Source organism: Ascaphus truei, chromosome 4 (assembly GCF_040206685.1).
Source record: "Ascaphus truei isolate aAscTru1 chromosome 4, aAscTru1.hap1, whole genome shotgun sequence".
Lineage (NCBI taxonomy): Eukaryota > Metazoa > Chordata > Amphibia > Anura > Ascaphidae > Ascaphus > Ascaphus truei.
In genome coordinates, this window is record NC_134486.1 from 30,062,369 (window position 1) to 30,206,547 (window position 144,179).

Consider the following 144,179-nt stretch of genomic DNA (forward strand, 5'->3'; position numbering starts at 1 on the left):
TGTGTCAGAGCCTGTTTCAGAAGAGGATGTGGCTTTGTAAATGGTTGCTATAGAAACAAAAAATGCTTGTATTATACATAAAAAATGTAATTCAGAGTTGTTTTTAAAAAAATGCTACACGTTTTTTCCTCGTAGTGCAGAACTGATTTATTAAAAAGAAACACACGTAGGATATTGCTTGGTCTGCAGCTTTAATATATTAAAGTAGCTAAATTATTATAATTTTTAAAAATAGTTTCTTAGAGAGTGAACACAGCTCTCGTGATCATAAAGTAATAAAATGTATATAATAACACGAGTCTGGAGTAATAAAACCAGACGGAATCCTTCCTGTTGGCTCAAATCGTTAGCAATCACTCTCGTTGTGCTGCTCTTCAAGGATCCATCATAAATCTACAAGGATACAGACGAAAAGGGAAAGCGGGTTAGGCTTATGGCAAGAGAACTGCAGATCTGCCTTTCCTGAGATAGCTGGCGGAGCATCACGCGCTAGTGACCGGTCGCTTGGTGGTTGTGTTATCTGGGGTGTTCACTGCAGACTCTGGGACTTGGGCTACACACTCCCGGCCGACTCTCTCTGTAAGCAGCCCCGGAGGCTCTAGGTGATTACATCAGTTCGGATACTTAGGAAAGTCCCCAAAGTGTCCCCAGTAATTCTTCATTTCGTATTGGAGGAAGCACATGCAAGAAAAAGAAATAGTGTAACCCTTTGAGTACAGGAAGGGCCGCGGCCTCTCTGGCCCTCGCGATCACATGACCACTCCATCACCGATGAGAGAACAGAAGAGGAGTCCTACATCCGCTCCACTTCCTCACTGATCGCGTCCTCCCCGTAGAACACCGAGTAGGAAGTGCCAGACCGCAAGACGTATCAGCGATGTCTGTATGGGCACCCAGAGGTTTAAACCCTTAATCCAGTCTCTGCTAACTTTCAAAAGTTAGTTAAAAAAAAAAAAGTATTAATTGGTGTCAGGCTTGGGTAGAAACGGCATTAACCGCCCACGTCAGTGGCATTCATACACTGCGGTCCCAGCAGGGACTGCCTGTTACAAAAAAACGGTCCCCGCCTCCTCTGCCGGAGCTGAACGGCAAAGCTAATTCTTAGCTGCTTCAGTCACAATATACTCCCCTCTGCAGATGTTTAAATAATCACTGCCACCTACGCACCGTAAGAAATTCTCAGCGCGTGCTTCACCTCCGGTAGCTCTCCAATTACGTTATGTGATTGCATTTCTCGGGGCGAGATGCGAAGGCAAGCAATCATTTGTAAGCACCAATCCCTCAAAGGGATGTTTTTAACCTTACCTGAACCCTGGGGTCCCACAGAGCTGATCCGTTCTCCGCCGGCCCCCCCAGTGGAACGGAATTTACTTTTATTTGTAGTTTCTGTAACGAAAACCCAAAGTTTCTTTTGCCACTTAAGACAGCTACCAGAGATACCCCTAAACGCTTCGCTCCGTGCTGCATTGCAAGGTTTGTTTTAATTATAGAATTAAAGCAGGGGGTCTCCGGAGCTGAAACCCCGTTAATTTCAGCTCTGGGCACCTCTGCTTTCAGAGATACTGACCTCCGTAAGGGGGTGCCGGTATCCCTGCAGTCAGGGAACTGGGCCTACCGAAATGGCGGCTTTAAATGTCCCACGGCACGCGGGCCAATAGGAAGCCGTGACATCGTTCTTGTGCGGCTTCCTATTGGCCGGTATGACCGGGACCTTTAAACTGCATGGGGATACCGGCGCCAACTACGGAGGTAAATATCTCAGGAAGCAGGGGTCCCCGGAGCCGAAGTTAACCGGGGTCAGATCTGGAGACTCCCTGCTTCAATACTGTAATTAACGGGTTTTTCTACGCAATGCAGCCTGTACTTGTCATTGGAGTTAATTCACTTTGGTCCTAGCAGGGATTGCAACTTTAATAAAGCACTACACCAGTGGTTTTCAACCTTTTTTTTCCCCCATCTCGGAGCCCCCCTAAATAACAGTGCTCAGTTGCTGAGGCACCCCCACAACAGGACAGACATACAGAAAACAGCGGACAGTCACAGGCGACAGTGGGCCAGAGCGTCACAGAAGACAGAGCGGACAGTCACAGGCGACAGTGGGCAAGAGCCAGAGCGTCACAGAAGACAGAGGGGACAGAGTCACAAGCGACAGTGGGCCAGAGCGTCACAGAAGACAGAGGGGACAGTCACAGGCGACAGTGGGCAAGAGCCAGAGCGTCACAGAAGACAGAGGGGACAGTCACAAGCGACAGTGGGCAAGAGCCAAAGGGTCATAGAAGACAGAGGGGACAGAGTAACAAGCGACAGTGGGCCAGAGCATCACAGAAGACAGAGGGGACAGAGAGTCAAAGAAAACAGAGGGGACAGAGTCACAGAAGACAGTGGGGACAGTCACAGGAAACCGATGGGCTGGATTACACAGCATCAAACAACCAAGATGGAGGAGACCGCCCAGCCTTCTCCCTGCTCTGGAAGATCCTGCTGCACCATTTTCATCCTCCCACAGAACCCGGGTTGGGAAACACTGCACTACACGGTCATTCAGAATAACATCCCTGCCCTGCTCCTCCAGTGCAATAGGCTATGCTCTTCAAACAGGAATGAATGTGGTTACATGTCAGCTGTTGTATTAAGGCCTGGGACATGGTACAGGGAGCGGCGCTAGGCAGCGCTGACGCTCATGCTCTCCTGCTCAAGCAGGAGGTTTTTCGTGTCCCTGCATGAGCGTCAGCGAGCGCGCTTGTGTGCCGGGTGGGAGGCGGACCTAGGGCACCACGTCGCCGACTGCCATTGACTTCTGGCAGTCACGTGACCGGCCCTGCGCTTCACTCAGCGGCAAAATTTAAACTCGCCTGTCTCCTGCATTTCCACACGCCTCCTCACGCCTGCGGAAGCGCCGTCTAAAGCCGCGCTGATAGGGATAATGTTTCCCCTCAGCGCGGTCTTTTTGCCCATGTCCGAGGCCTTAGAGACCAAAAAACAGCAGACACCCGAAATCAAAAATGAAGTCAGAATATAATCTGACAGCTCATGTTACGCGGGGCTATTTCTAACTTTATTTTTTTAAACGTTTTTTTCAGTTTTTAACTATTGTTTCACTGCCATAAGCCGTTACCATGGTGACCTCTTGTAAATGGAGGCGTGGATGGCAGCAGCCATTTTAAACTTGCAGGGAAGCAAGTTTTCAGCAATTTATATCCGCATAATTCAACTACAAAACACGTTTTTTTATTATCATTTGTGAGTATAGCAGACTTCTGCTTCAAATTAAACACTGGGGCTTTTATTATTTTGTGGTAGCTGGCAGTATAAGTGTTAATGTCTGAATGACAAAAAATAAACAAACAAGACTCCTTTGCATTCTTCCCATACACAAACCCCTTAAGCGGCTGCTTCCGCCAGCAGTTTTGTCAAATGCAAAGAAACCATTCACCAGCATCAGTTCTGTGACTTGGTTTTATTATACACATAGTAGACACGGATTTTGCAGGTCCTATATCTTACCCTTACAAGTGCATTCATGCCAGGAACGTGCCTTCACTTGCTCTGTATTATACCACAGCTGGAATTCGTTCAATGACAAGTGTATGCCTTATTAAGTCACGGGGTGGCCAACTCATCCTCAACGGCCACTAACAGGACAAGTTTTAAGGCTATCCCTGCTTCAGCAGATTGAGCAACCTGTGCTGAAGCAGGGATATCCCCCCAATAGGCCTGTTGGTAGCTCGAGGACTGGGAGTTGGCCAGCACCGACTTAAGTGAATGAAAAGCACCAGAATTTGCAGATAGGAGAGCAGACAAAAAAAATACATCTATTCTGTGTCCTACTTTTGTGAAGATTGAAATAAGACACAAAGCAAGCGAGTCGTTTTAATGTATTTTAATAGCAAACTTACAGGAACAGCACAGAAGACAGACAACATTAAGAACATGTACTTGTATGTAGGACAACTCAAGTTAGAAAAAGTATAGTGAATGGATGCTACTACATGATAAAAATGCCACAAACGCCATTTAGTTGCCATCGATAAGAAATTTACCGGCTTAAAAAAAATCCAAATGCTGGCATTGTCCAGAAAAATGTAACAGATTTATTTATATTTTGTTATAAAGTTGAATTGTTTAATCTTGTTCACTGGATGGACTTTTTGTTTCTATTTTTTTTTTTTACCGCATTTTAATGCTTTGATGCCCTCGCATTTATATTAAAAAGTCACACACAAATGAAAATGGAAGAAAATTGCCCAAACCTGATTCTGTCCCCTAAATTTCCCATTCACAACCATACACTTAGGTACCTTTTAACCCCATGGAGAAAAAATATCTAACATTCATAACTACCAATAACAGGAAGAAGAGATTTTTTTTTATTTTTTTTCGGGTTTGAAAAAGGACAATGTTTCTTGCGGTAGAGGAGATTTATGCGCGCTCTCCGCGTATGCGACGCGCTAACTGGATGTCTTTTGGCATAATTGTGACGCGTTTGGCGTGGATAGCACATAGGTTGGTGTCTTCAAACAGACCAACCAGATACGCCTCACTAGCCTCCTGCAATTGAAAAATATAAAGAAAGTGATTATCTGTTTCACACATCACCTGTGACAATTAATGGCGTTTAATACGTCGAGTCAGATTACGCACGGAGAACCCTAGTGGATAGATATTGGAATGTTTTTGTCCACAGAAAAAAAGTGACGTCAGCTTTGATCTTGCCGGAGAAACTTTGTGCATGTTTGGGATTAATAAGATTTCCTACAGCAGTATATTAGGAACAATGTCATTGTCAAATAGGAAATCTGAAATACTTTTAGAAAACGTAACCTATTTAATAAACAGTTGTATAAAAATGCTTCCAATTTCTGTTAATAAGCAGAGTACATAATGAGCTGAGGGAATATAAGTAAGCAATGTATTTATTGCCTCTAATTTGTACTAAAATTGAATAGGGACTTGAGTAATTCTTTTAATTGTTTGACCCATTTTTTCTTTTTAACCAACTGTGGGCTCCCACTAGGCAGAATAGTTTCTCTTTAATCGTTGAAAAACCTTGTCGGCAAAAATGTCATTGGTAATTGGGGCATCAACGTTACATATTATGCCTAAACCAATACACAATGATGTATTTATTTTTAAACACATCAAAGTAAAGCGGCATTACCGTATGTGTTTCTCTTTGAGCCAATATATAAAGCATTACTATAAAACAGAGAAAAGCAGATATCCGTTAAAGTGAAAATCTCATGTCTCGTGGGCTCATTCTGCTGGAGACCAACCCTCAATATTTCTGCAATCCAAATGAAAGCTTTACTTAGCTATACCTTTGAACAGATATGCGCACGTACACACATTTAAATACACATCTAAGTTATTTAAGTGCTCCAGTATCTTTATTTATAGATTATTTTTTTTTACAGACTGTGTGGCTACTGGATAAATAAAATTGCTATGTTAAAGGAATCCGATGTATTTCTTTGCTACTGCCTGTGAGACAGGATGTGCAATGTCCCTCCATGCAAAGGATAAACACCGATTCCTGGAAGATTACCTGCAAAGCACCAATAGCAGCGCTCTGAAAGCGTAGATCTGTCTTGAAGTCCTGAGCGATTTCACGAACCAGACGCTGGAAGGGCAGCTTGCGAATCAGAAGCTCGGTGGACTTCTGGTAACGTCTGATTTCACGAAGAGCGACAGTACCCGGCCTGAAAAAAATTATTGAATAGTGGAAGTGAGAAATCTTATATAATTGCAATCAGTGCTTAAGCAATAACGTAATCATAAAAACATATCCAAGTACGCTCTAAATTCTACAGGTCTTTTCCTATAGCCTTAGAAATCGGTGTTCGCAACCAATAAGGCTCAATTGTGTATAAGGGAAATAAACATCGGGTCTATATAGGTCCAATAAAAATCCTGTAGACTTGTTAAGACCGCACACCGTAGTATTCGTAAATATTTCACTCTAACACATCTATGCTAATGTTCTTTGGAAAGGTTTAGCATGGTTTTTCTAGAGACATGGGCATTCAACGCATATAGGGGTGGGTGTGTGTTTTTTTTTTATATATATATATATATATATATATATATATATATATATATATATATATATATATATATAAAGACCACCAAGCTCCTTGCATAACCAGCATGCTCAGGTCTCATAGATAACCCCGATCTTTTCTGATTGGACCCTTGACAGTTTTGCAACGCGTTGCAGGTCTTCTCCAGACATGAGTGGGTTAAGCCAGCAACAAAATGAGAAGCCGCCGTCTGCAGGCTTTTTTGCCCACTGCTGCCCTCTTGTGTCTGCTCGGTGAAGTGCGCCGCAAGCCCGTGTCACTAAATAACCTCTTGCAGCAGGTGGGAACCGAGCCAATTCCAGCACACCGAGCAGCCCTGTGTGCAGAATAACGCCCCGCATCTTCCCAGGCTGCACAGGCACAAATACAATATTGGATGCTCAGTCCCATACTAGAAGCATATATAGGATCCCAGAACCACAAAAAGGCTTAAAAAAAAAAAAAAAAAAAATATTTAATTTTTTTTAAAAATCTGTATTCTAAAATAATCAGTTACAATAATCACTGCCAGATTATATACTCGTGTGATGCCACTCTTTTTCACACATTTTGCCCCATGTCTGCAGCATTTTCTGCCCCTTTACATTTTAATTTTCTATTTTTACACATGCTGCACAGTGCCGAGTATACTGTTAGCAGCCTGAAAAATATATATGAAACCAAAAAGAAATCCGGTAGAGTAATAATATTTTTTTTCTTTAAAAAAAAAAAATTACAAAAACATGTAACTATTAGGCAAGCTTCCTGCATCCAATCAAATCATACATTAAAAAATATATATATATACTAAATAAAACACTTCCTCCCCCGCCATAAAATAATGATAGTGGTTAGCATGAGTGCGCATGCGCAGGGTTCTGCTCTTCCCACCCTCCCGTGTACCTGTAACGGTGAGGTTTCTTCACCCCTCCAGTAGAGGGCGCACTCTTCCTGGCTGCCTTGGTCGCCAGCTGCTTCCTTGGCGCCTTCCCACCGGTGGACTTACGGGCTGTCTGCTTGGTACGGGCCATCTTCCTGCACACTTCACTTCCCTAAAAAACCTATTAAAAAAAAAAAAAAAGCAACCGCACAATGGGGAGGAGAAACAAATAATTGCATTGCGTTTAAATAAAATAAATACATTTCTATTCTCAAAACGATTCGGAAAACAAAAAATAATAAAACAAAATAGTGGGTTGTGGATTTTTCTTATTTGTTTCCCATTCACCTAAGATGACCGGTTTTCAAAGTGTGGCGCTAGATAGCTGCAGCTACACTGAGTGTCTCGTTATCAGCATAGGGAAAACACGCTCTAATAAAGGGGATCTCACAGCGCTGATACCAAATAACCCCACTGTGCACACACCCTGCAAGAAAAAGGGGAGTCTGCTCATAAAACAGCCTGGGGGTCCCTAATGTGGCTCATCTCCCAGCTCTGGGGAAGCACCCCACCCACTCCTTGTTTAAACCCTCAACATCAGCTACATTGCATTTATTTATTTTTAAATAAAATGTAAAACAATATAAACATTTTAAAAAAAGAGAGCAACCTATTGATTTGGGGGATAAATGACCCCACAAGCCAGCTTTCCTTATCCTCCCTGTGCAGTTGGGAAAGAAACACACACACACACTGATTCTCCCCATGGCAAATACAAAACAGCCACCTCCCCCCCCCTGTGCTCCCTGCAGCAGGATCTCACCCTACAAACCCCAGCACCACCAGCCACCCCATAACAATAATACAAGGACTTGGGGGGGAGGGCAGCATAAAGTTAGTAGGGTTTCTGTGTATAGTGGGATCTCTCCTCTCTTTCTCTGGACCTGGTAACATCCTCCCTCCCCTGCAACAGGGATATTATTATTATTATTACAATGTAATAACTATCTTCTCACTGCCCCTGGGGGGAGGGGGCATGGGGGGGGGGTAATATTAGGGGGGTGACTGCTTCTCAACCCCTCTGGTTCTATTTTTTTTTTGGGGGGGGGGTGTATCTGTGGGGGGGTATCTGTAGTGGGGGGAGAGGAAGAAGAAACATGGTGACCAAAGAACAAGATGGTGAAGCTTGGAAACAACTAGTGGGGGGGGGAGGTGAGCAGATAGAGAAATGCAAGAGAGGGGGTCGTGTGGGGAACGGGTTTTGAACACTTTCCCCCCATGGAAAAGCCCCACGAGTTCCCCCTGCGTGTGGCGGGGAGGTGCGGGGAGAGGGGTGGCGGGGTCCTGGGGGAGAGGGCTGCCTGGCATGGCCGGGATGTAGTGGCGGGAGAGGAGGGTATGCAGAGGGAGAGACAGGGAGGAAGGGAAGCGGCGGCGAGGAGGAGGGGAGACTCGGCTCCTCCATCCCCAGCCCGGGAAAGTTAGTGAGGAGAGGTGGGAGACGGGGTGGTGGGCTCCGGCGGGTCGGGGCTGGCAGGGAGGGTGAGTGGGGGGAGGTTTGGGCGCGTTTCGGTGGCCGGGCGAAGGCAGACGCAAACTTACCGTCTCCGCTTCAGCTGAGGGGAGAGAGCACGGGCTGCTGGGGCTGTGTAACACAATTGGAAAATGGCGGACATGTGGTGTGTGTCCCACAAGCCCCGCTGCTCAGTCAGCGAGCGGCAGCCAATCAGGCACAATGGAGGGAAGGCCCCAGCTCTCTGTATACAAACACAAAAGACATGCAGCCTGCCACACTACTCACTCACACACCACACACTAGCACCCCGGGTCACTGGGGGGAAGGGGGCTGCTGGGGGGTAAAGAGTTGCATTATTATTATTATTTATTATTATAAAAAAAAAAATTAATGGGCTGCATTGAAATATTATGTTTCAAAAATAAAATGCCAACTTTTCATGACTAGTATATATAGTGTGTGTGTTTGTGTGTGTCTGGGTGTGTGTTTGTGTGTGTCTGGAGGAAACGTGTTTGCGCATATGCTATATGCAGATATGCACGTGTATATATTTGTATATATCATGCCCGCCGCGCTTGACAAGAGAGACAATGCAGGAGAGGGAGTTCTCATGTAATAAGTGCAACATACACAGTCAGACAATAGGGAAGGAAATCCCGGCCCTGCCCTGGACAGCTTACAATTGCGCACACGTCATGTCCGTCGCGTGCACTATAAGCGCCGCCGACGGCGACAATGCATTTGTTTTGATAAAACCGTCGCCGGCACTATAAGCGCAGCCGTATTTGGCTCAGGGGTACAATTGGTACCGGTTACTTCACAAGGATATCAGTGAACGACCTCTGTTCTGCTAACAGGTCCAGAAGTTCTCAGGGAACAATTGGCTATCGGATGTTGTGCAGGACAGCAGACCACTCCAACACCACTGGAAAACGAGTACAGACAGTCCTCGTTTTACAACGCTTCGCTTTACAACGAATGGCTTATCCAACGCTTTGCAATGCATACCTATGTTCATTTTTACAACGCCAAAACGGCTTATCCAACGCTCTTACGACGCTTTGCAAAGTTGTTTATGTGTATATAATATATAAATTATACTATATTATACTATATAATATCTTATATTTTTATATTATATTATATATTATGTAATATTATATATAATACAGTATATACACTATATAATGTATGTGTGTGCTGCATATCTTATTGTCTGCGTAAAATATTTTGTGTATTTTAGCATTAAAAATGCCTTCAGGAACGGAACCTTTCATTTAAAAGTGTTCCTATGGGAAAACGTGTTTCGCTTTACAATGTTTCGCTATCCAACGCCATTTTGAGAAACGCATTGTGTCGGATAACCGAGGACTGTCTGTATTTCCCTATGATATACCAGATATGTAGCCAACGTAAAGGTTAAGGCTGAGTCCCCAGTCTTCACTGTGGCACGCGCGCCCGGCGGGAGGGGCGGCGCGTGCACAGCGCTACACCGCGATAAGCGGTCTAGAGGGAGAGGGAAGGTTTGCGACGGGAGGGGGCGTGGCTGTGGGTTTGCGGGGCGTGGCCATGACGTCCCGCGGCTGGTTCGCCCTTATTGGCTCCGTCGCAGATGTTAATTTCAAATTCCCCTACCTGCCTGAAAACCTGTCGCGCACTGCTGGGGAAAGGTGCGCGACAAGGTAGGGACTGAGACCGGCCTGACTGGGGGGGCGGGGCTTGATAGAAGTGACTGGGGCCACCCCCTAATGGGTTACAAGAAACTTGTCTATTAGACATCTGGCACATCAAGTCTCTTGGATTCCCTATTAACCTGTGATAACTCTAATCTGCTACATTTTTGTCTTACTGGCCAAGGTACCTCAGAAGGGTCAAATTCTGGTCTTCCACTCCCAGTTACAAATTATAGCTCTGCTTGTCTCAGCAGCTACCTTCTAGGCCAGGGATGAGCAATCTTTTCCACCTGCACCCCCCCCCTCTCCTCCCCTGCTCACACTCCCCCCCCCCCACCCCTGCTTGGCTCCGGCGTCGCAGGGTCATGTGACGTCACGTTGCCATGGCAACGCGACCCCGCAGCATCATTTGACGCCAGGTTGCCATGACGCGTTGCTGGAAGCAAGGTAAGTTAGTTACAGAGACCACGCGAGGTCCCCCGACATTTAATTTAAATCCTTGGGGGAGAGCATGAGACCTCTGTAACCCCCCTCCCCCCCGAATATCTTATGCCCCCCAGTTTGCGCACCCCTGTTCCAGGCTACTCTCTAACAAGTAACATACATACGTATTTATACAGTTTCTATAAAGCCACCTGCACTCAACCAAGCTGAGTAGAGAAGGAAAGGTTTCAACTTAATAAAGCAACAGAGAGACTTTTGGAGCTATATAGCTTGAAAAATACATATGCAATGTTTAGGGTCCTGGTTCTGAAAATGTACATACATACAAATAATTATCAACGAGCATTAAAAGGAGGGTTCATAATGCCGGCACCTCTAACAGCAAAGCAGTTGGACAAAAGCCTTGAATTCATCAGGAAAGGCTAATGGACTTTAAAGTGGCATTGGCTCTTGTTGTTTTTGTTTTGTTTAACAGATGCAGCAGTTGCTCAGCTTTAAGGAAACGTAATTATCTAAGCCGGGGGCGTGGGCGGTTCCAGAGGGCCCCGCGCTCTTCCCCCAAGGCATTTAAATGAAATGCCGGGGGGTCACGTGAGGCCTGTGCAACTCTCAACTTACCGTGATTCAAACGGCTGTGTGACGCGTCGCCATGGCAGCACGGCGTCAAATTACGCCGCGGGGTCACGTGACGACACATGACCCCCGCAGCATCATTTGATGCAGCTCAAAGGGGCGGGGGGAGGGCACGAGCACCGGGGCAGGCAAGACGGGGGGGGGGGGGGGGCGCAGCAGCAAAAGTTTGCGATCCCCTGATCTCAGCTGCTGATCGATTCCTTCCCCTTCGTGATCGATCGGTAAAGATCCTGCTTCCCCGGGCACACAATATGGCCGCCTATGTCAAAAGAGGAAGTGCTGCAGCTTCCTAAATGGTTGCTATAGAATCCCGATGTAGCTGAATACATTAAAACTCATTTAAAAGGGCATAAGGCAGTACTAAGTATGTATGTATGTGTGTATGTAAACCTTTATTTATATAGCGCTTAACAGCAGTAATACACGTGACATAATCATAAATACAAAATAATTTAACACACAAAGGGAAGAAGCGCTTCGGACATAAGTGACATTTAGGATAAGGGGTCCTTGCCCGAAGAGCTTACAATCTATACTATTGCCAGCCCCCCCGCCCCCCCTCATCACTTTTCTGTTACACCCACCCCCCTCCTGAAAATAATGCAGTAAGTCTTATCTAATACTACACACCTGATTTATTAAAGAAGGCGCATATATGATTTTGAAGGCAAAGCAGCAGGTGGGGTGGGAGTTAGCACAGAAAGCAATGTAAAGCTGCTTGAGATAGACACACGTGTATTCTAAATATATGAGGAAGTCCGAGAACAATCTGGGTCTGAGGCCCCACAGCCGGTAGGCACATTGGCAACCTAGATTGCTCAAGTAGCCCCTATGCGCCATGAACTTTCTGCAGCTGCTTTGAAATGATGTAAGTCATCATGCGCTGTTTCAAAAGCAGCTGCAGAAAGTTATATAGATATATAGAAAAATATATATGCATATATACAGGATACACTCTATCTCCACCTAAAACTGCAGCACTACCCATATGACGAGCTGATACACATGGTAAAAATCTCTTTTAAAGCTCAAATTTTACAGCAAAAGCTGTATATGTGCCTCTAAATATCCCCCCCCCCTATTGAATATGGTTAGAAGCTGTTATTAACACACTTGAGTATATAGGTTGGTAAGGAGTGGGAGTCTTGCTGAGGGGAGCCCCTACCTTTCCTATCTACAACATGGAGTATTGACTTTATTATTTGTGACAATCACCTGCTGAGTGGTAACGTATCTTTGCAACCTGTTACCTTTTATTCCTGTGTACCCTTATCATGTAATTACTGCACCAAATTATATGGCAAATACTCTTTACATGTGGTCACAAGGTCTCAGTATAGGTAGATTGTCACGCAGGTGTGCTTAGATATAGCCACCTACACCCTGTATGTGTCTTGATTTTTTATCTTTACTTGACTCTTGCCTCCATGCCTCATATGCTTAGGTAGTGCTGAGCCCCCCTCTCCTTTTAATTTTCATCCCCTGTTTTAAATCACTTGAATAAAAACCATTTTTGTTACACCTTCATTTATGTCCGTGTGCTATTTAAAGGTTGCTCTTCCCTTGTTGTTTGCACACTTGAGTATATGTTGATGACTTTGCACCATATAAATGGTCATAGGAGAACCTACGGATAAAAAGTTGTGAGACATTTTAAGGCTTAAGATTCTTCACCCAAAAATCCTATTTACTAGTAAAGGAGCTGGTCATTCTTCTATTTCATATCGAACTCCACACGTCTTTCGTGATTGATCGGAGCCTCTCAAAGTCCCTGCTCTCCGAGAACATTCAAGTTCACTTTCTGACCGTAAACATGCCTGTAACGGACTCTTCTGTTTTATTGCAATGTTTTGGGTCTCGGGCCCACCATACGAGAAAGCAAGTAGCTCAAGGTAGCGTATCTCTCGAGTAATATATCAAATAAATGAAAGCGTATCCTTAGTGATATCCACTGTTGCATTTATATTCTGAAGTGGAAATGGCTGAACTCTTTTTTTTTTTTTTTTTTAACCTTATTAGCTTTTCAAATTAACATAGCTCCGTTATGAACAATACACAAGTTAATGCCTTTTCAGCTGAAGGAATCAAGAATGTACAGTATTATTGTGTGGAGGCCCAGCAAAGCATTATTCAGTGGAGGCCTCAGTTAGGGAGGTGATCCATTTACTGTGACGATATCGCTTCATTAATATACTACTAACACATTGATTTTTAATTCTCACAGGCCCCTATTCAATATGCTGTAAGATTGTCTTCCACATTCAAATAAATGGAGCTGACATTTTTCCTGAGCATTAGGGGGAGATGGCTTCATAGGATATGGTGAAGGGGCTACAGAAACTTAGCCTGGACAATATGAAATAATAAACCTGTAGGCCGACCCGTCACTAGGTTATGTGCCGCCCTTCGGCAAGAACCATGAGGCCGCCCTTTTTTTTTTTTTTATCCCGTCAAAATAAAAATTCCCCTAGGTGGGAAGCAAGGGGGTCTCCGGAGCGGAACCGCGTTCATTTCAGCTCTCGAATCGCTTCCTTCTCAAGATACTTACCTCCGTGTGCCGGTAGCAGTTATTCAGGTTTAAAGAGCCCGGTCACGTGGACCAATAGGAAGCCGTGATGTCATCCCTTGCGACTTCCTATTGGCCTGCGTGACCGGAGGTGAGTATCTAGGGAAGTCAGGGGTCCCCACGCTGAAATGGAGTTCAGCTCCGGAGACCCCAGCTTCCTACCTAGAGGAAACTTTTTGGGGTTTTGGGGGTGGGGTGGGGGGGAGGGTGGAGCATTTGCTCTCTTAATTACCACTTTTCCTCTTCATTTTTTGTGCCCCCTGAGACAGGCCGCCCCTAGGCAGTGCCTTACCTGCTTACCGCCTAGCAAGGTTTTGTGTTGCTGTGTAAACCCTAAACATCCAGCACCATCTGGTAATAAAAGATAACCTCCAGTGAACATTCATTTACCTTTTGAGTAAAATTACGGTCACACACTGCAGGAAAAAAAATGATAATTTCGAGATTAAACCAGCTACCAAATTCAAAACAACAAAAATGTGTGACTGGTGACTGTCTCTTAAATATTTGACAAGGAAAGAAAGAACATTGCGAATTGCCTATTGATTTCGAAAATGTGTCCCGGGGACTATGAGGAGAGAATAGAAAATCATGTTTGTTCTCAGATAGTAAAAAGTACAATGTAATTATCCACAATAACAGCATCTCATATTGTTAACTATTGCCACAGGACAAATTAGGTCAACATACTGTCATTAAAAGCGTAAGGCGAGCGGTTGAAGATGACCGTGGTGACAGCTCCTATGGATCCATTGTAGGGGCCCAGTAATGGGTAGTAGTTGTTACTGCGTTAAACTGGACATTTGGTCAGCTGACCCGTATTGTGCTGTAATAGCCAACAATGTTTAGCGATATACACCCCCTTATCTACTATGAGGGCACTAATATATTTAATATGGGTAATCCGAATAGCAGACCTAATTAATGAACCACTATAACAGCAACTATGGATTCAATATATTGATCTGTTTGGGTTTAACGGCATTGCTGATGTCCAATAGCCACTATATCCACTGCCCTGCGAATACCAGTGTAACAAATAACCACTAAAATAACACCAATAGATTCTGTGTAAATGATTGTGATAGTACAGGGGAAGCCAACTCCAGTCCTCAAGGGCCACCAACAGGCCAGGTATTGGGGATATCCCTGCTTCAGCGCAGGCGGCTCAATCAGTGTGGCTCAGTCTTTTTTATTTATATTTATAAAAATGTGTTACCAGGAAGTAATACATTGAGAGTGACCTCTCGTTTTCAAGTATGTCCTGGGCACAGAGCTATAACAATACATGGTTACATTAAAAGCACAGCGGTTACACAGGCAATTCACAGACATTTCATGGACAGATAGAGTTGGAGAATTGGGTACAGGGGATAAAAGGGCTGGCGAGTTTCAGACTGAAATAGAGAAGCTTTAACATCACTTTAACATCAGCAAACGGCCCAGCTTTCTAACTGAGCCACTGATTGAGCCATCTGCGCTGAAGCAGGGGTATCCTTAAAACCTGACCTGCTGGTGGCCCTTGAGGACTGGAGTTGGCAGCCCCTGTGGCCTGTGGAAGTAGCACCCATTTCTCCATTGTAAATGAGCGTATACCATTTTACTTCGATCTGTTAAAACTGACCAGTATTGTAGTATCTCCTGCATTTATCCACAGCAAGTGACTAATGTAACATCCCCGTGGCCGTGACACACGCTTTCATTTGTTTACTCGCTTGGAAGCCGGAGCAGTCTGGGTGGGGCAAGGAGAAATGGAACTACTCCCAGCTACCGGCTGGACGACTTCTGCACCAACAAGATAAGTGCTTAATGAACCACACATGCCGGCAAATGACAGCTGTGTATTAGATACACCATTTTATTCGCCCGAGGTAAATAAATAGAGGCTCGGCATACTGTCTGAGTACGTTTGGTGAAATGGTGATTGGGCTGAGGTTCGGCAACTTCAGAATTGTAGCATAACAAGTGTTTTATCTTATGCAGCCCCTCCAACATTTGGCACGTGTAAATAGATACCGTTTCTTTGCTACAGTAAGTCAGTGTGGCATAAAGAGGCTTCCACGCAAGGGACCCCATCCAAGGAGGCACAAAAACCTGCACAATTTACCATATGCAAAGATCATACATCATATATACAGTATTAATATATAAGCACAATAGAAGGGGTATTATATTCCCCTATACCCCCTAACCAGCTGATCATTAGCAGAGAATTCCTCAATATTCCAGCTTCTTTAATTAGCTGAAGCTTCAGCTACTGTCAGAAATAGGTACAACTGAATTTAACAGGTAAAGGGGGAAACAACAGGACCAGTTGCTGCTTGCACAGTTGGAGTGTATGCTTATATAGCTGTGATAATGTAGCAATAGAATATTTGCAAGCACGAGTCTCAGCACTGCAGCAGAGCTTACAATCTAATGTATAGTGTCTGGTGCACAGAGAGGTAAGTGGACTTGCTCAAGGTCACAATAAGCTGACACTGCAGTTTGAACCCAGTTCACCTTCTTGAACGACCATACAACATGATGGACTAAGCTACTCCATCTGCCTACATACACATGAACAACAAATGCATATTTAAGTACAACCTTGAGTTTACTTCCCATTTAATCCCCAATATAAGAAAAGTATTTATAAAAAATGTCTTATCAGGAAGTAATACATTGAGAGTTACCGCTCGTTTTCATGTGAGACCCTAGAGGACGAGGACTGAGATCTTCAACGCAGCGGCCAAAAGTTCCATATGCACGACATTAAGGGAGAAATCCTATAAGGTATTAATGAGGTGGTATCTCACTCCAATAAAACTATCTAAATGTGTCCTGGGTTACTCCCCCTTGTGCCCCAAGCAATGTGGAGAGCCAGGGGACTTGTTGCACATGCTGTGGTCCTGCCATCAAATACCCCCTTTATGGGAACAAATAAGAATTTGGCTACAGAGGATTTTGAACCTTGAAATTCAGCTAGACCCCTGGTTGTTCCTGCTAAATAAACCAGCGCAAGAACTATCCAGAGCGAAGAACAAATTAATTGCTAATTTTGCACCCGCTATGAGGTGCGAGATCGCAGCATTGTGGAACCAAAACACAATCCCATCCATTGAAAAGATTCGGAACAGAATTTGGTTTGTCGGCCAGATGGAGAAGTTGACAAGTTTAGTTATCGACACTGGCCCAAATTTCCAAAAGGTCTGGCTGCCTTGGTTGGCCCAGACGGACATCCGGGGGGGGGGGAGGAGGGAGGGGGAGAGAGAGGGGCTCCTATCCTATCACAGTTTGGCTCTGATAGGATTAAGTGTGTTCTCCCTTGATCGGATGCAATAATAAGATGGAAGGTCTGGCCTAAGCATCATACAGGGACTGACAAGGGGTTATCACGCAAGGATAGACAGGGTTATTTAACTGGGAGATCCGCCAGAGGATCCGCCGGATGGATGAGGACAAAAACGCGGAGTCCGGCAAGGAACTAACAATAAAGAAACGGACAGCTTTCACCTCCTCCTCCAACACACACCCCCCCCACTCTTCCTTACCCACTGTGACGTTTTATGTGTTTATGTGTCATAAGGCATAGTCATGGCATTTATTTAAGAGAGTTCAGGTGATAACAAGTACGACTGTATGTTATGCCTTGTGGAAAAAGTCAATAAAATTTGAAGTTGACAAAAAAAAAAAATGTGGTGAAAATGCCTATAAAGTATTATATAGATGGTACCTGACACAGGTAAAACTCTCCGGATGTTACCAGGGGTGTCTTCCACCTGTTCCCTGGGGTGCGGTCAAAGAGCCACTATGATACACAAGTGGGGTCCTTGCCCTGGAGCAGAGTTTTTCAACCAGGGTTCCTAGGAACCCTCGGGTTCCCCGGGCATCTCTCAAGGGTCCCCTGCAATTGTATGGTTATTTGAACATTGTATCAAACACAGAAGAATTTACAATGCATCTGATCACAGAGTTGCTATTAGAGAGGGTTGGGGGGTTCCTCAGAATTTCAGTTAGGGTGGCTTAACCAAAAAAAAAAGGTTGGAAATCACTGCCCTAGAGTAAAGACTTTGTGGGAAAAACCTACAAACTCGCACAAAGTCTGCTGGGATTTCCCTTCCCTCTCGATGCATGGTCATGTCTCTTAAATAGGCCATTGGGGGTGTATAGTGTATAGACAGGCACTCCCACAAATTGATCTCTCGCAGTATGACGGCGGGGCGGTATTCCGGTGTGGCCTCCTGCTGGAGCACGGACATACCGACTCTACCCCCAGGTTAAACAGAGAATTTGGTTCTGCCTCGAAATAGAGAAATTAACTGCCACCCTCTGGGAATATGTGACCTAAATTCCAGAAGGTCTGGCATCCCTGACTGATGTACCACAGTCTGCATTCATTAGCAGGCCCCTCCCCCCCCTCCCCTTACACAGGCCTCGGTTTTGGTCAAGAGCCCCACCTGGGGATCCCCATATTATTTCTCCTGGACATAAATTCTTGGTCATTTCTAAATTAAATATCTTAGTAATCAAGGGGTCCCAGTAGTTGGAGTGCTGCAATTTAGCTAGGAGGATCCCTTACTGCAAATAAGGCAATATCACCGATTGCTGCTTTTAGGAACTAATAGCGTCATCATTTCCTGAATGCCATTGTTTAGAATTATTTAGTTGTAATGTTCTAATAGCAGCAACACATTGCGGTCAAAATGACCGCGGTGTGTGGCAGGTCTCCTCCTCCTGATCTGCATCAAGCATAGAACAGATTCCCCTTTGCTCTGTGTTTTATGCAGATCATAGAGGAATCTATATGAGATGTGTAGGGTTTGGACAAAAATGGCACTTTAATAGTAAAGTACGGACTACAAATGAGTGGGAATCCATTGAACTGCTGATGCTGAACATCAGTGAGACTAACAGGGTCATTTATATATGCCAGAGTGGGCGTTCTGGACGTTTGTGGACGAAAATTCCCATTGAGGTCTATGGGGATCTTTCGGTTGAAAACGTCCCAATTGGCCACTTCGATGTACAGTATATAGCCATGCATAATAATGGTATACTACTTTCCTCTCTGTTGGCAGTAAGTCCTGATAAGTACGGGTATGCCAGCAGTAGTTATGGAGGTTTTCCCTCACACCATGGTGAGGTGCCCTATGTATGGAGGGGAGTGGCTGTATGCTCTGAGTCCCTGGATAGTGACATCAGGGATGCGCCTGCCTCCTGAAGTATATAAGGCACAACACAGTTAGTTAGTGTGTTCGAGCAGCTGTGGGAAGTTGTTGGGAAGTTGTATTTTCCTGCATAAGGGATTGTAGGAACACTTTGTGACCCTAGTGCAGTAACTAGCGGTCCAGGTTGACCAATCGGCCTGTCTAAGCCACTCTGTGTCCAGGGACCTGGCACAGAGAGGATCTCCCTAGGAGAAGAGGGAATCCCACTTCAATTTGGGAGGGCGTACCTGGCGAAGGGACAGCACGGAGATATGTGCGGCTAGAGCCGGCAGCTGCATGGGGCAGTCTGCTACATCCCAATCTACAATAAAGATGACCTTGTTAACGAAACCCCCACTGGGTGAGTGTGAGATTACTCAGCAGTGGCAGTCACCACCCAGAAGGAGTTCCTCACCAGGACCATCTCCCTGCGGAAGCACAGATCCTGATGAGGTGGAGGCGCTGCACATGATGTAAGTTGAACTCGCACCCACTACCTCAGCTACCTGTCCTGATGACATCCCCTAATACCATCAAGCGGGAGACTCAGGAGTCCTGTTGCCTACAGGTGCACCACCAAACACGAACACGTAATGGGGGTTGGTTGCTAGAGTACCCGGGCCAATGTGAGATTGGGGGGGGGGGGGAAAACCCGTTACAAGTATATAGAATACGTCCCTAACAAGGTTATTCACTAAGCTCCACAATGGGTTCACTCCTATTCAAGTCAATGGGAGTTAACCCCAGTTCGGGCGCTTTAACCATAATGGAGCTGGATGAAACTGGGGGCAAAGGGCTTATTGAATAAACCCCCGAAGCAGCTAATCCCAAACTCCCATTACACGGCGATAGTGCCATTCTGGGGACAAATGCGCTCAAACTCCTATTGACTTCAATGGGAGTTTTTGCGTGATAGTGCCCCGATCGGCACTATCGCAGTTTCATTAATAACTCCCTAAGAATCAGTGTGAGTTAATAGACCCGTTGATGCTCTTTTTCCACTTACTTTTTTGTCTTTCCCCTGTGTTTGGGATTTTCTGTAGGGTTAGGCTGTGACATAATACATACGTAGATTGCATTATGAACAACAGAAAATATTAATTTACTTCCGGAATTGCATTAGCAAGGCAACGCACAATGCCACATTGTAGTAAACGGCAGAAGCAACAATGACATAATGCAAGCAGGAGAGCAGCATTAAACCAAACGGCCCAGTATACTCCTCTGCAGCCATTTAGTGAACCCCTGAGCCGAATCTTTGCCGATCGATCGGCGACTTAGCTAATTACATTTATAAAGGTAAAAAAATAAAATAAAAACGGCAGCTTGGATTGCTGCTTCGAGTAACCAAGCTGGAATATTGGGGCATGGAACAGCCCCCCATTTCTACAAATCTAATTGAAACAAACTCGTTTTAAAAATAAATCTTGTATTTTTTTTTTGGTTTGTTTTGCACTAAACATGAGTGCAGAATTGCAACCAGGAAACTGATAAACAATCCCCCAAAGTATCAAAAACAGCTGCAGGCCCCACTGGGATTAATGCACAAACGTACACTGTGGATTGTTAAATGAGATCCTGTGTGAATTCAGTTCAGTTTAGATCCCTGTATAAAACAACAGCAATAACTACATTTTCACCAACAAAAATACATCCTCCTGCTGAGAAAACGCAATTTTTATTTTTGCTATCATGAGAAATAATAAGAATATTTCCTTCTGACCCTTGAACATCCTGGCAAACACATTCAGAATCCAATTTCTGCTCAATAATTCACATGTACTGTATAAGGTATTGCCCTGATGAAGCAAAACTTTAAGAACGTAAAATATATTTGAAAAAAATACATATATATATATATATAACCCACTGCAGGCTTTATGTGTTATTAATTATTATATTTTTGGAATGTTTTAGAATAGTTAGAGCTAGAAGTTGATGTTCACAAGATGAGTTGTGGAGACTTTCACTGACACCAACCAACCACCTTACCACCTACATTCTGATAGAGAGGGGGGAGTGTAAGGGCTGTTATATAGTGTGTATGGTAGAGAGATGGTGTCTAATTACAATGGATAGGGAAAGGAAGTGAGATACTATGAAAGGCTGGAAGGCTAGTGTGAAATGTAAGCTATTATAAATTGTTATGTAAGAGTGACTTAAACACACAGGAGAAAAACGTGGAATGGAAGGAGACAGTGTATGTGTGTATACACCCACACATGCACTTACGCACGCACACACACACGCACACACACACACACACACACACACAGCAGCTGACCCGGGAAATAGAAGAGATGTACAATGTAGAGACAGGCGGCACTCAGGGGACTTTAAAACATTCAAGTAGTGACATGTATGTGTGCTGATGTCACTACACTAAAGATATCCTAGAATTTTTCAAGTCAAGTGAGTGCCGGCTGCCTCTAACGCAGTACCGGCAAAACAATAAGTACCAGTATGAATTATAGGGGATCTAAAACCCCCCCTGCCTCTCTCTCCGTCTCTCTGTCTCTCCCTGAGGTCTCCTTGAGATCGCCCCCTGCAGTCTCCCTGTCTCTCTCTCCATTACCCTACATCACCCTGGAGCTCCGCGTATCTCCCCAACACAGCTGGCTCCGGTCACTGACGTAGATACCCATATATGGATATGCCCATATTAGGGCATCCTACGTTACTGACCCTGCTGGCTCTGTAAAATGGGGAGAAACGCGGAGACGCATGAGGGAGGCGCGGAGACGCACGAGGGAGGCGGGGAGACGCATGAGGGAGGCGGGGAGACGCATGAGGGAGGCGCGGAGATGCATGAGGGAGGCGCGGAGACGCATGAGGGAGGCGGGGAGACGCATGAGGGAGGCGCGGAGGGAGAGCAGGTTAGTCATAGGCAGGGCCACCGACAGGGGGAGAGCCTGTCCTGGGCCCGGTGGCTGTGGGGGGCACGGCCGGAGCTGGAAGTTAGGCCTTGGACAGAGGTCAGGCTCAACTTCTGCTTCTGGCTGCCGGGCCTAATTGTCCCCAGCTGAGGCGTCATCAGGGGGTTTCCCCTCACCCCCAACCCACCCTCCACCCAGAGGAGTAGTCATCTGACCAAGACCAGATACCTAGTGTGAGTGTGTCAAGGTATATATGTATGTTGAATATTCCCTTTGTGGTCCCCCTCTCTCTTTTATTTTTTATGTCCATATATGTCCTGGAGCCACAAGCAGAAGAACGCGCCTGAGGATTCCTCCCCTTTTCCCTTATCTACGGTGAGGCTGGATTCTTTATTAGTTTATTATTCATTTTTTTGGGAGGTCCCAGCACCTTCTTCCCTACACCAGGGCTCTCAAACTCAGTCCTCAAGGGCCACCAACAGGCCAGGTTTTCAGGAGATCCTTGCTTCAGCACAAGTAGATCAATCAGTTGGGCCACCTGTGCTGAAGCAGTCATATCCATAAAACCTGGCCTGTTGGTGGCCCCTTGCGGACTGAGTTTGAGAGCCCTGCACAGAGACCCACCAGCTGCTCCCCAGCAAGGGGGCCCCCGGCACCTATCAAAAGCCGACACGTCAGGGAAACCCCACCCGCTGGTCCCGCCCCGATGTCGTAGATATTGGCAGAATGGGAGCATGAGGTAAGAAATCGCCATTTTTGAGCCGGGCACAACGAGGCTGAATTAAGATCTTATTGAAGAGGAAATGTGAAGCAGAATCGAGTGATACAAACGGAACCCCCACCCCCCCACATATCATAGTGCAGCCTACATAGATGGGTTTGTTTGATATCGTATTGTTTATTAGAAAAAAATGAAGGTAATAAAGGTTAGCCGGACTAGGTAACAAAGACGGTTTCGCTTTTGTTTATGTTAAGGGACGGTTTCTAGAACCTTCCACCCTGTTACGAAGTAGGTTTCTCCAATCAATGATGGCGGCTGGGGCCTCGTAGGGGGGCGGGCGACGTGCGCAACTCGTCACGCGTCACGTTCCTCCCCTGTCCCGTGACGCTCCTCCTCTGTCTCGTGACGCCCCCGCCTCGCTGTGGCGCAGTTGTAGCTGTGTGTGTGAGGGAGGGACATGACGGCGGTGTGGGTGAGGAACGCGGTTACCGGCAAGGTGTCCCCGGCCTGGCTGCCCCCCGGAGCCTCGGTGCGGGATCTGCTCCTTGTAACGGAGGCGGTAAGAGCGGGATATGGGAGGGAACGTTACTTTTATAACGCGCCGCCCCACCCCGGTGCTCCCGCATTCATTCTCTCCCTACCCTTATCTGCCCCTTCTTTTTATTTTGCCATGTTATTTGCCCCCTCGTCAGCTTGTCTGATGCCCCCGCCTCATTTTAACCCTTCCTCGTAGTAACCCCCCTCTATGACCCTTCCTCGTAGTAACCCCCTCTCTATGACCCTTCCTCGTAGTAACCCCCCTGTATGACCCTTCCTCGTAGTAACCCCCCCTCTATGACCCTTCCTCGTAGTAACCCCCCTCTATTCCCTACCCCCTCTGTGCCTCAGCTCCCCCTCTGTGCCTCTTCCTTGTATTAACACCCCCCCCCCTCTCTGTGCTCCCTTTCTCTTAATATAGTAAGTATAGCTATACTTACAACTTGGCTATACAGCTGTAATATAACCCTGCCCCGTCCCCCTCTGGCCCCTGCCCCGTCCCCCTCTGGCCCCTGCCCCGTCCCCCTCTGGCCCCTGCCCCGTCCCCCTCTGGCCCCTGCCCCGTCCCCCTCTGGCCCCTGCATCCTATCCTCAATCGATCCCCTGATACCTCTTATTTCCCAGGATGCCCCCTCCTGATTTCTCTCCAGATATGTTCTACCATGTGCTCTTCTATTTCTCTCCTATCTTATTCCCATGCTGCCCAATGCTGTAGGGTATTCACCAAGGCCTTTTGCTGGTTAACACGCTGATCCGGTGGTAAATGCCGGAACGGTGCTTTAACCCGCAACGCACTATTGTGTGAGGCTGTGGGTGAAGCCAGAAGAACACCATGTAGTAAGATGCTCAATGTGAGTGACACTTGGTGATAATGACACAATAAAGTGATGTTATAGGAAGGTGAATACTAGAGATGTACAAAGCTTTTGCCCAATGTCACAAACACGAACCAGACAAAATGTGTCCGTATTCAGGGGGAAAAGCGACTTGCAGTTAGCAAATAGTTTGTGAAGTGCTAATTTGCTAAGTCCACGTAATTTAGTTTAATATGTTTATTTACGGAAGCTTGCGAAATTGCAAAATGTAAGACTAGCTTTGGATAGTTTTGCACTTCTGTAGTGAATACACCAGGCTGCCATCATTGTAGGCAGCAACATCTAACTCTCCTTGCAAGTTCCGTTCCTCTGGTCGTGTAGCAGTTAGTGTATTAAAACTATTTCATATTTTATCCAATTTCTGGTAACTGTTCTCCTTCAGTTCTTTATATACATGTTAAAGACCCCCTCTCCATACATCTTGGCCCTAATTTCTTGTAATGCACTGTCCCGACTCTTGCGTTCTGTTTAAGGATGTCTCCTGTCTATCCCCTTTTGTATCTAAAGCCCTCTCCTGTCTTAAACTTTTCTCACTGACTGCCCCACACCTCTGGAATTTTCTTCCCCCTCAATATCCGACTGGCTCTCTATCCACCTTTAAGGCCCATCTTCAAACACACCTCCTTAGCGAGGCATATGGGTAGGGTAGCTCAATGGCTGATATTATACACTTCATATATCGGCCGTGGCGTCTTGCAGATGCAGTTACCAGAACACCTTCATACTGTATCTGTACGTTCTTCCAACTTCCCACTTAGATTGTAAGCTCTTTGGGACAGGGACTCCTTTTACTAATGGTACTTTTATGTCAAGTGCTTATTTCATTGTTATATTATATCACGTTTATTTCTGCTGTGAAGCGCTATATAAATACATACACTGCAGTGTACAGTAGTTGGTACCTGAAGTTTTGATGTTTGACAAGCCTTGGTGCTATAAGAGGTGAGGAATCAAATCCAGATCACCTATATAAATCCTAATGTCAAATGTTGCTTTCCCTCAAACCCCATATCCTCTAAAATGTCCACATGATATTAATCTCTCCATCACACATCCCCTCTCTGACCTACACCTCACACTGCATTAATCCTACAATAGTTCTGCACATCCATAAGGCAGTCTTAGTATTTGATACTATGGCGTATTAAAAAAGGGGAAAGGTAGTTGCACTTGCTGCCTTAGGTCTGTTATATAGTGTGTGTGTGCGTGCTTTCAAATAAATCCTTTAATAATTTTTTTAATAACATTGTACACACACACACACACTTACATTTTCAGCGGTGGTAGCGGCGCAAATTCTTTCTTTTCTTCATCCTCTCCCCTGTCGGCCGGTTCCACGCTCACTGCCGTGCGCGCTCGCGGTGCCATTATAGAATGGCTGACTAAAACTGCCGAGCGCGCGCACGCGGCCCCTATATAACAAGCCTTATACGCCTTTTAATTAAGGATTTAATGTGGAAATTCATTGTATAAAAAAAATTGAAATGAGGTGGTTTGAGATATTTATGCATAGCTGCTGTTTTTATGTAAAACCATAGCTGTCTTTCTCTTATGTGGACATTACTGCAACGGTTTTTCTTCTTGGGGCAAAACTCCTAGATGTCCACAATACTAGTGAGCTTGTTGGATCGTGAATGCTAATGATATTATTCCATTTTAGGGAATACCTCTGTGGGATTTCTATGTGAAGTGCAATGGGCGGCTGGTTGGCTCAGAAGAGGAGCTGCAAGATGGACTCACGTACAGTCTGGAGCCTCGGATGTGCGGAGGAAAAGGGGGTTAGTTACTCTATTGAGATGCCATTTGCCATTACTTTAATTCAGTGTTCCATTGACTCGGGTTTCAGTTACATAGTAGATGAGGTTGAAAAAGACATCTCCAAGTTCAACCTATGCAAATGTAGACGACAGATACTTATCCTATATTTGTATTTTCAGTATATTGATCCAGAGGAAGGCAAACAAAACCCCCAGTGACACATTATCCAATGATACCTCCTAAGGGGAATATTACATTTCTTCCGGACTCCAAATATTGGCAATCAGATTACTCCCTGGATCAACATAATTCATCTGTTTTTAGTTATTTGGTATATCCCGGTCTACCTTTCCTTTCTAAAAAGATGCCCAACCTCTTTTTGAAGATACAGTATCTATTGTATCTGCCATCACAGCCTCCATGGGTAATGAATCCCAGATTGTAACTGCCCTTACTGTAAAGAACCCTTTCCTTTGTTGCTGGTGAAATCTCCTTTCCTCCAACCTTATTGGTTATTGGATGGCCCCGAGTGCTCTGTACTGCCCGTGGGATGAATTGTTCTTTTGAAAGCTCCTCGTACTGTCCCAGAATATATTTGTATGTAGTTATCATATCCACTATGTTGAATGTACTTGATGAACTTGGACACGAGACGCTCTAATGGAAAACTCCTCTTAACCCAGGTGTGGACAACTCCAGTCCTCACGGGTCACTAGCAGGTCGGGTTTTCCGGACATCCCTGCTTCAGCACAGGTGGCTGTCTTCGACTGACTCACCTGTGCTGAAGCAAAGATATCTTGAAAACCTGATCTTGCTGGTACCCCTTGAGGACTGGAGTTGCCCACATTAACCCCTCTGCTGCCAGAGGGGCCAGTAACACATTTGCTGCAGTGCGCGATGGGAGTCACATCTCCCAATGACCTGAGCAGACTTGTATACTTATTCTGTGTGTGTTTCAGGCTTTGGATCCATGCTCAGAGCACTTGGCGCTCAGATTGAAAAGACCACAAACAGAGAGGCTTGTCGTGACCTCAGCGGCAGGCGACTTCGGGATGTTAACCATGAAAAAGCGTAAGCAACATGCAGTTTTTTTGTACTAAAAATACTTTCATCTCAAGTTCATTCCTTTGATGCTGGAGGGTGAGACTTGAGTGGTTTTCAGCCTGTCAATACAAGACTGGGGTTATAGTTTATAATATATATATTACAGTTTGAGATTTTTGGCCAAAAGTAAGTATTTACTGAAACATACAAAAATGAGATACAGCTGTAAACTGTCAGCCACTTGTACTCTGCATGCAGTATTAATACTATGTGAGAATGCCACCTTACTAGTGGCACCGCTGTGAAAGTAGCTGGACATTTTTTCCATATTGGGTGAATTATTCTTGGCAGACCTCAATAGGAATAGGTGTGAGGAGAAGAGTCCATGATGTTAACACCCGTTTCACAGCTGGTGGGAAGAAAACAAATAAAAGCCAAACGAAGTAGTATTATTCACAAGCTAATAGTGAGATCTTTTAAAGAACCTTTATTTCATGGTCCACTGCATATAAGGGACTTTAACATAAAGGTGACCAAGAAACAATAACAAACAGGAAATGATGAATGGGTTTGCTTCCTAAATCATTTACTATCTGAAGGTATCTAGTAGCACAACTGCTATAGTCAAAGAAGACTGCCTAATGCAGGGGTAGCCAACTAGTCATCAAGGGCCACCAACAGGCCAAGTATTGGGGATATCCCTGCTTCAGCACAGGCTGCTCAGTTAATGACTGAGCCACCTGTGCTGAAGCAGGGATATCTAATACCTGATCTGTTGGTGGCCCTTGAGGACTGGAGTTGGCCATAATACATCTGTGGTTCCCAGTTTAATAAGGCTTGTATTTCTTCCTTATACTGCAGGTCTTTGTTGCCGTCTTTGATCCTCCTTTTTATTTTAACCCTTTGAGTGCTTGAGGGTGTTCAGCATGGCAGAAAATGTAGAACTAATGATATTAACTTATATATTTGGTAAAACTAGACTTGGTGCAGTGACGCTGAGCTATCTCTGATGTTTTACAACTATGTGAAGGGCTTTCCCACTGACTGTCTCCCCAGTGGCCTCCGTATTACATGTCCGTGGGTGGAAAACATCCATGGAGATTTTGGTTTCCCATAAGGAAAGTGTGGGCCACCTCATGTCTACTTCAGGTGAGGCCAATTCTCCAAACTATGCAAAATGCTGGCACCCCCCCGGGGTTAGTGGCACCCCCCGGGGATGCTGTCATGCATAGAGCTTTACTTACCACAGAATGACAGATAACAGACTTCTGCTATAGCTTGTTATACAGCAGCATAGATCATCTTTTAGGTCTGTATTACACCAGGCAGCACTCGGGGTTAATATATATTTATATTTATTATTATTTGTAACAGGATGGCAGAATGGACACAGAAACAAGCAGAGCGGGAGGCGGAAAAAGAGCAGAGGCGCCTGGAAAGGCTACAGCGTAAACTGGCAGAGCCAAAACATTACTTCACTAATCCCGAATACCAGCAGCAGTGCCACGAGATGTCTGAGCGCCTGGAGGAATCTGTGATCAAAGGTAAGAATACATCCCGTCACTAAGCTTTGTGCCATGCAGGGCTTTTTCTCATCTCTCGTGTAAGGGCAGCAAAATTGGTATTGGAAACAGTGTGGGAGAACATTCAATCCACAGCCAAATGCCTGGTGCTGTCTGGCTTAAGACCAGAAAAAGGGATCTGGTCTTAGGCTAAGGTCATACAGCCTTCACCCGTGTGGAGGCGTGCGAAGGCTGTGACGTCACCCGCGTGAAGCGGGTGTGTTTTCTCTCCATGGTGGGCGTGCCTGGGGGCGTCACGGAGCGGGTTTGCCCTCATTGGATGAACTGCTCACGTGACCTGGCTGTCTCGCCGGAAAATCAATCAGTTTTAACTGATTTCTCGCGCCCCCTCCTGCTGCTGCGCTGTCTATGGGCGCGATTAACGCCTTTAGACAATGTGACTGCGCCCCACGCGGACGCCTCCGCGTGGTCTATGGCAGTATGGACCTGCCCTTACTGAACCTCTTCACTGCCAGAGGAGTCATTGCAAAATAAAACAAAAACAGTGCACAACGCTCATAGTGCATTAAAAAATATAATCAAAAAACACAATGGTTAAGTAAGTATTCTGCGTACAGAAAGACAAGATAAAAACAGCATTTATGTGACATATGTTACCGAAACGCCAACCACCAGCAGCGGGATCAGAGGATTCAGCAGGGCACCGCCTGTCTAGCAGGGAACACCACCGATCCAGTATTGCTAACCTGAAGAAGAGAGGAAAACTCTCAAGCTTGTCCTATGACATAAATTTAGTCCAAATAAAAAAGCTTCCCTAGGTTCACTAAATGCCTGCCTTTTGAGTTTCAATCAATCCTTCAGTCGGTGCAACACAGCAGCTACAATATATTCTCATTACTAAGGTAACATTATCTATGGTTACAGTTTGCAGCTCAAACTGCTGGGAATATTGGCAACAGATGATTACAAACAGAAAATATTTCACTGCTGGGAGGTGTGCTAAATCTGCTATAGAAATCAAAGCAGGCTCAGTATATTAATACTCATTAAAAATGGCATTAAGAGCTGAAAAGGCTTTTTGTAAAATTTTAAATGCAGTACTACATAACTGATCTATTAATAAAACACAAACACAAGTAGTATATTGAACCGTCTCTTAATTCCTTTGTGAAAATGTACACGTTGCTATTTTATTTAGGCTGTCATTCGAAATATATTTTGGTAATGATTGTTCTTCCTATTCTTTTTAACTATGCGTACAATCTTATGTTGGACAAAATGCTGAAAGCAAAAAGGGTTTGCAAAAGATCAACAATGTGTGTTTTTATTTGTAAGATGCACATGAGACACATTAAATGTATTAAACATGCCATATCTATTTGTGTTTTCTGGGCAGAGAAATGAGGCTGTAACCTCATTTGGCATCTCTCTGATGTAACATTACTGGAGCGCCCTCTGGTGGCCTTTTCTAGCCAATAGTTCAGGATGTGAAAGGATATTGGCGCACACAATAGATTTTGCTCAGGTTTTGGGAGGCTCTTATGGAGCTGAGTTACCCCCCCCCCACCCCCCAAGACACACCCAGATGTAGCAGTGGTAGCACCTGAGGGCCTTTAGATGGATTGGTCTTTGTAGGTTCACAAAATCCAAAGGAAATTTTATATTGAGTTAATTTATTATTACAAATGTAAAAGTCTGATATTTGGCCCTAAGGTAAGAGAAAATTTATATCAATCGATCTGTTCAGTATTCAGACAATGATGTAGGATTAACCCTTTTGCTGCCAGAAGACCAGCCACGTGATCGCTCAGGGTAGTGGTTGCGACGGGAACACAAGGGTAGGGAGCTCCAGTTCTGATTGCGTTCGGGACGGTGAGCCCTGCCTACACCTAGAAAATGAGCAAAAATGTTTCCTGTACGTCATAAGGGCCCCTGGTATGGGAAAAGCAATACGGGGAGTGACAGGGTTAACTAAATGAAAGAAAACCGTTCACAAATTAAGTACATTAAATCTTTGGAGAGTTGTGTGTGTGTGTGTGTGTGTGTGTGTGTTAAAGTAGACAACTGCCCCCTACTAGTGCTGATGTGGGGAAATCTGTTTACAGACCGTGTCCTTATTCAGAAAGGAGTCACAGCTGTGAATAAAGGTATCTGTTCTCAGTGACGAGTAATAGGGCCTGTAATATGTGTTCCGTACAGGCCTTTTAATGATGCTTAGGATCTGAACTGTAATTCCTACTACTGTATATTGGGGTTTCTTCAGTAATGGCCATGTATTTCACATCTTAGATGTGACCCCTTTATTTGCTATCAATGCAGCAAGTTGTTGAATATTGTTTTTTTTTTTTTCCACCCTTCCAGTGAGCGTTAAAGCGGTGGGTTTCCATCCTACCAGCACTGAAGGAGTCCGTTTAAATTGCTATTTTGAACAGCGAGTTTTCCTTTCTGTCCAGGCATACAGGCATCTTCCAGCACTATGGTTTCACCAGTAGCACCTGACAGCCGAAAGCGCAAAAAGGAATTGGAAAGTAACCAAGCAAAATCGGGCAAAAAGAAATGCTTTTGGTAAGTGTTTCTTTGTGTGGTGCGGGGTCCGAAAATGAAAATGTGAAGTATTCGTTTAGGATCTCGGTTTCGGGCTCTGTGACTTTGCGTGTCATGGGATTTCCATTCATCTGTTGATGGATTTATTTTTTCTCTTCCTCCATTTCCCTGTCGGCTTTTAAAGTCTTCAGGTTGCGCAGCCGGTTTGGATGTTGATGAGTCGGGGAGTAGTGTACCTGGAGGACACAACACAGATGTAGTATTTATATCTTTAAAACCAATGATTAGCCACATTCCTTTTCAATACATACTCTAACGAGTATGGCAGCATTTTTGTGTTAATGCGCGTGCACACACTGTCATGCTAATGATATGGTTATGTACTCTTATAGTTGCATAGTAGATGAGGTTGAAAAAAGATATACGTCCAAGTTCAACCTATGCTAAATTTAGACGATGAATACTTTATCCTATATCTCTACTTACTGTACAGGCATACCCCGGTTTAAGGACACTCACTTTAAGTAGACTCGCGAGTAAGGACATCGACCAATAGGCAAACGTCAGCTCGCGCATGTGCCTGTCAACACGTCCTGAACAGCAATACCGGCTCCCTACCTGTACCGAAGCTGTGCGCAAGTGGGGAGACTATAGAGCCTGTTACAAATGCGTTCTTTACATCAGTTATTCACGCACGGGACGATTGCAGTATATTACATGCATCAATAAGTGGGGAAAAAGTGAGTGCTTCACTTTAAGTACATTTTCGCTTTACATACATGCTCTGGACCCACTGCGTATGTTAATGCGGGGTATGCCTGTATATTGAGCCAGAGGAAGTCATACAAAAAACCCTAGTGACGACATTGGATAATATATCTCATAAGGGGAAAAATACTTTCCTTCCTGACTCCAAATATTGGATTACTCCCCGGATCAACATCCTTCCCATGTTTACTTATTTGATACATCCCTGTATACCTTATCTGCAAAAAAAAAGAAAAAAGTTTGGATATCTTTCTTTTTTAAATTATTTTTAAGGTATCTATTGTATCTGCCATCCTAGTCTTCATGGGTAATGAATGCCACATTGTAACTGCCCTTACTGTAATGGCTAGATGTGTGGAATTGTCCCTTGCTGGATTAGTTTCAAAGAGAAGAGTAAAGATTTCAGTTTGAAATAAAACCATATTCTTGCATACAGAGACTTAACCCGTTTACTACCAATGGGTTGGGTCACAGTGCAGAGTAACAGGGCACAGTTTATGACGGGAGAGCCTATTTTGTATGAACTGTTTGAAAAATCATAAGGGCCTATACGATGTTTACTTCCGTTATTGACACATAGGATACACTGTGCTGTACAAGTGGGTAGGTTCTCCTGAGGAAATGTTTTGTTTGGTCTGCCAAGCTTCAGGACGGTTGACTCTCAAATGGATCTTCCATGTAGATTTCCTGAGAAGCAGCATTGAAGGTGACCTTAGTGGCTGATCCTAGCCCACACTCCCAATGTGGGGATCGATATGGGGCCCTTCTAACTATCATTCTCTGCAGAATTTTACAATCTCGTGCTCTGCATGGTGAGAAAAAAACATTAGTCGGTGTTTGAGCTTGTGGTTTGTTTTTTCAACGTGATGTGCTGTTTTTTTGTAACCAGGACGGGAGTGGAAGGATTGGAAGACTCTTCGAGTTCAGATGATGGAAATGACAGCGACACTGAGTCACCCTGTTCATCAGCACTGAGCGGGGCGTCCTACGAGGGTATAGCTCCGCGACTTCAGAACCCTGAGAGCGCAAGCGATTCTGATGGATCAGAACCCCTCCCAACTCCTTCGGAAACTTCAGAAAACCCTCAGGAACAGAACAGTGCTGGGAAGTTGCCGCAAAGGACTCCCGAAGTGGAGCCGCAGATCTCGGACGCTGCGCAAAAAAGTGACGATGCTGAGGATAAAGTATCTGAAAACGCAGAACTAGAAACACGCGACTTGGAAGCGGAGACTCGGAACACGGTAAGCAAACATTGTACAATGCTAATGTTTACATTCTGACGGTTTTATACATTTTTTCTCTTAAATATTTCTACCTTTGTGGCTTAACTTGCCCTTTCTCTCCATCGAGCTTGAACATCGCTTCTGCGCTAATGTTTACAGGGGTACTAGATTGGAGAACAGAATTCTGAAAGACAGAGGAATGTCGCTTGTTGGTTCGAGGTTTTGTTTAACTTTGAGGAGATCTCTGGCTAGTAGACTAGAGACCATCTTACATCTAGACCAAAGTTTCCTCTGAAAGGTTGAGGACTTCCATTTGTTAGTTTTTACAACATGGAGCAGTGTTAAATGAAGGTTTTATTGCAAGGATTCCTGTAAAAGTGAATATTTTCAAATGTAGTCTTAATGGACAAGCCATAGTGAAAGATGCTTACCAGCCAGAGGTTTCATGTTGTTGGCAGTTTGTGTAAGCTTACATGGGTAACACATTGTCTTATATAGTTATAATTCCTTGTGCAGAACTGTCTGGGTTTTGGCATGCACATTAATTCCTATTCAGAGGCGTTTACAACTTTTTGATGCACGGTTTTCTGAAGGTGGTACTGTTCACCCACTACAATCCAGCCTTTAATAGAGCCGTTTCTGGACTCAATATTTTTATTTGTTTCCCTTGGCCCCCCCTATATATATCCATCCATCTATCCGCCATATCTATCTATCTATCCGCCACTAGATATCTGTATCTAGTGCAGTAAGTACCGGGAAATCTGCAGTCGGTTACTACTTGGTATTAAGATCTCCTGGGTCACGCAGGCCAATGGGAAGCTGCAACGGATGATGTGGCTTCCTATTGGCCCTGGATTGGATGCTACAGTTGGTACCTTCCCCAGATCGTATCTTCCCCAGTTCGTATCTCTGGAAACGAGGGTTCCCCAGAACTGAAATGAATGCGGTCCTGACAAACAAAATGGGGGGGGGGGGTTAAAAAAACAAGCAGGCTAACTTGCTCTAACTTTAGTCCGCTCCTTGTTGGTGTCCTGCTTATACACATTGTAAACCTTTTCATACCAACTTGCAAATAAAGTCACAATAGAGTAAACGTTCCATATTGAGCCCAATTGTAAAATACTTTCCCCCCTGAAATATTTTAGTCATAAACTGTTTAATATTGGGAGCACTTCAAGTCAAACGTTGCTATTTGACAGTGAGGGTATAAGCCTCTCTTACTCTGTTACTTCAGACGTGTAAAGGCAGAGCATGTGCTACAGGTGAATGTGCTTATCCCTGGTGATATAACATTTACTTTGAATTGAAATGTTTGGAAAACCACTATTGTACAAGACACAAACTTGGTATATTCAGCGTCTTTGTAAATGTTGTTTTGGACAGCTAATATACAATGGTTGTAGTTTAAAAAGTTCCCAAAACAGTTTAACGTCTATTTCTTCAAGATATATATATTTCACAATAAGTATGACCTGGTAAAAATAGAGAAGTAAATGAAACTAGAATCATGTGTACTTTAATGTAAAATACACTGATCAGCTTTTTTCTGTGTGTTGCTCTGTAATAAATGTGTGTGCTCTCTCTGCAGGACCCCTCTCCTCCTCCAGACCTCTCTCTGCAGGACCCCTCTCCTCCTCCAGACCTCTCTCTTCAGGACCACCCTCCTCCTCCAGACCTCTCTCTGCAGGACCATCACCCTTTTCCAGACCCCTTTCTACAGGACTCTCCTCCTCCAGACCCCTCTCTGCAGGACCCCACTCCTCCTCCAGACCCCTCTCTACAGGACCCCACTCCTCCAGACCCCTCTCTGCAGGACCACCCTCCTCCTCCTCCAGACCCCTCTCTGCAGGACCACCCTCCTCTAGACATCTCTCTGCAGGACCACCCTCCTCTAGACCTCTCTCTGCAAGACTCTTCTCCACCCCTCGATCTCATGGCGTTTGATTCTGCTGCCGCAATGGAAGCCACGGGGCTGGAGAAGCTGAAGGTTGAGTTGATGGCTCTGGGCCTGAAGTGTGGGGGGACACTGCAGGAACGTGCAGCGAGGCTGTTCTCTGTACGAGGACTTTCGAGAGACAAGATAGACCCGGCTTTATTTGCTAAACCAGCAAAGGGGAGAAAGAAGAAATAAAGCCATCATTACTTGCCTGTGACTTTTTAATGTACTCGGCTGGAATAGTTTTTATTGATCTGGCCTATACTGTTTTGAGAGTAAAAACAAACGTTTTAGTTGGTGCTAGATGAAAGCAGCAATCGGTCCTTTATTACAAGGATACTCTTGGCTTTTATTTGGATAAATCCAGAGCCTAATCTGCAAGTGTATGTCGCCAAATTGGTATTATGGCAGTAATAAGGCAAACATGCCACCACCATTCCCTTGGATTAGCAGTACTACTATACGAGCATGGTGACACTTGCCATGAAAGCCTTTTTATCTCCGCTGTAAGAACACTCTCCTGTTTCCATGAAGCCCAGCAGCTGTACATGAATTGACTAATACAAAATGTTTGTGCTGAGTTTCATCTTCCTTATTTTGTAATAAACGTTGTACATATTGATTTTTTTTTCAGTCATTATGCCAGTGATCTGAGCAAATTAAAATGTTTCCTGGGTGAATTCAGTAAAAATAGGAGCAGAGTTTTTATTTTATTTTTAATGTATTTTGTCTATGAAGCCCTTCAGTGTTTCAGCAATTAGTGGTATAAAGCATGCAATCCGACTGGGACAGATTGCACCCACTACCTCTCAATAACAGGAAAATGTTCCACTCCGCAATTGTTTTTACACATATATATTTTTAATATTGGGGCAAACAAAATGGCCATCAGACATGGTTTGTATATCCCTTTACTGATTGCTCTTCTTGTAGGTACCTGCCAGTGACCATTGTACATAGCTCCCTACCTGGAGGTCCCCAGTGTGCAATAATATACAATAATTTGAAGAGGCGTTCTAGGTCTCTTACACCACTTAGTTCCACTTACACAGTTTAACAGAATATACATATAAGAAATGGCCATTTGGATTGTTGTTTTCATTGGAAGATCTCTAACCTATTGCTGGCCTTTTAACAAAACGACTTGCGCATAAACTACGATGCAAAATCCCAACCCCAGAGAGGCAGTGCAAGGATTGAGGGCGTCGGACAATATTCCTTGCCCTTTATATTGCCTGTGTCGGCTGTAATGTACCTTTTCTGTACTTTAGCATTTATCCATGATCCTAAAAATGCCACAAGTATTTAGTGTGGCCATATAACATTTTTTTCGCACTGATCTTTTCCTGGCAGCTGATAAAGAAATATTTTAGTCCCGATTATAGGTTTCCTAATACAGTGGTTTTCAACCCTTTTTTTGTAAATTACATTTTTTAAATATTTTTTGTTGTGCGGCATCCTCCCAAAAGGGGAGGGTCACAGAAAATACAGGGGGTTGGGGGTTGGGCAGTGAGTCATTGCTCAGTCACAGAAAACACGCACCAACAGGACAAAAACACAGGACACACCCCAAATCTCCCCCCCCCCCCCCCCACACACACACACACCTACCTCTCCTGCCCATGCTTCTGCATGGCCCCACCTGATCGGCTGCTGGGCAATGCAGCCAATCAGGATGGAGGAAACTGCCTGGGCCCCCTAGCAACTGCCCTGCTCTGGGTGATCAGGGAAATCCAGCGGCTCCCTTTTTGATCCTCTCGCAGAACCCTAGGGTGTTGTGGAGCCCGGTTGGGAAACACTTCCCTAATAGAAGCATTGTTCTTGTTTTCTAAATGTTTATAAACCCCTCTGGTGGTTAGATGAAGACTTTCTTTAACCCCTGTGCTGTATAGTGTGTTGACCCTCTGACAGAGAAGTGGTTTATGTGAGGCAAGGGTGGCCAACTCCAGTCCTAAAGGGCCAACAAGAGGTCAGTTTTTCAGGCTATCCCTGCTTCAGCACAGGTGGCTCAATTGACTGGGCCACTGATTGAGCCACCTGTGCTGAAGCAGGGATATTCTGAAAACCTGACCTGTTGGTGGCCCTTGATGTATGGCAATCAAGTGGCGATTTCTGCCAGTTGTATGATCACTCCACACTAAATCGTATAATAAGAAACAATGTGCAACATAAGGAAATGTTCACCTAGTTACCAAAGCATCTCACTTAGACATTGCTGACAGGTATAATAAATGCCGTAGCATTGAGGTAGCAAGCGGTCATATCCCCACAACTTTCACTTCAACGATCTCCCACACTGTTCTGAATTTGAACTAATGACCATAACATTTGTCATAGGTGTAAACTATGTGATGCACAACTTAAAGTACTACTCATTTTGACATTTATTTTTCACCGACAATGTTTGTACGTACCTGAACCTGTATCTGTTCTCCCTCTTGTCTTTCTAGTTATTTTATTTGCAGAGGGAGTGAATAAATCTGACATTGCGGTGGATGAAACAGTCACCTTTCTTTCAGAGGCCCCGTAATACCATAATAGAATATAACAAAACAAAACAAAAATAGACAGCACGCAAACGAGTATATGGAATAGTGCAGGCCTGCACAACTCGTAAAGCGAGAAGGGCCGAACTGATCCATGGAAAAAAATTTGGGCCGCACGGATAAAATCATCATCATCTCTCCCCCAGCACCTCTCATCATCCTCATATATCTCCCCCAGAACCCCTCACTATCAACCTATGCGATACTCCCCATCTATCTCTCGTACCCCCATCTCTCACCCTCACCCACACACATAATACTCCCCCTCCACATAAAACACAATACCCCCCTGCACACCACACACCCCACCCCCCCATGCACCTCACATCCTTCCCCCTGTGCACCTCACATCATTCTCCCCCCCCCCCCTGCATCTCCAATCACCATTCCCTGTACCTCAAATCACCCCCCCCTTGCACCTCAAATCAAAAGAATGTATAATTCCTAGGTGACACATATACACACATCTACACCTACACACACCCCTACACACCTACACACACACACGATGGACAGAGTTGAGACTCAGTGAGCAGCGTGGCACCGCAATGGAGGATAAGACAGCACCAGGTGAAGCAGTGACATGTACCTGGCTGCAGTAGAGACTTGGGCTGCAGGCTGGAGGAAGCCGCTCACAGCCTCGCAGTGCGGGAGGGCCGCTTCCAGCAGCGCGGTGACGCGTGCCAGGCTGGGGCCGCGTTCCGAGCCGCGCAGCCCCCTGGTGCACAGCCCGCGGTGTCCTGAAGCTGCACTATTTTCTCTGTTTTCCGTGGACGGTCAATCAGATACCAGCCTATCACGTTATTGCCACAGTTTGGGCAAAGGTTTTTGATGTGGGAATTGTTGAGTACTATTCCCATTCACCCCATTCCCAGAGATCCAATAGCTTTTAGTACATCCTGCACTGTTGTCGTTTTTTTCCCCCTTGTTCTTTCTCTGTACCCTTTTGCGCTCTGTTCTGGATAACAAACGATTGGAGAAGAATTGGTGGAACAGTTCTTTTTAGGGGTTTGAGCTGCAGCAATATTACTTATTTTCTACATTGTTGAAAATGACTGATCTAGGAGAACATTGCATCTCTTCCCTTCGAGGCAAGCTTCTACTCTAGTGGAGGGATCAAGAAGGCCATCAGGCAGATGGGATCGTTCCGCTCTCTTGGCCTTTGCGGAGCCTCTCTCCTCGTGGGGCCCAGTATGCTCCTTCACTGAGTCCCTTTGTCGTTCCCCTGATTTAGATTTGGATCGAATTAACTTCTTGACCACATTTTGCAGATTTTCTCTCTTTCTATTTTCCTTCCCCCTTATCTATAGCAGAATTCGGAACAAGGGTCCATTATAGCATGGGGTCCACCTGCGTTCGTCTCCCCCCTCAAGGGCCTTTGCTGCCGATCAGTTTGCGCGTCTTCTCCTGGCACTGCCTCCATCCGCATTGAGGTCATGAGTTCATGCATCCCCTCGAGGGGCTCTCCCTCTTTGTCGGGTCCGGTCCGTACTTCACTCTCCCTTTTGGGCATCACCACTCGAGGCAGTTCATCTTCCATACCTCTGTGGTGCTGTCTACCAATCCTCAATGGCTACTAGCTGATATGCTCATGTTTGACTTCACACTCGGTGGCCGTAGGGCTATCTTCTCTTCTTCACCCCGTATCTCTTTCAGAGGTTCCAGAAAATTAGGGAGTACTCCTTTTTTTCTTTCTTTCTTTTTTTTTTTTAACTTTCATTTTATTAGGTGAAACAGTACATACATGTTAACACAATCCATTGGCTTACAACGAGTCACCTTATTTCCGTTTTTCTCCTCCAATCAACATATATAACGTGACGTGACATACCAGACGGACAAAGGAACCAGGGGTAGGGAGGGAAGGGAAGGAGGGGGGGGGGGGGTGGTGAGTGACTCAGGCAGCTTTTGTTCTATGCCTGTATAGACTTCCCTGTTTAGGTCCGGGACCTCAGCTCTTTGTGTGGCTTTATTCTGACTTTCCCCTACTACATTGGGTTACGCTTTGGCTAAGTCTACCCTTTTACGTCACTTATCCCAGGGCCTATCGTCTAGGATCCATTTCGCTACCGGAGAACGCCTTTTCTAATTATCATTGCAATATGTTGGTAACATCTACCCCCGGGATGTCTGTCTGTGTCAACCAAGGTGACCAAACTTTTAGAAAATTTGTGCCGGTGTCGTTGACCAGACTTGTCAACTGTTCCATCCGGCAGACGAACCAAATTCTATTTCTGATTTTGGGTATAATTGGAATCTCCGGTTGCTTCCACAATGCTGCGATCTCGCATCTGGTGGCAGTGGCGAAGTGTGCAATAAGTCTGTGTGTTGCGTTCGAGAACCCCTGAACCCGCCGGCCTAGCAAAAACAGCCATGGGTCCAAGGGGACCTCGATCTCTAGTAGCCGCTGCAGCCACTCCTGGACCTCCCCCCAAATCGGGGCCACTTTTGCGCATGACCACAGCATGTGGAGCATGTCTGCTCTTTCCCCACACTGCTTGGGGCAGAGCGGGGAATAGCCTCTGACAAATTTCGAGAGTTTTGTTGGGGTATAGTACCAGCGCATCAGGACCTTATAGGCGTTCTCCTTTAGTGTGGTACAGATGGAGCTCTTCGCTGCTGCCTGTAGGATCCTGTCCCATTCGTCGTCCTCTAGTGTGTCCCCTAAGTCAGCTTCCCATTGCCTCATGTAATTAAGTCTAGGTGCGTCGGCTGTCTCCGGACAGATCACCTCCCTGTACATTCGAGAGGTTAGTCCCCGTGTGTCCGTTTGTCTGGCACACATCTGCTCAAAATTTGTTCTCCGTGGCCGAATAGGGGTTTTGTTATAAAAGGCCCTGATCTGTAAGTATCTAAACAATTCGGTATTCGGAATGTTTTTTTCCTCTTTTACATGAGCGAAAGATTTAATTACATCCCTGCCCTCCAGATCGTATAATCGGAGATAGCCTGCTAAAATCCACTTTGTGAACTGAGCGCTGTCCAGGCCTGGAGTGAAATCTGGGTTTCCCCATATGGGGGTCATCAATGACTGCTGTGTTGTGAGAGAACATCTAAATTTAGTGGCCTCCCATATTTTTAGGGAATTTCTCATGGCCTGCAGTGGTGTTAACATCCGTACATGGCTACTCTTGGGTAGCCATATCAGGTTCTTCAGGTCCACCGGGGCGCAGCACTCCCTCTCCAGTGCCACCCATCTCCTAAGGGTCGGGTCTGTGTGCCACTGCAGAATCTGCGTTAATTGAGCTGCCTCGTAGCAAGCGAACAAGCACGGCACGCCCAGCCCCCCTCTTGAGGTCGGCCTCCTCAAGATATCTTTCTTAATTCTGGGGCTTTTTTTGTTCCAAATAAATTTTGTTATCGCGGACTGTAAAGAGAGGATCTCTTCTCTTGGCAGGGGAATCGGGAGGGTCTGAAAGAGATATAGCACCCGTGGAAGAAGATTCATTTTTACGCTTTGTATCCTGCCTATCCACGAGATGCCATATTCTGCCCATCGCCGTAGGTCCTCCTTTAGTGTCCTAAACAACTGTGGGTAATTTGCCTTATATAAGGTTTTATAGTCTTTGGTGAGGTTAACCCCTAAATATTTGATCATGGAGGGCTGCCATTTAAAATTAAAATTGAGTCCAATTAGTTTTTCTGTTGATTTAGGCAGATTTAGATTGAGAGCTTCTGATTTGGCCTGATTAATTTTGAAACCCGAAATTTGATGAAATTTCCCTAGAATTGAGAACACATTGGGCAGAGAGGTAAGAGGCTGTGATAATGTCAGGATCACATCATCTGCGTACAGGGCCACCTTGTGTGACTGCTCTTTGAGAGATATGCCCTTAACATCTGGGCTGTTCCTAATATGCGCCGCCAAGGGTTCTATACATAGGGCGAACAGTAAAGGGGACAACGGGCATCCCTGTCTCGTGCCACTATGAATCTGGAAAAGCTCTGAAGGGAACCCCTGATGCCTCACCCTCGCTGCTGGCCCCTCGTACAATGCCAGAATGGCCCCCAATAAGCTTCCTCCGAAGCCAAATGCCCCCAGCGTCTCCTTCAGGTAGGGCCAGTCAATCCGGTCAAACGCTTTTTCGGCGTCCAGACTAAGCACCATCGAAGGAATATTTTGCTTTTGGGCCAGATCAATTACGTCAATTATTCGTCTGGTGTCGTCGCCGCCTGTCTGCCACTAATAAACCCCACCTGATCTGGATGTATCAGCCTGGGAAGGACGGTACCCACTCTATTGGCTATAAGTTTTGAGAAAATTTTAATATCTGTATTGATTAAAGAGATGGGCCGGTAGCTCTTACAGTCTGCCGGGTCCTTTCCTGCTTTATAGATCAATGAAATAGACGCCTGGAGCATCTGCGCCGGAAACGAAGCTCCCTGTAGTATCAAATTGAAGAGTTTCAATAGGTGTGGGGCTAGAAGTTTTAAGTATTTTTTATAATAAAGGTTGGAGTAGCCATCTGGGCCGGGCGCCTTGGCTGGCTTAAGAGACTTTACGACGTCCGTCAACTCTTCTAAAGAGAAGTCTTCCTGTAGTGCCTCTCTTTCCTCTCGACCCAATGTGGGCAAATTTGCCTCTTTCAGAAATTCTCGGAGAGTATTTTTTGTTTTTTGATTGTGGATAACCTTACCCCCATCGTAGAGCGACTCGTAGTAGCGCTTAAATTCCTCCACGATTCGCTTAGGATTAGAGGTAAATTCCCCTCCCTGCGTGCGTATTGATTCTATTTGATGATATGGTTGTTTATTTCTAAGTCTAGTCGCTAGCAGCGTGTCTGGCTTGTTCGCCTTCTCGAAGAATCAACGCTTCGTCCAGCTCATTTCCTTTTCAGCTTGAGATGTCAGTTTTAGATTTAGTTGCTTTTTGGTATCTTGGATTTGTGCCAAGATTGCCTCTTTTTTGGAGGTTTTATGTAATGCTGTCAAGGATGCCAATTTCCCCTTCAGATCCTTTATCTGACTCTCTTGTTCTCTTTTGCGTCTAGCCGCTAGGCACATAAGAGATCCTCGGAGGGTAGCCTTATGGGCCTCCCACAATGTGGCAGGTGAGGATACACTCCCCTCGTTCTCTTCGAAATATTCTCTGATTTTGTCTGCAATCTCTAAGTCAAATTTAGGGATTTTTAGCAGTAGTTCATTTAATCTCCAGTTCGCTCCCGGCCTCTCTCGCAACTGCAACTCGCACCGCAGCTCTATAGGTGCATGGTCTGACCACGAAATATCGTGTATGCCCGAATGGGAGACCATTGGGACCAGTCTGTTGGACACAAGGAAGTAATCTATCCGGCTATACCGGTCATGGGGGTGGGAGTAGAAAGTATAGTCCTTGGTCTGTGGATGTTGTTCCCTCCATATGTCTACTAGCTGGCAGTCTCGGAGTCCGTATGAGATTGTTAGTATGTCCCATTTATTGGGTGGGTTAGGGGCCGTACATCTGTCTAGCTTTGGATTTAGCGCCCTGTTCAGGTCTCCTGCCAATATTATTTGACCCTTTGCCTCCCGCTGTAAGCGCCTGAAAAAAAGAGCAAAAAAGTCTGCCGCCTGTTCGCATGGGGCATACAGCGAGACTAATGTGAGAGCTTTACCTTGGATGGATCCCACTAAGATAATGTATCTGCCCTCGGTGTCTATTACTTTCTTTTCTAATTCGAACAGTAGGTTTTTGTGGAATACAATGGCCACCCCTCGTTTCTTCACTGAGGCGGAGGCTAGATATATTGTGTTAAAATCTTTGTCTATATATTTGGGGTAGCTTTTTTTAGAAAAATGGGTCTCTTGAAGGAAGAGGATGTCAGCTCTGTGTCTCTTATAGTCTTTAAAGGCCAACTTACGTTTAGCTGGGCTATTCAGTCCCTTTACATTATGGGAAAGGCAACATATCTCTCTACCCATTAGGATCATCTTCTGGTGGCTTCTTTGCGGTAGCTGCTAACACTTGGCCGGGCTCCCACTGTGGAGTCCTTCTCCATATTCGGGCTGGTAGGACTGTGTCTTCAGCCCTGTTGATGCCTTCAGTCGCTGGAGGGGTAGGTGGGGGGGGGGGGGGGGGTAAGACACAAGAGGATAGATACAGAGATGACATAAAAGAAAGAACGCAATGTAAATAAACATATTTAAACAGTGTGGGCTCCTTATCAAGACTGCCCTGTCCTGACGTAGAGTCCAGCGCCCCTGGGGAGTGTGACCCCGCACCCCTAGGGCCCTTACCCTCACTCCCTCCCCAAAGGACTTTGACGGGATTCTGGGAGGCCCTCCTTCCCAGATCTGGTCCCCAGCACATGCCGACCTCGGGGTATGGAACTCCCTCTTACCCTCCGGCCCGCTCTCTTTTGTAAACTACCCTCTGTAGGTCCACCAAGGCCTAGACTTTATCTCTTGTGCATCTTTATGTATCTGTTAAATTTAACTGCACGTAGACCTGTGCTTATGTATAGGGTCTTATTTGTTTCTAAAACTTAACCTGTAACTTATGTTGTGCCTTTATCTCTCCCCATGCGTATTGCTAACATCTCAGTGCTCTTGTTTGCCTTGTTTAAGGCGGTTTCCTTTCCTCACTTTGACCCCTTCTCCTTGCCTCTCCTTTGTCTACCATGTTGTGATGCTTTATGTGTGCGTCACCTCTGGAGTGCCTAACTGATGTCTAGTGGGTGTCCCCGGTTTATTCTCTCTCCTGTATCTTTAACTGTGTATGTGCGTGTATTTTGTTGTTCCCCTCTTTTGCCCTTGTCACGCTGACTCCGCGCCTCTCTCAGCTCCGCAGCCTTGGTCTTGTCAGGCCTCCGACTCTCGTATAGTGTCTGTGCCTGTGCTTATAGTTGCCCTCTCCTGCCTGTGGGGCCTTCGCTCTTTGCAGTCGCTCCGGTCAGATCTGCCACCTCCAAGATGGCGCCGGTGTCTCTCACGCTATTTGGTGATATCCGCTTCCGGTTTCTGGCGGCGGCCATTTTGGATCGCTGGATGGCTCGAGGAGGATGTGCTGTTCTTCGTTCCCGCTCGCCGGCCATTTCCGCCTTCTGCGCTTCACGGTGGGGTGCAAGAAGCTCCATCATGACGGCCATCTTCCCCTGCCCTCGTGGTGGATGACGAAAAGTGAGTCTTTTAAATTCTTCCGCTAGGACTTGGCTCTTTTGACCGGATTCAGCGGGAGGGCTTAAGTTTCAATCCAGGGTTTTTTTGTGGGTGTTCCGCTTGGGATCTGAGAGCACTGTCAGGATGTAGGTCTGCTCCAAGACAGTACACAACGTGGCACGATTTGGTTTGTAACTTTAAACTCGAGTAACCAAAAACAACGTGTTTTACGTGTCCAACAAATGTATTTTATTGCGATCATCATTTGGTTCGCTTAGGTTTTGGTGAGGTTGGTCCTCCGGTCCACTCCGGCTCCAGGGCTGGTTCTTCCTCCGCCGTTTCCAGCAGGGGGCTGTGCAGGCCAAGTGCTTTAAGGAACCCCGGGCCCTCTCCAATGTCTTTTAGCGTGAGGGACCTCCCGTTTTTCGTGACTTGTAGTCCGAACGGGAAGGTCCAGCGATATCGCGTGTTAGAGTCTCGGAGCACTTTGGTTATGGGGAATAGGGAGCGACGCCTCGCTAAGGTAAGCGGGGATAGATCCTGGAAGATTTGTAGCTTATTGGCCTCAAATTCAATCACCGGCAATGCTCTTGTTAGTCGCAGTACTGCTTCCCGGGTGGTATAATAGTGCAGCCGGAGGATGATATCTCTTGGTTGCTCGTTTTGGGTCGGACGTGACCGTAGGGCCCGATGACAGCGGTCCATCATAAGTTTTTCTTGTGGGCTGTCTGGCATTAAGGACTCCAGCCATCTTGCGGTGAAGGCCTCGCAGGCTCCTATCTCCTCTGAGACCCCGCGGATCCTAATGTTGTTCCTTCTATCGCGGTTTTCCGCGTCCTCTTGCCGCTCTTTTAGGTCATCTATCTGTTTTTGCAAGTCCACAGTTTTTTTATCCGTTTTCCTCCCTGCTTTAATCGTGAGATCCACCTTAGTTTCCAAGTCATCTGTTCGCGTCCCTAGCTTGGTAATCGCTTGGTAATCTCTCGTTTAACCTCTTTAATATCTGCTTGGAGCAGTTTTTTCAGGTCAGTATATAAACGTTCAAAGTCACAACGTCTGACTGGGAGTTGGGATTGACTGTTTGTGTCTTCATCATCCCCTTCTATTTCAGTATCTGTGTCGGCCATTTCTCTGGTTGGGGCACCTTCTGCTACTCCTCCGAAATACGTCCGTACATCCGATAGTTTCTGGTTTTTTTGCCCCCCTGATTTCTTTGGAGCCATCCTGGGGTGTTAATAGTGCTCCGGATATAAGTTTGAGAACCCGGTTTTATTTTTTGGGTAGTTTTATTTGTTATTTTGTGATCGCGCGGGACGGAGCTAGTCTCTTATGCCTCCATACTCCGGTCCTTCGCGCATGCGCCCTTTTTTCTTTCTTTTAATCAAAGATACAAAGTCATCACGTCTCCAGAGGGACTTTTCGTATTAACTGTTCTATTTGTGTTCAATCAACCTTTCCGCCGGGCCCCCATTTTTTTTGTACGAGCCTCTTGAGCCACTTCTAGCCTCAGCAGAAATTCCAAATACTTCTCTCCATCTTGCTGATACATTCCCCCAAACTGGAAGATCACTCGGCGATAATACTCAGCGATCCAGACTTTATCTTGCTCTGATTTCCAACCCCCCCCCCCTATTCTTGCACCATCAGGATGGCCTGCTCTATCCAGCTCTCAAAATCATCCTCTCTGCCTGGGGTGGGCCTTACTCCTGGGAGCCCTTAACCGCCGATTAGTAATTGTCCCTCTTAGAGGATTACATAGACATGGGGAAGCTAGTGGAGAAGTCCATCATGAGGGCCCCAGAAGACGTTGGGGCATTATCCATTGAGGGTGTGCGGGAAACGGGGCACATCTCACTTTGAAATTCTTCCATTGTTTTCCCCTCTTTGGCTAGGCATTCTTTAACCCTCTCTATGATAGTGACATGAGCGGGTTGCTAAGTCCTTCAGGGGGAAACTATGCCAAGTGATGGCCAAGTGATGATATTCCACACTGCATTCTCTCCCGTCCCTGTTATATCTTTGGGTACCCGGGAGGATCAATGATTTCAGAACACACACAGAATACAAATACATCTTTTGTGTCGTAGCGCAACACTTTCCCATTTATTTGTTCCCTTCCCCACACTCCAACTGTGGCAAGTACCACGTTGTTGGCTGTGTCATCTTTTGTGTCAGGGACCCTAGTTACTAAAAAGGCTTTATCACAATCTAGGCCTTCTCTAGTACACCAGTCACTTAAAATAGTCACACTCATTGTGGCTAGATAATTTATATAAGCAGCAGGGGGCGCTGTTGTGTACACGTCTCACTAGGCTGGTCGGGAACTTTCCAAATTAATCTAGTGCTGAGCAGAAAACAATGCATATCTCATTGTTTTGCTACTTTACTGCTAATTACGGGAGGGTTTGTGTATTATCTGCACCAATATTTCAGCAGTGCCTCCAATGTAACCCCTCTTTAAATCCATATATTATATAGTATGTGTATACTAGGGCGGTGGCCTGAGTCAACTTCCCCTGCAACTGAGAGAGAATATTCAGCCTACAAAGAACCAGGCTTGAGTCAGACAACGCGGTGGGACACGTATCTTATGAATAACAATACTTTATAAGTGGGGAAAGGAATTGCATGCAGTGGCCCTCAAAAGCAGGAGACAACAGGTAACAATTATGAGGACGGGACAGATAGTACAAGGACAGACCTCGCTGCACCAATGTCCCAAAGAGTCACTTATTCAGTGATGGAGCTCCTGTAGAGTTGTGCATGTTAAACAATTGCAGGCCTGATACTTTACAAAACATGTTGTTAGCTGAGTACTTAAAAATAATACTGATGTGTTGTAGGGGTGATCCTCTAGAAGCGTTCTCGCTTTGTTTACTCACGGCTTTGAACCCCAGCTTACATGGACTCCCTTTCTCTGGTGACGCATCACTCCTGGTTCTTATCCGCTGTCTCCTGCGAGTGCTGTCCTGCCAGGCTTTGAGGCTCTGTAACCGTGCTGTTTTATCACCAGACTCCTCGGGAGTGGTCCTCTCTCCTCATGGGTCTCTCACACGTGCTTCAACCAGCCTAAGTATATCCCCACTCCTCTTTCCGTGATGTCCTATGTTCTTAGGCTGAGGACCCGCTGCGGACAGCCGCGCGCGCGGGCCACCAGGCCCTTACCTCACGCCTGTCTGTCCCCGCTGCCTCCTTCCGACGAGGCTCACTACGCTCTGTGACGCGTCAGCTGCCAGGGGATGCAAGAGGATTGCGATTCTAAGCAGTGACGCGTCACGTGGTGCTCTGGTGAGTCTATCAGCGCGGGGGGCTGGAGTGAGCTTCCCCCACCTCCAAAAGGTAGGGGGGGGGGGAAGTGTGTGTTGTGTCTGGGGGGGCCGGACGGACAAACGGACCGACTGGGGGGGGGGGGAGCAGCACGGAGAGCGAGCAGCAGAGGGCATGTGTGGGGGCTCGCTGTACCCTCTTGCAGCCCGGAAGAACCCCGCTGCAGCCCTCCGCTCAAACCACGCCCCCCCCCCAAACCACGCCCAGCTCCTGCTCACTACGGACCGCAGGTAGCGGTCAATTGCCTCTCAACACGCCGCCTGCATGCAGTGCGGGCGCACTGACTGAGGCAGCGGGGCTTCGGCCTTAGTCCTTTCTTCTGCTCACAGCTATTGGTCGGACGGCATGTCCATCAATACACTTGACATGGTGATTGGCAGAGCAGGTTAAATTCTGATATCCCCCGGGCTCATACATATATATATATATATATATTAGGGTGTTATTTACATTGACTAATGATTGGGATTAACGGTATTGGCACGATACTGGTCCCTGATGTTATAATTCTTTGTTAGTACAGTCACTATCTGCATTGATTTATTTCAATTAATTCGGAGACTCTAAATATAAGTAAATAGGCATCGGGGGCTATTCTGTCATAGTGTCCGGGCTGCCAAGCGGATGCTAAAAACAGTACCCGATGTACATACAAAATACCATTGTTTCGCATATTGTATAAAATGTGGTATTTGTTCATGTACTTTTCGCTGCCAGACTTTCATTTGCAAAACTTTACACATTGTATTATGAAATAATCATTAAACTTGGAATAAGCACATGTCCTAAAAAGGGATTACTCTGCATAGTCCAAAAAGGTGCTTCTGGTCATTGTAAGCGGTATTCTCTGCATGCTAAATGCTGCTCTACGTGTTCTGCAAGATGTGTAGAATATTTTAAAGGGTTTGCGACACATTTATTAAATATTTCTTCCTAAACTGCGGCTTCTCTTAGCGAATTTGCTTCCTGAATCATCATAAGCATAATCCCCTACACATCACTAAGTATTTCATTTCCACGTGCATTTCTTACCCTATGGACTGGATTCACTAAAGTGTAATATAGCTGCTTTAAAATGTTTAATAAAAAAAAGTGGAGGGGGGATTGCATTGACAATATTTATGTAACCCCCCCCCCCCACACACACACACTCCTAAAGGGCTATTAGAAGGTTGGAGTGTATCGGGTCCCACCCTTTGTTGCCATGGGATCATGACATCACAGAGAGTATATTAGAGAAGGAGAAGGTTAGGTTCCTAGAGGCCCAGAGGAGAGGAGTCTCGGGGAGAGTAAGTAATGTTTATAAAGTAATAGCTCCAACCCAGCCCCCTTGTTTATTATGTTGTAGATAGGGACAATACCATTTTAAGTTAGGATCCCCAAAAGAAAGAATGGAGTCCTGAACGTTTAAGGGAAAGGAACACAGCACGCCACAGAGGGCCTCAGAAAAGAGGGCTCCTGCGTGTCGGCGGATCAGCTCTAACCACAGATTTGCACTAATATTCCTCATCTGCCTGTATGGAAGTGGCAGATCTCAAACAGACCAAAGGTAGTAGGTCACGTAGGAAAGTCCCACCAGGATTCCGGTAGGGGAACAGAGTAATCGGATTAATACCGATGATCCCGAAGCAACAAGGGATATCCTTAAGACCTGACCTGTTGGGGTTCCCTGAGGACTGGAGTTGGGAAACACTGCATTAATGTGTTACAATATTCATTCTCATTTGCCTACCTTAAAAATACCTTAACAATATTTGCCTACCAAGTTAAATAATGCTAGGGTTAGTTCATAGAAATCTGCGTTAACCTTTATTGAAGTGTTAAGGTTGGACACTGATCTCTAGACTTCTGTACTATTTCCAGACATTACCAATACCTGTCCCGCATACAACTATAAAAGAGATTCAAAATCGAATTATGCAATTTATCTGGAATCGTAAACAACCAAGAGTAGCCAGATCAATTATGTTGGAGTCTAAGGATGGAGGCGGTGTGGCAGTACCAAATATTTTAAAATATTATATAGCATCTCATCTGAGACAGATGGTGCACCTGCATTCCCCAGTATGCTTGGGTAGATTTGGAGAGCTCGTTAAAAAGCCCGGTCAGTCTGCCTTCCTTGCTATGGTCGAGCCCCGGGGTTGTTACTGGGTGTCACTCAGACCCGATAGTAATCGGATTCTCCCTAAAAATCTGGCAGCTGGCAAAAAAGAAATATAAAGTTACTGTATGTCAACCCCATCCAGACTTACGCCCCTGTTTGGCAACCCAGCGTTCCTGCCGGGATTTCAGGGAGACAAAAAGGGATCGTAGAGACGGGAGATCTATTAGAAAAAGACAAGCTGATGTCTTTTGAGGAATTAACTAGAAAATATGGTCTACCCCCAACTGAGATGTTCAAATATATGCAGATCCGACATTTTGCTTGGCAGGGTTTTTATGGGGAGGAATTCCCCGGTTACACACGATTCGAAGATCTGTGTAAAACAAAAAAATACCAAAAGGGTCTAATCTCATCTCTCTACCAGGGGTTAACACCTCAAAAGGATACCCTGGCCCATAAATATATGGATCAGTGGGCCCTGGACTTCCAGACTGAAATAACAAGTTAGGACTGGGAAGATATTTGGGACAATGCAGGCAAAACCTCTATATGTACAGTAACGAAGCAGAATATTTAAAAAATTCTGCTGCATTGGTATTACACCCCCAAGAGGTTAAAGCAAATCTTCCCGGAGTCTACTGATAGATGCTGGAGGGGTTGTGGGCAGATAGGGGACCCAGCGCATATTAGGTGGTTCTGTCCAGTTATGTCCAGTCTAACATATTGGAGGACAGTTTTGAAATTGATAGAAGATGTGACGGGGATCAAGATGCTGTTAGACCCAGTGTTAATTATTCTGGCTAAGCCCATGGAGCATGTGAACCACTACACAGTTACATTGATTATGCATATTCTAACGGCAGCTAGATGCGCGGTAGCAGCAGCGTGGGAGAAAACACTTCCGCCCTCCAGGAGAGAGATCATCAGAAGGGTTAATGGTGTCCAACTAATGGAGCGACTCACCTCATTTCTGAATCCTACCACAAGGAAGTTTGAGAGAGTTTGGGAACCCTGGGGTGTGGGATAAGGATATGATTGTAATAGAAAGATGGATTTGGGAGTGAGGAGACTAGGACACGTGGTTTATAAAATGTTGTATGTGATGTAATGTGACTGTTGATTGTTGTTCCCCTCCCTTTTTCCTTCTGTACCCCTCCCCATTTATATCTGAAAAATCTCAATAAAAATATAAGTAAAAAAAAAAAAAGAGTGGGCACTGATGGAAGAACTGTGTTCGTGTGTCTGTTATAAAATACAGTACAACGGTATGAACATGTGTATGAGCGCTCCCTGTCCAAGGGGACATGAATACATGACTGGTATACTTCCAAAGTGTCCATTATTCTACAACCTTGCTACCTCGTCTCCCAGCCGCCTGAGTCCAGGGAACCCATGAGGAGTCGCCATACGCACACCCTAGGGGCCCGGCAGGGAGGGTTACCAAGATATTTCTATTACAAACTGTCTATGCCCATTATATTCTGTAATATGTTTTATTATCTTTGTCATTCAGCTTTAAGGCATACATGTACATGAGATACACCTTGAGTACTAGAACAAGTAGTAATAATACTAGGGACGGCAGCGAGTGCACCTTCAGTTTTTGTTTTTCAAACTAGAGCCGCTGTTGAAAACGTGAATCGATTCCGCTAATCTCTAGAACCGGGAGTGGCCAACTCCAGTCCTCAAGGGCCACCGACAGGTGGGGTTTTAAGGATATCCCTGCTTCAGCGCAGGTGACTCAGTCAGCGACTGAGCTACAGATTGAGCCACCGGTCCTGAAGCAGGGATATCCTGAAAGCCTGACCTGCTGGTGGCCCTTGAGGACTAGAGTTTGGCCATCCCTAGAAGCTTTCCCTGGGATTCTTTGTGATGGAAGCTCAGCCCCACCCCTGGTTGCTAAACAGATGTATGCGTCAGGCTCTGCGGCTGATTGTGTTTTTTGATAGACGTGTACGCAATGAGGGGTTAGTCCGGGCTGATTGGAAAAGTTGGTCTGGGCAGTGGCACTATGCTCTGTGGGATTTCTCTTGGGTATAGTATTCATAGAAAAGCAGGTGGTCTGCTTGTGTGTCTGGATGCTCCCCGCAGAGCCAAGGGAAATGGCCTAGGTGCACATTTGAATAGAAGCCGAGCATTGCATTTATGTAACTATTGACACAGGCTGCAGGGTGTTTCATTGACCTCCATGTAGCCTGCAAAGCCTCTTCCAGCAGTGCAGAGGTTAAGGAGATAGGCCTGTTTGTATTATCCCTGACTCTATAACCTTGAGTTAGACCCATTCTCTGACTTGGTCTCTTCTTCCTTCCTTCTACTGCAGAAGGCACATTAGTATGCACATCTCATTCTCTGGTATGACCGGGGCCAAAATACACACAGGAGAACACAAGTATGTGTAATGTGAGACGGTGCAGAGCTGGATTTTCAGGCTGCAAAATGTAGGGGGATTCATAAGAGCAATTTTCGAGAGAATAAATGGTCAGGGGTGCTATTATACTTGGGGGTGATACAGCAAAAACAGGACGCGTGGGTGTTTAAGGCAAAGAAACAAGTACAGTCTAAACAGGGTTGGCCAACCCGTGGGCCGCGATGACATGTGTGATGGCCGTGTGATGCTCGCGGATCAGCTGCACCTCAGCTCTCCTCACTACCCCCCCTCCCGCCACCCCCCCTCCCCCGGTGAGAGAGGAGGAAGGGGAATTGAGTGTGAGAGGAGGGTGGTGAGTGGGTGAGAGAGAGCAGGGGGGAGAGTAAGTGAGAGGAGGGGGAGAGGTGAGAGAGGAGGGGTGTGAGGGGGGTGAGAGGGGGAAGGTGAATCAGAGGGGGGTGGAGGGTGGGTGAGTGAGAGAGGCGGGGTTGAGTGAGTCAGAGGGGGGGTGAGTTAGGGGGTGAGTGAGAGGGGGGACGTGAGTGAGAGGGGAGGGGTGTGAGTAGATGTAAGGGGGCTGTAGGACAGTGGCCCGCCAAAACGTTTGTGCCCATTTTCGGCTCGCCTGGAAAAAAAAAAGTTGCCCGCCCCTGGTCTAAAGACACATGATTAGCATCAACAAACTAGCAACATCATTAGCTTATTAAAATACTTATATTTTAATTAAAATATTATTTTGCAGCATTAGAAGACAACATGGGAAAATGAACCGTTAGGAAACTAACATTGTAGAAATACAATACAGGCATACCCCTGGTTTAAGGACACTCACTTTAAGTACACTCGCGAGTAAGGACATACCGCCCAATAGGCAAACGGCAGCTCGCGCATGCGCTTGTCAGTACGTCCTGAACAGCAATACCGGCTCCCTACCTGTACCGAAGCTGTGCGCAAGCGGGGAGACTATAGAGCATGTTACACATACGTTACTTACATCAGTTATGCCAGTATATGACGATTGCAGTACAGTACATGCATCGATAAGTGGGGAAAAGGCAGTGCTTCACTTTAAGTACATTTTCGCTTTACATACATGCTCCGGTCCCATTGCGTACGTTAATGCGGGGTATGCCTGTGTTACATACATGCTCCGGTCCCATTGCGTACGTTAATGCGGGGTATGCCTGTGTTACATACATGCTCCGGTCCCATTGCGTACGTTAATGCGGGGTATGCCTGTGTTACATACATGCTCCGGTCCCATTGCGTACGTTAATGCGGGGTATGCCTGTGTTACATACATGCTCTGGTCCCATTGCGTACGTTAATGCGGGGTATGCCTGTACTCAACTACTACCAAAAAAGTGAAATAAAATTCACTAAATACTAAAAATACTAATAAGTGCACGAAAGACAAAAATAAAATACAAATAGAATGTGCAAATAACACAACATGACGGTTAAATGAGAAACGCTTTATATAACAATCCAGAAATAATGAGTTTGCTGCTTAATTCCTCTGAAGAGAAAACAATGAAATGGAGGATCCCATGCGGCCCTTTGCTTTACAATAGTTGTATGATAAAAACAGACAGAAAGGGAGAAAGCTACTTCTAAAATAAACCCTGGTTTACAATGAAAGAGGAATTATAGGCTGGTAAATAACATGTCGGAGGTACTCCGAATCTGTAAATAGATAAGTGGAAATCCCCTGTTAGACTTTGACCATTGTATTAAACAATATACGTTATCAGCCCATTAAAATAATAATAATAATTGTGGAGTTGGTAAAAATCCACTGCTTAATTTGTCCACAAAAAAGAAAATTGTAATATGTTATCCAAATATGTGAAATGTCTTTAATTATTCATATTAAGCAATTAATTTTTACCAACACCCAAATGAATTTATTATTATTTTTTTATATGCTGATTACGTATATTGATGTAGTCAAAGATTGTGTAAGAGTGCTCAAATACTTTCAGGAAAACATCTTTAAAAAAAAGATATACTTGATATACCATCGGGTGCGAAACGCGTAGGAGTGCCTTTAGTGCTTCCTTTTTACTTATATCTGAAGAATAAAGAGATTTTTTTTGGATACTCAATGTTGGTGATCCGGATCCCAAGGCTGTGCGCTGCTTCTACCGTGCTTGCTGAATCTAGATGATAACGTATGTAACACCTTTCCCCCCCCCCCCCTATCGCAGATAGGGACCATGTGGGGAAATCTACACTTATGTTACCTGGTGTGGTGCGTTACCTGATAGGCTCACAGAAGACCTGAACCTCCGCCACTGGGAGCCTGGGGTTACCTGATTCGTTGAACACAGCGCCTCCACCTGTAAGGGTTCCCACCTGAGTGGGATGGTCCTCTTACAGGAACCACAATAATAAGACACGCACACAGTGTATGCTCACAACTGTTTACTATTGCTAATACTAATAACTTTGGTACCTGTACCACACAGAATAATGCATATGGCCGTACACATAGAAGTGCACCGGGTGCACACATCAACATAAGTATTCCCCAGAGTACGTTATGTCCAAACCCACCCACGTGTGATGGAGATAGCGCTATCCCTGGACGTGTTGGTGCACTATTTATAGATACCTGCCCGGGGCTCCAGCCCGCGGGTACCGCTATACAACCGGTATGGATCCGTCTGATCCGACGTGATGTCCTCCTACGCGTGGGGTGACTTCCAGCGTGGATAATATCACCACAGCTCCACACCGTCTGTACCTTGACGGGGATCCGCCTGTAGCCGGCAGGCCACAGTCACTGCTTGGCTTGGCGTCCACGAAGATAGTCTCTATGTAACTGAGGGGTCTGGGCCCAGACCCAGCAATCAGGCTGCTCGACACTGAGGGTGTCCTAACTTAACCAAATAGCTAAAGGGGCAGATCTGCTTACGTAGGGCCTGTCCCTGAAGCAACCACAAACTGGGGAATGGTAACTTATCTGGGACCTCTGGGGGTAACTAGGCCTAGTGCTAGGGGCTACTGCTCCCTGCACACACACCCTAACTCCCCCAGCTCCCAGGTCCAACTGCTAACTCTTTTTTAAAAGCTGTCTAACTGTCATCTCTCACAGCTTCACTGGTTGCCTAGCAACATGTAACTGCAGCCTTAACTGTCTCTATTCAGAACTATTCAAAACTGCCAGCGCAGGCTCCCTTGCACTGAAAAGGCCTTAATTGCAAATGCAGCCGCCCTATTGACTAAGCCGCAGCATGTGACAATCCCCTGAGGGATACGGGGGCTATACGTATATTGTTTAATACAGTGGTCAAAGTCTAATAGGGGATTTCCACTCTCTTCTATTTACAGACTTGGAGTACCTCTTAGGCCAGGTCCCCGCTGGCTACTGCTGCACCCCCTGTTGCGGACGCTGCAGGGACAAGAGCCGCCCCACAATGGGGCCGGGTCCGCTGCGAGGGGGGGGGGCGCCGCGCTGACAAACTCCTGCTCAAGAAAATTGAGATCAGGAGTCGCGACGGAGCGCTAGGCCACGCCCCCGGTGGTTCAGCCAATGTGGGCGAACCTGCCGGGTGTTGTCACGGCCGTGCCCCGTCACGCCCCCCCCTGTCCTTCTCCCTGCAGCTCTCTGCGGATCGGGGGACTTGGCTGCACGCGCCGCTTGCAGCGCAGGCAGCGGGGCTACAGCCTTACATGTTATTTACCAACTTATAATTCCTCTTTCATTGTAAACGGGTTTATTTTAGAAATAACTTTCTCCCGTTCTTTATTTATAATACAACTATTGTAAATCTTTCTAAATCCAGGCTGCGCTGAAAAGATGTGTAATACGGCAGGTATAAGCTTATAGGGGGCTGTGTTAAAATAGACTAAGAAGTAAACAGTGATACACTGTGCTCATTTGCCTGTCATTACCCAGAATCCTTGGCTACAATAGAATCTCTGTTTGCTAAGCAATAATAATGGGGAAAGACAGGGTTGCAGACCCGTCTGAGACATGCAAATGCACTACAGGTGGTATTTTTATTTACTGCTCAATGTTCTAGTAACCGTGTTGGCTCCTGGGGGGAAAAAGGATTCGCAGACAGTGCACATGAAGAAGAAATCTACCCTTTCAAGTATGAAGAACCTACAGCGTACAAAGAATCTACTTTATATTTGAAATCCCAACCATTTCCTTTTAGAGCTTCATATACTGGCAGACACAGAGAGATGTGCATTTGTAACTGCGTATTAGAGTAACGGGAGTTAGAGTTTGTATTATTCTTACCCTATGCCCATGTCTGGATCCTGTTCTTATTTTGCTTAATCCTTCCATACAAAGCACATCCTTTATTTTACTGTATTATGGGTAAGAAGGTTAAATGTCTCTCAGTAGAATTTAGTAGATGATTTTGCAGGACACTGAGCCCGATCAGCCGCTTTGTAGAATATAGAATAAATCCCAGAGACTTCAGATCCTCACCGGTATTGTGCGGTCCTTGTGCTTGTCATCATGGAGATATGTTTCTCCATTTTTTGTCGTTAATGTCCTAAATAATAACAAGTATTTTAAAGTCATGATTTTTCCAGCTGGTCGATGCCAGGCATATTGTGATGAACGGGAAGTACAACGCATGGGATCATGCAGTACTCAGTACATAGCGCTTTATCATGAGATGATAACCACAGAAAGTCGTCAAAGGTAATTACTGGCTTTAAGTAACACTAAGGACCACTAAACTTCAAGGCCCCTTAAAGCAACAATCCCCACCACATCAAGTATTTTGTTTCTCCTTATGTGAACCAGGGAGTCCTCTGCAGCTGGACCGCGGAGTCACGGTGCTGGGGACACCCTGATTTCTGCCTTGTTTTAAAAACTGTTGCCAGTAATTGCAAGGAAAAAGAGAGATGGCTGTGGGCTCCCCCAATCAGAAGCTGCGGTGTCCTCTCACGATGATGTCAGAGCTTTCAATGGGCTGCCAGAGTGAGGCTGACGCCAGGGGCCGTGTTGTATCTCCCGGATAAGAATTCCTGCGAGGGAATTACCAAATTAAATATGCAAGGAACGAGGGGGGGTTTCCAGTTGCTTGGAGCGCAGCAGTTCCACCTAGTTTCATAATTAATTATAATAATAAACAAGTATGTGTACATTCAAAACACCGGAGCAGCACAAATTGCTGCTTCGTAACGGCCCATTCAGCTTTGGTAGAGTGTCCCGTTTTAGCCGGGACAGTCACGTTTGTTTGGTGTTTGTCCCAGGTCCTGACTTTTCTTTTAAATGTCCTGGTTGATGGCCATTCGCGCACGTGCCAGCCAGCACAATTGGTGTTTACCGGCCGCGCATGCGTGATGGGCCCTTTCCAGCCGCTCGTGCGCATGTGCGGTGGGCGCTCGCCATTTGAGCATGTGTGAAATTTGTCCTGGGAAAAATATGGTCACCCTTAGCTTTAGGGACCCACTAGAGTTGCCACCTTTTAAAAGTGTTTGACCCGAAGATGAGATCGGGGTCCGATGTTACTTTCCCCGGCAGCGGGACCTCCCCAGCAGTAGAACAGGCCCCAGGAAGAAGCAAAATACGCAATATTAAGGCTACTTTGAGATATTTTGTTTTAAGAGGACCTCCCAAATGCGTGGTGTTTTTTATTTTATTTTTTATATTTGTTAAAAGTAGAACAATACACAAAGATTAATATTGGAGAGAGTGAGTTAGGTTAAAGAAAAGTACATTTCTTGAAGATCCTGTATTTTTTATTTTCTTCCATAGTGAAAAATAACATAAAAAAGGCTTTGTTGAAACAACGTACAGCTGAATGGTGTGACAGTGGGATGTGTTGCACCTGGTACACAGACATGTATGGGAGAGGGTGTTTTAAAGATGGACGCCATGCACAAATGTAGCACCTGGTTTGCTAAAAGCAAAAATCCCTCATTTGATGTACAGTCAGACACTTCTGTTATTTGTGATGTCTGAGTGCCTGTGATGTGCCTGTAGTTGGCTACTCTTGGTCTATGTTCAGTTCAGTGATTCAGACAAACAGTGACTTTACCCCTGGAGCGGTCACGGGAGATATTCACATTCCAATGCCAAATCTTTTGCTGCTGGGTCACTCTTTCTGCCATTTATAGAAGTCAGATTCAGGCTTTCTATGCATTGTTGTAAGGAGATGCTGATAGCAAATCCTTTTAGTGGGGAATAGATATAATTCCCCTTACCGATGGATTTATTACGCAAACTATTATCAAAATGGAAGACGTATCGCATGTCAACATGGGAATGCGACGTCACGTGACGTCAGAAACGCAGGTAAGGGAGGGGGTGAGAGCAGAAGGGGAGAGCGGGCAGGGGGGCGCAGACGAAAACGTTTGCACACCCCTGTCTTAGAAGATAAAATCCATCTCCTGCAAATTTGAGCCAACCCTACAGTTACCATAGTTAACTAGATTTTAAAGTTGTAAATGTTTAAATCTCTTGCCCCTTATAAGGATTGTTAGGTCACACAGCATTTGTGCCGTTAAATTGACACTATGATAGGTATTTTGGATTTCTTTTTTATTTCATAACCTAAAATGGGGAGGTGGGGGGCGGGGGGGGGAGAGGGGTGAAGGGTGGAGTGGAGAATGGTGCTATTCTTACCCCATTTTTACCCATTCAAGATGGTTGCCACGGTCATCCAATAGAAAGCTGTGACATGTGTCAATGATGATGCAGCTTCCTATTGGCCCATAGGAATGAGGCTGGTCCTGCCAACCTACTCTCTAAAAAGGAGAAGTAATCCAGGCGAATTCACAAGTACATTTTCTCCGGAGCTGCGGATAGCTTGGTTCAGCTCCATTATATTTTGTTTTAAGAAATCTGTCGCAGTTCAGAAATATCCACTTCCCATTACATAGAACATGCGCCTCTCTGCGTCAGTGTAAAAACTGGTTTTGTTTACCTTGAATTATTTTGAGATCTGGGGTTTATTACACACTAGCTGATATACCCGGCGTTGCCCGGGATGTAATTTGGGGGGGCGGGTGACAGGGTTGGGCTTCCCCCCCCCCCTTGACAGCTAGGTGGGTGACTGAGTTGACTGAGTGTGTGCGTGACAGAGTGGGTGTGTGGATGGGTGACTGAGTGGGTGGGTGACTGAGTGGGTGGGTGACACTTGACTGAGTGGGTGGGTCGGTGACTGGTTGGGTGACTTTGGGTCGGTGACTGGGTGACTTTTTTTGGGTCGGTGACTGGGTCGGTGACTTTTTTTGGGTTGGTAACTGGGTGGGTGGGTCAGTGACTGGGTTGGGTGGGTGAGTGAGTGGGTTTTGGTCGGTGGGTGAGTGGGTCGGTCAGTGAGTGGGTGGGTGGGGTCGGTGAGTGGGTGGGTGGGGTCGGTGAGTGGGTGGGTGGGGTCGGTGGGTGAGTGGGTCGGTCGGTGAGTGGGTGGTGGGGTCGGTGAGTGGATGGGTGGGGTCGGTGAGTGACTGAATGGGTGGGTGGTTTTGGGTGACTGACTGGGTGGGTGACTGAATGGGTGGGTAAGTGGGTGATTGAATGGGTGGGTGAGTGGGTGACTGCATGGGTGGGTGACTGAATGGGTGGGTGACTGACTGGGTGGGTGACTGAGTGAGTGGGTGACTGAGTGGGTGACTGAGTGAGTGGTTGACTGAGTGAGTGGGTGACTGAGTGAGTGGGTGACTGAGTGAGTGGGTGACTGAGTGGGTGACTGAGTGGGTGACTGAGTGAGTGGGTGGGTGGGTGAGTGACTGGGTGGGTGAGTGACTGGGTGGGTGAGTGACTGGGTGGGTGAGGTACTCGGTGGGTGAGTGACTGGGTGGGTGAGTGACTGGGTGGGTGGGTGAGTGACTGGGTGAGTGACTGGGTGGGTGAGTGAGTGACTCGGTGGATGTGTGGGTGACTGGGTGGGTGTGTGGGTGGTTGACTTTGACTGGGTGACAGTGGGTGGGTGGGAGACGGTGGGTTACTGGGTGACAGTGCGTGGGTGGGAGACGGTGGGTGACTTACCTTGACCGGGTGGTGTTTCCTGGCAGCAGACGGTTCCCCTCCTGGCACTGATATCCCCGTGGCATCTGGCTGGGGCAGGAGGTGGGTTCGGGAAGTTGATGGGGGGGCAAGAGTGGCAGGCTGGGGCAGGAGACCCGCGCCGCGCTTCCCCTCCGTTCCTCGTTGGGAGCGAGGGGGGAGGAGCCTGGAGTTTGCGGCTGAGGCAGTAGGGCTGCGCCGCGCTTCCCCTCTGTCCGGGAGCCGGTGCAGGGCGGCGCACGTGAGTGTGATGGTGCGGCTGGGGATGTTGCGACATGGTGAGGCGGAAAATTTATTGCAGAGCCACCGGGAAGCTTGCAGCAGGGAAGGTGCGGGGCCTGTCCGGCTGAGGGGAGAGAGTGACGGCCACCAGGAGGGGGGAAGGTGAGCTGCGGGCCGGCTGAGGGGGGAGAGTGAGGGGCACCGGGAGAGGGGGGGGGGGTGTGCGGAAGGTGAGCTGCGGTACGGCTGAGGGGGGAGAGTGAGGGGCACCGGGAGAGGCGGGGGGGTGTGTGTGGAAGGTGAGCTGCGGTACGGCTGAGGGGGGAGAGTGAGGCCACCAGGAGGGGGTGTGTGTGGAAGGTGAGCTGCGGTCCGGCTGACGGGGGAGAGTGACGGGCACCGGGAGAGGGAGGGGGGGGGGGGGGGTGTGTGTGAGTGTGGTGTTGGTCAGAGGCGCACGTGGTCACGGTGTGAGGAGAGTGTGCGTGTGTGTCTCTTCTCCCTGCCTGGCTCCTCCCTACCTGGCCCACAGGCCAATGAGCTGTCCAGCAGACATACACACACAAACATTATTTGAGACTTATATATATAGATAGCAATGAAAGGTGATAGGAGATTTAACAGAGGTTCAAGCCTAATCTATGAGATGCACTAGTGTCAAGTCTCATTTTTTTTTTTTTTTTAAATCCTCAAGATCTGGCCGGGTGTCAACAGATCTCTAACAAATGTAATATGAAGTTGATGGGGACATGTACTGTATTACTTTGGACGCACCTGCAAGCAGATAAGACACCAATCAAAGTCTGCTGTCCTTCAACATGTCCTTCTCAGACCCTCAGTGTCCCCTGCAGTGTGAGTAACTAATCTTTCCTAAAGAACAGAGATCTTAGGTGCGGGGGGGGGGGGGGGGGGATTTGCATTTCACAGTTTGAGAGACCCGTTCCTCTTTAGTCACCTTAAGTAGAAGTAAACAGATTATTACACTGGCTGCTTGCTTCCTCTGTGTAACTGGATTAAGAGGAGCCTGGAATACACATCATTTTTTTTATATTTGAGAGATACAGGAGCATGTTTCTTTTCTCACTGTGCGCTGTGTACACAAAGTAACATTAACCCAAGAGAAGCCTAATACACATGGATTGCAGTCTCCTGCTACTAACGGACAGAGCTTTATGTTAGATCTCTTGCATTCACTATATCACTTGCAGTAGTTCCAGGTAGAATTCTACCCAACCTAACATAGTATGGCGTCCCTACCAAAACATCCACTTTGATTTGACCTGAAAGTGTTATTTTAATTATCTGTAGATATGGTGTTCACTGGTCCCCAAGTTCTCACCTGCTGTGCCAATAGACTTTGTTATTTATAAAGATGTTTTACCAGGAAGTGATACATTGAGTGTTACCTCTCGTTTTCATGTATATCCTGGGCACAGTGTAATGAAGACTATATATAAAACACACTAGATGGCGCCCTAAAACTCACTAAACCGCTACACTATAAAAGTGAATATACAGTGACAGTAAAATCAAATAACGTGCAGTGCAAAAAGGTGAAAAGGTAAAAAAATACTCAAACCCTTGGAGGACTGTTTCAAGGTCCAAATGAAAACATACAAAGGAAAACCAGGGGAGCGAAAGTACCTAGGAAAAAATATATAAAACTACCATAGTGTAATATCATTAAAACAAAACACAGTAGATGGAAAACTCTCAATTAAGCTAGAGTAACACACTAAATGGTATCAGCAGTGGTATCAGCAAAAATAGGAGCAAAAATAGGAGGTAGTGCAGATCTCAAAAGAGAAACACAGAGCCCAGATAGAAAGTAAAAAACAATTTATCCGACATCAGTAAAATTGGAGGCTTACAAGATTCCAATAGGATAACAGCATGGGTAGTAGGGTACAGATGGGGACCGAGTAGCGATCTCGGGATCCCATCACACCGCCGCTGCAGCCGCAAATCTCCGTTCTGCGTCTCTGCCAGGAGCCGCTACGTCACTTCCGGTGTCTCTGCCAATAGGAATTGACGTCACGGAACTTCACGTCACGGAACTTCCCAGCAGGCTCTCTCCCTCACGATCAAACACTGAGGGTCCCGCTCAACGCGTTTCGCCGTTCTTAGTGACGGCTTCGTCAGGAGTAGCAGTGACCGGTTAGAAGGTTCTTTATATACCCTCTAAAATACCAATGACCTTTCATCCTATAGGTCAATGGATAATAGCCTCTATAGCCAGTTAAAAACGACTAAATGTCCCCTCCCTGGCATAAGACTAACACAAAATAGTATCAACGTTATACATTTCACTTAAAATAAAAATAAAACATCACATAATACTAGATCCTCCTTTACAAACATAAGGAAAAGATCAATACTCATAAAAATATAATAATAGATGTATTAAACTGGATAATATCAATCTATATTCATATGAATCCCTAATCTCATAAATAGAGTATAAGAGAGACGGCGATAGATGAATCTCAAAAATATAAGAGAAAAAGATACAGTATTAGTGAAAATAGCAGTTGGTAAAAAATACAAATCTACAGTTTAAATACTTTATCCCAAAAACATTCTACGTTTAACTTTAGTAAGTATACATGTGCCTTATATAAAGGCTTATACTATAGGAAACTTCTTAAGTGCAGACATTTCCAGAAAGTTTACAGAAAAGCATTCAGTTCAAAGTCTACATTTAGACCTAGGGGTACGAGAGTTTTAAGAGAGAAAATCCAAAAACTTTCTCTCTTTTTTAAAGCAATACTTCTGTCTCCACCCCTCCAGTGTGGCAACACTTGTTCCAATACCGTGAATCTAAGACCCAATGTATCACCCTGATGTTTTTGAATAAAGGGATTAGAGAGAAGATGTGTGGTGATACCTCTTCTCACATTCCCAATATGTTCAAGGATACAGGTCCTAACAGGCCTAGTTGTCTGGCCTACGTATTGTAGCCCACATGGGCACTGTATAAGGTATACGACGTGATCTGTCTTGCACGTTAGTAGTTGTTTAATTTGGAATCTTTGTTTAGAAATGTTTGACACAAACCCAAATTTTTCATCAACCCTATATTTACATGCCATATAGGTGGTACAACCAAAAAACCCTTAGCTTGGGATAGCCATCGGTTACCTTCCTTTATGATTTTGGGTAATGCACTAGGTGCCAATTTATTTTTAAGTGCCTTAGCTCTCTTGAAAATAACTGTTGGTTTTTCGGGGACTATTTCTCCCAATACTGAGTCATTTTTGACAATGTGCCAATGTCTGCATGTAATTTTGGTGATTTTTTCTGACTGTCTGTTATAATTTGTCAAAAAAGAAAAATCTAAATTTCTATTCGATTTGATTTTTCTTTTATCATTAAGTAGATCTTTTCTATCTAGACCCCCTGCTTTTTTTATGGCATCTTTAATAATCTCGTCATCATACTTTTTTTCTTTGAACTCATCCTGCAAAAAGGTAGATTGTTTATGGAAACTGTTGATATCTGAACAGTTTCTTCTGATCCTCCTTATTTGTCCATATGGCACATTTTGTAGCCATTTCGGGTGGTGACAACTGACAGGAGATATGTAATTGTTGATATCAACATCTTTAAAGAAAGTCTGTGTATTTATTGACCCATTCTCAATAAAAATTGTGAGATCTAGAAAGTTTACCCTTTCTTGACTATACTCACAAGTAAATTTTAAATTGAGTAAATTGTCATTAAGATAATGGGTAAATCTCAACAGACTATCTTCATCACCTTTCCAGATGAGGAATATGTCATCTATAAATCTTCGCCATAGGCACAAATTCACACCCAGCTCTGCAATGGACCATATATGGTCTTCCTCCCATGCGCCCATAAGAAGATTTGCATAGCTGGGTGCGAATTTTGTGCCCATGGCGGTGCCACATTTTTGCAGATAATATGTCCCTTCGAACATGAAGTAGTTGTGTTCTAGAATGAACTTAATCCCATCCAGGATAAAATTAGCCTGTTCATGGGGCATGTCAGAATCTTTCGACAATGCTCTATCAACTGCCTCATGTCCGTCTCTGTGGCTGATACATGTATATAAAGAGGTGATGTCACAAGTTGCCAGAAACCACCCTTTTTCCCACATTTGACCATCCAAGATACGTAAGATATCAGTCATATCTTTCAGGTGAGAAGGAAGTTTTGTTACATATTTTTGCAGGTAGGTGTCTATGTATGCAGATAGATTAGACGTCAAGGAATCAATTCCTGCTATTATAGGTCTCCCTGGAGGGTTGGTAAGACTCTTGTGGAGTTTCGAAAGATAATAGAATATAGGTCTAATGGGATTTTCTCGATAGAGAAAACCATATTCACTAGCATCTTGTAAGGAATCCGCTCCACGGTTTACTGGTTACCTTACCTTGCAGACCGGTGCAGTTCTGGAACAGCTTTCCTGAGGTTTGCTGCAGCCTGGATTCACTCAAAGCAATACACACTCCCTCTGGTATCTACTGCAGCTGTGCAGCCTTTCATTGCAAACTATACTTGCATTCACTCATTAGGGGCAGTACCTTCACACCCCCGCCGGGGATTGGCCCGCTGGCCTTTAAGTATTGCTTGCCCATAATGCTCCTGGCCGAGCATAGTCCTAACTGGATGTCAACTGTTTTGCCACAAGCTCTCGCTTGTTCTCCTTTGCTGATACCAGGTTCCGCCCTGCGTCCTTCAGCTTCCTTCAAGCCGCTTGTTCTCCAATGCTGATTCCAGGTTACGTCCTGCATCCTTCAGCTCCCTTCAAGCCGCTTGTTCCCTTATGCTGATACGGAGGTATTCCCTGCGTCCTTCAGCTTCTGTTCCCCTGTGCTGAAGCAGAGGTTTCGTCCCTGCGTCCTTCAGCCTCCTGGATTCCTGCACTAAAGTAGAGGTTTCGTCCCTGCGTTCTGCAGTCTCCTGGATTCCTGCACTGAAGCGGAGGTTTCCCTGTATCTACAGCTTCCTGGTTCCTGCGCTGAAACAGTGGATTTCCTTGCCCGCTCAGGACTTTTGCGTTGTAGCACTGGTGCACCCGTGCAGCAAGACGGTGTGCTATTCTGGTCTGCCTACCATCTCCTGTGACCAGCACCATGGGCCATGGTCGTCGCTCGCGCAAAGGCCAACCCCGCGCTCCTAAGCTGAAGCGGGTCTCTCCTATCTCCTTATTGCCGAACTCCTGCATGGACAATGTTTATCCTGACGTCTCCTGTTCTGACCCTGGCTTGTACAACGACGACGCTGTCTTCTCCAATCCTGATCCTGCGACATATGACTACGAACTGCGCAATCCGGATCAGCCTGCGCGGTCTCAGGTCGGTGCTTTTACAACCCCACCTCAGCCTCGCGGTCCGACCCTGGTTTGTGGCGAGCAGAACCCTGACAGTATGCTCGGCCCTACAAACTCGGACCCCGCTGAGGTGTGGGTTGGTAAGTTTTTTCCTAAAAACCTGTCCCAGCCTGTAGACCAGTCCCAGTTTGAGAATAATTATTTGTGCGATATAATACCTCTGATGGAAGATCCGTTTATGTTGGAGGGCTTGACTCCCTTGCAAAAGAAATGCCGTAATAATCTGGTTTATAAGGCTTACTGCCTCAGAGACTTAAAACAGTATCTGGCCAGTGTTTTGGCCATTGCTAACATTGCTTGCTCCCCTGATTTCCCTTTAACTGGGGAGGAGCTGAGTCCTGTGGAACTGGTCAACGCCTGTAGTACACTCAATGCCCTGGCTTTATCTTTGGACATTCCTGTAGTACTCCCGGAACCTTCCGTCATGGTGGCTCTCGCTCACGAGACGCTGCATTTACTTTCCCGTGCATTGGATGATTGCTTGTTAAAACAGGATCGTCTCTTAGCCGCTCACGCCGTCGTTTGGCGGTATCCCTCGGCTACCAGTCCTGTTGCTAAACCGGGGGACGTATCTCTCTCTCCGGGAGAGGACCAAACGGAACTATTACCAATATCTCCCAACGTAGTAACTGCCACAGTCCCAAGCTCTGATTGTATGCCCGGGTTCCCTGACACTAATGATATGTCTACATTAACCCCTGCCGATCAGTCCTGTGAGGTCCCCTTGGAGAACACATATGTGTCACTAACTAACACTAAGGTTCTTGTATCAGAGAATAAGTCCCTTAGTTCTCCTATTTCTAGCTTTGAATCCCTCTCTCTAGGTCTTGAGGGTTTTCCAGCTTTAAACTCTGCTAGACAGTCCTGTGCGCTTTCCCCGTCAGAGAAAGAATCCCTAAGTTCTGTTCCCAGGGTTATTTCTGTATTAACCTCTGTGGGGCAGCTCTCTGAGTTTCCTTTGGTAAATCCCTGTTCTCTGTCAGCCACGGTCACGCCCCTAGCTTCAGACGAGAGATTCCTGCGCTCTTCTAATACAGAGAGAAGGTTACCTATGTATTACTCTCAGGCATTGTCTGCATTAACCCCTGTAAATTCTTGCTGCCTCCAAGTTAATGCCTTCGTTGTAGCCTCAGAGAATGAGTCCACAAGTCAGACAGCAGAGGTTGCATTGAGGGATTCCCATAACCGTACGGAGTCTCTAGATATTCTTTGCTATAAATCCCCTGCTTCAGCTCAAGTTTCCGCAGTTTCGTCTCCGGAGACTTCGGCTAAAGTTCTGGTTCCTGTTAAATGTATTCTGGAGTCAGGTTTTTCCCTAAGCTTAGTCGCAGAGTTCCTTCTCCCGGGTATTTCACTGAACCAGCCTGTCGCCCACATAGCGGTGATCCCTGCTTCAGCGCATAGTTCCCACATTATGGAGTCTGCAGTAAGTTCTGGTTTCCCAGACATTCCTTACCAAATACCTACTTCAGAGACCAGTACAGTTATGATTAACCCCCATGTACTGTCTGAGTTCTCCTCCTCTTTAAGCTTAGGGTTAAAAGCATACAGTAGTCTGTATGTCTCTCCTGGGGTTCATATTGTGTTCCCAGGAATGTTTGCGGACGCACGGTTTTCTCCCAAAAGTGACGCTTTTTCATATAGATCAGTAAAAAGCTTGCACACTGTTTCCCTTTTCGCTGAATTGTGTCTTACTAGTTTTGAGACTCTGAGAGGTAATGATTCTCCTTCTGATTCTGAGGCTCTTTCTATAAGGGGTATCCTGTCTGGGGGCTCTCCTGATTTCTCTCTCCAGGCTAATCCTTTGGGGATCAGCATATCTGCGGTCACTCCCTTAGTACTGTCTGAGGACACCATGCACATATTACAAGTCCTGGGGTTTAAATCTGAGCTTTTTAGCTGTCCTGCCTTTGCTGAAACCCAGTCCCTCAGTACTGTGTCTAAATATGTCCCAGCAAACATGGGGTTACTCGGGGGGGAGATTAAAGCTCCTGTCTTAAAGGGTATTTTTTCTCACATGTCCAGCAAATTTAGAATCTCAGTAAGTGTTTCTATGTCACTTATCAATACATCTGATTTTTTCTCTAATCAAACCCAGATACCCTCACTATCGGTTAGGAGCCCTGTGATCAGAGATTTTGCACTAGAAAACACACCAATTCATGTTTTTGTCAGGTTAAGTACCCCTGTGGTTAGGGCCATTGCAGTTTTAGAGAAGACTCTTTGTACTCCTAAGGTGCCTGTCATTAAGAGTTTTCATAGTTCATACTTGCTGCCTGTTGATTCTCAGGTCTCTGTCACTGAGGTACAGACTTCAGCTTCTGATGTTAGCTTCCCTCCCACCACTACCCTGGCTCTGCCTTTTTCTCAAGCTACTGATTTGAAGATCCCAAGGACTATTCCTGATTCACTGACAATATTATCTCCCAATGAAGATTTCCCAGTATTGGAGAGCTCTACTGTTGTTTGCTTCTCTGCTCCTGCTAAACCATGGTTTTGTCCCTCGGAATTTTCGGTTGCCCCTGTTATTTCCTCTCAGTTGGAAATACTCTGTACGTATCCCAAGATTTCGGTCCCTATGCCTGGTTTACTGCTTGCCTTGTCACCTTCCATACCAATACCGGGAGATGCTTCTAACCAGCCTATACCCTTACTAACCATTACCTGGGAGCCTTCTAGAGGAAAAATTCCTCGCAAATTCCAACATGCAGTGGTCAGCCAAGACTTTTTCTGTTACAAAGTTTCTCCTGGTGTATTCGATCAACTATCAGGCCCGCTGATCCTAGATTCAGGTTTCTTTATTAAGGACTGGGCTTTCAGTTGGGGTTCTTCTACCGTTTTTGCTCTGGAACTCTCTGGTTCTTCACAGCCCTGGATTTCCAAGACATTTTGCGAGGCAAGCCATGTACCAAGGATGTTTCCTCCATCAATCTTATATCCTAGAACTGTACTCACCAAAGAACTGCTCGTTTACGGATGCCCTTTCTACCTAAAGAATTTTAGGAACTACTCAATGTCCCCAAGGCCCATGGATGGTCCTGTCTGGCCACAGTTTTCACCGGGGGGTGGGGGTACACTAAGGACTAATCATGAGTCTCTGGAGTACGACTCTAGCTCCAATCCTAGACGGTTCAGCAACAATTCCCGGGCCTCCAACTCTATGAGTGCTCATGTTCGCCCGGAGGTCTCGCGTGAAGGGGGGGGTACTGTAAGGAATCCGCTCCACGGTTTACTGGTTACCTTACCTTGCAGACCGGTGCAGTTCTGGAACAGCTTTCCTGAGGTTTGCTGCAGCCTGGATTCACTCAAAGCAATACACACTCCCTCTGGTATCTACTGCAGCTGTGCAGCCTTTCATTGCAAACTATACTTGCATTCACTCATTAGGGGCAGTACCTTCACACCCCCGCCGGGGATTGGCCCGCTGGCCTTTAAGTATTGCTTGCCCATAATGCTCCTGGCCGAGCATAGTCCTAACTGGATGTCAACTGTTTTGCCACAAGCTCTCGCTTGTTCTCCTTTGCTGATACCAGGTTCCGCCCTGCGTCCTTCAGCTTCCTTCAAGCCGCTTGTTCTCCAATGCTGATTCCAGGTTACGTCCTGCATCCTTCAGCTCCCTTCAAGCCGCTTGTTCCCTTATGCTGATACGGAGGTATTCCCTGCGTCCTTCAGCTTCTGTTCCCCTGTGCTGAAGCAGAGGTTTCGTCCCTGCGTCCTTCAGCCTCCTGGATTCCTGCACTAAAGTAGAGGTTTCGTCCCTGCGTTCTGCAGTCTCCTGGATTCCTGCACTGAAGCGGAGGTTTCCCTGTATCTACAGCTTCCTGGTTCCTGCGCTGAAACAGTGGATTTCCTTGCCCGCTCAGGACTTTTGCGTTGTAGCACTGGTGCACCCGTGCAGCAAGACGGTGTGCTATTCTGGTCTGCCTACCATCTCCTGTGACCAGCACCATGGGCCATGGTCGTCGCTCGCGCAAAGGCCAACCCCGCGCTCCTAAGCTGAAGCGGGTCTCTCCTATCTCCTTATTGCCGAACTCCTGCATGGACAATGTTTATCCTGACGACTCCTGTTCTGACCCTGGCTTGTACAACGACGACGCTGTCTTCTCCAATCCTGATCCTGCGACATATGACTACGAACTGCGCAATCCGGATCAGCCTGCGCGGTCTCAGGTCGGTGCTTTTACAACCCCACCTCAGCCTCGCGGTCCGACCCTGGTTTGTGGCGAGCAGAACCCTGACAGTATGCTCGGCCCTACAAACTCGGACCCCGCTGAGGTGTGGGTTGGTAAGTTTTTTCCTAAAAACCTGTCCCAGCCTGTAGACCAGTCCCAGTTTGAGAATAATTATTTGTGCGATATAATACCTCTGATGGAAGATCCGTTTATGTTGGAGGGCTTGACTCCCTTGCAAAAGAAATGCCGTAATAATCTGGTTTATAAGGCTTACTGCCTCAGAGACTTAAAACAGTATCTGGCCAGTGTTTTGGCCATTGCTAACATTGCTTGCTCCCCTGATTTCCCTTTAACTGGGGAGGAGCTGAGTCCTGTGGAACTGGTCAACGCCTGTAGTACACTCAATGCCCTGGCTTTATCTTTGGACATTCCTGTAGTACTCCCGGAACCTTCCGTCATGGTGGCTCTCGCTCACGAGACGCTGCATTTACTTTCCCGTGCATTGGATGATTGCTTGTTAAAACAGGATCGTCTCTTAGCCGCTCACGCCGTCGTTTGGCGGTATCCCTCGGCTACCAGTCCTGTTGCTAAACCGGGGGACGTATCTCTCTCTCCGGGAGAGGACCAAACGGAACTATTACCAATATCTCCCAACGTAGTAACTGCCACAGTCCCAAGCTCTGATTGTATGCCCGGGTTCCCTGACACTAATGATATGTCTACATTAACCCCTGCCGATCAGTCCTGTGAGGTCCCCTTGGAGAACACATATGTGTCACTAACTAACACTAAGGTTCTTGTATCAGAGAATAAGTCCCTTAGTTCTCCTATTTCTAGCTTTGAATCCCTCTCTCTAGGTCTTGAGGGTTTTCCAGCTTTAAACTCTGCTAGACAGTCCTGTGCGCTTTCCCCGTCAGAGAAAGAATCCCTAAGTTCTGTTCCCAGGGTTATTTCTGTATTAACCTCTGTGGGGCAGCTCTCTGAGTTTCCTTTGGTAAATCCCTGTTCTCTGTCAGCCACGGTCACGCCCCTAGCTTCAGACGAGAGATTCCTGCGCTCTTCTAATACAGAGAGAAGGTTACCTATGTATTACTCTCAGGCATTGTCTGCATTAACCCCTGTAAATTCTTGCTGCCTCCAAGTTAATGCCTTCGTTGTAGCCTCAGAGAATGAGTCCACAAGTCAGACAGCAGAGGTTGCATTGAGGGATTCCCATAACCGTACGGAGTCTCTAGATATTCTTTGCTATAAATCCCCTGCTTCAGCTCAAGTTTCCGCAGTTTCGTCTCCGGAGACTTCGGCTAAAGTTCTGGTTCCTGTTAAATGTATTCTGGAGTCAGGTTTTTCCCTAAGCTTAGTCGCAGAGTTCCTTCTCCCGGGTATTTCACTGAACCAGCCTGTCGCCCACATAGCGGTGATCCCTGCTTCAGCGCATAGTTCCCACATTATGGAGTCTGCAGTAAGTTCTGGTTTCCCAGACATTCCTTACCAAATACCTACTTCAGAGACCAGTACAGTTATGATTAACCCCCATGTACTGTCTGAGTTCTCCTCCTCTTTAAGCTTAGGGTTAAAAGCATACAGTAGTCTGTATGTCTCTCCTGGGGTTCATATTGTGTTCCCAGGAATGTTTGCGGACGCACGGTTTTCTCCCAAAAGTGACGCTTTTTCATATAGATCAGTAAAAAGCTTGCACACTGTTTCCCTTTTCGCTGAATTGTGTCTTACTAGTTTTGAGACTCTGAGAGGTAATGATTCTCCTTCTGATTCTGAGGCTCTTTCTATAAGGGGTATCCTGTCTGGGGGCTCTCCTGATTTCTCTCTCCAGGCTAATCCTTTGGGGATCAGCATATCTGCGGTCACTCCCTTAGTACTGTCTGAGGACACCATGCACATATTACAAGTCCTGGGGTTTAAATCTGAGCTTTTTAGCTGTCCTGCCTTTGCTGAAACCCAGTCCCTCAGTACTGTGTCTAAATATGTCCCAGCAAACATGGGGTTACTCGGGGGGGAGATTAAAGCTCCTGTCTTAAAGGGTATTTTTTCTCACATGTCCAGCAAATTTAGAATCTCAGTAAGTGTTTCTATGTCACTTATCAATACATCTGATTTTTTCTCTAATCAAACCCAGATACCCTCACTATCGGTTAGGAGCCCTGTGATCAGAGATTTTGCACTAGAAAACACACCAATTCATGTTTTTGTCAGGTTAAGTACCCCTGTGGTTAGGGCCATTGCAGTTTTAGAGAAGACTCTTTGTACTCCTAAGGTGCCTGTCATTAAGAGTTTTCATAGTTCATACTTGCTGCCTGTTGATTCTCAGGTCTCTGTCACTGAGGTACAGACTTCAGCTTCTGATGTTAGCTTCCCTCCCACCACTACCCTGGCTCTGCCTTTTTCTCAAGCTACTGATTTGAAGATCCCAAGGACTATTCCTGATTCACTGACAATATTATCTCCCAATGAAGATTTCCCAGTATTGGAGAGCTCTACTGTTGTTTGCTTCTCTGCTCCTGCTAAACCATGGTTTTGTCCCTCGGAATTTTCGGTTGCCCCTGTTATTTCCTCTCAGTTGGAAATACTCTGTACGTATCCCAAGATTTCGGTCCCTATGCCTGGTTTACTGCTTGCCTTGTCACCTTCCATACCAATACCGGGAGATGCTTCTAACCAGCCTATACCCTTACTAACCATTACCTGGGAGCCTTCTAGAGGAAAAATTCCTCGCAAATTCCAACATGCAGTGGTCAGCCAAGACTTTTTCTGTTACAAAGTTTCTCCTGGTGTATTCGATCAACTATCAGGCCCGCTGATCCTAGATTCAGGTTTCTTTATTAAGGACTGGGCTTTCAGTTGGGGTTCTTCTACCGTTTTTGCTCTGGAACTCTCTGGTTCTTCACAGCCCTGGATTTCCAAGACATTTTGCGAGGCAAGCCATGTACCAAGGATGTTTCCTCCATCAATCTTATATCCTAGAACTGTACTCACCAAAGAACTGCTCGTTTACGGATGCCCTTTCTACCTAAAGAATTTTAGGAACTACTCAATGTCCCCAAGGCCCATGGATGGTCCTGTCTGGCCACAGTTTTCACCGGGGGGTGGGGGTACACTAAGGACTAATCATGAGTCTCTGGAGTACGACTCTAGCTCCAATCCTAGACGGTTCAGCAACAATTCCCGGGCCTCCAACTCTATGAGTGCTCATGTTCGCCCGGAGGTCTCGCGTGAAGGGGGGGGTACTGTAAGGAATCCGCTCCACGGTTTACTGGTTACCTTACCTTGCAGACCGGTGCAGTTCTGGAACAGCTTTCCTGAGGTTTGCTGCAGCCTGGATTCACTCAAAGCAATACACACTCCCTCTGGTATCTACTGCAGCTGTGCAGCCTTTCATTGCAAACTATACTTGCATTCACTCATTAGGGGCAGTACCTTCACACCCCCGCCGGGGATTGGCCCGCTGGCCTTTAAGTATTGCTTGCCCATAATGCTCCTGGCCGAGCATAGTCCTAACTGGATGTCAACTGTTTTGCCACAAGCTCTCGCTTGTTCTCCTTTGCTGATACCAGGTTCCGCCCTGCGTCCTTCAGCTTCCTTCAAGCCGCTTGTTCTCCAATGCTGATTCCAGGTTACGTCCTGCATCCTTCAGCTCCCTTCAAGCCGCTTGTTCCCTTATGCTGATACGGAGGTATTCCCTGCGTCCTTCAGCTTCTGTTCCCCTGTGCTGAAGCAGAGGTTTCGTCCCTGCGTCCTTCAGCCTCCTGGATTCCTGCACTAAAGTAGAGGTTTCGTCCCTGCGTTCTGCAGTCTCCTGGATTCCTGCACTGAAGCGGAGGTTTCCCTGTATCTACAGCTTCCTGGTTCCTGCGCTGAAACAGTGGATTTCCTTGCCCGCTCAGGACTTTTGCGTTGTAGCACTGGTGCACCCGTGCAGCAAGACGGTGTGCTATTCTGGTCTGCCTACCATCTCCTGTGACCAGCACCATGGGCCATGGTCGTCGCTCGCGCAAAGGCCAACCCCGCGCTCCTAAGCTGAAGCGGGTCTCTCCTATCTCCTTATTGCCGAACTCCTGCATGGACAATGTTTATCCTGACGTCTCCTGTTCTGACCCTGGCTTGTACAACGACGACGCTGTCTTCTCCAATCCTGATCCTGCGACATATGACTACGAACTGCGCAATCCGGATCAGCCTGCGCGGTCTCAGGTCGGTGCTTTTACAACCCCACCTCAGCCTCGCGGTCCGACCCTGGTTTGTGGCGAGCAGAACCCTGACACATCTATTACTTCGTCCATTTTTCCTCTGTCTAGCAGTACTTTAAATTCTTTCAAAAAATCTACTGTTGGATCCTTTTTTAAAGGTATATACGTCTGAATATCACTCAAAATCCTATTTGACTCAGCAATATAGTCGTTCCTATTTAGAATCGCGACTCCACCACCTTTGTCGGCCTGTTTAATGACCACACTAGTATCCTCTTGAAGGATTTTTAGTGCCTCTCTCTCCTTTTTATTTAAATTATTCTCAAACTTGTTTTCTGACTCAACCAGTTTTTCAAAATCTTGTTGTACTAGTTGCGAAAATACATCCAGATTTTTCCCTTTCATGTGTTTTGGGTAAAATGTGGATGGCAACTTGAGACCAGAATGGACCAACATTGGTCTTCCTTCTAGAGGTGGGTTAGTATTCTTTATAGGGGAATCTTTTTTCAGATTTTCAGTAGTCCTCAGATCCACTTCCTTTTGTCTAAGGAATCTCTTAATTGTGAGTTTCCTCAAAAATCTCTGCGCATCTAGAAAGAGGCCAAAGCTGCTGGGACCCACAGTGGGAGCAAACTTTAGCCCTCTTGAGATGAGAGACCTTTCTGACTCTGATAGTACTTTGGAGCTGAGGTTAAAGATATTATTCCCTATCTCTTGCTTTTTTTGATGTTTCTTTTTTTCTTCCTCTTCCCCGTTTTCGTCGTTTCTTACTCTTTTTCTCTCTGATGAGGGTTTCGTTTTTGTCAGTGGTGCGTAATAATTCGCTCCCTGAAACGAAGTGGACCCCCCCTCCCCTAAAAAATCCTTCTTGGTCACAAATTTTTAGCCACCCTTTGTAAACAATTTGTTTTTTTGAACTTCTCTTTGTTCTTTTCTATTATTAGTAACTATTTCCACCTCTGAATCATTGTCTATACTTATTGTTCTTTTTGGAGTTTTATCTAGATTAATCTGCACTTTAGCTCATTTTTTCCCTTGCTGACGAGGAGATTTATGCTGTTTATTCCTCCAATTGTCTCGTTCAGGACTTTTTCTAAAAAATTTCGGTGTATATTTCTTACTATATTTCTTCCTCTCTTTTGATTTTTCTCTCTTAGGAGGAGGTTTTTTTGGGGATTTTTTCTCTGAGATTTTTTTTCTCATTTTTTGTCACCACTGGCTCAATCTTTCTTGGGGGACCATCTTTATAGTCCTCTTCATCTCTAAATTTTTTTTTAACTTTTTTAGTAATAGTCTCTTTCCTAATTTTGTCCAATTTGTTTTGTAAATTGGTATCTTTCTCTTTGAAAAGTGCAGTTTGGTCTAGTCTACCAATCCTCGCTTCAATTTCATTTACCTCTATGTCAATTTGTAACACATGGTTTTTCTGCTGTTCAATAATTAAACCCATTAGATCATAGGAACATTTCTCTAACAGGTTATAACATTTATCAAGAAAAATCTCATCTTCAAGGTCTATAGGTGGATTTTTCTTTAGTCTGACCGGTGTCAGCTCCTTTAAACTGCCCTGCTTGGCACTTATCATTTTGACACACTTGCTCTTGGAGCTATTACACGGTTGCTGTTGTTTGTTAAAGTTAAACTTAGATTGTTTCTGGGTTAAGGTATTTAAACTGTAGATTTGTATTTTTTACCAACTCTGCTATTTTCACTAATACTGTATCTTTTTCTCTTATATTTTTGAGATTCATCTATCGCCGTCTCTCTTATACTCTATTTATGAGATTAGGGATTCATATGAATATAGATTGATATTATCCAGTTTAATACATCTATTATTACCGGAAGTGACGTTGCGGCTCCTGGCAGAGACGCAGAACGGAGATTTGCGGCTGCAGCGGCGGTGTGACGGGATCCCGAGATCGCTACTCGGTCCCCATCTATACCCTACTACCCATGCTGTTATCCTATTGGAATCTTGTAAGCCTCCAATTTTACTGATGTCGGATAAATTGTTTTTTACTTTCTATCTGGGCTCTGTGTTTCTCTTTTGAGATCTGCACTAACTCCTATTTTTGCTCCTATTTTTGCTGATACCACTGCTGAAACCATTTAGTGTGTTACTCTAGCTTAATTGAGAGTTTTCCATCTACTGTGTTTTGTTTTAATGATATTACACTATGGTAGTTTTATATATTTTTTCCTAGGTACTTTCGCTCCCCTGGTTTTCCTTTGTACACAGTGTAATGAAGACAGATATATGGTTACCAGGGCTGGATTCCACAATATTTATAGACTAAGCACGTGCTTAGGGCATCAGCAAAGTAAGGGCATCACAATAAAGTAGATTTTTTTTTTTTAAAGAATTTGATATATTATTATTATTATTATTATTATCATCATACATTATCTCTTACTCTGCGTGCAATGTCTTGTATATAATGTATAACCCTGCTCACTTAATGTAACTACTGTATGTATTTGTAACCATGTATCTGTCATCATAACTCTGTGCCCAGGACATACTTAAAAACAAGAGGTAACTCTCAATGTATTACTTCCTGGTAAAACATTTTATAAATAAATAAATATATATTTTTTAAAAGCATCGAAGTAGTCACCAAGGGAAAAATCACAACTTTGTTGGATTTTCTTACACTCCACCATATTCTCTTCCCTATTTTTCTGTTCTCTTTTATAACTTCTCCCCGCCTAAACCAGGGGGTGTACGACTAATGTAGATCGAAATAATGCGAGGAAATCATATCCTGTCATGTGTTGCAATACATTTATGTTTAATTATTGATATCTTTTTCTGAATGATATATACTTGATTCGTTGTTTTTTTCTTTCTTATATATTATATATACAAAAAGCGGTGATAACATTGGCCCGTTGTGGACAACTGTGGCCCACCCTGCAAAAAAGTTGAGCATTTTTTTAATCGAATATTAAGCGAGAAATTTGGATAAAATGTACGTGTCGATTTGTAGGTCACAATATTTGTAACATCTGCAGTTTCTAATATCATTCTTATTGTCACTGTTGCAGGGTACATGCAACCACACGTGGGGTTTCTGGATAAGGCTTATTTATTGAGCCTTAAAAATACAGCACACAAAAACAAAACAGCTTCTTTTCAGCATACAAAAAAACAAAACAGCTTCTTTTCAGCATAAAAAAACAAAAGCTTTTTTTCAGCGTACAAAAAGATACAGACAGTTCATCAAACATGCATTTGGAAGACAGACCTTACAGCAGTAATCTACTTCAGCGTTTGTCATATCTCTTGACCAGACAGCCCGCATGTGTGTGCAGCCTGGGGGTTTTAAAGCACCTTGATGAGGCAGCTGGGATCAAACTAATTGTCAGGAGCTTCCCAGCTGAAAGTTAACCCCGTCACTGCTGCACTGCAGACCTACACATACGTCTTTCAGGCGTAGAGCTGGTGACGTTCAATCACCCTGTCACAGTCACCATTAGATATCAGGACCAACGCCATTTTATATTTTAGTCCTCTAAGGTCCAGTGCTGCATCCCTACTACGCGGCCAATGCTTGGCTTTGCGTAACCCCCACAATTCACACTTAATTTTATTTTGGTATGGTTTGGGGCGACGCGAGCCATAGAAAGGTTAGAATACCTATACTAATCATTTTTTTCAAATTTGTTTCTTTATTTCAATTTTTTTTTAATTCAGTATTTCGTATGTATAAAAATGTTGTCTAATTTTCAATACTTAAATTATTTTCAAAGCAAATGTTATACTGTTTTATTAGTAACTTAAAAAAACGTAATGGTCATAATGCCAAATATTTATGTGTTCTGTAAATATTTTTGGTAAATCAAAAAGCAGTTTTTATTGAAATTGTAAAAAAAAAAAGCTATTTTAATTTCTCTCCCCATGCTGTGTGTCTCTCTCTCCCCATGCTGTGTCTCTCTTCGCATGCTGTGTGTCTTTCTCTCCCCATGCTGTGTGTCTCTCTCTTCCCATGTTGTGTTTCTCTCTCCCCATGCTGTGTGTCTCTCTCCCCCCATGCTGTGTGTCTCTCTCTTCCCATGCTGTGTTTCTCTCTCCCCATGCTGTGTGTCTCTCTCTCCCCATGCTGTGTGTCTCTCTCATCCCATGCTGTGTGTGTCTCTCTATCCCCATGCTGTGTGTGTCTCTCTCTCCCCATGCTGTGTGTCTCTCTCATCCCATGCTGTGTGTGTCTCTCTATCCCCATGCTGTGTGTCTCTCTCTCCCCATGCTGTGTGTCTCTCTCATCCCATGCTGTGTGTGTCTCTCTATCCCCATGCTGTGTGTCTCTCTCTCCCCATGCTGTGTCTCTCTTCGCATGCTGTGTGTCTTTCTCTCCCCATGCTGTGTGTCTCTCTCTTCCCATGTTGTGTTTCTCTCTCCCCATGCTGTGTGTCTCTCTCCCCCCATGCTGTGTGTCTCTCTCTTCCCATGCTGTGTTTCTCTCTCCCCATGCTGTGTGTCTCTCTCTCCCCATGCTGTGTGTCTCTCTCATCCCATGCTGTGTGTGTCTCTCTATCCCCATGCTGTGTGTGTCTCTCTCTCCCCATGCTGTGTGTCTCTCTCATCCCATGCTGTGTGTGTCTCTCTATCCCCATGCTGTGTGTCTCTCTCTCCCCATGCTGTGTGTCTCTCTCATCCCATGCTGTGTGTGTCTCTCTCTCTCCATGCTGTGTGTGTGTGTGTCCCTACCTGTCACTGTGGAACGTGGGGAGGGGGTCGAGGGGAAGCCATCTTGAGCCCTGGCAGGAGACACCAGAAGTTCTCACTGCTGGGGTTCCGCTGACACTAACCCCGCCTCCATCCTCTGCAGCTAACCACGCCCCCACCCTCTGCAGCTCAGACCCAGCCTCCGCTGTTCCTGCTCTCCTCCCAGCATTCTCTGCTCTCTGCTGCCCCCCTGCTCTCCTCCCTGCATTCTCTGCTCTCTGCTGCCCCACCTGCTCTCCTCCTTGCATTCTCTGCTGCCCCCCTGCTCTTCTCCCTGCATTCTCTGCTCTCTGCTGCCCCCTGCTCTCATCCCTGCCAGCATTCTCTGCTCTCTGCTGCCCCCCCATGCTCTCTTCCTTGCCAGCATTATCTGCTCTCTGCTGCCCCCCCATGCTCTCTTCCTTGCCAGCATTATCTGCTCTCTGCTGCCCCCCCATGCTCTCTTCCTTGCCAGCATTCTCTGCTCTCTGCTGCCCCCGCCTCTGCTCTCCTCCCTGCATTCTCTGCTCTCTGCTGCCCCCCCATGCTCTCTTCCTTGCCAGCATTCTCTGCTCTCTGCTGCCCCCCCATGCTCTCTTCCTTGCCAGCATTCTCTGCTCTCTGCTGCCCCCGCCTCTGCTCTCCTCCCTGCATTCTCTGCTCTCTGCTGCCCCCCCATGCTCTCTTCCTTGCCAGCATTCTCTGCTCTCTGCTGCCCCCGCCTCTGCTCTCCTCCCTGCATTCTCTGCTCTCTGCTGCCCCCCCCATGCTCTCTTCCTTGCCAGCATTCTCTGCTCTATGCTGCCCCCGCCTCTGCTCTACTCCCTGCATTCTCTGCTCTCTGCTGCCCCCCCCATGCTCTCTTCCTTGCCAGCATTCTCTGCTCTATGCTGCCCCCGCCTCTGCTCTACTCCCTGCATTATCTGCTCTCTGCTGCCCCCCCATGCTCTCTTCCTTGCCAGCATTCTCTGCTCTCTGCTGCCCCCCCATGCTCTCTTCCTTGCCAGCATTATCTGCTCTCTGCTGCCCCCCCCCATGCTCTCTTCCTTGCCAGCATTCTCTGCTCTCTGCTGCCCCGCCTCTGCTCTCCTGCCTGCATTCTCTGCTCTCTGCTGCCCCCCCAAGCTCTCTTCCTTGCCAGCATTCTCTGCTCTCTGCTGCCCCCCCATGCTCTCTTCCTTGCCAGCATTATCTGCTCTCTGCTGCCCCCCCCATGCTCTCTTCCTTGCCAGCATTCTCTGCTCTCTGCTGCCCCCGCCTCTGCTCTCCTCCCGGCATTCTCTGCTCTCTGCTGCCCCCCCCATGCTCTCTTCCTTGCCAGCATTCTCTGCTCTCTGCTGCCCCCGCCTCTGCTCTCCTCCCTGCATTCTCTGCTCTCTGCTGCCCCCCCAAGCTCTCTTCCTTGCCAGCATTCTCTGCTCTCTGCTGCCCCGCCTCTGCTCTCCTCTCTGCATTCTCTGCTCTCTGCTGCCCCCCCATGCTCTCTTCCTTGCCAGCATTCTCTGCTCTCTGCTGCCCCCGCCTCTGCTCTACTCCCTGCATTCTCTGCTCTCTGCTGCCCGCCCCCCCCCCCCTCTCTGATGGTCAAAACCGGGACAGCCACAAATAATTCAACATTGGAAGCGCTGATTCGCCCCTTCACCCCTCCCCTCCCCCACCTCCCACTTCTGCTCTCTGCTTTCTCAATTGTCAAAGTGGACAACTGCTTTGCAATGGCTTCCCATGGCAGCTCCTTCCCAACAAAAGCCCTATGTTATCATCAAGCAGCACAAAATAAAGTAGCTCACTCAGGTTCACCATGCATGAGCCAGTCCTGAAGCCCTTAGCCATGGTCTCATTAAATGTAATCTTCATCGCATTTCCACTTGCCCGGGGTGCACGGTGAATACTGAGATGGAGATTTTAGAATAACCATTTGCACATGTTCTGTAAACCTTAAGAAGTGATTATTGGGTCGTTGCCACCTTCAGAAGGTCTTTGTTATTTTGAACAGGTCGTAGCAATTAATTTGGGAAGATGGTGACTTTTCTTGCATGAAGAATAAAAGCACATTTATTCCATCTTTAACAGTTCCATAACCTTGCACATTGACTTAAAGCTCTATTTTTATTGAAAATGTTGTATGTATGTATGTATGTCTTTATTTATATAACGCCATTAATGTACATAGCGCTTCACAGTAGTAATACATGTGACAATCATATAAATAAGAAATAATATAAATAACACATAAAGGGGAGAAGTGCTTTAGACATAAAAGTAACATTTAGGAAAGGGAGTCTCTGCTCCGAAGAGCTTACAATCTAATTGGTTGGTAGGAAGAACGTACAGAGACAGTAGGAGGGCATTCTGGTAAGGGCATCTGCAAGGGGCCAAGGTTTATGTATAAGGTGTTAATTATCAGCCACGGAGCTACTCATATGCTTCCTTAGGCAGATGTGTTCTGAGGTGGGTCTTAAATGTGGATAGAGAGGGTGCTAGTCGGGTATTGAAGGGAAGGGCATTCCAGAGGTGTGGGGCAGTCAGTGAGAAGGGAATAAGGCGGGAGAGGGCTTTAGATACAATAGGGGTAGAGAGAAGACATCCTTGAGCAGAATGCAAGAGTCGGGATGGTGCATAGCGAGAAATTAGGGCTGAGATGTAAGGAGGAGCAGAAGAGTGTAAAGCTTTAAAAGTGAGGAGAATTGAGTGTGTGATCTGGGATTTGATAGGAAGCCAGGAGAAAGATTTCAGCAGGGGAGACACTGAGACAGATTTTGGAAATAGTAGAGTGATTCTGGCAGCAGCGTTTAGGATAGATTGTAGGGGAGACAGGTGAGAGGTAGGAAGGCCGGACAGCAAGAGGTTACAGTAATCAAGACGGGAGAGAATGAGGGCCTGAGTCAGAGTTTTTGCAGGAAGTATGAGAAGCTCTGTTTTTGCAATGTTAAGTTTAAGTCGGGGGAGGGCCTTCCAGGATGATATCGCAGAGAGACATTCAGAAACTTTGGTCTGTACAGCAGGTGTAAGGTCAGGGGTTGAAAAGTCAATTTGTAGGAATATGGGGGATACAGAAAAAAGAGAAAGGTAGGAGGAGGGAAAGGTAATCCATTGTCAAAATGTCAATACACAATGTAATTACATACAAATGCAATAGATTTGAGGTGTACTAAACAATAAACAGGGGTCATAGAACAATTAAATCAGATTACAGCACATACGGTAACATAAGTTGACATTTGTATATAGTTATGCAATGTACAGCAGTGGAATAGGGTTAGCATGACCAATTTGCCCATTCAAATATAAACCAGGGCGTCCATATGCGTTCAAATCTCCCCGTGGTATCATTGAGATACCCTTCAACCTTTCCATATAAACCTTTCCCCAACTCTATTTTTAAGTCAAAGTCGAAGCGGGGTCGGGGGGGCGGGGGGACGTCGGGCGATTTCCCATGGCCAGCTCTGGTTGCACATTGACATGTAAGACGTGGCAAGTGTTTTTTGCAAAGCTTGCCAATTTTCATGAAATTTGGTGAAAAAAATAGGAATAATTTGCTGTTGTTTGCAAACATCTTGCCCGTGTCTACGCTTAGTCCTTCTCTATGTGTTCCGTCTTCCCGGGCAGAAACGCTTACGCCCATTCTACAAAAATATATATATGCAAGAAAATATTTGACTTACCCTTTTCTTTGTTTGCAAAGGTGTTACTACGAAATGCTGTCACGGAGATATGTGTTGTGGTTGTAGATTAAGCATGCACTAAAATAGAAACCATGTACTGATTATTAATACTGATCCTCGGGATGCTAGATTTAGTAGCTCATACATAATACAGATTTAAACAACGTTTAGCTTAGTAGCCTTGAGCCCTTAGCGACAGAACAGCATGACCACCAGGGTTAGGTTCCCCCTTCCCGCGACCTCATTCTCTCCCTCCCTCTTACCGGCTGGCCGCGGTGATGAGCTGGTGAGGGGCGGTGGTTACAGCGGGAGATTATATCAGCATTGAGCAGGGGCGGGAAAGCATTCCACGCTCTGCCTTTAGTGATTTCTTCCCACCCTCCCCTCTTTTGGTATGATATTACTGTGTTTTGATACTTATTTAATTATGAAAACATTAAAAAAAAACTTTTCTTAACAAAAACTCAAATAAAGAACAAGTTTACAAAAAAAAAACAAAAAAACCTTTAATGTCTGTCTTATTCAGAATCTGAATGGGCATTTGGGGCGTGTTGTTGCCTCTGTCACAGTAGCTGTTGGGTGGTAAGTGCAGGTTAACCTTGCCAGATTGGGATCTGTGGTGCGGTAAAGCTTGGTGGTGGCTGTTATGGGTGGGTGGGCAGGGCTCATTGTGCTTTGGGTTCCTGGGGCCTATTCTCGCTAAGCCATCAGGCCTGGGCAGTGCCCGGTTTGGGGGGTGTTGTTGGCCATGGTTTCAGTACCATTGGCCTTACCCGTGGGTGGAGCACTTTGGCAAGGTTGGCACTTATCATGCCATGTTATATTTAATAAAAGCCGCAGCCTTTGAACCTCCAGACCTTTGTGTGTATCTATTTATTTGGGGTTATATACAGGGGTAGGGGACCATTATCGCAGACTCTAAGGTCATTAAGCAGCACACAAGTTGAGTCTCTTAACAGAGCACATTATGACGTCACTGAAGAAAATAAATTTACCACTAGGGGGCAAATCCAGCTCTGCAAGGTTTATGGGTTTTGAAAGGAGCAATTAATACCCTTTTATAAAAAAATTTTTTAAATGGGTTTGAAGCAGGGGGTCTCCGGAGTTGAGGGCCATTAATTTCAGCTCCAGTGACCCCCTGCTTCCCTAGATACAGACCTCCAAATGGGGTGCCGGCATCTTGGCACAGTTTAAAGTTCCTGTGTCACGCGGCCAATAGGAAGTCGCACTGGGTGATGTCACGTGATGTCACGTCTTCCTATTCTGGCCCCCGGACGCGGAAGCTTTGAAACAGTGCCATTACGTGAACCATGGTAAGCCGACCGAATTGCCTACCAGAACCTTCTGTGGAGGTAAGTATCTCCGGAAGCAGGGGTACCTGAAGCTGAAATGTGTAGGGTCTAGCTAGTGAAATTAGTCTGAAATGAGTGAGGTCCAGCTCAAATTAGTGGTGTCCGGTGACCCCCTGCTTCAATCCTAAATTTAAAAGCCTACTTTGATTGCCTTGTTAATATAAAAAAGAACACATTAAAGCACTTAAGACTATGAGATAACTTAACGTTGGAAACACCAGAAGGGACCTAAATGTTCCTGAGATCTCACTATTTCCATTGACATCAACAAAGTTATAATTTCTACTATAAATGTGTTATCTTCTATCTTCTATTCGGTACTAGGTGATACCTTTTTTATTTGGGCTAACACTTGAAATTATGAGACAAGCTTTTGAGAGTTCCGCGTTCTTCTTCAGGTTAAGGAATACGAATTTACAAAGGATTCCATGAGTTTAACATAGAAGATAAGGCTGTGTGTATCTTGGTTTTTACATCTAAGGCTGCGTCCATAGACACTTCGCCCGTGCGGAGGCGAGCAGAGGCTGAGGGAAAGCGGGTGTTTTCCCTGGCCGCGGTACGCGCGCCGTCTGTGGGCATGTCTAGGGACGTGCCAGTGACGTCACAGAGCTGGTTCGCACTTATTGGGCGAACCGCTGACGTGACCAGCCCGTCGCACCAAGAAATCAGTTTTAACTAATTTCTTGCGCAACGTGCGCCCCCTCCTGCTTCCGCCCGCACGCTGTATAGACGCGATCACTGCAGTCTGATCACTCAGCGTGCGGACGCGTCTGCGCGGTCGTCCATACCATCGACGCAGCCTAAGACAAACGGTTTCTATGAAACAGTCTCATTTGTTACTGTCACCTATTCCATACAATGAGAAGTCTTCATACTCAAAATCATTTTTTATCGATTAAAGGGAGAAAAATGAAGGAAGATGCGGGGCCTTCTAATTATACATTGATGTGTCACTCACGTACCACTGCATTGCTTAGGGCAGGGCTGGCCAACTCCAGTCCTCAAGGGCCACCAACAGATCAGGTTTTCAGGATATCCCTGCTTCAGCGCAGGTCAATCAGTGGTTCAGTCATTCTGACTGAGCCACCTATCCTGAAAACCTGACCTATTGGTGGCCCTTGAGGCCTGGAGTTGGTCACCCCTGTTGTATTTAATATGCTGATTATCCGCTTACCAGTGCAGGAGGAGAGGTCAGCTCCATTCAAATGCATGGGATTAGAATCTTTCCTGGCACAGAGAAGCAACTTCACCACATATTGGAGATGGTCCATACTCAGGAACTATGACTCAACCATACCATCCTCTCTCCTGCAGTATCTTCTGGGTTCCCACTCTTGCCTTTAGACTGCAGGCTCCCACGGGACTGGACCTCCTTACCTACTGTATACTCGTAACTAGGAGGAAACATCTGTGTGTGTTACATTATGTTACTGTTTAGTATGTAGTAAGGTGCTGGAATAAATTAATATCTAAACTTCATCATATATTTTAGTTTAAAAAAATAAATAATTAGTGCAGCACAATTATTTTTTATCTACCCCTAGTTAGTGGCCGAGACCCATCCCTTATCATTTCATAATCATTATATGGAGTAAGTAATACTATAAATAGTAAAGAGAGTTCCTGCTTGACTGAGTGATTTCACTCCACTGATTAATGAAGGATTGCATTACAGTATGTTACATAGTTACATAGTTACATAGCAGATGAGGTTGAAAAAAGACGTACGTCCATCAAGTTCAACCTATGCTAAATTTAGACAACAGATACTTTATCCTATATCTATACTTACTTATTGATCCAGAGGAAAACAAACAAAAAACCCCAGTGACATCATCCAATGATATCTCATAAGGGAAAAATAAATTCCTTCCTGACTCCAAGAATTGGCAATTGGATTAATCCCTGGATCAACATCCTTCCCATGTATACTTATTTGGTATATCCCTGTATACCTTTCCTTTCTAAAAAAGATGTCCAACCTTTTTTTTGAACAAATCTATTGTATCTGCCATCACAGTCTCCATGGGTAATGAATTCCACATTTTAACTGCCCTTACTGTAAAGAACCCTTTCCTTTGTTGCTGGTGAAATCTCCTTTCCTCCAACCCTAAGGGATGGCCCCGAGTCCTCTGTACTGTCCGTGGGATGAATAGTTCTTTTGAAAGCTCCTTGTACTCTCCTCGAATATATTTGTATATAGTTATCATGTCCCCTCTTAGACGCCTCTTTTCTAATGTAAATAAATCTAATTTAGCTACCTATAATATATGTACTTAGGCCCCTCTGCAAAATGCTGCAAAGCCGTGTGCTCCCGGGCTGGGGAAGACTTTAGTCCCATTCATTGGCTTGGCGGTGAACCCCACAGCATTCTAATAGGGGTCTTGATGTTAAACCTTTTTGCCCCTTTCCTGCCAGCAACACATTGTAGCCCATTCCCACCCCCTCCAGTAACGAGGGTGTGTGCGGGAGCAGGTTGCGTCTCTATATTACCGTTGCAATGCTTCTGTAAGAGAGTTTTGCTATAATTCCAGGGCTAGTAACTGGTTAGTGGTTGATTTATCCTGTGCTGCATTCCCTGACCTTCCAAGATGCACTCGCATCGCATGCAGTTTGCGACACGACCCTGGAACGCCGTTGGCATCATTCTATTGGGATAGATTTGCAAGTTTGTCTCATAGTTTTATTAAAGAAGTTATGGCGGGTAAATAAAAAGTGACAAAAACCCATCCACCGTACAGCATACAGCAAATAAAAATATCACTTGTGAGCGCATGAACACGTCTCAGACAGGTCAGCAGCCCAGCTTTCCTCATCTCTTAGCATACAGCGCTTCCACTGCAGCAAGGGATTCTGGGTGATGACATGCAAATGAGCACACAGTGTCACCTTATGCTTAAAATCTATTTTAACATGGACCCCTATAAGCGCATGCTTGCCGCATTACACAGCTTCAGCACAGCTTGGGTTAAAGAAGCGCAGAGCCAGTAAACCTACTCACAGGCGGCTACTTCAACCTTTTGGGTCTCATCAGTGTGAGGGTGGTTATACTGGCTTTGCCATGTGAAGCTGGGATAGGTTAAAACCACACCTTAAATAAGTTATCTCATAGTCTTAATATACGCTGAAACTATATATTGGTAACCGCACCACTACTATAGCCAAGAAGTATATACTGTACACACAAAACATTCATGTTGCTATAGAAAAAAATATGTTTGCAGAATGGTTTAGTAAATCAGGCTATATTGCTCTGCATTTTTAGGGTATGTGCTCACACTTTAGTAATATATTGTATATGTGACTGCATTGTTATTGGTAAAAATTGTATAGCACCATGTCTGTTTTGCATTCAGTTCTTATCTACAGAAGCGCTGGAGTTACCTCTATGTAGTTTGAGCATATTTGTGCAGACTTGCTTTCGCCCGGCGTTAGTTACGGGAATACACTTTAAATGAAGGAAGAATGCTGTAGGGGTCTCAGTGTTACATAGTTACATAGTTACACAGTTACATGGTAAATGAGGTTGAAAAAAGACGTACGTCCATCAAAATCAACCTATGCTAAATTTAGACAACAGATACTTTATCCTATATCTATACTTACTTATTGATTCAGAGGAAGGCAAACAAAAAACCCCAGTGTCATTTTATCCAATGATATCTCATAAGGGGAAAAATAAATTCCTTCCTGGCTCCAAGAATTGGCAATCAGATTACTCCCTGAATCAACATCCTTATCATGTTTACTTATTAGGTATATCCCTGTATACCTTACCTTTCTAAAAAGATGTCCAACCTTTTTTTGAACAAATCTATTGTATCTGCCATCACAGTCTCCATGGGTAATGAATTCCACATTTTAACTGCCCTCACTGTAAAGAACCTTTTCCTTTATTGTTGGTGAAGTCTCCTTTCCTCCAACCTTATTGGATGGCCCGAGCCCTTTGTGCTGTCCGTGGGATGACTAGTTCCTGCTTGGCCCCAGGAACCCAAAGCACAATGAGCCCTGCTGTCTACAAGCACTCCAAAATCCTTCATAAATCCATATTGACTATTACTAATGATTTTGTTAACCATTAGGTATTCCTGAATAGTATCCCATACTAAACCTTCAAGTAGCCTCCCCAGTATTGATGTCAGGCTTACAGGTCTGTAATTACCCAGTTGTGATCTAGCTCCCTTTTTAAATATAGGTACCACGTTTGCTTTACACCAATTTTGTAGTACTAAGCCTGTGGAAATTGAGACCTTGAATATTAAATGTAATAGTTTAGCTATAACTGAATTTAGCTCCTTAATAACTCTTGGGTGCATGTCATTGGGGCCAGGTGCCTTATTTACTTTAATTTTATCTATGCAGTTTTTCCTCACTTATCCAATTGTTCTTTGATATGGAGGTTGTGGCTTCCTCCTGTGGCACTATTTTTACAATTGATTCCTCCCTGGTAAATACAGAGGCCAATAATTTTTTAATACCTCTTTTTTTTCTTTATCTCCAATAATCTGCCTGCCCATCTCACACTGAAAGGGTCCTACAATATATTTTCTTTTCTAATCTTTTTGTTATTAAGGTACTTAAAGAACTTTTAGGGTTAATCTTACTTTCTATTGCAACCCTTTTTTCACTTTCAATTTTTGATAATTTGATAGCCCTTTTGCAATTTTTGTTACATCTATACTATAATTCTAAGTTGGATTCCATTTGTTTGTTTCTTTGTATGTCCGAAGCATCCAAATCTCAGAAACGGCACAACGTAGCACAACGAAACTTTCACTGGACATTCTGCTGCGGATTTGTAGGTCAATGCAACTATTTTGACCTTCCAATGTGACTCACCTCCCAAATTATGGACAGTCTAAGTTTCCCTCGGCTGTCCTGCAAATCTGTTAGAGCAGGAGCGGGGTGCAGGGGGCGTGGCTACTAAGGGAGGGGGCGTGTCCTTGACTGGATCGGGGCTGTGTGTGTGTCTCGGTGTGTGTGATGTGAGATGTGCGGGGGAGATGTGCCAGCGGGGGGAAGATGTACCAGCAGGGGGGGGGGGGGGAGATGTGCCAGCTAGCGGGGCGAGATGTACCAGCAGGGGGGGGGGAGATGTGCCAGCTAGCGGGGCGAGATGTACCAGCAGGGGGGGGGAGGGAGGAGATGTGCCGGCAGCGGGGGTAGATGTACCAGCGGGGCAGGGGGACGAGATGTGCCGGCAGCGGGGTGAGATGTACCAACGGGTGGGAGGGGGGGCGGCAAAATGTGCCGCCAGCGAGGGGAGATGTACCAACGGGTGGGGGGGGGGGGGGGGTTTGGTGATGTTTTGGCAGCCAGGGGACATGCCACAGCAGCGCGGGGAGATGTGCCATCAGCAGGGGCTGGGGGGGGGAGGGCCGGGGAAATGTTCCGGCAGCGGGGGGAGACACACACAGACAGACACACACACATATACACACAGACAGACAGACACAAACAGACACACACAGACAGAGACAAATCTCACCCCAAACTACATCCAGCAGTGGGGGGGGGGGGGGGGGAGGGGGTCGGCGGGAACATGTATTCAATATTACATTCCCCGGGCAAAGCCGGGCACAAAAGCTAGTTACTTATAATTCTGACACGATGCCTCTGTCCCTTATGACTTTAAGACTTTAAACGCCTGCATCTTTTTTTGCCATTTCCTCCCCTACCTGTTTATTTAGCCTCATTGGTTTACACGTATTTATTTTATATTATTTTATATTTATTACCCAATGGTATACACTGATAAGTGTGCTTTTCCAACAGTGTGTGTAGGATTCTCGCGTGTAGACTGACCCCTGACACAGGACCCACACAGAGTAATCACATACGCCAGTGTATATGTAAAACAGTTTACTATACGCTTTACTATATGCAGATGATAACTCAGGACACATAACCATTACATCAATACATCACAATAGTGTCACCCCTGTAACACTGGCCTCCTAGGCCGTAACTCCACACCATATAATTCAGAGTCCCAAGTGTCCTAAGAGTCCCCCTCCCACCCAAGTGTGGGACAGCGCTGCCCACTAAGATGAGGTGAAGGTTGGTGCACTTGGTGTATGATGCAGGTACCTGCCGGGTATGCCCAGACCCGGCGCGCAGATGCGTTGGACTTGAGATCCCTTGCTCCAGAAAGATGATCCCACGTTGCGGTCTGCCTATGAATACCTTCGAAATGTCTCTCACTCTTAGTAATGGCCGCCGCGTCGCTTCTGCGCACGCGCGAACCTCCGCCCATGCGCGAGCACATCCAAGATTGTGGCGCCCTGCAACTGATGTCACCGGGACCCCCCGGGCGACGCCCCCGCAGCATCCCCTACGGAGCGAGGGTAAGGGAGGGAGAGAGGGGAAACCGGGGAGCCAGACGGGACCTGGCTACACTCCGTTTATTAAAATCTGCCTTTCTAAAATGCAAAGTCTTTGTTGAACTCATATAATATGTGTAGCACTGTTTTCCCCTGAACACAGAAGCTACTAATGTTGTATGTACCTGTGTGGCCCTCAGGAGCCTAAGCCTCCGCACTGGGAGCCTGGGGTATATATATTCACAATACTCGTGGTGCAACGCCTCCACCTGGGAAGGATCCCGACCGAGCGGGAGGAGCCCCTCACAGAATACAACCCAATAACGCACACTTTGTATAATAAAACAAGAACAATCTTTACTGAGCACATACTTATTACTGTAAGGTGCATGACATAGAACAGACCAGTTCCCACTAATAGCACAACTGGCCAACGCACCTCGCAGGGCGCAACCTGTCCCCGTGTCCCCACACCGTGTCCGTAATACCTTTGAGTCCCTTAGTCACTCCACCAACCGAGTGTCCCCCGTGTGACTCTCCCACCCTGGCGTGATCAGCGCCGTAAAGTATAAGGTGTTGGTGCACTTGTAGCAGGGTTACCTGCCGGGAGCTCCAGCACCTGGTCACTCCAACCACAACGGATCCACGATGCGGCGACTTTGGCTCCCACAACGTGGTCTCCACGTGGAAGACTGTTCTCTGAGGTGTTCCCACCTTGGGGCAGTCTTTCTGAGTTGAGGGGGCTGGATCCCTCGCTTACTATGCAGCTCTAATGGGGCAGGTTCCCTATCCTAGGCAAAAAAAGGTGTGTGAGGCGCTTCTTATAGAGGTCAAATAAGTGATATATAATATATTAAAACCTTATAATAAAGGTGATTAAAGTGCTCTTGTGTGTATAAGTGAATAATATAAAATATAGTGAACGTCGCAGCTTAACCCTCTAAGGAGAAGATCCAATTTCTCCTGTCGTTGATTGTAGAAAGGGAGCTTGTGGGGAGCGCAGATTTCACCATATGTGGGAAGATAAATAATAATATAGTGTAGTATGTTCTACAGAAAAGACAGCTAAGTAAATCACAGTTGGGGACTCACAATTTCCCAATGAAATATCAGCAGTGGGTATAATCGTGTTGAATTGAAGATTCTCTCAATTGGAAGTACCAGGTCTCGGCAGGATAAGCCCTCAATGACAAAGATGACACACTTAGTGCAGCATTGCATGTTCAGTATGTAGATATATTTTGGGCAATAAGTATTGCACTTACATTTTGCACTATGTGCATAGACACATAAAAATAATGATGCGCAGCTCGTGTGTTCACTGCCAGCTCTGCTGTTGGAATCGCGTCGCGTCACTTCCGGTTAGCCCGTCACGTCACTTCCGGTTAGCCCGTCACGTCACTTCCGGTTGCGATCGATCGCAGAAATGGAACGAACGGATCAGGGAGGTACTGGGTACACTCGTAGACTGCTGGACCATGCTCTGGAGCATGCTACAAACTTAAGGTGTCTCAGGACCTATCTGGGGCCTGGGGGAAGGTTTCTGGCCTAATGCAGAGGGTCACTGACCCCTGTACCCTTACCACCTAACCCTAGCCTCTCCTGATGGCAACTAACTAGCGTGGTCCCCTGCACAACCTCTTACTTCCCTTTCCTAGGGAATCCTTGCACCCTATTTGCTCCCTGGCGTCCTGTGGTACGCTCCTGTGGCTCATGGGACTTGTAGTCCCTGCCAAGAACCTTCTCCTATTGGCCAGCCTTTCGCGTGCACGAACTGCGCATGCGCAATCTCCCCAAGGGCCTGCCGCCGCGCAATTGCACTGCGCATGCTCAAAAAACTAACATGGCGGCGCCCTGACCTTGCGAGCCGCCGAGGAGCCTCCGGAGCACCTGAGCGCTCCCTGCTCAGCCCCCACCGTCCCGAAGTGCCGGCGGGTCTGCTGCTTGGCTCCTGCAGCACCCGCGATCACCCCCGCAGCGGAGGTACGAGGGGGGCCCAGGGGAACCCCATTACATATGTTTTGTGATCATTTATTTCAAATGAGACCATGTTATGATCACTGTTTCCCAAATATTCCCAGACTTGAATATTTGTTATTACTTCTACATTGTTTGATATGACCAAATCCAGTACTGCCCTGGTTGGTTCCTGGTTGGTTCCTCAATAACTTGGGTAAGGTAATTGGCTTTTAGCACCCATAAAAAGAAGTGCAGAGCCAGTAAACCTTCTCACAGACAGTTGTTTTGACATTTTGGGTCTCATCAGAAGCTGTTCTGAGGAAACTGACAAAATGTACAGCACCGTCCCGACAAACTAAAGAAATGTGTATTTTGCAATCTGGTTAGATTGGAAACAATGCAGAAGGCTGACTTTTTAGCAGTGTATAGTGGTGATCAATGTATTAGTCCCAGATAAAAGCAATTGTTTGATAGTTTTTATTGACCAGAATGAAAATACACCCAACTGATATTTCACAAATGTCTGTTTTCCAGAGGTTTGCATAAAAAAAAGAGGCCAGTATGAATTAGTTTACCACGAAAAGAGTGATAACAGGAAAGCAAAGTTAGAAGCTAGATATGCAAAAAAAAGGAATTAGGTATCCAAAACCGGTCATTATTACCTTAACACTGATATGTGCACAAGCTGTTTACCCATCATATTTCACTTTGTTCAGCCTATTTAATCTCCTGTCTGACAACCTGAATGCACCATGCAGCTTCCAATACACAAACTGCAGAAGAGGCCATTATAAGATTCCTGGCTCTTGGCGTTTGCATGACAAGCAGGGAAGGACAAATCCTGCAATTGGGATAGATAATCACCACCCTGTGAAAAGCCCCCAATCCACATCTTACTGCTGCTTAGTCAGTTTGCTCATTAATTTTATTTTATTTGAGCAGCCCATAAATCTGCCTTCCAATCCACAGCTGCAGTCAAAGAAAGGGAGCACATACATGGCCAAGACAAGGGGGGGGGGGGGGGGAGCGGAGGTTCACATAGTGTCTTTAAGACAGACATTTAGACCCACACTGTCAGACACAGAGGGACCCGTAGCTTTGTGTTACCCACTGAAAGCAAACATGGCCGTTTGCATAGCACAGGGTACCGAGGTACAGTTAACTTTGCGCATGGCTGCCTGGGTTAGTTCAATGAGAGCGAGCAATGGGAGAGTCAAAAGAAGTCTTGAATTTCAACTGTTGAAAATTGCATGCTTATTACTTTTAAAATACCCCGCAAATCACCATTTTAAAAGCCGGGCCCTGCGGCAAACTAGTTAGCCCCAGTTTAGGTGGGTTAAACATTGTACGGCTGCCAATTTCTGTATAACCCTTTAACAACAACTATGGGGTCCCAAATATGAGATAGGAAATCGTGCATTCCCTGCAACAAATATTATGGTGGAATTTTAAAATGAACTTTACAAAAATGCCTGAGGCAAGATGCTGCAAATATATGTAGATGTTTGCTGCACACCAAAACAACAGTACAAAAGTAGTGATACTAAGGCTGCGGCCAGGCAGGGAGCAGGCGCGCTGACGCTCGTGCGTGCGATTTGCGGCCTGCTTGGTGCGCGCTCGCCTCCGGGCGCGGCCATGACGTCACGGAGCTGGTTCGCACTCATTGGGCGAACCGCTCACATGACGCGCTTGCGAGCGGCAAATTAAAATTTGCTTGCTCTGCAAGCAGCTAAGCGCCGAGCATGCTCAGGCGCTCGCTCACGCTGGCCACACACATTGCCTCAATGTGTTTCAGAGCGGCCAGCGTGAGCGCGCCCGTTCGCTCAACGCCACCCTGGCCGAGGCCTAAGGCTGCGGCCAGGCTGGGACCGTGCGTGCTGCCGCTCGAGCGTTGTGATGTCATGCACTCTGCTTGGCGGTGCAATTCCTGGCCAGCTAATTGCGCGTGCGGGGGCGCGGCCATGACGTCCCGGAGCTAGTTTGACCTCATTGGGCGAACCGCTCACGTGACGCGCCAGCGAGCAGCAGAAACAAAGTTACTTGTCTCTGCAGGCAGCCAAGCGCCCTGTGCGGTCACGGGAATGCACAGGCGCACGCTCACACTGGCCACACACATTGTAGCAATGTGTTTCATCGCGGCGAGCGCGCGCGCCCGCTCAGCATCACCCTGGCCGCAGCTTTATACCGGTGCTCCTTTATCCCAGGGAAGACCACTTCACTTGAGAAAGGCCAGCAGGCCGAAACGTTGTGTTCTCTGTGGCACAATAAATGCTTTATGATTAAGGAATCCGGGTGCCCCTGTCCATTCATAGCTTTTGAGGCAAGATACTAACATTTGAGTTGAAATCATATAAACCTCTAGAGGGGGGTCGCCAATTTAATATATATTACCGATTGCACGTATGGAATGTGTCCCAAACCAAATGTTGCGGTAAAACATTATTCCCTAAACACGATGCAATATTAAGTCAAAGTGAGTATGATTATGTGACCCGCTAACAGTCTACTCCCAATGACCTCTAAATCCCTCTCAGAGAGACAGACTATGGCTCATCTCCAACATGGCAGCAAGCGCGTGAGATGTTACTGTGTTTGCGATGGCAGGATGGCCAACTCCGGTCCAGGGCCACCAACATGTCAGGTTTTAAGGATATCCCTGCTTCAGCACAACGGTCTGAGTCAGTGATTGAGTCAGAATAAACTGCCATTCGGGATATTTGGGGCAGAAAGTTCCCATTAAAGGCAATGATGCTTTGAGGTCAAAAATGGTCCAATCGGCGGCTTGAGAGTATATATAATTTACCCCTTAACTCCTTCAGCACAGGAACGGTCTGCAACAGAAAGATCCGACGCAGGGAACGGGGATAGTCTACTATTTCTTACCACTAATTTGCCATACAACCAAATAATGCACGTCCTGTCTCTCCTAACCACGTCCATTCGTTTCCCCCTGCAGAATTAACACTTCAGAGAGCAGAGCAGGCTGTGCATCAATAGCAAGTAACTACCGGTTAGGAGAAAAGCAGCATATGGTGGGTTAGAGATGATGATAACTTTATTGGCAGACTGATGTCTGTGGAGATAGGATTTTTATGTCGAGGTTTCCCCTCTTCGTGTATGCAATAGGCAGAGAGGTGAACAAGTAGTTACAAAGACAACCAACTTTAACACAGAGCAATCCAGCTATTGTTTTAATACCACTAATGCAGCATAATCCTTAACACATTCTGAAAAGGATCATGCTCAATTCTCAAAACAAAATGTCTTAGTAAAGTGACACTTATCCTCATACTGTCTCGGCCAGGTATGATTCGTTGGCATACAGTAGTAGTACATGCGCTCAAAAAATGACAGGGGAAGTCTGAGTAACGTGTGCACAGTGCCCATGTAAGGGCCATCCAATGTATGTTATCCATTTATGTCCAAACTGGCAAACTACTGCAGGATATCATAGTGAATTATGTGAATAGAAACATCAAAAGTGGTTAGTAACACACACACACACACATACACACACACACACACACACACACACACACACACACACACACACACACACACACACACACACACACACACACATCATAATTACATAGTAGATGAGGTTGAAACAAGACATATACGTCCATCAAGTTCAACCTATGCTAAACTTGGATGACAGCTACTTTATCCTATATCTGTACTTACAGTATATTGATCCAGAGGAAGGCAAACAAAACCCCCAGTGACACATCATCTAATGATATCTCATATGGAGAAAAATACATTCCTTCCTGACTCCAAGAATTGGTAATCAGATTACTCCCTGGATCAACATCCTACATATCGGATATATATAACAAAGAGATACGGACACCCTAAATATGCAAAATAATATATTTTATTGGCCCAATCATTGGGGCCAAAACACACACATTGTTTTTGCATGTTTATGGTGTGCTTATTCCTTTGTTATTTTTGTATAGTATACTGTACTTATAGGTACTATACTCTGGTAGCAGCACCCAATCCAGTAGTCTGGCATATACTAGTTAAGTATGTGTCCCAATCCCTTAAAAAAAAAAATAAATATATATATATATATATATATATTAGCAGCACTATCACAGTTTCATGAATAACCCCTTTGTATCAAGGCAAATGAGGTGCAAATATATCAGTACCGTGTGTAACACAGAAACCAAACTCATTGAAAGCAATATGAGGTTTTCTTCCATACATCAGCGTTATTCCCAGAATTACTCCTGTTTTGCTTTGATACACATATCTCACCTTAAATTCCAATATTAAAAAAAAAACAATATTTGTTATCATTACACAGGCTTCTTTACACATTCATTACACATGAATTTAGAAAGATACCCATTTTTAATGTAGCATTATCCAACGTATTTAGCCTGAAACGTTTAATATCTCCAATGGGGAAAGTGTGGCATTAGCCCTGCTGTATTCATGTCTGTACACAGGGAAGGGATACTTACTTCCAGCTATAAATTGCAACAAAACCAGCAAAGAAAAGATAAAATGTAAACAGTATGCTGTTTTATTACTGAAACCTTTTCTATGGCAACCTCTTCTTTACTTGGCTTATACTTAGTAATGGTAACCTCCCTATACACTGTCACTTCCATGTTTTTATGTTTATATAACTCCTAATTTTTCAGATTGGTTTATTATATCAATGTACTAAAATAACAATTACTATCTATCTCTCTCGCTATCAACACACACACACACACACACACACACACACACACACACACACACACACACACACACACACACACACACACACACACACACACACACACACACACACACACACACACACTCACTGCTGGTCTTTGGTTGATATACAGTAACCTACAAAGAATTGCACAGCTGTAATGTAATAAGGATCTTTATGCTAGGACAACCTTATATTGTATATGGTGTATGCGGCAGAAATAATCTTTGCACAGATCAGCATCAGAGACTTACTGCTAGTAGAATTGCACACTATTAAACAGCACTGTGAGAGCTATTACAGTGTATTTCTTGTCTGAGTATCATGGCACACAAAGGTGTCAAGCTGTCTTTTAATGTGGGTGTTGCAACCCTGTGATCTTAGCCTTACCTCTTTTGCATTATTAGTTTTCCCTGTAAGGGGGGGGTTGGGGGGAGAGGGATTCCCTACTGTATATAAGGCAAAGTTGAAAGGCTCCAAATCAGAAAGCTTGTGCCAAGCAAGGAGGACACTTCTGCTTGCTGTCTGCTGAAGACACGGATACCTCACCTTCTTCACTGCTGACCCCTGCTCTCTGCCACAATGCTGACTGCCATCATTACTGCGAAGCTCTGCTGTGTCTTCCTCGCCTTCTCTTTGGCCACAGTCAGTGGATTGACCCCTGATGATATCAAGGATGCTTTACTCAAAAAGCTTGGCCTCCCAGAGGTCCCCAGGCTGCAGAAGAGAGACACCGAGAACCTGCTGATCCCGGCACACATCAAGAACAAGTACATCTCCATGCTGCAGAGCCACCGGGAGAGGAAGAGGAGATCCTTGCCCAGTTTGGCTGGCATACTCAGAGGAATCCCAGGCAACGCAGGTAAGAGAAAGTGTACAATATAAGGGGTGTTCTGCACCCTACTGTTGGGAGATAGAAAAGATCGTGACTCAACATCCTGCATATCTCACAGATAGCAGAGAGAGATACTCAACTTAGTAATTGAAGGTACACAGTTGGCAAAGCAATGCATGAATATACCTCTCCTTAAAAAAAATCAGTTTGTAGTGTCTGCTATACAAGGGTTGAATGCCTGTCCAGCAGGGAAGGGGTTACCAGACATGAGGCTATTGAAGTCTGAGATGACAGTGGATTGCACAGTGTAGCTGATGTGGGAAGCTAATGGTGGTGTTTACACCTTTGACTTTGCAATCATTTAGAATGGCTCTTTAATGTCACAGTCCCCTGCTGCTTGCAGACTGGCAGAGCTGTGTTGTTATGTTAATGCCATGCTAATGTCACAGTGAATGGAAAGCACTGATCGCTTGGGCATCACGGCTGATAAAAGAGATGCTGGTCCCCAAAATGATCCCGTTTTTATTCTGTGATCTTCCAGATATTTCCGGAGAAGTGCTGTACTCGGACACCAGCAGGCAGACGCTGGCCTTTGACATGGAAGCCAGGATCCCCGAGAACAGCGAGGTGACCATGGCTGAGCTGAAGCTCTTCAAGAAGCCTCCCAACCGCATGAGTCTTCCAGACAGGAGGTTCCACCGGCCAGTGAACAACGCCAGAGTCAGCGTCTACCACGTGGAGATCATGAAGGATGGGACCAACAAGACCTCGCTGGTGGATTCCAGGTTGGTTATCTTCACCAATGCTGTGAATGAATGTACACAGGTCATTACACCTTTTATGAGATCCTCAATGTCACTTCTTCAAGAGAAGCAACTGTGTTTGCAGAAGCACACCTGGCTGCAGATGTTAATACTGAGAGTGTGCAATCAATTCTTCTCATGACAGACTCTTGTTTTGATGAACCCCTTAACATAAGGGACATGTTTAATCATTTCCTAATTCAACGTCTTAAATTAATGTCATTTCTTTTTTTTTTTTTTAATATGAAGAATCCCCATTTTAACGCACAATTGTATTTATCCTAATATCGTTTACACATAACCGAAAATCACAACGCACAACGTGTATCTTTTATAACTATGAGATAAATAACATAATATTGAAATATAAACAAACGCCCATATTACAAGCCTTAATGTGGCTGTACTGTGTGTTTCTAAGTGTTCACACCAAGTAGGGGAAAGATATGTTGAATCTCCAGCAAATGAGTTTACAATATGAAATGCAGCATGTAACCCTATTCTGCTGCTGACTGATCACCATATGAATGTGTAGCACTTAGACACATTTGAACCTTCATGTGCTGTTCAATGATATTCTTTTGATGAAAGCCTTGAAATATCCAAACCAAGTATCACTCTCCCATCATCTCATTAATCTGCAAGTTTCATTTGCAAAATCCCTTTTCCTCTATGTTTGCCTTTTTCCAACAAAAAATGTCATTGTTAGCATTGTCATGACTTCGTCATCAACATTTAATAATAATAATAATAATAATTAATTAGAATAATTATGTAAAAGAGCGTCTTATACTACTGTCTTTATTATGCAAAGTAGTTGGAACTGGCGGCACGAATTGAAAGTAACATGGCATTGTATTGTGACTTCCCAGGCTGGTGCCCATTATGGAGTCGGGCTGGAGGAGTTTCGATGTGACCCAGGCAGTGCAATACTGGATGAGAGGCGTGAATCAACCCACAATGCACCTGGAGATCAGGGTGGAAGGAGAGAGACATGGCAGCTATGCCTCCGACATGGCAAAGGTGGTGCGATTCACCAGCCAGGATCCATCGGACAAAACACTGGGCAAACCTGAGCTGGTGCTGTACACTCTCAATCTGGATGATCAGGGGTAGGTGACTTTCAAGGGTATATCACTTTATTTGCCCTTGCCACCTGGCGCAGCCTGGTATAGGTAGACACTGTAATCTTCAAAGATTCTGAAATATGTCAACGGGATTTAAATGTTGCATATAACTACGGTATATTAATGGTCGATGGTTATGTGCACCCCTTAAAAAAGGTCCAGCAAGCCCCTTCTCAATACAATGATGTCAATGCTGCACTAAAAATGTAATTGAAATTGGTTTAATCGCTCTACAACTGATCTGGCTGTAACAATGAATACTTCTGCGGAGCCCTTGTATTTGACAGCGTTGAAAGATCACGTACAGCACAAGACATGCCTTTGTAACATGTCCGCGGCCCTTCTGCAGGGGGTCGGGGTAGAGGTCATGTGCCTGATTATTGGGCCAAAACTCTTTGGGATGGCAATCTACCAAAAATAGTAAGCAAAATTGATGGTGTCCAAATAAAAAGGGGGAGAGGCGTTCTCAATGAAATCAGTTTTCTTTAAGAAGTGGAGTTGTAAGTTTGTAAAGAAAAGTTATGGTGTTCTGGGTGGGGGGGGGAGGGGGAAAGTAGTGGTCCTCTGTACCCCTAATACCACTGCACTTCCTCCAATGGTCTTATGAAGCATCTAAACAAGAAAAGGTTATGACAGAACTGGAGGCTTTTGTGCAGCATTGAGGGATAAGAGGTGTGAGTGCAGGCCATGTATTTTGAAGGTACTCTGATGCACCTAATGTAGTTGCACTGTTTTGTAAACCAACCTTCTCTGCTGTCTCCTTTCAGCACCCGAGGCGACTGCACAAAGTCAGGTGCAAAGCAAAACAGCGCCTGCTGCAGGGAGGAATATTTCATCAACTTCCGGGAGCTGACGTGGACACAGTACTGGATCATTGAGCCAGCTGGATACCAGGCCTTCCACTGCGTGGGAAGCTGTAAGCAGCCCAGGTTCCCGGTCCGCCAGTACGGCTATGGGGAGAGGACCTGTGCGGTGGTGGAAAGCGCCCCTCTGCCAATGATGTACCTGGTCAAAAAGGGTGACTACACGGAAATCGAAGTGGCAGAGTTCCCCAATATGATTGTAGAGAAATGCGGCTGCACCATGGACAATGTGTCCATTGTTTAATGAATGGCAGCATTTAACCCCTTTAGCCCTGGGAGGTACCCCCAGTGCGTTGCTAGTAAGCAGCGCCAGCACTGAAGGATATAACGCCCAAAGGACTTCTAGCTATACAGGCAGCGGAGTTTGGCTTAGTACTTAAATGTGTACACGTTACACCTGTAACTTGAAAAGAAGCAAAGCAGCTGGCATAAGAAGGAATAGTAACCTTCTCTTGGGTTTCAAACTAAAAGCCTTTTTTATGCTTTTCATGTCCACAATCTAGGAATGTTAATCATAGAATTGTAGAAGCACTTACTTGTAATATATATTGTGTATATATATAGATATATTATTATTTGGCTCTCTTACCTCCCTGTGGCACAGAGATTACCATGACTATATACATTTTACAGAGGTATTTTTATATTATGATAATTTCAGCATATCCCCCCTCCCCCAAATCTGTATAAATATTACAGTTTTAGTCAAACAATAAAGTCTGACATCGATGTATATGCTGTTGTGTTCTGTGTTTTATGGTGCTACTTATTGAGCCACATATGCTGAAGCAGGGATATCCTGGAAACCTGACCTGTTGGTAGCTCTTGAGGACTGGAGTTGGCGACACCTGCGTAAAGGGGCAGCGAGTTGTGTTCATGATAGTTCATTTTATATTATATCACCAAGACCAGGGGCCAGCAACCTCGAGGAAGAAGAGTCATCTTCTAAAAGATGTCTTTCTCCAAAATATTCCCAGAGCCGCAACACATGCATGAATATTACACCCCCCCCACACACACACATATACTGTACTATACACACTAATAGGTATATACATTAACATACAACACATGCATGAATATTACACCCCCACACACACACACACATACTGTACTATACACACTAATAGGTATATACGGTATAAGCATTAACATATGACAAAATATGTGGGGGAATAAAATGCATCTCACAATAATAAGTCCCTTTATTTATTTATTTTTCATTGTTTTTCTGTGCAAAACAGTGTCATTTACAAATACACAATACATACATACATTACCCCCGCAAAAAACACCTACACGACCCCCCCCAAAACACACACACACACACACTATTTAAGTTATGGTGGGTGAAAAAGACGATGTTAGCATATAGCCAATAAAGAATATCACTTGTGAGCACATTCACATGTCTTAGACAGGTCTGCAACCCTGCCTTTCACCATTATCACCTAGCATACAGTGTTTCCATTGCAGCAAGGGATTCTGGGAAATGACATGCAAATGGTCACACAATGTGTCACCTTTCGCCTGAAATCCATTTTTACATGGAACCCTTATAAGCAAATGCTCTGCTGTTCACACAGCTTCCATTTAAAAATGGATTTCAGGCAAAACATGACACATTGTGTGACCATTGCATGTCATTTCCCAGAATCCCTTGCCGCAGTGGAAGCACTGGTGATAATGGTGAAAGGCATGGTTGCAGACCTGTCTAAGACATGTGAATGTGCTCCCAAGTGATATTCTTTATTGGCTATATATTATACGGTGGAGGTTTTTTGTCGCCTCTTTCACCCACCATAACTTAATTAATGTGTATGGTAAACCTATTCAGCTTGAAAATTGCAAAGCCGGTACAACCAACCTCACACTGATGAGACCTAAAAGGACGAAACAGCTGTCTGTGAGGGGTTTGACTGGCTGCATCTAATCCCATGCTGTGCTTAAAAGCCGTGTGAACAGTACAGCATTTGCTTATAAGGGTTCCATGCAAAAATGGATTTCAGACAAAAGGTAACACATTGTGTCCATTTGCATGTAATTTCCCAGAATCCCTTGCTGCAGTGGGAGCACTGTATGCTAGGTGATAATGGTGAACGGCAGGGTTGCAGACCTGGCAAAGACATGTGAATGTGCTCACAAGTGATATTCTTTATTGGCTATATATGTATATACACATATACACTTACATTGGACCTCTCTCCCTCACTGTCCTGCCGGTGGCTGGGTGGGGGGGGGGGGAGTGGGGGAGTGGAGGGGGGTCCGGACGGTGCTGGTCGGGCCTCTTGTTGTTGCCGGACCCTGTGTCTCCCCAGCTGCTTGCACCGGGCTGTGACGTCGGCTCGCACCGGCATGAGAGCCAGGAGTGGGACAGTACGGGAGAGAGACAGGCAAGCAGCTGGGGAGGCGTCGGGCCCGGTGGCTACAAGAGGCCCAACCGGCGTCAGCCGGGCCCCCCGCAGCCACCGCCAGGATAGTGAGGGAGAGAGGCAGCAGCTGGGAGGCGGCAACCTGCAGAGAGCCGCAAGTAGAAGCGGAAAGAGCTGCAGGTTGCCGACTCTTGACCTTGTTGGACTAAACATAGACCAGACCGCCCCCGGACAGCAGAGCCCTCTGCTTCTTCACTAGGGCCAGTATATGGGCCTTTGTCCCAGTGCTTTGCAATGTGTGAGTCATACACCCCTCTGGAAACTGTAAGGTTCATGTGTCAACAGTTCCTTGGTGCAAAACGTATGTACTCATGGGGGAAGAGCTGCATCAGATATCAAAGAAACAAAGGCCACTGAAGGTGACCGAATGAAATCAGGAACATTTACAAATGCAAAAAACTGGCACAAATTCCAAAACGCCAACACATTGCTTCAGATTTTGCCGGAGATTTCCCATTGGGATTTCCGAAAGGGTTTCCTACGGATGTATGTTATTATTAGTATTATTATTATTATTTGGTGCTGCTGGTTTTGCCCCATTATAACAGCGTAGTTGACCCCTCTGTGTTAGTAAGTGTGCGGAGGGTCTTTTCACTTAACACAGTGACGCAAACTGTGTCTGACACTTAACCTTTCAGGCCCAATCCTAATTGCCAACATAATTGCAGAGGCAAATATCCAATCCACATCTCGACAAAGAGAGTCATTAGTAATGTACCTGCTGGGCTATTGCAAGAACAGCAGGAAAGCTGGCAAGGGAAAATGCAATGCAAACATGGTACATGGAGGAGGGGGGACACAGGGAGACGCATAGTTAGTGTGGTTATACACAAAGTACATACACACCATTTTATCCGCGTTATTACATTTCCTTGTGAATCCTCACAAAGATGATGCTTATCGGTATTCTGTCCGAGTAAATTCCTGAGCGAGTTAATCTGCTGACAAATGATAATGTAACAAAGAAATAAAGGCAAGAGGGATCTCGTTCCCCAAGCACGGGAGATTGCAGGAGGCAAATCATGCCGGCCAACTCATTCCGGGCAGTGCGATAGTTAACCACTGGTTTCGTGTTCCAATGTGCTGATGTGTACAGTAGCAACATTGGTATAAGGTCTGAATAAAGGCCGGTCTGCGTCAGCACCATACTGCTGATGTAGAGTTAGCTAGCGGGTTATAACAAAACCACATATGGGAGCGAGGAAACTTTGTAGGGCCGAGGGCCATGGGGCGCACGACAGCGCATGTGATGAGAACAAAATACAGCCGCTCTATCCGCCCATAGTGCGCGCGACCGCGCGAGTGATGAAGAGCGACCGCACGGCAGATTTTTAAAAATACATTATTTCATTTTTTTTTCACGCGACGGCTGCATCAGGCCCGGGTCACGTGAGCGGTTCAGCCAATGAGGGCGAACCAGCCTCGCCACGTCAGGGCCACGCCTCCCCATCGCGAGCGATCCGAGGCCACAGATCGCTCAGGCGACAGGCGCGTGCGACGCGAGCCTGCACTAAATCCGAGGCCTACGGCTGCCAACTGGACCAGTGCCTGTGGGACAGGTTAATTCATTTCTTTGTGATTCCTTTCTGAAAGCATTCTGAGATTTTGTAGCCAATTTGTCCTACTGAATAAACCAGCAACTTTTACTGGATTAACCCGTCACATCAACCTGGGTTTAAATGATAGCCCTAAACCATCGGCAAAGTATCGCCATGTTGGCTCCTCATCACTGGCTGATGTTCATCAAATGATGTCAAAGTATGAAGGGATTGCCATGTACTCAACTGAGAGCTCCCCCTCAATATAACACACTACATAATATTATCAATAATGGTTTTGTAGTTTAAAAACATGTTTTTTCAGCTTTGCTATAAAACCATGACATAGTAAACGGGAAAACACTCAACAAACTAACATTCACACCTGAAAAGGGACCACGGGGAAAAAAGGGACCAATTGAAACTTTCAAATATCTCCAAGGCATAAATAGAGCAAAGGAGACGAGTATCATTCAGAGAAAGACAAACACCAGCACATGGGAATTTCTTTAAAGGGTCAGACTCTCCCAGGACAAAGTAAGCATGAGGCAGTCACATGTTTGGTTAAATGTAGATTACTGGCACTTTTGAAAAGAGATCAGACAAGTATCCGTATTTCTAAATGAAAGTCATGCAGAAGCCATCAGCAGGTACAGGTGCAACACAGTAACCATCTGGTAAGGATTACACAGGACCCAATAAAACCAAAAAATGTATTTATTTTGCCAGGAAGCAATTAAGTACAATTTCCCTTACGAATGTTTAAATCTTTCCAAAAAATAAAATAAGTTGCTTAAAACAATTGTTTTGCCTTTAAGTGTATTTGGGACGTCCACTTTAAAACGGAAGAGCGCTAAACTCAGGGAAAGGTGTCATTTATTTAATAGAAAGAGTAGTAGATATGGAATCAGACTTCCCAGTAGTGGAGACAAATACAATCGACGAACCCAAAAAATGGATAGGATCACGGAAACTTTGTTAGAGTCTATGGCGGCTATGTACCGAAGTAACAAACGGGCAAAATCCTAGAAATTGTTCATAAAAACCTCACTTATCTTGTGCCTGCGCTGATCGACATTTGTGAGGGGTCTCCTTATGCACTAACTTCTGTGTTAGCGCGCCCTGCAGCAGCTAACGCTCCTAGCTACGTGTTATGGGGCGTGTCTATAGTTTTGCCCTGGCGCAGCGGTAAAAAAATTAAGTAAATTCTTAACTAATTAGTTAACGCTGACCCCTCTCTTTTACCCATTTTCTTTTCCCCCGCCTCCTCAAAGATGGCGTTATTGTGTCAATATTAAACAAAAGATTATCTTAGCACCAATGGTAAGTACGCTAATTATCAAGCAATGCCTCTATTTTTCTATAATTATGTTGGTAAAAACCTTTTTGATTAAAGTATAAAATACATATTTAAAAGACTTTCTTAACTTTACATTAAAAAAATATATATATAAAAGGATGATATTAGCAGTTTTTGTTAACTGTTTATTTTGAACATTTTCATAAATTATAAGGTGAATGGGGAAGGATGCAAAAAAATGATCAAGGCAGCGCCTCCAAATGTAACGGTATTTCCCCCACCCGGTGGGAGATTTGTCCATTACTACGGTGTATGGTACATATACCTGCTGGTAACAGAAGGGCTGAGTCGTCCGCCGGTGGTAGTGGGGCCACAGGACTCGGCTTCTGGGGTTCATACCCCACATATCTCTTTAGCAGTGCAGCGCCTCCATCTCCGTAGGGTCCAGGAACTGAAGGTGATCTCCCACGGTAGAACTATTACCTCTCCCCCCGTAAGTTCACGCACCAGGTAGAACATATAACAACAGGAACGGTTTATTGTCTTCTGTACAGCACAGTTACATGGCAGGATTCTGCCCGGTGCAGTACTCTCAGCTCTCACTGAAGGATGGTCCCTGTACCGCCACTACAGGCCAAGGGCACCCGCAGCCATCCTAGCTCTTCCCCACCTCCCTAGCAGAGGCAGAGGTATGGTCCACACTCACTCTCCCCCAGAGGGAAGACCACAAGGGAAGGCCCCAATCTCAAGCTCCAAGTTATGTCACCTGCCTTCCTCAGTGGGGGAAGGACACTACTAAATTTAGGGCGGTACTGCCTTTAAGTACTGCCAGGAGGAGGGCACCAGGTCTGGCTCATGATTGGTCATGCCCAGGCCTGATGTCACCGCCTCCCGCTGTCACTCAAATGCAGCTCCTCGGAGGGGGAAAACCCCATAGCAACTACTGGCAACCTGATTGTACCAGGGTTTACTGCCAGCCCAAGATCACAATAGTAGCCATCAGGTGACCTGGCTACAATTATATTAGCAGTTTTAAGAAAATTCCAAAGTCAACACAATTTGTGCACGATATCACTTTCTTTTGACTGCGTATGTTGTGCGGCTCCACATTCAATAAGGGGAAGGCCCTTCCAACCAGGTTAGGCTTTTACATTCCCCATCCCATTTCCCAGGCATGGTCTTGATAGGCATCTTCAGGTAATCGGGAGCCACACAGCAACCCAACCTTGGAGAATGGGTGGGCTAATGGTAAAGGCACTGGTCTTTGAAATGAGAGAATCTGCTTCATGGTCTCAGATTATTATTATATGTATTTACAAAGGGGGCAGCCTTTCTGCAGCACAGTTGGGCCTTCAACAGAGGGGGAGAGCTGGGACTGGTGTCCAGGGCTATGCGAGTCAAGGGCCTCGGTCTCCCCTGCCTGCCTAGTACGGCCCATGTTGTCCTTGACTGTGAGGTCCTGTGGTTCAAAGCCATTCAGAGAGGAATGCTGTTTTGAAACGGTCATATTAAACACAATTGAAGGATTTATTTTATTTTTACCTGGCCCATTCTAACATTATTCTTTCTTTGTATATAAAACTATTATATATAATGCATATTGTGTATTGTATTCTTATATTTGATGCTATATGGATAATGAATCCTGCCCTACTAGGCTTTCGATAGAATGTTCAGTGCTAACGGTCCAGGGTCACAAGTGCAAATAGGGTAGAAAAAAACACAAATAGTGCAATTCTGTGTAATGCCGTGTGTGTTCTTAGGTAGAAGGGTAATAGATGCACTCACAGGTTAGCTGGATAAAGCAGGCATGTATTGCATTTAAACTGGGCAATCAGCAGCTAGACTTTGGGAATATGACATTAGGCCTCAGGACAGAATGAATATCCCACATCCAATGGTGTTGAAAGGGTGTCCAGGATCACTTAAGGCCTGTGCCCTGTGGGTATATCAGAAATGCTCTCCAGTATGTTATAAAGAGAGAGAGAAAATGGACATAGTGCAAGCATTGCTTTTAATAACAATTGAAAAGTGTAACAATATAGGGTTAAACTCACGCTACAGGTAAAAAATAATCATTGAGACAACACAGGGTCACAGTGCAGACGCCGCCGCAGACGTGCGCCAATACTCCGACCCGTTTTCCTCCTCCACAATGGAATATTCTATACTAGCAGCGCCGCCCTCCAGGGGAAGAAGGAGAGCAGCACACAGATATCCCCAATGGATATGCATATCTGAGTTGTCTTACACATATTTTCAATATTTATATTTATTCAATTTCTGTATATACAAATTATATCTGGATAAATTTTGCAGATATTTCTATTACTTTTGTGTTTGACTAGTCCCTATTTAGGACATTTTTAATAGTGTGGAATGCAACCAGACAGTAACTATGATATTGACCTATTTTCCATTGTATTTTGGCTGTTTACCTTTTGTAAATTCTTCCCCATTGTTTTACTATATATATGTAACAGGGCTGGTCCCTGTTGCCTCTCTGCCCTTGTCACGTAAGTTCTGATAGCGCAGCAGGCTGTGACAAGCTATTCCAAGGGGCATTGACTCCCCTCATGCTACTCTTTGAGTGACAGAAGAGGAGGTGACCTGGTGTTTGTGTACAGCCAATAGTGGTGCGGACACTAGGCCCCCCCCTTCCAGATCTCAGAGAGGAAGAGCCAAACTGTTAGGCAGTGCAAGTCTGGAGTCTGGAGAGACTGGAACGGCTGTGAGTCTCTCTCATCCGGGATGAGCGTGCTCCCCAGGCCCTAGGGGGCTGGGAAACCATCTAAATTCTACAGAGGCCTCAATATTAACAGAGGTCCCGCACCATTCAGAGGTCTGGGACCTTCTGCTATCCACCTGGATCCGCTGTGTGTGTACCATCTGCAGTGTATGCAATAAAGCCCTTTGTTTTTTATACCCCTGCCTGAGTTGCAGTATATTGGGCAGGGAAGGGAACGAAGTGTGCTTTGGTGAGAACTGCCTCTGGGATTCCTGGAGCTCACTGAAGCTGGAGGCGCTGTCACCATGAACGAAGTCTGAGTACATCAAAAGCCTGTCCCTGTCCCCACACCAACGCGGACATCTCAGCTCTCCTGACCCTCACAGGTATGCCAGCACCACAACATCTTAGTAGCAGCAGTAACATCTTCCAGGGGGGGTAAGGGAAAGCAGTGTTACATATATCTGTCATTTTGTAGGTGCTTTTGTTGCCATCTTGCTATTGAGCCCTGGTTGTAGAGGCTGTTTTGTTCTGTTGTTGGTTTCGTATAAAGTTTTGTAAATTGTATCTGTGATTGCGATGATGTCACGGAATGGAGGGCTATTTAAATCTAGAGCTTCTGAAGCACAATCATACTGATGCCCAAGAGGAAGCAGTTTAACTATGAAACTAGTAGGGCTAGACTGGACCTGTCTACTGCTGTGACTTCCTCTGTGTCCATTGGGATATCTGTGTGCTGCTCTCCTTCTTCCCCTGGAGGGCGGCGCTGCTAGTATAGAATATCCCATTGTGGAGGAGGCGTCCGGATCGGAGTATTGGCGCACGTCTGCGGCGGCGGCCGCACTGTGACCGTGTGTGGTCTCAATGACTATTTTTTTACCTGTAGCATGTGAGTTTAACCCTATATTGTTACACTTGTCAATTATTATTAAAAGCAATGCTTGCACTAAGTCCATTTTCTCTATCTCTTTATAACATACTGGAGAGCATTTCTGATATACCCACAGGCCTTAAGTGATCCTGGACGCCCTTTCAACACCATCGGGTGTGGGATATCCATTCTGTCCTGAGGCCTAATGTCATATTCCCAAAGTCTAGCTGCTGATAGCCCAGTTTAAGTGCAATACATGCCTGCTTTATCCAGCTAACCTGTGAGTGCATCAATTACCCTTCTACCTAAAAGCACGCACAGTATTACACAAAATTGCACTATTAGTGGGGGGGGGGGGGGGGTTCTGCTCCGCATGTGTTTCCTGGGAGTCACTCTCCAACTTTATCATCTGTGTTCCTGTGAGACCTTTTGAAGGGTCGTTCCCTTGGAGAAACACCTCAGAACCTGGCCTAAGGTGTTGTGTTTGATATATTTGTGTCACTGATCAATCACTGTTTTTCAGTCATTTGCATCCTATTGATTGATGTGCTTTGTAATTGTTTGTTTGCTATCACAAGTACAAATGACTGAGAAAAGGATCAGCACCATATGCTTGTGTATCCAACACTAATGTCTACAAATTGTGTTTTTGCCTGAAGTGTGACTTTAAGGGTACAGTCCCACAATGCAATGTACGCCGTACACTGAAGTAAACTGAACACCCACCCACTGTATCTTTTTAGCAGGTAAACAGCAACACTGGAATGTGTTCACAATGTTATATTGTGCATGGAAACCTATGTTTTGACCTCCTCCTAAGGGAATGTTGTCAGGGCTAAGAAATTGTGAAAATAGAGTACAATAGATTAGCAAAAGGATCAAAGTGATTGACAAACCCAACAACCAATCGAAATAAAAAAAGAACCGGAGCTTATCTAAATAATTGTCAAGAAAGTCATTGAAAGTAGATCAGAGAGCAATGAATCCAGAGCGAGACGACATCGCTGCGGAAAGTCCTGGATTAGAAACATAAATTACTCATCCAATAAATACAGGAACACATACTACAAGTGTAAATAGCAAGCGTCAGAGAGTGAAACCCATAACACCAAATGGAGATAAGGGATGAAAAGTAACAAGGTTGTACAGTAAAACATGAGTTATATAAATGCAATCAGGGGCAACAGAAGTCAGACTATACAAATGTAGCCCCTTTTCCCTATGCCTAAGGGAACTACGTGGGCAGCTACGCGTGCTGCTGTACCTGTGTGCTCACAGAAGGCCTAAGCCTCCACCTCTGGGAGTCTGGGGTGAGCTCTTTCTCCTTGCGTGCAGCGCCTCCACCTCTGAGGGATCCCAGCGTTGCCGGGATAACCCCTCACAGGAACCGATACACAGTAATGAGTAATACACCACACAATGTATATAACTAAGGTTTACTGTACACACATACTAACACAGATAACATAATAACTGTACCCACCGTATGAAACCAGTACCCCAACACGTGGTGGTTCTTCCAAAGTACTGAGGGTGCTGTGCAACAATACCCCTGGTGTCCTGTCCCAGCAATTCCCACCCAAATGTGGGGTAGCGCAACCCCCTGGGGATGTAGGTGCACGTTGGATACCTACTCCAGTACCCAGGTTCTGCTTGTTGCGATGGATTGGAGCGGGTCCCATGCAGCAGGGCCTCCAACACAAATCCCCTCTCTCTTAAGGGTCCTGATCCTCCTCGTGAGGTGAGCCCCAGCCAGAGGGTCTCACCTGAATTTTCTAGGGTACTGCGGCCTGATCCCAGGTCTCAAAGCACTGCTTGGCCGTCGGGTCACCGGTGCAGAAATATCAGTAAGGGGAAGAGTCCCTATCTGGGGCCTTCCCTACAACTCTCCTCTACTATGGCTCAGGGCCTAACTGGGGTCTAGGGGGCAAGATCTAGGCCTAGACCAGGAATCACTGCTCCCTGGACACTACATTCTTCTTTGCCTCCTCCGTCCAGACTGATTTGCGCGCTTCCTGCATGCAGAGGATATCCGGTCTCTCCCTCCTGCGTGAATCCCATTTCCCTCTAGGGATTCTGGGACGTAGTCTCGTGGCTGCATGTGCGGAGCTAACCTAAGATGTCCGCCACACTCCTTACTCTGCGCATGCGCCTTCACAACATGGCCGCCCCCACCTCCCGATCGCGCTGAGCTCCGCGGACCCACTAAACAGCTCCCTTGCACCGGAGGCAGGGTAGGGGGACTCGGCTACACAAAAAAAATGTATATGGTGGGAACAGATGAAAAGAAGTAAAACAGCAGAATGTGACCTGTTGGGCCTCGGATATAGTCCAGGTACGAGTGCACGACGGAGCGCATGACGTCACGCGAGCCTGTAGTAGAAGAGATCCGAGGCCTGTAAAATTGCACGACGGGGGGCATGGCGAGGGCTGCCGAAGGCATGTGGGGGGAACGTGCCGTCACGTGACCGGTTCGCCCTCATTGGCTGAACCGCGCGCGTGACCCGGCCGTCGCGAGGCAAATTCAAACAAATTTGTCTCGCGAAGTATCGGTCGCCCCGGCACGCTCATGCACGCGCGCTCTCTGGCTGTGCACATTGCCTTCCTGCCTTTTGTTTTCGCCACGAGTGACGTCGCCTTCACTATGGCCGTGGTCTTACATTTCAAGTAGCAGTGAAACAGCCCGAGTGACGGGCTATGTAAGTAAAGGGTCACAAAGCAGGTACCGTACATGTTTACAAACACAAACTAGGAGATCACAGGATCTCCCAAAGATCCCTATTTAGTTGCACTTCAAGGCTGCTATAATGTATAGGGGTTAAATACTCCCTGACACAATGCCTAGTTGGCTTATTTAGGGTACACAAAGTAACCGCTCCCAACAATAAAATTACATTTAATATTTACATTTGGTGAGCGGTTTACCACAAGTTATGTTATATAAACTGTACATGTTTCGTTTGTTTCTTGTCCATAAGAAATCTTCTGGTTGAAGATAACGTATGGCCCATTGAATTGGCTGTAAGGTCCACCTGTGCCAGAAAATGTCTAACGGATTAGCACCACTTTGTAAACATGGGCAATTATATCAGTGAGTTGGTGTAATACAATAATATATAATTTTTGCAACATACTGTAGCAGAATAAAAATGTGAATATTCGCTCTTCTGCGTCTCAGTATAAGTCCGTAGACATGGATAAAACAGACAACATTAACAACGATTGCCCCAAAGTATCTGACCTACTGGTAAGTGGCCTATCATAGTGCAAAGTACTCACACAGATACCCCTGTAAAACAAGCTCAAACTCGTTTTTTCTTTTTTTTTGTTTGTTTTTAAAGATGTCTGTGTGCAATTTACCACTGGAGTCCTTGTAGATATAAAGATCAAATGGCAGATTGTTTGTTCTTTTTGGGGTCACTTTTATTACTATATCATTTTATTCAAGAAACAATTCTACAATGAATACATGCATCGTCAACGTATCTGCACGACATTTGAACATGGCACAGAAAAATCAGCAAAAATCACTTTAAATAATAATGCTCTCCTACTACCCTAAAAATAAATGTGTGTACGTTGGGGGAACATCATGTTCCCATAGCCGTCACCTTCGTCTGTAAATATCATGGATTGTCAAACACAAAATAATGATGAATATGAAGAAAAAGCACACCAAAAGGTTGGTAAAAATGTATTAAGCAGAACAAATATGAGTAGTAAATTCTCCTATCCGCTACTTACTAAGTACAATTAAATGCTTGAATCATTCAAATTACAATTGAGGGGGTATATACTGTATCTCACGGGTATAAGAGCAATCAAGCCCCGCCTGACGAAGCACTGGAAAGTGTGAAACGCGTCTGTGAGCAGATGCCGATCCCAGCGCGCTGGATTTTCGGCTCCATCAAACATCCACCTTACCCCTGACTCCATCCAGGCTCGCTATCTGGCATAAGGACTCCGTCTAATTTGCTGAAGTGCAGCTACATTATATGTACGTTTTTACTTTTTCCATATTTGTTCTGCTCAATACATTTTTACCAACCTTTGGTGCGCTTCGTGTACTTTTTCTTCGTATGTTCCATCACCCACGTAGCTTGTGTCCAGCTAGGTGATATATAATAGGAACAATCAGAAACACAACTTGCTGCCCCTTTATTTAATTAGAGTCTAAAGTAGAAGTGGCAACTCCTGTCCTCAAGCGCTACCAACAGGTCAGGGTTTCAGGGTATTCCTGCGTCAGCACAGGTGGGTCAGTCAAGGACTGCACCACGTGTGCTGAAGCAGGGATATCCTGAACACCTGACCTGTTAGGGGTCCTTGAGGACTTGAGTTGAGCTCCCCTGCTCGATATGATGGAGATTCCTTTACAATTAGAATCAATGTTTGATCCACCTATTCACAGACTTCACAGTCATTATCCCAAATTCTTGAGAGGGACCTGGAGAGGTCTGCAAATTATTATGGATGTTAGGAATTGTGCAAAAGTGTGAGGATTCGCCATCCTAGCGGTCGCACACCGTCTCCTCATCCCTATAAACCTTCCGTGACGGATACCCAAGATACGCGGTCTCATGGTCCCACTAGGCGCTCGCTGACTTTGCGCACTCTGTTCAACCGCCCGCAGATTCAGACCCCGCCTCCATCACTGTCACACGACGTGGACGTTCAGCCAGCCTTCCTGCTGACGCGCGGGTCAGGCCACGCCACCTGACCTCCGTGGGTCGGCGCGTGACTAGTCCCGCCCCCTCTGGTCTCAGGAATCGGCGCGTGAGCAGTTCCAAACTCAAACCTGATTAAGCTGCAGCATGGGGCACACCTGTGTGCACCAGCAGCCAATAGACTCTCACTTCCTGGTTCCGCCCTGGCTGGCTATTGGGGACTCCTCCTTTATATACCCTCAGTCTGCTCTCAGTCTTTGCCGAGCATAATCATTGTGACGCCGTGTCTTGCCACATCCTTGTTCCAGAACCTTGCTGGCTCATTAACCTCTTGCTGCCCGACCCTTGCTAGTACCTTGGACTCCGCTTCCCTCTACTCCTGATCCGGCTTGTTTGACCATTCTCTTGGCTCCTGTCCTGACCTTGGCTATGTACTCCGACGATCCGACTATCTCCAATCCTGAACCTGGCTACGTACCCCGACTATCCGCAACTCTCCGCTCCTGAACCTGGCTACGCACACCGACGATCCGCAACTCTCCGCTCCTGAACCTGGCAAGTACCATAACATATTCTGTTATCCGTAATCCTGACCTGGCTTGAACGACTACTCTACACTCTAGGCGCAGGTCAGCGTTACGCAATTCCCTGCCTCAGCACTGCGGTCGCACTTAGTTTGTGGTGAGCTACGCGTCGGAAAAAGGTTGTACTCTTAGGACTTTTATTATAAATATATGTATACTCTACATCATTTATGTAACCTAAAAAGCTCCCTTTATGCAGCAGTTTTTTCAATTCCTTTTGAAATTCAGGATCTTTATTTCAAAGCCGTTTTTGATTAATATTACCATATTAATCCTCTCTCACCAGGACAATGCTTTTATGATAATTTCTTTACTAGTGTGCCACTCATTCAAGGATGTTCGTTCTTTTAATGAGATATTGTCAATTAGATTATTTCTTGGCAAACTAAGGATCCGCACCCCTCCCGGCGCGCTCCCGGCGCGCTCCCGCCTTACCCAGACCCGCAATCAGGTGTCCTGCCTCTGCTGCCTCCTGCAGTACATCTCGCAGACCAGTCATTACCAGCGTACCTTCTAGGGACGCACGTGGACCTCACTAGGCACTAAATACCGGCTTTGCTCGCGCGGTTATGTCACCGTCACGCAGCGCGCATCCGCTATGCGCGGCACCCACACAGAGAGTCTCCTTCGTTCCGCTGTGTAATAGCATTCACCTGTCTTGTCTCCATCAGCCAACCACAGCCCTGCATACTAGGGATTATGCTTCCTCCTCATTGGTCTGTTCCTATATATGGTCAGCCTGCCCTCTGGCACATTGCCCGAGCATAACCTTGCATTGCCTGAGCGAGCATAACCTTGCATTGCCCGAGCATAACCTTGCATTGCCCGAGCATAACCTTGCATTGCCCGAGCATAACCTTGCATTGCCCAAGCATAACCTTCCATTGCCCGAGCATAACCTTCCATTGCCCGAGCATAACCTTCCATTGCCCGAGCATAACCTTCCATTGCCCGAGCATAACCTTCCATTGCCCTAGCATAACCTTCCATTGCCGAGCATAACCTTGCATTGCCCGAGCATAACCTTGCATTGCCCGAGCATAACCTTGCATTGCCTGAGCATAACCTTGCATTGCCCGAGCATAACCTTGCATTGCCTGAGCATAACCTTGCATTGCCTGAGCATAACCTTGCATTGCCTGAGCATAACCTTCCAATGCCCGAGCATAACCTTGCATTGCCCGAGCATAACCTTCCAATGCCCGAGCATAACCTTGCATTACCCGAGCATAACCTTGCATTACCTGAGCATAACCTTGCATTGCCCGAGCATAACCTTGTTTATGTGCACTGTGTTCACTGCAGTTTTGCCTCCTGTCTGAACCTTGCCTGTCTTGTCCTGTGTTGCCTGACCTTGCTTGTTCTTTGGATTCCGTACTGCTCCGCTCCTGACCTGCCTTACCCACGACGATCCGTACCTCTCCGCTACTGACCCCGGCTTACCCACGACGATCCGTACCTCTCCGCTACTGACCCCGGCTTACCCACGACGATCCGCACCTCTCCAATCCCGACCTTGGCTAAAGTACCTGCAACGATTCGTACCTCTCCAATCCAGACCTCGGCCAGTATCACTGACCATCCTGACCTCTCCTACCCCGACCCGGCTACCTCGACCTAGCTACACTCCAGACGCGCCCTCGCGGCTGTGGGTTGGCGTTTATCAAATCCCCACCTCGGCCTCGCGGTGACGCCTTGTTTGTGGCGAGCGCATCGTTACACAAACCAAGTGGGCCCCATCTCAGTGAGGCCCTAAAGGTCCAGACAGCCCAAATCTCATGGAATGATCAGAATTACTGCTACTTAGGTACAGTCGGGATTTGTCTGTAGTGAACCACCCTCCTAAAGGGTACTAGCAGGTTGGTGTATGGTGGGCCCCACTCTCTGTTGCCATGGGGACCATGATGTGACAAGAGTATTTAGGATAGGGGAAAGTTCTAGAGAAGTTAGGTTCCAGGAGGACATAGTAATAGCACAGACTAGGCCTCCCTGCTTTATGTTGTAGCTAGGGATAGTGCCCCTCCAAATTAGGATCCCAGGAGAAGGCTAATTGTGTCCAATATATCTACAAGATAGGAAAACGGCATGCCACACGACTTCAGGAAAGATGGCTCCCGTGCAGGGCCGACTTCAGGAAAGATGGCTCCCGTGCAGGGCCGCCATAGGCTGTGTGGGGTCCAAGTCGGCATGCTAGCACTGCCCCTCCCCCCCATAAATTTTTTTTTATAAAAGGGGACTTGCCTAGACCAGCAGCGTCATTACGTCACGGCGTCATGTGACGTCACATTGCCATGGCAGCGAAACGCTGCAGGAGGCGGCAAGCTGCGGAAAAGGTAAGAGCAAACACACACACCACCCCCTCTACCCCCCCCCCCCACATTCCTCTCTGCCGGTCCGGGGCCCCATGCTTCATCCTCTTCCTCCTCCTGTCGGCGCCGGGATCCAGCTTCCGACCGGAGGGGGAGGCGGGGAAAGCAGGGAGGGTGAAGGAGGGGGGGGGGGGAAAGACCCACGCTCTCTTACCCAGCTCCCCCCTCTGGTCAGTTGAAAGTTTCATCCCGGCGCCGACAGCAGTGAGAGGAGGAAGGGTGGGGCCCCAGAGGCGCAGGGCCCAAGGAGGCCACCTTCCCCTAAGGTGGGCCCTGGGGGTCCCAGGTATCGGCAGATCGGCTCTAACCACGCATCCGCATTAATAATGATATCAGTCAGTATGGCAGTTCCCAAACAGGCCCAAGGTATTGTGATCACTTTCAAAGCAGCAACCAGGATTCTCGTATAAAGACCTAGTGTAATCGGGGTCCCACACAAGCAGAAAAACTAAGTAGACGCATCTCCATTTGAGTGGTCACTAATGGAAGCACCGTATTTATGTACGTCTATGTTATAAAACCAGTACCATGTTGTCATGTGCGTGTGAGCGGTCCACGTGGTTGGGGACACGAATAAAGGACTGTTGTTGTAGTACGAAAGTTCCTGGCGCCCATTATTTTCTATCCTTGCTACCTCATCGCCCAGCCGCCTGAATCCAGCCCCCTGAGTAAAGGTTACCCCACTCTGAGGGGCTAAACACACAGTGCACCGATGTAATGTCCCTAGAAGATGGGCAGGGAGACAAACACGTTATATCTGTGGCAATATATTATTATTATTATTATATGCACAATAACACAGTACAAATAGGCCATTTGCCAATTCATCAGAAACTTTGGTGCAATTATTGTTGGTATTTAAGAGAGAGAAGTTCCCCCCTAAAAGGTAGGGGGGGATAGAGAAACCCAATAACCTGCACTCGCAGATCAATGTAAGTTTATTAGAGTGCGACTTAGGGATGTACACAGAGCACTAGATAAAGTATGGTAAGGAGGGTAATGATATTGAGTTCCCCAAATGAAATGATGTAGTGCTTAGTAAAAATATTAAAATCATTTTAATCATACAAAATATAAAATAATTGGGGCAAAATAAATTGTTTAAGAAACCGCTGTGAGGCGTTTAACAATGGAGGTGAGGTCCACTGAAGCGTAGTCACCTGATATCTGCCTCATATTTGTCCTGCCATTTAAACCCTTGGTCTACAGTATAGAGACCAAAGCCTTGAGTAGGCAGGGAATAGCACAGGATCTGTGTGAGGACAAATCATAAAGTATAGTAAGGGTAATGATATTGAGTGCACCAAATGAGTCGACTCTCATAAATAGAGCCACACCAACACGGCATCCCCCTTACTCTCCTGAACTGTCGAAGTGACAATATCGAGCCCGATTGTTAACAATCTACAGGACTGTGCTTTTTATCTGTGTAAGTAATTACTTGCATTATTACTGTATTGGTTGAATACATACCTCTTTACCTCAGTGCGCTCCTTTTTTTCCTCTTTGTGGGTGCCTGCCGACGGAGCTTTCTTGCGGTGGGCGCCGGTGGAGGAGGGGAGTACCTCCACGCATGAGGAGCTGCAAGAGGAAGGAGAAGATCTACCTCAAAGATATACAGTACGTAGGAAGCATGAGCGTGGATTGAAAACCATCTGACTCTCATAAACATACATTGATCTGAGAGTGCATGTTATTGGGTTGCTCTATTCCCCCTACCTTTTAGGGGGGAACGTCTCTCTCTTATATATGCGCTACACCCTAGTGCATCAGGATCATACGTAACACAAGTGGAGTGGGTGATTTCTTTTACAATTATTGTTGGTATTGTCTGTTTTATCTATGTATTTATACTGAGAAGCATTAAAGGGAATATGTACAATATGATTCTGCTATGTTGTAACAATTATATTTTATACTATATTAAGTCACTGTACTATATTGTCTGTCATTGAATAATATTATGCTTCTTAGAGCTGGTTATTTATGTATTGCTATGTACTGTAGATATACTGGTTGGTTTTAATTTAATAATTTGTGTACAAATACAATTGACTTTAACTAGATCCTTGGGTGCCTGGGAAGTGTAGTTATAAAATGTACAGTCCTTGGCATATTTTGTTGAAAAATATGAAATGTGTAGATTAGTGTATAAGATAATAGTGATACTCAGCGATCACTACTTCCGTCACATTGTACAAGACTGAGGCCTTATGCAATAAAGTATGATAGCGCTGATTTCAATGGGGTTTTTTTTTGTGTGGAATCAGTGCTAATAAGGCCTTAAGAACCATATTCTTATTCAGCCTCCCTAAATTAGGTGGGCAGAAGGGTAAGGAGAAATGACCATGGTATTTTATTTATATGGGAAATTAGAGTTGTTCCGTATAGCATGAAAATATATAGTAATATCAGAACATTCTCTCTTTTCTGTCTCGTCTTAGAACAAACCTCATCTCTCGTCTTGCCATCTAGTTTGTCCTTTTGACCTCTGGCTTGTTTCTACGTTTATTTGTATTGGGACGGGGGACACAAACCCAGAACATAGACATGTTCATATGTCTGGACCTACAAATGCAGCCCCTCCCCCTTATGCCCAAAACCTAAGGGTGACACTAAACACTTCACTAACGAAAGGATGTGTGTGTTCACGAGAGACAGAAGATGTCAACAAAAGCAGCCTTTTCACATGGAAGCGATGTCTGGCTCTGCAGTTGGGATCACAGATAAGTGAAATCACACAGCCCAGCTAAAGATCATGTCTAGACAGAGCAGATAGGAACAAACAAGACACATGCACCAATTCCTGGAGGTCCAAGTGTGATGATACTATTTGATACTGTGTACCGACACTTTATTTGCACAACTACATCTTTTTCTATATACTGTATGGAAAGACATCACTTTATTTATATAGCTCTGTTCTCCAAATGGGACTGAAAAGCCTCAATAATTACAAAAAAAGAAAAACCATTAAAAATATAAAAATGTAACCAAATACAATTACAATTAATCCAATGCCTGGGTGAACAGGTAAGTATTGAGCCAGATTTTAAAGATTACAGAGAGGTGGCCATTCGAAGCAGAGAGTCCCTAAGACTGGGAGAAGCATAACTAAAAGTTCGGGCCCCAAAGGATGACCAAGAGAGTCTGGGACTTGTTCGCAGTCCTTCACCTGCAGATCGAAGTGAGCGAGTTACGGCTTAGGGACCTACGAGTTCCTTCAAATAGTTAGGACCCTAATTATGTAAGGCTTTAAATGACAAGCCAACCTTGAAACAGATTTGCCACCTTTCAGGGAAGAAGTGCAGAGATCGGAGAACGTGTCATGGGGGTAAGAATGGGTCTGGTTAGTTAACAACCTGGTTGCAGCATTCTGTACCTGCTGCAAATAGTGCAGCTCTGCTTCAGGAAGTCCCAAGTAAAAGTACACATTGCCGTAATCCAGGCATGAGGACACAAGGGCCTGCACCAAGGTAGGGAGACCCTCTGAGGGAATCAAGTGCGTAATACTGGCTATGTCCCTCCGGTGAAAGAATGATGATTTGATTATGACTGACACAATGTTTAAGCATCAAGACACAATCAAGGACAACATCAAGATTCTGCACACAATACCAGTCCAGCAGCTGGGAACGCCCCCAAGTTCAAAGCCAGTTGGCTGACCCGTCTGTTGTTTCGTTGTTATCAGACAGTCCACTCCCACCATTAGCACCTCTGTCTTATCAGGATTCAACCTCAACCAACTGGCACTCATTTAGTCTGGGAGCTCAGCTAGACATGTATTGAGAACTGATTGGGTCCTTAGTAACCGGTGCAAAGGACAACTAGGAGCTGTTTGTCATCTGCATAGCAGTGATAATAACCCAGGCCATGCTATGTGACAATGCCACCCAGTGCTAGCATTTACACTACAAACAATATGGGAGATAGAGTCCTGTGGCATTCCACATCTTAAGCTATGGCCCCAGTATTTACTGCTGCATGCACACCGGGCGGCGAGTGCACAGATAAAAGCCATGATCTGCGGTCTGTAGGGGCGAGATGGGATGCGTGGGGGGCGGGGCCTTGTCGGGGTGCATGGCCATGATGGGGCATATCTGCCCTTCCATTGGCTGCCCGCGCCAACCACGTGATCGCGTCGCTGCACGGGAAGACACAATTCTTGTCTTCGCTGCCAGCTTACGCGTCATCGTGTCACACACACTCGCGGCCACTGGGGACCTGGCCTTAGGAGCACTGGTGCAGGGGAGTGTACTCTGAGCCTTTAAGACACTCTGTGACCTGCCAGTGATAACATTTTTTAATCAACTGAAGACTGTATCACCCACACATCAGGAATTCTTTAAACTGTCCATTTAAAGGTCCATTGTGTCAAATCCTGCGGAAAGATCAAAGAGGACTAGGATAGAACAATCACCATCTCGCACCACCAGGAGAACGTTAAGCGCCTGAAGCTGCGCTGTCTCAGTACTATGCTGTCTCTCCCGAATCCCGACTGCAATGAATCAACAATATCGGAGACACTGGAGACACAGGAAGTGCCTTGTACAAGGCCACAAAGTTACTGGGCTTTGAGACATGTTAACCCCTTCATTTGCAAATGACATTAGCACAAGACCACTTTCTTAGTGTACCACTGCTATTATTCAAATCACTAATGTACACATAATTCTGATGCCCCTTGCTTCTAAATCCGGTGCTCAACAGAGTCAGAAAAACCTCACAAGTCGCTTGGCGAGTTGAAGAGTCAGTCCCACTTAGTACATACCGTTGTTTGGCTCTCAATGAGAGTCACATTACTCACGGCTTTGTAGAATGTGCAGGTGGAAGTCTGGTCGTGTCCAATTCAATGTGGCAAGTCCACCGATCAGTGCGCTCCGCGTGTCTCTGCGAGATGCTCTCGTCGACTGGCCTGTCACCCACAGCACAATGATGCAGATTCCCAGCAGAATAAGGTATGATTCCCACGCTGCACTGTACCCTCTTTGATAAAGCACCCTGCGCGTGAAACGCGTTAGAGTGGCTAAATCAGTATTTCTGTCCATGTTTTTCTGAAATAAACCCTTTTTTGATTAAGCATATCCCACACGTGGGGATGTAACATCCAATATTCAAATCACTAGGTTGTCAAGGGGCCAGCAACATACTGCTTGACAATTCATTAGTGGCATCTCTGGTAACAAAAGGGTTAATGACCCTAATCATCTTTTAAACAGGTATAACACCTCCTCCCCTCCCCCCCCCACGGGAGATGTGCCTGCTATGTGTGTATCTGGTGCTGGTTACCTGAGTCTCCGCGGATGTTAGCGGGAGCAGCAACGGGACAGGCTGGTAGTTCTCCGGTACAGCGCCCCCATCCTGTAGGGAGCTGTCGGAAGCAGAGAGTAGTCCCTACAGGAACCTTCTTTTTCCAGTAACCACCCAGAGGCCAGGAACGGTTCACCTTTTATTTGGCAGGCCAGACCCGATTCCTTCTCTTGCAAGAGAGGTCCATGAGATATAGCGACATCATAATGCACATATCCTGGTGGCAGATAGATAGAGTCAGGTGGCTATAAAGTTGGGACAGAAAGCAGATGAAGAAAGAGTGTCAGTTGAGATGTGAGGAGAAAGCAAGAATGCTGGAGGAGAGAGGCGGAAAAAATTGATGACTTCACGGTATTAAATGAAAGAGATGTGGAAGAGAGAGAGAGAGAGAGAGATGTGGAAGAGAGAGAGAGATGTGGAAGAGAGAGAGAGATGTGGAAGAGAGAGAGAGAGAGATGTGGAAGAGAGAGAGAGAGAGATGTGGAAGAGAGAGAGAGAGAGATGTGGAAGAGAGAGAGAGAGATGTGGAAGAGAGAGAGAGAGATGTGGAAGAGAGAGAGAGAGACATGTGGAAGAGAGAGAGAGAGAGAGAGATGTGGAAAAGAGAGATGTGGAAGAGAGAGATGTGGAAGAGAGAGAGAGACATGTGGAAGAGAGAGAGAGAGAGAGAGATGTGGAAGAGAGAGAGAGAGATGTGGAAGAGAGGGAGAGAGAGATGTGGAAGAGAGAGAGAGAGAGATGTGGAAGAGAGAGAGAGAGAGAGATGTGGAAGAGAGAGAGAGAGAGAGAGAGATGTGGAAGAGAGAGAGAGAGATGTGGAAGAGAGAGAGAGATGTGGAAGAGAGAGATGTGGAAGAGAGAGAGAGACATGTGGAAGAGAGAGAGAGAGAGAGAGATGTGGGAGAGAGAGAGATGTGGAAGAGAGAGAGAGAGAGAGATGTGGAAGAGAGAGAGAGAGAGAGATGTGGAAGAGAGAGAGAGAGAGATGTGGAAGAGAGAGAGAGAGAGATGTGGAAGAGAGAGAGAGAGAGATGTGGAAGAGAGAGAGAGAGATGTGGAAGAGAGAGAGAGAGATGTGGAAGAGAGAGAGAGAGAGAGATGTGGAAGAGAGAGAGAGAGAGAGAGATGTGGAAGAGAGAGAGAGAGAGAGATGTGGAAGAGAGAGATGTGGAAGAGAGAGATGTGGAAGAGATAGAGAGACATGTGGAAGAGAGAGAGAGAGAGAGAGATGTGGAAGAGAGAGAGAGAGAGATGTGGAAGAGAGAGAGAGATGTGGAAGAGAGAGAGAGAGAGATGTGGAAGAGAGAGAGATGTGGAAGAGAGAGAGAGAGAGGTGTGGAAGAGAGAGAGAGATGTGGAAGAGAGAGAGATGTGGAAGAGAGAGAGAGAGATGTGGAAGAGAGAGATGTGGAAGAGAGAGATGTGGAAGAGAGAGAGAGACATGTGGAAGAGAGAGAGAGAGAGAGATGTGGAAGAGAGAGAGAGAGATGTGGAAGAGAGAGAGAGAGAGATGTGGAAGAGAGAGAGAGAGAGAGATGTGGAAGAGAGAGAGAGAGAGATGTGGAAGAGAGAGAGAGATGTGGAAGAGAGAGAGAGAGATGTGGAAGAGAGAGAGAGAGAGAGAGAGATGTGGGAGAGAAAGAGAGAGATGTGGAAGAGAGAGAGATGTGGAAGAGAGAGAGAGAGATGTGGAAGAGAGCGCGAGAGATGTGGAAGCGATAGAGAGATGTGGAAGAGATAGAGAGATGTGGAAGAGATAGAGAGATGTGGAAGAGAGAGAGAGATGATGTGGAAGAGAGAGAGAGAGAGAGAGAGAAGTGGAAGAGAGAGAGAGATGTGGAAGAGAGAGAGAGAGAGAGAGAGAGATGTGGAAGAGAGAGAGAGAGAGATGTGGAAGAGAGAGAGAGAGATGTGGAAGAGAGAGAGATGTGGAAGAGAGAGAGAGAGAGATGTGGAAGAGAGAGAGAGATGTGGAAGAGAGAGAGAGAGAGAGATGTGGAAGAGAGCGCGAGAGATGTGGAAAAGAGAGAGAGAGATGTGGAAGAGAGAGAGAGAGATGATGTGGAAGAGAGAGAGAGAGAGAGAGAGAGATGTGGAAGAGAGAGAGAGAGAGAGAGAGGGAGAGATGTGGAAGAGAGAGAGAGATGTGGAAAAGAGAGAGAGAGAGAGAGATGTGGAAGAGAGAGAGAGATGTGGGAGAGAGAGAGAGAGATGTGGGAGAAAGAGAGAGAGAGAGATGTCGGAGAGAGAGAGATAGAGAGAGAGAGAGAGAGAGAGATGTGGAAGAGAGAGAGAGATGTCAGAGAGAGAGAGAGAGAGAGAGAGAGATGTGGAAGACAGAGAGAGAGATGTGGAAGAGAGAGATGTGGAAGAGAGAGAGATGTGGAAGAGAGAGAGAGAGATGTGGAAGAGAGCGAGAGAGAGAGAGAGAGAGAGAGAGAGAGAGAGAGATGCGGAAGAGAGAGAGAGAGATGTGAGAGAGAGAGAGAGAGAGAGAGAGAGATGACGTGGGAGAGAGAGAGAGAGATGTGGAAGAGAGAGAGAGGGAGAGATGCGGAAGAGAGAGAGATGTGAGAGAGAGAAAGAGAGATGACGTGGGAGAGAGAGAGATGTGGAAGAGAGAGAGAGATGTGGAAGAGAGAGAGAGAGATGTGGAAGAGAGAGAGACAGATGTGGAAGAGAGAGATGTGGAAGGGAGAGATGTGGAAGGGAGAGAGAGAGAGATGTTGAAGAGAGAGAGAGATGTGGAAGAGAGAGAGAGAGAGAGAGAGAGAGAGAGAGAGAGATGTGGAAGAGAGAGAGAGATGTGGAAGAGAGAGAGAGAGATGTGGAAGAGAGAGAGAGAGATGTGGAAGAGAGAGAGAGAGATGTGGAAGAGAGAGAGAGAGATGTGGAAGAGAGAGAGAGAGATGTGGAAGAGAGAGAGAGAGAGAGAGAGATGTGGAAGAGAGAGAGAGAGATGTGGAAGAGAGAGAGAGAGAAAGATGTGGAAGAGAGAGAGAGAAAGAGAGAGAGATGTGGAAGAGAGAGATGTGTATGAGAGAGAGAGATGTGGAAGAGAGAGAGATGGTGAAGAGAGAGAGAGATGGTGAAGAGAGAGAGAGAGATGTGGAAGAGAGAGAGAGATGTGTGAGAGAGAGAGAGAGATGCAGAAGAGAGAGAGATGTGGAAGAGAGAGAGAGAGAAATAGCGATCCTCCTGGGAGAAGATGAAACCACAGCAGAACTGGCTGCAAACTATATCAGCACCTGCCACAGGCTGAGAGACGCCCACTAACCCCCACATCCCTGTGTGAAACTGTTACCCATATACCCTGCAATCATTATACCCTACCCCCTAGTATTCCTGTAATTATTGCCCCGCACCCCCTATTATTCACGCTTTGGCAATACTGAAATGTTCTTTCGTCATGCCAATAAAGCTGATTTGATTTGAGAGAGAGATGTGAGAGAGATGTGTGAGAGAGATAGAGAGAGAGAGATGTGTGTGTGTGAGAGAGAGAGAGATGTGAGAGAGAGAGATGTGAGAGAGAGATAGATGTGAGAGAGAGATGTGTGAGAGAGAGAGAGAGATGTGTGAGAGAGAGAGAGAGATGTGTGTGAGAGAGAGAGAGATGTGTGAGAGAGATGTGAGAGAGAGAGAGATGTGAGAGAGAGAGAGAGAGATGTGAGATAGAGGTGAGAGAGAGAGAGAGAGAAGTGAGAGAGATGTGAGAGAGATGTGAGAGAGAGATGTGAGAGAGAGAGATGTGAGAGATGTGAGAGAGAGATGAGAGAGAGATGTGAGGGAGAGATGTGAGGGAGAGATGTGAGAGAGAGAGATGAGAGAGAGATGTGAGGGAGAGATGTGAGAGAGAGAGAGATGTGTGAGAGAGAGAGAGAGAGATGTGAGAGAGGTGAGAGAGAGGTGAGAGAGATGTGAGAGAGAGATGCGAGGGAGAGATGTGAGGGAGAGATGTGAGAGAGAGAGAGATGAGAGAGATGTGTGAGAGAGAGAGAGAGATGTGAGAGAGATGAGAGAGAGAGATGTGAGTGAGAGAGAGAGAGAGATGAGAGAGATGTGAGAGAGAGATGTGAGAGATGTGTGAGAGAGAGAGAGAGAGGTGTGAGAGAGGTGTGAGAGATGTGTGTGAGAGGGAGAGAGATGTGTGAGATAGAGATGTGAGAGAGAGAGATGTGGAAGAGAGAGATGTGGAAGAGAGAGAGAGAGAGAGAGAGAGAGAGAGAGAGAGAGAGAGAGAGAGAGAGAGAGAGAGAGAGAGATATGGCTTTTGTTATGGTTATTTATTTATTTTATTTTGATTTGGGATTAAAGAAGATACAAGAAGAACTACTTGGGTTCGAGCCATATACATTTTTCATATTTTTTTAACCCCATTGTGGTCAGATGGCCAGCCACGCATTGCAAAGAGTCAGTGCACAAAAAATATTATAAGTATAACATTCGATTAGCATATTTCCAAGGTATCTCAGGGGTGCCCGGTTTTGGTGCATAGTTGTTTTTTTTTTTTTGGTACAAAACAGGGATCAATTACAAAATTAGTACTCACAAAACACCTTGGGTCACGAATCACCATTTCAGGGTCCCAGGCCTCAGTCACAGCAGGTACTGATTGCAATGGAGGAGTTCCTTGGAGTCAGATATGCAAGGGCGGATTTCCAGATCCGTCTTCCCATGGCACTTACCTGGTGCCGCCTCCTTCGTGCTGCCACCCTCCGTTTCCTTCTAAATCGCAGCGGTAAAAATGAAGGCGCTGCAGAAAGGCGGAGCAGGCAGCAGGTAAGGAACATTCCACTAGGCCCGTGAGAGCGGTCTCTGCGTATGAAATGTTGCCACCACTGCAGATACACATGTAACACCTTTCCCCCCCCCCCACCTTACGGGAGATCTGCATGTTACGTGTATTCTGGTGCTGGTTAGCTCACCTGCTGTAGGCCAGGAGGCCTGAGTCTCCGCAGTGGTAGTGGGAATAGCATCGGGACATATCGGTACTTCATCGGTACAGCGCCTCCATCCTGTAGGGTAGCTGCCGGAGGCAGATAATATTCCCTACAGGAACCCCCTTTTCCAGTAACGACACAGAGAAGTGGAACCGTTCACCTTTTATTTCTGGCGGGCCAGGACCCGATTCCATGTCTTGCAAGAGAGGTAGTTCTTACACCGACCATCATAGAATATCTTCCGTCGCATCTTGCATCACTGTTATTCCCTGACTAGCCCCCCCAGGGGCTTGAGGCCCTTGAGGCTAGTCGCCATACCCTTATCCCCTGATGGGGTAAGGCAGATACCGCCTCACTCACTGGGGAGCAGGCTACATCCTGGAATCGTCTCATCTAAATTTGGGTTAGGAGCCTCTTATATACCTGGGGACGGGTTAGCGACCCTGCCCCAAACTGGGCAGGTGTTATAGGAGGTCCTGGTGTCACACCATACTACGTGTGACTCCCCAACACTCCCCCCACCAGGCATGACGCTCCCAAAACCCATCCAGAATGCACCTGGCTATGGCAACAATATAGCTAGTGTGCCAACGGACTCACATCTTGGCCATGTGAAGGGATTTAAGCCAACACTGCCTGCACTTACATGCCAGGGCCAGGAAAAACACATAGCCAAGGGCACTAGGCTATATGATCCCCCTGGTGAAATCCCTCTGTAAGGATCCACGCTGCGGGCATACCCGCTGCCAGCGCCTCCTTACCTCTCTTACATGCCGCCCAGGCTCCCCGGTGGCGTACCTTGCTCCTTGCGGCTCCCTCTCCCGCTGCCCCCACACTTCCAGGTCCCATTTTCTGGCGCTGGCCGCCTGACTCCGCCCCCGATGACGCGGCGCACACTCCACGCGCTTCCCTGTCTCTTCCCTGTCAGGTCCGTCCCCCAGGCCCTTCTCTTCCATCAGACTCTTCTCCGGGCCGCTCCTCCCCTTGCTGTGACAGGCCCCAGCTACCCAGACACCTTTCCCCTATCAGGTCCTCCCCCGGGCCGCTCCTTCGCTCCTCCCCTTGCTGTGACAGGAACCAGCTACCCAGACACCGTTCCCCTATTAGGTCCTCCCCCGGGCCGCTCCTCCGTTCCTCCCCTTGCTCCAATAGGCCCCAGCTTCCCAAACACTTCCCTCCTATCAGGTCCTTCCTCTGACCACTCCTCCGTTCCTCCCCTTCCTCTGATAGATCCCAACCCCCTATTTAGTCTCCCTTCACCATTACCTCCTTGCATTGCATAGCTTCTGTACCTTGGTGCTGTCTGCTGTTGCCTGGCCCCTTTTGTCTTTCAGTCCCTGTTCCTGTCCCTGGATATTCTGCTGACCTCCCTGGAAATTGACCTTTGGCTTTGGACTTCGTTTATGCTGCTCTCTGGTACCCTTGGACGTGGCGTTGGACTCTTTACCTTGCAGACTTCTATATCCCTTGGACACGGCTTACTGACAATCTACTACGCTGCTCTCTCCATTCCACGACCTTTGGCTTACGGACTATACCTACCACCGATGTAGTTGGCAAGTACGGTAGTCTTTCTATTGTTGTTACCCGGACCATCTACGCTACTTCCACACTCCGGCCGTGCCCCCGTTTACTGCTAGGTGTGTGGCATTACCCCTTTCCACCTCAGTCCCGGGGTCTCGTCCGGCTTGTGGGCAGGCTGAGCGTTACACCCTCACGACCTCACATGAGGCACACTATTTTTTTATACCACCAAACAAATTGTGTAAAACAGGACATACATAACCTTATATCCCGTGCAACACATATCCTGCTCTGTCATCGTACCTTTTTCATTGTGCAGTACCGCTCCTGCTCTAATAATATTGGACATTCTTTCTACTCATTGTAGTATTAGGTAGAGGCGTCCTTACCAACATCCTCCAATATAGTCTCCCCTACTCCCGGATAGAGCTCTAACCCCAACTCAAGGTCTTTAATGTGAGTGCGCATAACCTCCGGTGCTTCCTCCCCTTCCTCCCACCAATGCTGTGTCTGGTTACCCTTCACAACCAAGAACTGAGTTTGTCCCAGGTGAGGCACATATCCCTGGAAGATAGGATCCCACTCATAGGATCCCTGGAATCGGGTCCTGGCCCGCCAGAAATCCCACAATATCACACTCCCCACAGTTGGTTTATACATAGCAGTACATTTAGGGGCAACCGGCATCCCATGAAACAATGATCGGAATGACAAGGGTCCATGACCCCCTCTTAATGCTAGGGGCTTTTCCATGGGTCCAGGGGTATCAACGGGGGCCATAGCACAGGATGGGGCCGGCACAACATTGTCCTGCTATATCCCTGGTGTGAATATAATAAAACTTACACATATTGCTTTCTGTCAGCCTTATACATTCACCTACTCTTCAATGGATATCAATATTTTATTTTAGCCTAATTTGTATGAGCGCAGGAATCGTTCTTTTTGTTTTTCAGGGAAATGTAGTAGCCAGGGGCTGCATGGCTACATTTGTTTCCATATAGGGACAGTATCCCAATATTAAGGGCCCCATATAGGAATCTACAATGCTGTAGGAAGCAGTCCATTAACAGGGTTAAGTAGGGATCTGGGGTGTATTAATACTGGGTTCCATCCTCACATATAAGTAGGGATCAGGGATGGACTAAATCGCAATGCAAGAGACTAAATGTGTGCTGTATTTAGTATGCTGAACCCCAGTCCTGTTTGTATAGTCTATGCTGCTGATCTAAATAAAGACCAGGTAAAAGTTCCTGGCGCCCTCTTCTGTTCACCAACTCCCTAACACAAGCTGGTGCGAATTCACCATCTACCTGGAAAAGCAAAAGGTAAACCGCTGAGCACCTACACCTTTTTGAACAGGTATGAGCGCTGTCAAAACCCCAGAGAGTGTACCACCCCCCTTTTTACATGTACAACCTATCCATGTCGGGGGGGGGGGGGGGGAGATAGGGGTGTTACACAAGAAACACCGTTGCCAAAATGTTTTTATAACAGGAACATCAGTTCGCTCATCTATTACATCAGAGACTTCTTCAGTATTTCACAAAGTCATTCATTGTAACACTTTCTGAGTCCATACCTTTCCACATGTGTTACCTTCTGCTTTCTTAGCTTAGCTTTCTGTAAGACATCTTTCTTGTGCAAGCTCTTAATAATCTGTAGAAATGGTTCTTATATAAGGGCACATTCTGTTCAACTAAAAAAAGTATATACTGTATATGTTAGCTTCCTGGTGCATCCTCACTGCTTCTGTACCTCCATAGATAAATCTGTCCAGTGAACAATTAACAATACTTTACACGTTTGACAAATGCGCTCTCTCTTGGCATGCTTTATAAGTGAAGATTTGCTACCACTAGAAGAAATGTCTTATTCTGCGTTATAAGCCCTGCACCCGCCACATTACACTTAGACAAGCAGCCTTTAGAATCATTGTCTCAACATATTTGAACAAAATGTTCTGCCTTAAATGACCTTTTACATATGTGCTAGTCTAGAAGGAAGATTCAAGATGTGCATTATTTTGTCTGACAGATAGGGGTGTTATATTAGGTACACCATCGCTTTAAGGCAAAGTAGGGAGACTGACTAACTGAACAGGCCCTGACAAACCAACTTGTGAGCTAGGCCAATTGCCAGTTAGAACAGAACATAGCATAATACAGTACAGCCGTGTCCAACATAAAGCTCTTATCTGAGGTGCTGTGAATTAATCCCTCTTGGAAATGTAACACCCTGCAGATAGGCCAGCCCTGGCTACAGTTGCCAGGTATTGAAACCGGCCTGCCCGGTATACAATGAGAGATAATACCGGACATGTGTGTGTCCGGTATTAAATCTCTGGACTTAGTAAACCTGCCAGCGGGGCGGCTGGAATTGTGGGATTTCCCCCGAGAAGGGAGAGAGGAGACTTGCTGCTGCTAGGGGGGCAGGGCAGCTTCCTCCATCCTGATTGGCTACATTACACAGCAGCGGCCAATCAGGATGGAGGTGGCAGGAGCCTGGGGGTGGGGCCAAAGAGCGGAGGAAAAGCATGGAGCAGAGAGAGGTGAGGCTGTGTCCTGTGTGTATTTGTTCTGTTTTGTCCTGGTGTGTATGTACTTGTACTGGTGTGGGCGTGTGCGTTTTCTGTGGTTGTCTTGTGGGGGTGAGTGAAGATGGGGGGGGGGGGGTGAGAGAAGATGGGGGGTGAGAGAGGATGAGGGGGGTGAGGGGATGAGGGGGGTAGGAGAGAGGATGAGGGGGGGTGAGGAGAGAGGATGAGGGGGGGTGAGGAGAGAGGAAGAGGGGGGGTGAGGAGAGAGGATGAGGGGGGGTGAGGAGAGAGGATGAGGGGGGGTGAGGAGAGAGGAAGAGGGGGGGTGAGGAGAGAGGATGAGGGGGGGTGAGAAGAGAGGATGAGGAGGGGTGAGGAGACAGCATGAGAAGAGTGGGGAGGAGAGAGAGAGGGGGAGGAGGAGAGAGAGGGGGGGGGGAGGAGGAGAGAGAGAGGGGGGGAGGTGGAGAGAGAGAGGGGGGAGGAAGAGAGAGAGGGGGGGAGGAGAGAGAGGGGGGGAGGAGAGAGAGGGGGGGAGGAGAGAGAGAGGGGGAGGAGAGAGAGAGGGGGGGAGGAGGAGCGAGAGAGGGGGGGAGGAGGAGAGAGAGAGGGGGCAGAGAGAGGATGAGGAGGGGGTGCAACAATCTTGGAATTTGTGGGAGAGGAGCATTAAGATCAGTATTGCTCGCGATGGGCCTGCATGACTGCCGGTATGTTATTTATAAATTCTGACCATTACATCATTCGATATAAATTTCACTCCAAGCATGCACCAATTTGCACCATTTCATATTCTATTTCCTAAAAAAATATCCCAGCGAGGCCGCTCCCTCCCAGGACCCCTCCCCAGACTTCTTACGAAATAGAATATAAATTGGTGAATACTTGGAGTGAAATTTAGAAAACATTTTCGCAACAATCAGGTCATGTATAAATAACATTCCCCCCCCCCCCAATGATTCTCTTGCACATCACACCTTTCACTATTGTGCCCAGTGTTTTTGTAGAAGCCACCTGGCACCCCTACCTGCTTCCTCAGCAGACTGTGGAACTCAGGTTCCTCGCAGACAAGTCCTGCGTCCAGCAGATAGGTCAGTCCTGTCTCCTCAGCTTCCGGTGCTGGGTGGGCATTCCAGCCTCCTTCCTGGCCTTGGGAACCGTTCCAACCCACATCCTTACAAGTTAGGGAAAGACTGTTCTGGAATGCTGCTGACCGCCTTTTAAACCTCTTGCAAGCAGGAGTTCAGTCTGAATTAATTAGGCGCACCAGCAGATTGCCTGGCTAGATGAGTTTAACTTCTCGCATGCTGAAAAGCATGCATACTGCAACCTCTCTCTAACATACCCATTCTATGTCACTATGTTCTATATTTAACCCCCGAAGAAGAGCCGCAACGGTGAAACGCGTAGGGTGACGTTTCAACAGCAGTGGAAGAGAAAGACACCGTGGAATTAACAGCGACTACAATCAGAGGCGGCAACTATCGCAGTAGAGGTGAAGTCTCGCGAGACCCACGTGACGTGGAAGTGTGTATATATATGTGTGTATATATGTGTATATATATATATATACACACGTACACACACACACACCTTTTTTTCAGGGGGAGAATGCGTTGGGAATGCTGTTCCTGTACCATTTTTCATAGACCATATGGGGTTAATTTTATAGCATTATTGTGATCATCTAAAAAAAACAACTAATTTTTATATGTTTTATAAAAACAATTAGAATGCAATCATTATTATTTACAAAAATCATAACATAGATTCGAAATGATTTTGAAATGTGAATAAATATCTATATTTTTGCGCACGTTCAAGAATTATTTTCAGCACACAGCAATCTGGCAACGCTGTGCAGCAGGGCGCGTGTCGGCTGTGCAGCAGAGCGCGTGTCGGCTGTGCAGCAGGGCGCGTGTCGGCTGTGCAGCAGGGCGCGTGTCGGCTGTGCAGCAGGGCGCGTGTCGGCTGTGCAGCAGGGCGCGTGTCGGCTGTGCAGCAGGGCGCGTGTCGGCTGTGCAGCAGGGCGCGTGTCGGCTGTGCAGCAGGGCGCGTGTCGGCTGTGCAGCAGGGCGCGTGTCGGCTGTGCAGCAGGGCGCGTGTCGGCTGTGCAGCAGGGCGCGTGTCGGCTGTGCAGCAGGGCTCGTGTCGGCTGTGCAGCAGGGCGCGTGTCGGCTGTGCAGCAGGGCTCGTGTCGGCTGTGCAGCAGGGCGCGTGTCGGCTGTGCAGCAGGGCGCGTGTCGGCTGTGCAGCAGGGCGCGTGTCGGCTGTGCAGCAGGGCGCGTGTCGGCTGTGCAGCAGGGCGCGTGTCGGCTGTGCAGCAGGGCGTGTGTCGGCTGTGCAGCAGGGCGCGTGTCGGCTGTGCAGCAGGGCGCGTGTTGGCTGAGCTCCGTCTGTGTGAACTTAACCGTGTGAACTTGTTGCTGTGTGTACTGGAGGTGTGACAGTTTTTTACTTTACTTTTTAACTACTTCGGTGTCTTCGACTTCTACAGTTGAAGAACAAGATGCCCAATAATCGGCCAAGTTGCTGGACATGAGAACAAACAAAAAATTATTTCTGCAAAAAAGAACAACTGGCTGTCTATACAAAATAGAAAACTGGCCTGCAGGCCGTACAAAAAAAGTAGGTTTCCTTGGAGTCCAGACAAAGATAGGAATGAAATTAGCGAAAGAGTGGGCCAATAATGAAATTACTTCTGGTGAAACACGAGAGCAGCAGTTAATGTCCTTACGGAAGAAATTATGTCTTCACAAAGAAAGTCTTTGTCATGAAGCTGCTTTGAGGTTGATGGCAAAGGACAAGAAAGAGACGTTAGAAAATGTATTTATGAAATCACTCACTCTCTCTCTCTCTCTCTCTCTATCTCTCTCTCTCGTGAGAAATGACTGTCAAAATATTTTGCACGGCGTACAAAGTGGCGACGAAGAACCAGTCATTTAAAAATTTTGAAAATGAAATAGATTTACAAGGACGTGATGGTATTGACGTTGGAAAGATACTTTGCTCTGCGAGTGCATGCATAAACATAGGTTATCACATTATCAGGGAAATTAGTCAATTGGTTCAGAAAATTGTAAACTCCAAAAGTAAAACCTGGCTCTCCCAACATAACTGCTATGGAGGCTGCTGTGTCCTATGGTGGTTTCTCTCACATACCACGCTCCAACGGTCAGGGTGGAGGGCTAGGTCTCCTCCTCTCCCAGCTCTTCTACCCTCTCTCTCTGCACGTGTAAATCATCTACATACTGGCGAGAGATGTAGAGACATCTTCTACCTCCAACTTCCTCTCTGACTTTGAATCCTGTCATTTGACGCTCGATTTTGAAGTAGAAGTAGGGCGGCAGAACGGAGGCGGCCGGCACAGGCAAGTCCTTCCCGTTAGGTCCGACAACGCGGCAAATGCAAATGGGGGTGGACATTTTTGCTGCCATTAGGCCCCGGCCTAATGGGAATTCGGACACTGCCTGTATCCCTCCGGCCTTTGCCTTCAAGCTGCTAGAACATCTCGTGTTCTTAAGTATGATCCACTTTCTTAATTCCCTAGCCCTCCCGGACCCTTTACAATCTGACTTTTGTACAGCTTACTCAGCAGAGACTGTGCTCACTAAAGTAACCAATGATCTACATAAAGCCAAATCCCATGGTCATTTTCCCCTACTTATCCTACTCTATCCCTCTGCTGCCTTCGATACTGTTGATCACCCTCTTCTCATCCGTATGCTAAACACTTTTGGAATCCGCAACAAAAGCACTATCCTGGTTCTCATCGTACTTCTCCGATCTCACATTCTCGGTCTCTGTTGCTAACATGTCTTTGTATTCTGTTGATCTGTTTGTTGGGGTAACCTCAGGGCTCTGTTCTGGGAATTCTCCTTTTCTCACTCTACACACTATCACTTGGTGACCTCATCAACTCATTTAGCCTTAGGCATCATCTCTATGCAGAATATACACAGATATATCCCGACACTCACACCTGCAATCCAGTCCCAAGTCTCAGGTTGCCTCCTGGCTATATCCCCGTGGACGTTGCTCCGCCGCCTTAAACTTAATATATCTAAAACTGGGCTCTTCATATTTCCCTGTAAATCTGGCCTAATATCCCCCGTTTCCATCACAGTACACAGTACTACCATCTATCACAGGGGTGCGCCAACTGGGGGAGGCGGGACACTGTTTTTGGGGGGGCACGGCGGTTACAGAGGCTTCGCACTCAGAGCGCGCGGCCTCTAAACTACTTACCCGGTTTCAGTCACGCGCCTCTGTGGCAATGCGGCATCAAATGACACCCATTGCCATGGAGACGTGACGTCATATGACACCGCGGGTCACGTGACGTGACATGACCCCACAGCATAATTTGACGCCACATTAGAGGTAAGGGGCGGGGGTGCGACCCAGGAGGAGAGCCGGCAGGCGGGGGCCCAGCACAGGAAGTTTGCCCACCCCTAATCTATCCGGTCACCAAAGCATGTTGCCTAGGAGTGACATTTGACTCCTCCCTTCCCTTCTCCATTCACATTCATTGCATGGCTAAAATCTGTCGCTTCGCTCTCCGTAATATTGCCAAGATCTGCCTTTTCCTATCAATCTGCTGCTAAAACTCTAATGCTTGACCTTATCCTCTCCCTTCCGGATTATTGTAACATACTGCTAAAAGGCCTTCCTGCTTCACAACTTTCTCATTTGTAATCTAGCCAAAATTCTGCTGCTAGAATAATTTCACTTTCTCCCAAAACAGTATCCGCTCATCTCCTGCTTAAATCCCTCTCCTGGCTTCCCATCAAATTTCTGATCACCTACTGTACAACGTTCTGCTCATTACCTTTAAGGCTCTCCAGTCATCTGCTCCTCCCTAGTCATCAGTTCTGATCTCCCGCTATGCCCCTGCTCGTCTCCTGTGATCTGTCTCCTTTCCACCACTTTCAACTCTACTGCCCCTTACCTGTGGAACTCCCTCTCACTCAGTATACGCCAAGCACCTTCTCTCCCGACTTTTAAGTCAAACCTTAAAACTCGCCTCCTTAAAGAAAGCATCCCAATAGCCTGGACTCGTGACTACTGTTTCACACAAACAGCCGCATTGGGTGAGACAGTAGCATTGTGGCCAAGCACTGCCATCTACTGCACTTTATTCCCTCACCTGCTATCTCTGTAAGTCTCCCAACATACCACTTAGATTGTAAGCTCTCCAGGGCAGGGATTTCATTTTTATTGTCTGACTTTGTTTGTTGCACTTCTATTATAATTCCCTGTAGTTATTGTCTCTTTTGTAAACCGCTGAGTACACTTTGGGTGATTATATATATATATATATAAAAACAAAACACAAAAAAAGCGCAAGCTCCATAGCGCGTAACTGTGTACAAAAATGGGTACATTTATTAAGGAGAGTGTCCCTAGGAGATACACTTACAAAAGGTTAAAATAACATGTACATTGGAGAGAAACTGTATGGGGCGTCATCTACAGGAGTGGGGGGGGGGGGGGGGCGATAGTGATACTGTGCACCTGGTGTAGCTGCATCTGACTCCTGCCACGAGTCCTGCAGCGTTTCAGCGTCTCAAGCATTCAAAAGAGCTTCCTTCTGTAATGCACCGTTGGAAATACAGGCAGAGCAGCTGAAAGGTAACAGAACACAGGACCTCCTCCCACACGTCCGTCTGAGATGACGTCACCTCGTCTCTACGCGTTTTGTCACGTTGCGTGACTTCCTCAGGAGAATATATATATATATATATATATATATATATATATATATATATATATATATATATATATATATATATATATATATAATGTAGGGGTGTGTTAGATACCTCATGTGGATGCAATGTGTGCCCAGAGGGAGTGGTGCAGGTTCTGCGGCGGCCCGATACTATAGGGCGCCGCCATTATATTGCGCAACATCACGGAGGGCACTGACAGAGCAGAGAGGTTGCGCATGCGCAATGAAAGCGCGCGAATGACGGAGCAATAAGAGAAACGCTCCGTTGGTGGACTACAACTCCCATGAGCTCTAGGACAGTCATCTGACGGCAGGAACCAATCAGAAGGCTGGGATTACGGGAGGAGGAAAGGGACGCGTGGGGGAGAGACCACGCTAGGCAGAGGGGATCCGGAGGTTGAAGGAGGAGGTAGTGCGAGTGCAGGGGGTCAGTGACCCGCCTGCATAGGACAGCTCTTCCCCGCAGGCCCCTAGGAGAATTCCCTGAGTCACAGTAGGTTGCTGTGCTGCAGGGACGCCCGATAGTGGTAGCAACGTCACCCTTACTGTACAACAGTTAGGGACCAGTGTGCGGAGCAAGGTGGTTGCGAGCCGTTTGGGACCAGACGGCTGAACATTGCGACACCGGAGGCAGGCCATGGATTCGTCTGATCCTTTTCGAAGTTGTACCGGTCACCTCAGTGACCGGAGGTATTTACAGCAAGTGCACCAACACCGGTCAACAGGCGCTGATCCCGCCTTAGGCGTAACTCTTTGGGGACACTAGTGAAGTGGCCAAAGGCCTAAGTTTACTTAACCTTCTTTTCCTAATTAATACAAGGACACGGTGTGTGGGGCACGTTGTGACGGGACAGAGACATACTCATTAGGAGCGTGGCTGAGCCACTACCGTTATAAGGACAATACTCTGTAGGAGCGTGGCGGAGCCACTAACGTATAAAGACATTATCAGTTAGCTATGTTAGTGTATAGGTAATAAGCGTATAGTATAAGGGTTATGTGTTATGTGTTGATGCCAATGATAAAGTGATAAGGTTATTATTGCATTACAGTAAAACTGGTTGCAAGCATATGTGTTGTTATGTTTCTTGCCCAGGGGAATCTTACATGATGGGGATGGCGCTGCGCTAATTAAGTGTTACCCCAGGCTCCCAGCTAGCGGCGGCTCAAATCTCCTGGAGCCACAGGTGTGTGCAGTACCCGTAGTCTCTTTAGAGTGTCAGAAAAAGGGCTATATACACACACACACACAGATATACATACACACACTCATAAGTATAGTCTTTTTAAGGTTAATGTTCTAGGCTGGGCAATGGAGCTGGCTAAAGTTATAACGGTTATTTACCTTCTGGTTGGGAGGCGAGGAAATAGTTTAATTTAATGTATTATTCATTTTATTAGGTAAAATTGGTGGTTAATAAACGGCGTTTGCCGTAAGGAATAAAGAGGAGGGCACTGCGGTCTTGCAAAAACTATTTGATAAAGCCAAAGAAAACCAACGTTTTGGTTGCTACGGGCATTCTTTATCAATTTGAGGGCTACAGTGAATGAAAAATATATATATATGTATTTAACACCCTTTCCCCCCTTACAGGAGATCTGCATGCTACGTGTATACCGGGTGCTGGTTAGCTCACCTGCTGTAGGCCAGGAAGCCTGAGTCTCCGTGGATGGTAGTGGGAGTATCAACGGGACAGGCTGGTACTTCATTGATGCAGCGCCTCCATCCTGTAGGGAGCTGCCGGAGGCAGATGGTATTCCCTACAGCAGCGCTGCGCAAACGTTTTCAGCTGCGCCCCCTTCCTGGGAGCCGCAGCGTTCACGCCTTCTCCCCCGAAGGCACGGCTTCAAATTACGTTGCGGGTCATGTCACGTGACCCCACCGCGTCATTTGACGCGCATTGCAATGGCCAGTAGGTAAGTAAGGTTACAGAGGCCTCACGCCTCCCCCGGCATTAAATTAAATGCCTGGGGGAAGAGCGTGGGGCCTCTGTAACAGCCCGTGCCCCCCCCCCTGCAAATTCTCGTGCGCCCCAGTTTGTGCACCGCGGCCCTACAGGAACCCCCTTTATCCAGTAACGACACAGAGATTTGGAACTGTTCACCCTTTATTTGGCAGGCCAGGACCTGATTCCTTCTCTTGCAAGAGAGGTACTTCTTACACCCGACAATCATGGAACATCTTCCCTCGCATCTCGCATCCCTGTCATTCCCTGACTAGGCCCCCCCAAGGGGCTTGAGGCTAGTCCCCACCCCCTTAACGGGGTAAGGCAGATACCGCCTCACTCGCTGGGGAGCAGGCTACATCCTGGAGTTGTCTCCTCTACATCTGGGTTAGGAGCCTCATACAGTATACCTGGGGACATGTAGGATATTGATTGGTCTACAGCTTGAAGAGAAACAGCAACCTATCAGCTAGCAACATTTAGCAATACTATGCGGGCAATGCTAGAAAAGCTACAAATCCAGCGTTTACTGAAGCCAAAACTGACATTTTTATAGACCACCCCCCCAAGGCTCCTATTTCATTTAATTCAATCAATATGCTGTGATCTTCAGTTGAATGGAGCCAAGATATTCTCAAGCAAGGGAAAGATGGCCTCGCCGCATATTTAATAGGGGCCTAAAATGTATACACTCTAGTTTGGGAACCCCCCCCCCCCCTATGAGGTTAGCTGGTGTTACTGAGCAAGTGTTGAATTGTAAAAGATGTATGTAAAGAAGAAACATTGTCAGATGTCCCCATGTGTCGCTGAAAGTCGTATCCAAGAAATCCTTTTTCATCAATAGTTTTCCAACACAGCAAACAACACTTCCTAAATAATTGATGTGCAATGTATGCCCTGCAATATATAAAATGCATTCTTTTCACTGACCCGAGCTTACATCAGTTGTTTCCTGCCCGGTGGCAGAATGCCCTAATAGATAATGTTATCAAGTGAAGACTCAGATGAAGAACTTAACTGGCAGATGCCAGAGCTGTGTATGTGTTCTAAAAAATTAACGTTCTGTCTTCTCGTTCAAACATCTTGATGCGTATGGACCAAATCCATGAAGTTTTGTCATAGGGCTGAATGGACTTCTTGGCTTTCGCAGCCACTATGTTTACATGTATATTTCACACGGAAAGTAGAATATAAAGCAATCTATACATACAAACATACATACCCACTATCAGGCTTATCAATGAGTGTCTCATACGTATTAACTTCCACAATTAATCTTCGTAAAAGGTTTCTTGGAAAAAACCACAGAACATAACTGAGAGATGCCCAAACGTGGCCCCTTCGTGTACCGTATCATGACACAATAAACCATGACAATAAACCTGTTCCTCCTGAGTCTTTTAATTCAGTGGATAATGTTTTTCTTCCACCTGCTTAGCTCACTTGTCTTTTCCCTTTCCTCTTCAGAATGTGGAGCATACGTCAGCTGAAAGTTCCTTTGCCATGTGACACATTTATGACATGTTGTGATGACATCATCAATGGAAGGCACGAGATCAAGATCTGAGCTGTCACAACAGTTTTCCAGTAGAATAGCTTTGGTTTGCATTCACAGGGTACATGGTACTGTACATGAAGAGTAGGGGATGCGAGAGAGAGAGAGAGCCTGAAATCAGAAAGGGAACAAAAGAAGAAGTGGTCGGGGCTAATATTTTAGAGGATACCTAGACTGAGAAGATTTGTATTCTAACTGCACATTATCTCTGCCAGACAAAGCTGTAAGTAGCTCAAGTTTCCTAGTTTATTAAACTTTCTAAAGAAAAGAAAAATAGTAGATAAGACGGGTGGTGACATAAAAATGAAATGAATGAATGAATGAAGTCCAACCAGACTTGATTGTATCCCACCTTGTGCCATAGTACAAGCCTGTTTTGGGGATATCCATATTTTAACAGTATTAGTTTCAGGACATATATCTGTAGAATACATTGATTTGTAATTCAATGATTTGGTGCAAAAGTTGTAGAAGCCGCACTGATGTTGGAGAAGTGTAGATTTGTTATGATACCTTTTAATGGATCTACTGTGAGTTCTTCATAGATGAAATGATATTGTACAGTGTACAAACCTCACTGGTTACTTCTTGTCCCCAAGAGGGATAAGGATGTTAGTTCCCAGTGGATGTCAGTACGAGAAAACCTGATGATAATAAACAACCTGATAAACAATAACATCTGCTACATCGCCATATGTGTATTTACCAGTAGAAGAATCTTTAACCATTGCCTTTTACGTGTACATATGTAGGAGACTCCCTCATATTTAGCAAAAAAAAATGTCAAACTCTGCAGGCCTTAAGCAGCAGTCCAAGCTGCCGTTTTTGTTCCCCCCCCCCCTTTAATATGAGCATCAATACAATCCACACAGTGATAAGTAATTAGCAAAGTTGCTGATCGATCAGCGAAGATTCGGCTCGGGGATTCACTAAATGGCTGTCAGTGTCAGCAGAAGAGAAACAAAGATGCAAAGTTCTGTGGGGAAGATCATGTGACCAGGCAGTCACTAGATACAATTGGTGCACTGCTAGAGAGAGGGCAGGGCTCAAAAAAGGGTGTGCCAGAGCCTGTTTCAGAAGAGGAAGGGGATGTGACTTTGTAAATGGTTGCTATAGAAACAAAAAAATGCTCGTTACAATATAATACTGTACATTAAAAATGTCATTCAGAGTTGTTTTTTCAACAACAACAACGCTACAAGTATTTTCTCATAGTACAAAACTGATTTATTAAAAAAAAAAAAAAAACGTAGGATATTGTTTGATCTGCAGCTTTAAACACATGGACCCGTTCACCCCTCCTCCCCCAACCCCACTGCTGAAAAGTTGAAACCTGCCACAACTCCCCCCTACCGACTGAACTTTATTGTTCCTGAGTCCCCGCTACACGCCCTGCTAAATAAGAAGGCGTGGCCCAGTTCCAATATGGATAGTTGGGGAGGTACACGGGCAGGAATTCTTTGGAAAATGTCAGTGTGTCAAAGATCATTTTTATTTGATTTAACACCTCGCTCCTTCAGTATCAGAAGGGCCTGTTCCAGAATATCCCAAATGCAGAAAATAGTTCGAGAAACATTACAGTGTATGGAAGCAAATTTGTTTGCATTAAAGCTGCGTTTCCAACCCAGCGCCAGCCCAAAGAATCATTTCAAAGCAAAAAATAACTTAACCTGTGAGTTTCTTAAAAGCAGAATCGCACCCATTTCACGACTGGTTACAGCTGCGACGGTTTTGCGAATGGTAACGCGATTCGTTTGAGACAGGGGTGGCCAACTCCAGACCACAAGGGCCGCCAACAGGTCAGGTTTTCTTGATGTCACAGAGCACAGGCGGCTCAGTCAGCGAGTGGCCTGACTTGAACCACCTGTGCTGAAGCAGGGATATAGTCTGAAAACCTAGTGGCCTGACTGAACCACCTGTGCTGAAGCAGGGATAGTCTGAAAACCTGACCTGTTGCTGGCCCTTGAGGACTGGAGTTGGCCACCCCTGGTGTAAGACATTTGCAAAGCTGCGTAAGCATTTTTATTCAAGAGAAGCAAACTTTCAGCTAAATGAAAAATAAAAAACCCCCATTGTTCTATTCTTAATTACTTGGGAGTGGGATTGCTCTTTTGGCCGTCAAGATCTTTCTCACAAAAGAGATTTTTTTTTTTTTTTTTTTAAACCTTCACAGCATTGAAAAAACCCCACAAAGCTTGGAAAACAAAACAAAACAATTTCTCTGCCCATTAACCTACATAACCTGCCACTGTCATTGTGGTGGGACTGCCACGTTAACAAGATATAGTGCAGCCAGTTTATCTGCGGTGCTGGGGTGCAGGGCTTTATTTTATCTATAGGTCACCTGACTTGTACAGCGTAATAGTCTCTACGCCAGTGTTTTTTTAACCTTTTTTGTTAAGGAACCCTGTAATTATATTATAAAATTCTGGACAACCCCCAACCCTCTCTAATAGCGTATTTGAGATCAAATGCATTGTATGGAACCCCAACCCTCTCTAATAGCACGCCTGAGATCAGTTGCATGATATGGAACCCCAACTCTCTCTAATAGCGCGTCTGAGATCAGGTGTATTGTAAGGAACCCCAAAACTCTCTAATAGCGCATCTGAGATCAGGTGCATTGTAAGGAACCCCAACACTCTCTAATAGCGCGTCTGAGATCAGGTGCATTGTAAGGAACCCCAACCCTCTCTAATAGCGCGTTCGAGATCAGTTGCATGATATGGAACCCCAACTCTCTCTAATAGCGCGTCTGAGATCAGATGCATTGTAAGGAGCCCCAACTCTCTCTAATAGCACGTCTGAGATCAGATGCATTGTAAGGAACCCCGACTCTCTCTAATAGCACGTCTGAGATCAGATGCATTGTAAGGAAACCCGACCCTCTCTAATAGCACGTCTGAGATCAGATGCATTGTAAGGAACCCCGACTCTCTCTAATAGCGCGTCTGAGATCAGATGCATTGTAAGGAACCCCAACTCTCTCTAATAGCGCGTCTGAGATCAGATGCATTGTAAGGAACCCCAACTCTCTCTAATAGCGCGTCTGAGATCAGATGCATTGTAAGGAGCCCCAACTCTCTCTAATAGCGCGTCTGAGATCAGATGCATTGTAATTTCTTCTGTATAATTTTTAAATGACCTGAACACTGCAGGGAACCCAAAGCTTCCTAGAAACCCCTGTTGAAAAACACTGCTGTAGTAACTCATAGTACTGCATTAGCCCCCTGCCTTGGCTGTAACAGAGTACTGTATTAGCCCCCTGCCTTGGCTGTAACAGAGTACTGCATTAGCCCCCTGCCTTGGCTGTAACAGAGTACTGCATTAGCCCCCTGCCTTGGCTGTAACAGAGTACTGCATTAGCCCCCTGCCTTGGCTGTAACAGAGTACTGTATTAGCCCCCTGCCTTGGCTGTAACAGAGTACTGTATTAGCCCCCTGCCTTGGCTGTAACAGAGTACTGTATTAGCCCCCTGCCTTGGCTGTAACAGAGTACTGCATTAGCCCCCTGCCTTGGCTGTAACAGAGTACTGTATTAGCCCCCTGCCTTGGCTGTAACAGAGTACTGTATTAGCCCCCTGCCTTGGCTGTAACAGAGTACTGTATTAGCCCCCTGCCTTGGCTGTAACAGAGTACTGCATTAGCCCCCTGCCTTGGCT

The 144,179-nt window shown here is 46.1% G+C and overlaps 3 protein-coding genes and 1 long non-coding RNA gene across 6 annotated transcripts; 2 read left to right on the forward strand and 2 right to left on the reverse strand.

Annotated features, from left to right (window-relative positions):
* Window positions 1-3,865: 3,865 nt before the first annotated feature.
* Window positions 3,866-8,691, reverse strand: H3-3A (H3.3 histone A). Its single transcript, XM_075595490.1, has 4 exons — window positions 8,542-8,691; window positions 6,963-7,120; window positions 5,546-5,699; window positions 3,866-4,548 (listed from the first exon to the last, which is right to left on the reverse strand). Exons 2-4 carry the CDS (start codon window positions 7,088-7,090, stop codon window positions 4,420-4,422), a joined length of 411 nt encoding a protein of 136 aa, XP_075451605.1. The 5' UTR covers window positions 7,091-7,120; window positions 8,542-8,691; the 3' UTR covers window positions 3,866-4,419.
* Window positions 8,692-22,952: 14,261 nt separating this feature from the next.
* SDE2 (spliceosome associated SDE2) lies at window positions 22,953-35,459 on the forward strand. Of its 2 annotated transcripts, none has more exons than XM_075595492.1 (7): window positions 22,953-23,116; window positions 25,630-25,747; window positions 26,687-26,798; window positions 28,146-28,315; window positions 30,748-30,859; window positions 32,496-32,847; window positions 34,454-35,459. In XM_075595492.1, the coding sequence occupies exons 1-7, from the start codon at window positions 23,015-23,017 to the stop codon at window positions 34,961-34,963; spliced, it is 1,476 nt and encodes a 491-aa protein (XP_075451607.1). In that variant the 5' UTR covers window positions 22,953-23,014; the 3' UTR covers window positions 34,964-35,459. The 2 variants fall into 2 exon arrangements, with proteins under 2 accessions (XP_075451607.1, XP_075451606.1); XM_075595491.1 differs by having other exon boundaries at window positions 22,954-23,116; window positions 34,421-35,459.
* Window positions 29,951-55,226, reverse strand: LOC142492652 (uncharacterized). Of its 2 annotated transcripts, none has more exons than XR_012800873.1 (2): window positions 54,747-55,226; window positions 29,951-31,074 (listed from the first exon to the last, which is right to left on the reverse strand). It is a non-coding gene; the product is annotated as an uncharacterized LOC142492652 (long non-coding RNA). The 2 variants fall into 2 exon arrangements; XR_012800874.1 differs by having other exon boundaries at window positions 29,951-31,824.
* Window positions 55,227-97,368: 42,142 nt separating this feature from the next.
* LEFTY1 (left-right determination factor 1) lies at window positions 97,369-101,054 on the forward strand. Its single transcript, XM_075594721.1, has 4 exons — window positions 97,369-97,718; window positions 98,233-98,476; window positions 99,367-99,606; window positions 100,389-101,054. The coding sequence occupies exons 1-4, from the start codon at window positions 97,439-97,441 to the stop codon at window positions 100,726-100,728; spliced, it is 1,104 nt and encodes a 367-aa protein (XP_075450836.1). The 5' UTR covers window positions 97,369-97,438; the 3' UTR covers window positions 100,729-101,054.
* The last annotated feature ends 43,125 nt before the right edge of the window (window positions 101,055-144,179 follow it).

What these genes read in the sequence shown, in the direction of transcription:
- H3-3A (XM_075595490.1), bottom strand. Translation starts at nt 7,090, where the DNA reads ATGGCCCGTACCAAGCAGACAGCCCGTAAGTCCACCGGTGGGAAGGCG. An exon ending in AAGAAACCTCACCGTTACAG is followed by an intron (nt 5,700 to 6,962) that starts GTACACGGGAGG and finishes AATTTTTTTCAG; the next exon opens with GCCGGGTACTGTCGCTCTTC. An exon ending in CTGCTATTGGTGCTTTGCAG is followed by an intron (nt 4,549 to 5,545) that starts GTAATCTTCCAG and finishes TTTCAATTGCAG; the next exon opens with GAGGCTAGTGAGGCGTATCT.
- SDE2 (XM_075595491.1), top strand. Translation starts at nt 23,015, where the DNA reads ATGACGGCGGTGTGGGTGAGGAACGCGGTTACCGGCAAGGTGTCCCCG. An exon ending in GATGTTAACCATGAAAAAGC is followed by an intron (nt 26,799 to 28,145) that starts GTAAGCAACATG and finishes TATTTGTAACAG; the next exon opens with GATGGCAGAATGGACACAGA. An exon ending in GGAGGAATCTGTGATCAAAG is followed by an intron (nt 28,316 to 30,747) that starts GTAAGAATACAT and finishes CTTTCTGTCCAG; the next exon opens with GCATACAGGCATCTTCCAGC.
- LEFTY1 (XM_075594721.1), top strand. Translation starts at nt 97,439, where the DNA reads ATGCTGACTGCCATCATTACTGCGAAGCTCTGCTGTGTCTTCCTCGCC. An exon ending in AGGAATCCCAGGCAACGCAG is followed by an intron (nt 97,719 to 98,232) that starts GTAAGAGAAAGT and finishes GTGATCTTCCAG; the next exon opens with ATATTTCCGGAGAAGTGCTG. An exon ending in ACCTCGCTGGTGGATTCCAG is followed by an intron (nt 98,477 to 99,366) that starts GTTGGTTATCTT and finishes GTGACTTCCCAG; the next exon opens with GCTGGTGCCCATTATGGAGT.